At 36.9% G+C, this 144,179-nt stretch overlaps 3 protein-coding genes across 13 annotated transcripts; 1 reads left to right on the forward strand and 2 right to left on the reverse strand.

Moving 5' to 3' along the window:
- The first annotated feature begins 3,621 nt into the window (after nt 1-3,621).
- wt1b (WT1 transcription factor b) lies at nt 3,622-23,946 on the forward strand. Of its 2 annotated transcripts, none has more exons than XM_065260442.2 (9): nt 3,622-4,266; nt 6,541-6,663; nt 7,275-7,365; nt 11,759-11,827; nt 12,291-12,387; nt 15,783-15,930; nt 20,517-20,606; nt 23,282-23,374; nt 23,474-23,946. In XM_065260442.2, the coding sequence occupies exons 1-9, from the start codon at nt 3,864-3,866 to the stop codon at nt 23,581-23,583; spliced, it is 1,224 nt and encodes a 407-aa protein (XP_065116514.1). In that variant the 5' UTR covers nt 3,622-3,863; the 3' UTR covers nt 23,584-23,946. The 2 variants fall into 2 exon arrangements, with proteins under 2 accessions (XP_065116514.1, XP_065116515.1); XM_065260443.2 differs by having other exon boundaries at nt 23,282-23,365.
- Nucleotides 23,947-26,724: 2,778 nt separating this feature from the next.
- Nucleotides 26,725-73,910, reverse strand: kifc3 (kinesin family member C3). Of its 10 annotated transcripts, XM_065260445.2 has the most exons (22): nt 61,289-61,786; nt 50,680-50,803; nt 49,645-49,787; nt 45,022-45,208; nt 44,025-44,040; nt 43,919-43,994; nt 43,662-43,727; nt 43,316-43,447; nt 40,057-40,338; nt 39,805-39,978; nt 36,885-37,032; nt 36,683-36,813; nt 36,312-36,605; nt 36,129-36,233; nt 35,910-36,040; nt 33,728-33,851; nt 33,414-33,543; nt 33,096-33,325; nt 30,358-30,510; nt 30,148-30,271; nt 29,731-29,902; nt 26,725-27,658 (listed from the first exon to the last, which is right to left on the reverse strand). In XM_065260445.2, exons 1-22 carry the CDS (start codon nt 61,586-61,588, stop codon nt 27,610-27,612), a joined length of 3,291 nt encoding a protein of 1,096 aa, XP_065116517.2. In that variant the 5' UTR covers nt 61,589-61,786; the 3' UTR covers nt 26,725-27,609. The 10 variants fall into 10 exon arrangements, with proteins under 10 accessions (XP_065116517.2, XP_065116522.2, XP_065116516.2 ...); XM_065260450.2 differs by lacking the exon at nt 61,289-61,786 and adding an exon at nt 73,702-73,910 and having other exon boundaries at nt 43,919-44,040; XM_065260444.2 differs by having other exon boundaries at nt 43,919-44,040; nt 61,289-61,781.
- A 997-nt stretch (nt 73,911-74,907) lies between these two features.
- Nucleotides 74,908-110,581, reverse strand: cngb1a (cyclic nucleotide gated channel subunit beta 1a). Its single transcript, XM_073815664.1, has 37 exons — nt 110,351-110,581; nt 108,357-108,444; nt 108,212-108,245; nt 108,058-108,100; nt 107,854-107,950; nt 107,354-107,379; nt 106,704-106,806; nt 103,129-103,164; nt 102,341-102,365; nt 102,158-102,242; nt 101,874-102,010; nt 101,686-101,767; nt 101,456-101,473; nt 100,934-101,000; nt 100,822-100,846; nt 98,593-98,872; nt 98,316-98,462; nt 98,098-98,139; nt 94,933-95,101; nt 94,703-94,733; nt 91,909-92,056; nt 88,070-88,168; nt 87,816-87,970; nt 87,467-87,682; nt 87,141-87,349; nt 85,269-85,319; nt 84,748-84,834; nt 84,604-84,668; nt 84,016-84,138; nt 83,786-83,927; nt 83,265-83,424; nt 83,096-83,193; nt 82,692-82,775; nt 79,358-79,476; nt 79,077-79,223; nt 78,599-78,767; nt 74,908-76,374 (listed from the first exon to the last, which is right to left on the reverse strand). The coding sequence occupies exons 2-37, from the start codon at nt 108,438-108,440 to the stop codon at nt 76,123-76,125; spliced, it is 3,855 nt and encodes a 1,284-aa protein (XP_073671765.1). The 5' UTR covers nt 108,441-108,444; nt 110,351-110,581; the 3' UTR covers nt 74,908-76,122.
- Between the last annotated feature and the right edge of the window lie 33,598 nt (nt 110,582-144,179).

Genomic DNA, 144,179 nt, shown 5'->3' on the forward strand with positions numbered 1-144,179 from the left:
TTTGCACAGAACTGTACACCTATATATATTGAAGCAATAAGACATCATGCTAGATAGTCCTGTCTAAAGGGTGTCTAGCCTACCAAATAGGTTAACATTTAACAATTTGTCCCTTTAAGTGCCTAGTCGTTTACAAAAACAGCAACTTGGAAAAATAAGTGGTTTGGATTGATTGTAACAGTGACTTCAGAAAATCATTTCCATAAGCTGAGTCGGGTATATCATTCAGTTGGTTCAAGAAAAAACCCCATTAAAAACTCACTCCACTTGGTTCTCATATTGGGCTATTTCATAGTTCTGGAACTATTCCTCGGAAGACTATCGTGTACAAGAACTGGGAACGATTTTAGTTCAGGAACGCATTTTGTTGGGTCTAAATAAGCTCCTTCTTCAGAGTGGGGTCTAAAAAGCACAACACAAACTATTTGTGATGCAAGTGTATATTTATTGGTCAAAAACATGCAATATCGAACAGTGACTTTCAGCATCTGTAGCGTTTAGTTTGAGCTTGGATATTTATGGATGTTTATAAAAAACATTATTTAAATGATTAATTATTAAACAAAACAAAAAACACAGATGACATGATATACTTACGCTGTAAAACAAACCTTAATTAATGTACCTTAAAACGAATGCTTTGTGTTTTATTATTATTTTTATTAATAAAATAAAAAAGGATTTTATTAAACATACATTCTTATTAAAATCAAAAATTACCTCTGACCAATCAAAATTAAGCATTTAAGATCACCTTGTAATAATGTGCCATATAAATGTAGAAAAGGTTTGTTATCTAGTGATCAAGATTGTTTATTTGACATGATTATTAGGAAATATTTAAGCTACAGCAAGGAATTCCCCATTTCTTTGCTGTTACCAGATGATGAATGGATGGATGAATCAGACGCTCTGCATTCTCATACACATCCTCCTGAGTTGTCTTCACATTTTCAGACTCTCCAGATGTTCGTGGTGAAGAGCTAAAGATGTGGCTCTTAGGCTACTGGACCTTCATCCTAACATCATTGTTTGACTGATCCTGAACTCAAGCCCAGGACAAATTGAGACATATCTTGAGTAATTGGTTCCAGGAGGGCAACTGCATCTTAAAAGAAATGTTATTGACAACTGACATCATATATAGTGAAAATATAACACTTAGGGGCGGTTCCCGGGACATGGTATAGGTTAATCCAGAACAAGGCCTTATTAATATTATGTCATTTAAGAAGTTTTTACAAACATACCTTACAAAAACACTACTGATGTGCATCTTAAGACAAAATGATGTCAATGAAATATTTTTAAATTAAACAGGACAAGGTGTTTTTAAAGTAAAGCAGCAATTTTTAGCAAAATAAAGCAAAATAAATGAATTATGGGAAAATTAAAATGAATGAAATAATACAATTAGGCATCAAACTAAAATTAGGAAAATAGGAAATAAAAATTTTAACTTGATTAAAAAATGAAAAGCATAACATTCCCAGTTTATTCAGTAAAATAAAAAAATGTTATTTAGTATGTTAAAGGGCTGGGGAGTTAAAGCTATTTCATGCATTCTGACTTATTAAAGGGGCTTCTACCAACCTAGAAAATGTGAAAAAGAAAAAAGATCAACCCAGTAACTTAGTTTTGGAAAACCAGTCTCTGCAAGCATGTGAAAAATTTGGTTAATTGAAATTTGGCTCTCCTTATGATGTCATAAGGAGCTCTTATTATAATAATACCGCCCCTTAATCTGCACTTCCTAACCACAGCACTGCCATTTAGTGGAGAGAGAGAGAGAGAGAGAGAGAGAGAGAGAGAGAGAGAGAGAGAGAGAGAGAGAGAGAGAGAGAGAGAGAGAGAGAGAGAGAGAGAGAGAGAGAGAGAGAGAGAGAGAGAGAGAGAGAGAGAGAGAGAGAGAGAGAATTGACAGCGTTTCAATTTCAACAAACCACTTCATTGTGATCAGTGTTTGAATTTTATCAGCTCATTTGCATTTTAAAGGACACACCCAAAACGCCACATTTTTGCTTACACCTACAAAGTGTCAATTTTAACATGCTATAATAAATTATCTATATGATATTTTTAGCTAAAACTTCATATATGTGCTCTGAGGAAACCAAAGATTTATTTGACATATTAAAAAAGTCTTGTGACACATGGCCCCTTTAACACAGTTTAAGAGTCAGATTCCTCATGCTAAACATAGGCAAAGTGTCAAAGGACGTATGACTGTGTGAGTATTTCTGTACCGAATGCACTTCATCAGAGTTTGTACAAGTTTCAGATTTTTTATTTTGGAAAAATGAAAGATTAATGCATAACAATCTTGCTTTATTTCTTTTAGTGGTAATTTCAGTGCAGAAGGTACAGTGGAAGTCCTTATATGGGCGGCCTCCAGGTGTTCAGATTTATTTGGAAGCTGATCTGTCTTTCATAAATCTGGTAAAACTAAAGACGCTTTGGATATATGAAGGATGTAATACTACTTAATAGGTACTCAAGATTAACATAACATAAGCAGAAACAGTGTGTGTTATGTGACCTTAAACACTATGTGACCCTGTATACCAAAAATGATTATTTAATATTTTGTAATGAATCATAATAAACCCAATCATTATTTGATACATGATCTGGGGCTCCCTGCACCTCCTCTCTATCCATTAAGAGGTCCTTGGCCAGAAAATGGTTGAAGACCACTACCATAGAAGAGACTTTTGGTTCCTGGCAGAACTATTCAGTCAAAGGTCCTTAAAAGCATCACCTGTAAAGAACCTTTTGTGAGAACAAGATGTTGAAGGTTCTTTATGTAACCAGACCTAATAATTTGTGCTTAAACAGTGAATGTAAGTGAAACCTACACTAAAAACTGTATAAATACAGAATACTATATATATAAAATTAAATACAGATTTTTCACAAATCATCTTGTCTTATGTTTTTGTTCTTTCATTTAAATGTGTCATGTTCCCAAACAGCCTACAGATTCTGCTGGTATTGCACAAATGTTGCTTAATCGCAAGCGCACACACATCCATCATATTAATTGAGTCTCGACTTTGACAACACAAATTCTTCAGATAGCACTTATATATACTTTCCACGCTGTCAACACTTCAGCCATACAAGTTAACAAAACAAACAAAAAAGAATCAAGTCAAATCAATCCAGCTTTCTTTAACAAGTCTCCATAAAAATTTAAATCATTTTAATGGTTATCATAACAAAATGATTTTAGTTTATGATCATTACTGACATTACCAAAGTGTATGAGAAAACAAACATTATAAATCAAAAGAAATATTGTTGGCAAAACATCACATCACATCTCACCACCAACTACCAACCATATCTGTATGCATGCACAATAAAGCAACACACAATAAAGAAATGTTGGTGTGAACAGAAGGCCAGATACCCACAGGACTACTGACACCCACACATATGTACACATATTCACAACAAAACATTAGTCAGACGTTGTTGGAAAGTGCTGTTCAAGTAATAGATGAGTAAGTGATTTTTAAGTGATTTTGATTCACACCCCCTCTGACTCCTCCTCCAGACATAATGAGGTGTTTTTAAAGCCAACATACCCAGAGAAATGTACTCCTACCTCAAACTCTCATGATTGCTGTACATGTCTTACCCCTCACCAGCGCCTCCCACCGCATCGCCCATCACCACCGATCTCAGGAGCAGACCAAGTCTTAAAATCTGCTCAGTTGGACCCCTTGTAGTATATCTTAAGGGGCAGAAGGCCTCTCAAAGTACTCTTCCGCTGAGATTTATTTTAGTTATCAGCACAGGAGATCTCTTCGTCGTCTTGAAGAGTTGATATTTATTTGAGTGTGTTGGAACTTAAAATGCTGACAGAATCGTGTGGCCTGATGGGAACGGACGTCAGAGACCTAAACGCCCTTTTACCGGCGGTCCCGACGCTTCCTGGGGGGAACACCAACTGTTCACTGCCTGTCAGCGGAGCTCCGCAGTGGGGGCCGATGTTGGACTTTCACACAGGCACCCCGTACGGATCTCTTCCCACACATTCGTTCGTCAAGCAGGAGCCGGTCTGGGGCCCCGTGGAGCCTCACGAGGATCCGCACTGTAGTGTAGGGGCCTTCACTGTGCACTTCTCAGGCCAGCTCACAGGAACCGGAGGCATGCACGGGGCTTTTACTGATTCTACCTCCAGCAACAACAGGATGTTTTCTAGTGCACCCTACATGCCAGGCTGTATGGAGAGTCCTCCTGTACCACGCAACCAGGGTGAGAAAGTTGCCCCTTTTTTTGTCTTGTCATGGGTCACATTTCTTGTTGCACTTACATTTTTAAGTTTAATCAATTTGAAATTAAAATTACATTTCAACTTTTTAGACTATTGTGAGGAGTTGCTCTAAATCATGAAAAATAAAATTGAAATAACTTAAGCTAATTCAACTTTATTTATATAATTTATAGCAAGAAAGTTTAAATTAATTGTATTTTAAATCGATTTAAATTTTACAGTATATCTTCCTGTTATAAGTTTGTGTTCAAAGAAATTATAAAATCTCAGAGTGGTATTTCAAATACGGTAAATGCGCGTGTGTGGGTGTGTTTATTTGTTAAGTTAGTCATAGTTAGTCATAAAAGTTCCCTTTTTACTCTCCAAAGATATTTTTAGATTTTTGTTTATACAAATAATCCTAACTTTGAATAAATGAATACATTAAATATACATTTTTATTAGTAAAATATAGCATTATTCAACTGAAAAAGTACAATTGTTTTAGTAAATAAAATTTTAAAATCCAAACAGACAGTAAACGTATGGTTTTAGGGAATTAACAAATAAAAACAATTAAAGACACTTTAAATCACGTAAAGAGATTTAAATGTTTATCAAATCCTTAAATAAGCAGTTTCCTGTGAAAGAATATTTTATTTTAACAATGTTTTGTTAATCAACCTTTTTATAGAGACAGTATAACAATCAATAACTTTCTTATAGCTTGGTTGGCTTGTTAGCGAGCTTTTATTTATTTCATCAAGTGCAACTGTGCAAACAAGTCCAATACAAAACAGTCATACATCATGTGATTCTGAAATCATCAAAAACATGTGTATATACGGTATAAGTTCATTTAACTCAGCACTTATTTAGACTGAAATTTTCATGTTGCGTACAATACGATATAATATCATCATTGTGTCAATCATTGACTAAACATTTCCACATCAGACTGCATATTTGACATGCGTGTATGCACTAATGCACATGCGCATCACTGCTGTAAAGAAAAACAAGCTGTTTTGAACTGGGTCCATGTTTATCAAAGCAAACAATGATCACCTGAATGGTGCATTGACAGAAAACTACTTTTACTACAAAACAACATAAAAAAATATTAAAATATTAATTAATAACTATTTAAGGCCCAAAGATTTCTTATTGTCTGACCAAAAAAAGCAACAAAGAAATTATTCAGGTGCAAATGAATTATGACTATCTAGTACTCATAATTTTAAGTTAATTACACTTGGATTTTTTACGTTTATGGATTTTTTAGGTTAAAACTTTTTAAGTTAATTGTCCAAAACACAAATGTTAGGTATTTTGTACTTGATTGTTTAAGTAAAGACAGCATTAGGTTTACAGCGTAATAACTGTATAGCACCATGACTTTTCTTCACTCTTTAAAAGCCTCTTTACTTTTAAGCTGAGGGATCTGAACACAAATGTATATTGTAGGTGTGTTTAAATGCTGATAGTATATATTCACCATGTCAGTCCTTACTATAATTTATTATTATGGACATGTCATTAATTATGCCAACATGACATGCAGGTATAGGTGATGCTGGAATGCGTGTTGTTGTATTGCATTTAATGGATTTCTTTATTTAATTTTTACAATGTTACAATACAATATTAAAGATGCTTGTTTGCTATATTTATACTATGTAAATTTTTTATTTTACATATTTTAACATGGTTTAAACTAGGGATGCACCGGTACCACTTTTTTGGAATACGAGTACGAGATAACAGCTAGCTTTAGTCATATAATTTAACAAAAAAACAAATGACTAGTTTTCCAGTTTGTTGTAAACTCTGCTTCTTTGGACAACACAAGAGGAATTAACCCCTTACACGCCGCTCAAACATAGACATTTCTCAGACCGTGGTATCGATTCCAAGTATCGGGGGACTTAACGAGTAGTAGAAAATGTGGTATCGATACCAGTATCGGTATCGGTGCATCCTTAAACACACTTCTCTAGCTGTAGTGCTTGAAGAATAAAGAAGTTACCTGTTAAGAGGACACCCTGTTAGAAAACACATATTAATAAGACTACATGCAACACAGCCGGTGGCAACAATAATTAGGTTTCTTATCAAAATGGAAATGTTGTTCATTGAAACCATCAGGGTCGACCACATAGGGGCAGTCTAGAAATTCAGACTGCACAGGACAATTTTACGAGACACAAAATCTGACCCGATGAAGCCAGTTTCTCCTGATATCAGTCTATTTTATTGCTTTCTCTATTTCTCAGGTTATGGTCCAGTGGCACTGGATGGAGCTCCCAGTTATGGTCACACACCTGCACATCACATGTCACCATATCCCAACCATTCCTTTAAACACGAGGACCCTATGTCTCCGCAAAGCACCATGGGTATATATACTATTTTTCAATGACCTGAACAGTTTTTGCTCAGCCTGTGTGATGAGTTTTAAGTCAAATCTGTTTTACGATTAAATTGGAAGTTAAACCCGTTCCACTCACATTCACATGATGGCCCAGGAAAGAAGCACATATTTAAAATCCACAGTTGTGGTAAATATGCACTTTTCTTCCTCAAACACTCCAAAACACAACAAAATGCATGTTTCAAAGTTTGTTTAATATAAATGATGTTGGTATAAATTTGGGCAGTTAACAGGAGGAAACAGAATTGTGGATTGTGAGAAAGAGGTTTAGAGGTGTCAGGGGATTGATTCTGCGTCTATTGCCCTGAGAGTTAGCGGTGACTGCTTTATGGTCTCAGGGAGCCCTGAGATGTTTGGATAACCTCAGTAAAAATGAGGCCACACTCCCATTAGAGTTCTTTGTTAGTTCTCCTGTAAAACGCTTTATTTCATATCGAAGCATGAGGTCTTTGAAGAGTCATCACAGTGTGATGAATTTTTCTTATTTAATATTTGCATTTCTTTGCTTGAGGATAATACACAAACTGTATGTTTTTTGTGTGTTGTATTATAATTGTTTTGTAAAAACACACACAGGTGAGCAGCAGTACTCCGTCCCTCCGCCTGTTTATGGGTGCCACAGTCCTCCTGAGAGTCAGACGTTGCTCTGGAGAAATGCATTTAACAGGTATTTACTTTACAATGGTTTCTCATATTTACACATGACAAATTGCACATAATTGAGCTAATGAAGATTTATATGATTACATAATAATTATGGCGATTATCGAAACTAAATAATATTCACCAAAGCAGGGAGGAAATAATAACAGTAAAAGCAATACATTACATCATAGAGAAAACGTCCCAAAGAAGTTACAAAAATAGGACTGCTGAATAAAAATACTGTTCTAGATTTAGTACGAATTTAGCTTTTTCAGCAGGATCTGTGTTATGCTGTCAGCTGAAACAGAAAAGAATCTGCCTTATCATTCAGTTTGTAATAACAAGCAAAAGCCATTTTACAGTAATGCACTTTCAGTTCTGTTAAAGGTGCCAAAGAATTCATTGAATGTGTTAAATTGTTCTCTAAAGATTTGTGGCTTTATTAAGTGCAAAATTATCCAGAAATAGTAACATGTCCATTTACAACCCTATTATTTGCCTTTAGAATGAAACGGTCTAACATAACTTAATTGAAAGGGTCATGAATAATAATGCTGAGCTCTGCTCTGATTGGCTGTTTCACAGAGCAGCTTCTTTCAGTAGCTCTGTATGTGTTATAACAGACATTGGGCCCTATTTTAACGAACTAAGCACACTGTCTAAAGCGCACGGCACACGGTCTAAACGGGTGTGTCCGATTCCACTTTTGCTAATTTAACACTGGGAAAAATGGTTTGTTTGCCAACCGCTCAACCTAAAAGGGTTGTTCCTATTTTCATAATGGAAGTAATGGGCGCCGTAACGATTTGCTATTTAGATGGCGAAATTTGTAAACTGAAAAACTAAGCGGAGGAAGAAGACCACCATTTTAAAGCAACACTAAAGAGTTTTTTTTACCTAAAAATAACGTTTCCCAAAAAGTTTTAGTGGTTCACGCACTCAAAACAGGGTGAATGTCACTTTCACATTCGCTTTGCAGCTCTCTATCGGCCAAAACCGCAGTAAAGAAGTTTCCAACCGTCGGGTAGTGGTCCTGTAGTTCGAGTGAAAACTACAAAAACTTGCTTTACGGCAGACCTACAATCCAATCTGAGCCAGCTATGCTGCAGTATTTACGACAGTGGTAATGAACAATTACGCTTCTAACCTGTAGGGGGAGCAAAGAGCAAAAACTCTTTAGTGTTGCTTTAAGATTGATGTTAAAAGAAAATTTGTTTTCATTTGTATTGAAACTGTTATTTTTTGGTATAAAAACCTTTAAAAGTCATTTTCTTTTAGTCATGGAAGTAAAATTAGCAGGCTTTTAATTAGGGCTGGGCAACATTTTTTTTTTGATTAATCGTTTTTTTTTACGTGGTTGATTAAAAATTGATTCTCAAAGAGCAGAATCAAATTTTTTCATATTTATTTCCGCAAAAATTGAACGTAAGATTAACCTTAATCTAATTACTAGTCTTCTTCACTAGATGTGACCCTCTTTTTTTCCTTGCGCGATGTTACCTATAGGAGCGAGAGGCAAGCCTGTCATTAATTCATTCAGTGCTTAAAATGGCTGTTTCAGTTGCTTCATCCACGTTGATGCCACCTTCACATAAAAAGTCAGGGGTATGGAAGCATTTTAGATTTCGAAAGCAAGATGACGACGACAACGATAGTGTTGTGGCTTTTAATTTCTTTTTATTAATAACCCACTTGTAAACTGCTGTTGTTCACTGTTCTTTTTTGTTAATATAGTATTTATATTAAATCTATTCATTGAGTTGAATCGACAATCGAATATGAAAACCGTCCCGAGAACCGTAATCGAAAATTGAACCGAGAATCGATAGCGTGTGAATCAAAATCCAATCGATTTGGAACAAATGAATCGATACCCAGCCCTACTTTTAATTGCTGTGAATGTATGGATAGCCTACATGGTCTGTGTTATCTCAAAAATAATTTACAAATATGCAAGAAAAGGTTTGTACTCTAAAAATACTTTATTTGCCACAAACAGGAGATAAAGAATTTACAAACGTGTGGAGACAGTGCCGTGAGTGCTTTGAAAAGTTTTGAAAATGTTTCTCATCTCACCATATCCACCGACACAGAGTCATCATCTACAAAAAAATCAGTGGGGTAGCATTAAAAAAAAAAAACATTTAAAAACATATGCAATATTCAACACGTGGCGCCAAACTTGAAAATGATAATTGCGCCGGGTTGAAACTCGAAGAAGCAGTTGAGTCATGCATCCCTGCTGAAAAAAACAGCATACCAGCAAGACCAGAATATGTTGTGTTTTAGTGCTGGTTTGCTAGTGAACACCAGCTAAACCAGCACCAGCATTAGCACCAGCTAAACCAGCACCAAACCAGCATTAGCACCAGCATCCCATGCTGGTCATACCAGCAAGACCAGCATATGTTGTGTTTTGGTGCTGGCATGCCTGTGACCACCAGCTAAACCAGCATCAAACCAGCATAATACCCATGCTGGTCCATGCTGGTTTGATGCTGTTTTTTTCCAGCAGGGATTGCGCTGCATTGCGCCGGGTGTATGTTAGAGCCCCTTATGTTTGAGCCGGGATCAGTCGAAAATTCAGAATTTGAGGAATAATCAATTATTTGGAGATTGTTAATGGACGTTTCTGAGTGGAAAGTTTGTGTTTTTTCAGTAAATGCAGTATATGCACTAGTAAATTCATTATTTACTCTAAAAGCAATCATCCACTAGATATTATTTTATCACCCTTTAAATAAGACCTCTTAAAGTATTTGGTGTTATAGCTGGCATTACCCTCCTTTGTGATTGAATTCAGTCTGCGTGGCTGAAATAAATCCTCTGTACGTCTGCATAAAGGTTATGAACTACACAGCAGCTCTCAGCAGGCCAAAATACACTCACAGTGATCTACTGCCCGTTTCCTCCGAATTCCTCTTCGCTTCTCCGCCTGGCTCTCCCCAGAGAGAGGGGAGAAGGACAGAGAGATAAAGAGAGACGTGTTTCAAAATAAGAAGAGTGAAATACTTTTATGGTGCATCTGGAGCATGTCTCTTACAAAAGAGCTAAATTTCCCCTTTTGTTTTTATAGCATAACAGCATACAGCTAATATTAACGGAGAGTAAATAAAGATCGAATGAAAAGTTCACATGAAGAAAGGTGGAAAAGTGTTATGCTCCTTCCCTCACCAAAATGAACCATAGTTTTACTACAAATGAATCCATGGTGAATACACATTTACTATAATAAAACCATAGCTAATTGGTCTAAAAGATGTAGCAAAGCATGCAATCCTTCTTCTCTCATGTTGTTTAGAGAACAGAGAGAACCAAAAATTGATAAGACCCGAATGTAGCGTTCCCACTTTGCCCCCTCCTCATTATAAACACAGTTCTGGTGCCTGGAGCTCGGAATGCCTTTGGGAATCATCACAAGAAGATACACAAACACACACTCGCTCATTCCTATCAACCTGTGTTCTGGTGACCCTGCAAACCTTCAGTTTTTGGCAAGAAAACACGATTACAAGAGCGGCGAAAAGGGAAATTCCAGTATATTTTTCATCAACAAGGTCTGGCCTGAAAACTGTGTCTTGCATTTCGAAACACTGCATGAGCTGTAACAGAAAACATTTTGGGAAGCGATGTGCCAACCAGACATGAGAAATGTCAACTAGACTGCTCTCTCATAATTACTATTAAATCAATAAGAATGAGAATGAGAGTAAGAACAAGAATAATATGAATAAAAATAATTAGCAAATATTAATAATAATAGTAAATAATAATAACAACAACAATAATAGTAATAATAATAATAATAACAACCCAAATACTATTACTACTACAAATAATAATAATAATGCTATAACAATTCAAATATTTATATTTATAGAAAGAAATAATTACTAATTTGCTTGTCACACACTTTTTAATAACTTTATACACAACACACAAAACTTTAAATGTTTTTAAATCAAGTATTTAACTAAAAATCTGCTCTTGACCTTTAAATTGCTAAATCAGCCGACAGAAATGCCAAACAGCAAATGAGTCAAGACCACTTCCCTAAACTCCTTCCATTATGCCCAGAATTCAGTGTGACATCACTCTCTTACATCATTGTGCCAGGCACTCAACTCTAAAGCCAAAAACATGTCTGAGGTGGCTGTGTGACCTCTGTTAACTGTGCTGTGATGTGCGTATGTAAGCAGTTTTCACAGTATAACTGATTCCTTTAACAAATACAGTGATGTGAATCAACAGTCACATCAACAAACAAAGCAAAAATGAAACCACATTTGAATAAGTAGTGATGTTAAAGCAAATTCCTAAATAACATCTTCCAGGACATCATTTTTTGACCACTTTAAGATGAGTAATGAATATTGTGTCACATGACCTGTAATTGATCTTTTCTCCATTGTCAGTGATAATCTCTATCAGTTGGATCGTGGAACCTGGAATCCCGTCAGCCCGCTGACACCCAGCATTAAAAGGTACAGACTTTTAAGGTACAACTACAGTATCTGTCACCCTGCTTTATGATCGCTCTCTACATTCCCTGAAATTTACAATTCAGGTCTTTCTGTCTAGGTGAGCAGTTTTTGGCAAGTTTAGATTGTATCAGACCTATGGCTATGTGGGACTACCATATGCCCTAATTTAATCGGTTTTGGACTCTTCTGTCCACTGATGCCGCTCAGCATTTTGAAACAAATGCGCAGACTTTATGTTTGATGAGCTGTGTAAACACTTGACCTTAGATGACTGATAGCGCTCATCAATTTATTTCTGCCTACACCAATACTTTTTTCTTTATTCAAACAGAAAGGCTCTTCAGATGTTTAGGGTTCTTTATGGAACCATTTAGCAATAAATGGTTAAGCTATAGCATCGTAAAGCACCTTTATATTTAAAAGTATATGTCTGATTGTGTGCTCTATGTGAATTTATATCCAGTCACACTTCAAGTTATGATGTTGAACCGTCTGCAGCAGCTCCTGTGGTCTACACACAGTACCATATCCACACACATGGGCTCTTCAGAGGAATACAGGTGGGTGGTTACGCACTCTCATTTTATATATATATATATATTTTTTTTTATATATATTTATATATTTTTAAATATTATATATTATGTATTTATACATAATAATTACACACAATACACAGAAATATAATACGCATACACAAACTTTTAGTTTGTATGTGACAAATCACGATTAGTCTTTTGACAGCCCTAAGATTCTGTATATCTCTATTAACTGGGTAAAGAACTACAATTTTATGTGTTTATACAATTTTTGTTATAGTATATTAAAAAATAAACATATTTAAAAACATGCATTTTCAAAAAAGATGCACACTTCTTGTATCCAGTATTTCTTTTTTAATATTTAAAAACAATTGCAGTTTAACATGTAAGAGCCAAATGTTAATAGTTATGAACAACTATGAACATTAAACATTGCACAAAAAAAGTACAGCATAAGATCAACACATGTAGAGCTCTTAAACATATTTTGTTTATAACTTTTTAACTTTCATTAATTTTGATTAATGTCAGGTATTCACAACATATAGCCAGTCTTCTCCTAATGACTAAAATTGCACTACATGTTTTCTTTTTTAGGCTAAACAGCCTTTCTATTGTGCATAACATACAGATATAACTGTCGGGAGTTCGCCCCCTAGTGGTGGCAGTCGTAATAAAATTGCAGATTAACCCTAAATCTGTCATGGGAAAGAAACTCAATCCAGTGCAAGAACCTTTAATCTACGAATATATTTATAGTTATTAATTTACTTACCAGTAATCAATCGTTAAAGTATTCGAGTGTTACTGATAAAGTGAAACAAAAAAAGACTTAATACTTTTTACTTTGCACACAGTTTGATTAGAACGCACTGAAATACATTACTTCCGGTCGGCGTGTCACATGCGGTGTAGTCGCATAAATTAATTTTCTGTAATGCATCCAAAGCTCGAACTGGATAAGATAAATACGCGCAACCCCTTTCTGACACCCTTTCAGTGTTTTCGGCAGTCATTTGTCACATACAGTGGAAAGGTAAAAGTAACCACGCTGAATTTAAATCAGACTAAAGCCCCCCTGTTTACACTGTGCGATTTTAAAATAGTATTTTAGGATTGTTGCTTGCCACACTGTGCAATCAAGATCGTAGTTAAATCCATATGATCTCAGGTTCCATCAATGTCAGACTGTACGAGTTTGACTTTTAAAAATCGGACGCAAGCAAACAAACGCGTCTGCAGTTTTATGTCATCGATTGACGACAGAAGGAAAAACAAGGAGACGAGACGAGTACCTGGAATTTGAATTTCCAGCGCGATTTCTCTCCAGGCTGCTTCATTTTTATCCTATCATAGTACAGTGGCGATGACACGTTGTACAAACACTCTTTATGTTTCCATAAATCCACAAGTTTCTCCTCCTGCTGTACAGTCCACCTGGCTCTTTTTGACATTTGTCTGCGTTGATTTGTTGTTGTCGCCGCACACATTGCGTCATCGGGTTCTGTGCTTCTATTGGCTCTTGATCTGCCAGTTGTCGTAGGGAGATGTCACACAGCAGGATTGTCTCTCAAAATTTCTGACACTGCCAGAATTTTGTCGGAGGATAATTTTGATCGCAACGGTCATTAGTCGGCTGTCTCTGAACATGTCAAACTACTAGCGATCAAAGACGGCAGATTTTTGCCTGGGATTTAAGAAATCTTTTAGGCTTTTAAAATTTGTCCCAGACAGCTAAATCGTTGCTGAAATCTCACAGTGTGCACCAGGCTTAAGGCCATTTCTCAATACGAAGGCTGCAGCCTCTGGAGGTCGCATTTCCAGGCTGCATACGTCATTAAGTCTTATCAGAATTTTAACATTTATAAAGTTGAATATTACTCTTAGTTAATCGCAAACTGTTAGCAAATAGGGGTGTGTCTACTAACCGTACTGTTAAGCGTATGTGTGCGGTGGGTCTATTAAAGAAAGGTCAGGATTCTATTGGGGTAGGGTTTGTTAAGGTGATTTCAAATGCTTTCAGAGGTCATGCACCCTGCCTTTAACGGTTTATAAATAATTATATACCGTATATGAAATTCTGCTATTATCCACTAGGTGGCGCTCTTATCCGACTTGTCAAACGCTGAAACGTCCACTGATTCAAAACAGTAAAAACTCTGTGTACAGTAGGCTATGCTTTGATGATTGTTTTGAATCTGATCTCTAACAAAAGTCCTTTACAAAAATGGTATATAGTAATAAACATTTTTTTTATTTTGTTTGAAAGCATTCTGTTCTTTTATATTGTATATTTATATATTAATAGAAGAAATTTTCTGGAAGGCATTAAACTTTTGTGAAATCACAAAAAAATGTTGGCGCTGACTGGCAACTTAAAAAAAAGCGCTGGTGGTGAAAGAGTTAATAAGTTAATAATATACATTTAAGTGAAATTTAAAATCATTTTATAAATTATTTCATATTAAAATATTATTAAATATAAATATAATATTATTATTCATTTGTTAAAAAGATGTAAATCTAGTACATTTTAAATATTATGTAGTGTAATGTTAACATTATGTACAGTATGTTAAAATTATGTGAATGCATACAATTTTTTCTATATTTCTGAACGTAACCATCATAAGAAAGTATCTAAATGCAGTCTTTATTTGATACGTGTTCCTCCTCTTTATCCATTAAGGGGTCCTTGGCCTGATAAAGGTTGAAGAAATCAGATCTAAGCAATATATAATGCAATAATGTTTGATGATGCATTACAGTTAAATTATAGTTACCAATACACCCATATCAGTAACACCTTCAGGTTCAACTCGGAGGTCATTTCCACCCCTTTCCCCCCCTTCCACACACTCCCAGTCCAGCGTGACTGCGGCTCTGCCATTCCCAGAATACTTGAACACTTTCACCTCAAGTGTGAGATTTACACTACCAGCGTGCGCTTGATCAGTCAGGCCTGTTGAGCAATACATCACCGCTTACAACACAAACATTACAAACCCAGTGCGTAACGAAAAGCAGAGGGGTCTCTGGAAGAGAACGGGAAAGATTATCTTTCTCACGGCCCATTAGCTGGAAAGGTTGGGTTTCAACTCTTCTCAAACCCTCAGCTGATACATCATAAGCCTTTAATGAACGGCCATCAGAGCCTTAGAAACAGCAGAGAATATCCAGAGACCTCTCGGTGTGTTACAGTTACTTATTTACAGTTTTTTATCCTTAAGACTTTTGAAAGCTAAACTGATGTTTAACAGGCTGTGTGATACGAGCGTTAAGTGATACAGAGATGCAGAGCCAGTGTATGGTAACTGGAAAATAACACAGGAGTTATGTGAAAACAAACAAGTGTTGCAGAACTGGCATGTGAGGTTTGTCGATGGCCAATTGTATTCTCTCTTTATCTCCAGGATGTGAGGAGAGTGCCCGGCATCAGTTCGTCTATAGCCAAGTCATCGGAGACCAATGATAAACGTCCTTTCATGTGTTCATACCCCGGCTGTAGTAAAAGATACTTCAAACTGTCCCACCTGCAGATGCATGGCAGAAAACACACAGGTGAGCTGTCACCATCAAGTGTTCCTGTAACTCAGTGGTAGAGCAATACAGTACAGTTAATTGTAACTTTAGCTAAATATATGGACCTTGTAAAAATACACTTGGGTCCGTGTACCTTTTGATAGTTTGTTTTTCAACTTCAAATGAAGTAAGCAGAAACGAGAAAACGGCCCCTTTGTTCGTTTTTTCGTTTTTTACCGAAAGACGAAAAACGAGATTTCGGGTTGATTTTTCGTTTTTTTGTTTTTTGGTAAAAAACGAATAAACCACTCTAAAATTCGTTGTGACGTGTGGGCGGTCGCTAGACGCACCTCTCCGCCAATTGGTCAACCAAAATGTGAATATGTGACATCATCCGTTGTTCCTCAAGTCTGTTCAACAAAATAAAAGTCCTCCGCTGCTGTAGCCTTCTGATCTGTTAAATGTACAGGTCCTAGATTGAGCTATCTTCTGTGTAACCTAAGTTTTGAATAAATATTTATTTCTGGACTGTTTAATGTTATTATGTTATTTTATTTTAGATGTTTGGTAAAGCGCGCTTCCCATATACAGCGGCGACTAGAGGAGGTAGATAAATGTTCAGCCAAGTGTAATACAGTAACTTTTCTTAAACTTCTTAAAATCATGGAGGTAAAAGTGAAAAGTTTTTTGGATGCTGCAGCAACAGCTAGCGTTGCCACATATCACATAAAATACAGGATTGTCCGGAATTATTTATTAGATAAATAATTGATGTGTACAGAATCTTACCGTCTCTTATACAGTACACAAATTTAATAAACACACAAAGAAAATAATTAGTACCTCATAGTAAATAATCAATTTCTAAAAACAGAGAAACTCAAAATATCCAGACAGAAACAGTTCTGCGGGGGAACTTCTCCTGATTGAGCTTCACGTTTCTTTATTGTCGGAGATCACCCGCATTGGCTTGGCTAAAATTTATCACGAAGGAGGCATACATATTTCTAAAGACATCCTCATGAAAACAATTTCGTCGAAATAGGTCTATAGTAACTGCCTACAGTTTACATTTTTGCTCATAAAATTGTAAATTTCAATATTTTTTAATCTATTTAAGCTCTTTATCTATTTTATATTATATAGGCCTATAGGCCTATAACGTATTCGGCTTCGGGCAGATCTCAAGTTTTTAGCAAGGCAGAATAATATTCACAGTGCAATATTTGCTACTGGCTGTATGAGTACATGACTAAAATGGCTTGTTTTTAGTCACATATTTGTATTGAGGCCAGTCACGCATGTTTGGGAAGTAACAATGCTTTTACGTAAGTAGATTTTTCAGTATTTCCACCCCTGCAAACATGACTCTTGCAGATATAATAGAGAGTAGGCCAACATTTTTATATTTCTCCATAAACCTTCGAATAATAACAAAAAATGTTAAATAAACGTATATATTATATATGTATTATTGAAATATATTTTAATATTTTTCATATAATTCCACAAATTCTATTTCCCAAACTCAGAGCAATAAAACACAGGCCTAAATAAGAAACATTTTTGCAAAATTGTTCTCGACTGTGTGTAGATCACCTTGTAACTTGTGTATAGATTAACCGGTTCTTGCCATGAATATACTCAGAGATGTTAGAATGCCTTAATAAATATATAAATAAATAGTCAATAAACGAAGCCAATTAGGCTACCTAAAACATTCAAAACATAATTTCCCGAGAAAAGATTATAAAGATTTATTGTAATACATTTTATAAGTAATGTCAAACTATTCATTATATTCCTTATCAGTTGGTGTTGCAACCCTACCTCAAGGCATTATGTGGTATAATTACGAAATATTTTATATTTATTCGTATTCATGGACACGCTTTTCTGCTTTTTTCGTGTGACCACATTTATTTCTATAAATAGTTTTTCGTGTCCCGCCCGGCTCGCACGACTTTATGTTTAATGTTATTTTAAGTATTGTTTTTCCTGTTTATTTTATTTTTAAATTATTGCTTGGTGTTGGGGTTAGATTTGGGGTTTGGGTTAGGATGTAATTTTATGTATTGGTATTGCAAAACTATGAAAATCATAGCAGATTTTTTTGTTAGTATTCGAAGGTTTATGGAGAAATATAAAAAGATAGGCTACTTGTGCAATAGTCATATTTGCATGAGTGGGAATACTAAAAAAATCTAACGACTGAAAAGTACTGTCAAACTTCCCAAACATGCAGTGTGACTGTACTAAATACAAATCTTTGACTAAAAAGAAGCCATTTAAAAAGTACTCATGAGTATAGCCATGGCAAATATTGTACCGCTTGAATTCCGCTTGTTAATGTACCATGTAATTTGCAAATGTATCTTTCATTCATGTTTTTTTTTTGTTGGTGCTAACACTAAAATTAGAGACATAAAAATAAATATATCTAAAATTATTATATTTATTTATTAATTAATTATTATTATATATATTTTTATAAATAGGTCTAACATTCAATATTGATATAAATATAAATGAACAATTATTACAAATCTATTTAATTAATAATGTCTTAATAATTATCATCATTCTTACCAGCAATGAGCTTAGCTCGATCATTATAAGCCAAGCCAATGCGCGTTATCTCAATAAAGAAACATGAAGCTCAATCAGCATTTATGCATTATGCAGAACTTGCTTGTCGTATTCTGTCCTCTTATTTTGAGTTTCTCTATTTTTTAGATATTGATTATTATTTACTGTTAGATCTTGTTATTCACCACACAGCAAATATCATCGTGTGTTTATTAAATCACGTGTACTGTAAGAGATTGAATCAATCCAATATTGATTTGATTCAACATCAATTCTTCATAAAACAAATTAATCCGGCAAAAATGTGCCAAAGCTTTCTGTTGCACTGTGTTGAAGCATCCACCAAATTACTTGCTTTTACATTCATGAAGTAAAAATTTAACAAAAAAATATTATTTTAGTTGTAATAAACAGATTAAAAATAAGATAATTTCCTCTTCACAAGAACGCGATTTGTGGTTCATTATTAAAAAACAAAAGCGCGCACACAGAAATCAACCGAAGACAAACCGAAATCATCACTTCAACAAAATTACCACATGACATTGTATTTTTAATAACTTTTCATATCTGTCATATAAATCAAACTTTATCTCTTGTCCAAAACTGAAGAAAGTTACGTATTTACACTTGGTTGAACATTGCACTTAAGAGCGCTTTCTACGAGCTACTTAACGAACATTTGTGGTTCATTTGCGTTTCCCAAAGATGCACGTAACGATCGCTCGCATCTTTATTTAATATATTAAATATAATAAATATTTAATATAAAATACCAACTTTTCCAAAATACAAAAAAAAAATACGTTTTACTTCTTTATTAATTTATGTTTTGTCGTTTAAATTTGATTTCTCATTTGAATTTTTAATTTTTATAAGATTATATTATATATTTAATATAAAATATATTATATATTTAATATAAAATAAACAAATAAGAACCCAATAAATAAATATAGCCTACATTTAAAACATTACATTATCGTCATTGCAGGAGTGCAATTTGCTGGTTGTCCTGCAGGTGTCCTTGTAACTCTGTTGTCTTACGATGCACTTAAGAATTAACGATTACTCCAGACCACTCGTAGATCTTCGATGATTTTCAAGTGCTTGTTACGAAGCTTTTGGGAAATTCTAAGATGATTCGTACGATCGTTCCCTTACGAAAATACTCCATGGTTTTACTACAGTTAAAACTAAAAAACCATGGTTACTGTAGTAAAACCATGGTAACCACAAAATAGCATGGTTTTGACAACTAAACCATGGTTAGTGTAGTAAAACCATAGTTTTGCTGATAGTAATCCATTCACCAAAAACATGGTTACTACAGTTTTACCACAATAAAACCATGCTTAATTTTCGTAAGTGTTTTTACGATCTAATTAGCCTTATGATGCTTTTGGGAAACCCTATCCTATCTGCGCTGTTTATAAAGGGTAGCGCGGCTTCACCAAATATCTAAAATAAAACCATGCAGGTGCAGATTAATATTTATGAAAAAAAAATGGTCCGAAACCCGTTAAGTTACAGAGAAGAAAGCACAATTTAAGACCTGACCTGTAAAGTTTAAAGATTAGCCTATTGCTACAGCAGCGGAGGACTTTTATTTTGTTGAACAGACTTGAGGAACAACGGATGATGTCACATATTCACATTTTGGTTGACCAATTGGCGGAGAGGTGCGTCTAGCGACCGCCCACACGTCACAACGAATTTTAGAGTGGTTTATTCGTTTTTTACCAAAAAACAAAAAAACGAAAAATCAACCCGAAATCTCGTTTTTCGTCTTTCGGTAAAAAACGAAAAAACGAACAAAGGGGCCGTTTTCTCGTTTCTGCTTACTTCATTTGAAGTTGAAAAACAAACTATCAAAAGGTACACGGACCCACTTGTGGCGCCCCCTCATGGAAGCTTTATTGTAATGACAACTGCTTTGTCCACACAGTTGTCTGTCCTCATGATTTGGTTCAGATGTTTAGATCGGATATGAGATGATAGGCCTAGTATGATATGATGTTTTCTCACATGTGTAGGAGAGAAGCCATATCAGTGTGATTACTCCGGCTGTGGACGCAAGTTTTCCAGATCTGATCAACTCAAGAGACATCAGCGCAGACACACCGGTTAGTCATTCATATTCTTTACCAGAGCTTTAAAACAGTTTGTTAGTGAATAAGTATCTTTTGGAGGTCTTCTGTGGATTAAAGAAATGTACCTGAATTACTTTTTTACCCAACACATCCTCATCCCATGGCGTCAATATTTGACGCCACTTGACCATGCGTCAATATGTTACGCGGAGGGTATACCCTTCGCGTCATTTTTTGACGAACTGGGGACTTCAATACTATTAGGTACGCGAAATTAAACAGTTGTCGCCTGACATTGGGGTTAGGGATAGGTTTGGGTAGGGATGTCATTATGTAAATCTAACCCTAAACCGACGCAAAAATGGTAAGAAAATGGTACGAAAATAGGAAAGAGAATGCAACGGACTCAATAGTATTGAAGTCCCCAGTTCGTCAAAAAATGACGCGAAGGGTATACCCTCCCCGAACCCGAGGTGCAGAAAGAATTATTTTTAAAGACCAGAGACAAACCCTAACCCAGTGGCAATTCTTTTTAACCTGACTGGACCCAAAGGTAAACGGGCACCGACGTGTGTGCAGTCTGCAGCCCCGCACTGCAAAAGATGACTTACTTAGTGTTTTTGTCTTGTTTTCAGTAAAATATCTAAAAATTATTAAATTAAGATGTATTTTCTTGATGAGCAAAATGACCTAAGAAAATAAGTTTAGTTTTTAGACCAAAAATATCAAATTTAAGTAAATTAGTGCTTAAAACAATTAAAAAAATCTGCCAATGGAATAAGAAACCTTTTCTTGAAATAAGTTTACTTTTTTCATAAACACTTAATTCAAGAAAAAATTTCTTATTCCATTGGCAGATTTGTTTGCTTGTTTTAAGCACATATTCACTTAATATTTTTGTCTAAAAACTAGATTCCTAGGCATTTTGCTCATCAAGAAAATACATCTTAATTTAAGAATTTTTACATATTTTTACTAGACAAACAAGACAAACATACTAAAAAAGAAAGTCATTTTTTTTGCAGTGCACAAACAATTTGACCCGCTGCTCCATTTATTTTCAATAGTTGTTCAACGACAACACCAAGGTAACCGCTAAAATGTGCATTTAAAATTGATTGACAGGTCTGGCTCAATGAAAATTAACCTACCGGCAGCCACGCTTTGTCACAATCGCTCTTGGCAAACAGAGGAGGGGTTGGAAAAGGACTCGTTGCACACGCTACAGATAGGTCGCCTCGATTCTGTTTGGCAAAAACACATTCATTTACCTGAAATCTGACCCGCTATTATTATACCCAACCAGTGTCCAAGGCAGAAGGCACACCTAAAAAGGTCTGAGGTCGGACCTCGAGTTTTCAGATTTAAGTGGATCCATAAAAGCCTAATTTAAGTGGACCTAAAGTGATGCTGTTTACTTCAATATTTTCCATGTAAATTGTATGTCCATCACAACAAAATATATATTGTTGGAAAGGTCTAAGCCTCTAAAATACACATTTCAACAGTGTTTTAATAAAATAAATTATGTAGGGAGAGTAATTGATTCATTTATCAAGAGAGTGTGCCACAAAACATTTCTATCCTGCGAGATGCTTACATTTACTTCAGTGTTTTGCATGGGAATTCTTATCCAATCATGACAAACAATATATCGTTTGAAAGCTCTAAGAGTGTAGTTTTCATTTATCATCACCATACCACACAATTTTTTTTTATGTATTTATAACATTAAACCCCTACTCTAAACATAAAAAATCTTGACAAACTATATATGACTGGAAAGCTCTCAAAAGAATGTTGTTTTGATATTTCAAGGTCATCTGATGATAGAACTAAAGTAGTGACAGTTTTTTGTTACATGACCCCCCATAGGAATGCATATTAACTATTATATATTCATAAAACTATATCCTATTATAAATCTCTAAGAATGTAGTTTTCATATTTCAAAACCTTTTTGCAATAATAATAATGCAGTGACAGTAATTTATTCATTTGTGACAAGAGTATGCAGAAAACCGTTGACACCTAGTGGTCGTTGTTGGTAAAACCACTAAAAGTGTGACACAAACCTCATTTTTTGGGATTTTAACTTGAGGCTTCTAGACCAAATAATTTGAAAGAGTAATATTAATTTGAAGGTGTATATCACATTTTCACCCCTCCCCACTCAAAGGGTATTTGCACCACTTTTAAGGACACCCATACAGTATCTGGATAAAAAATAGAACCAAAATGTTGATGACTCATGTCACACTCAGGGTCATGTGCAAGTTTGTATCCAATGAAATGCTTTCTAGAATGAAAATCTTCCCTCCTCTTTATTACAAATACCACAAAAAAAATTTAAAACAGGAAAGCAAAGCGATTACATACTGGACTTAAGCCATATATTTTAAGTGTCCTGGAGTATTTTTTATTCTTTGAGTCCTTTTAAAGCTTGAAGTTGGTCACCAAAACAACAATTTTAAAAAATCTGCATTTGGGTTCTGAAGAACAAAAAAGATGCTGGGTGTTCAAACAACATGAGGGTGACTAAATAATTATAAAGTTTAAATTTTTGGATAAACTATCCCTTTAACAAATAAAACATTTACGGCCAATTTGTTTTTGCCGTTGTACACTTAGTTTTTTAACAATCTAAGTCCTCTACTTTCATAAGGTGTCTGAAGCCTATTGTTTTCTTTTTTATTTTGGTCCTGTAGGTGTCAAACCATTTCAGTGCGAGACATGCCAACGAAAGTTTTCCCGCTCAGATCATCTTAAGACCCACACGCGGACTCATACAGGTAAAACAAGTGCGTAAACCTTTTTTTGTCTCAAACTTCTATTCGTATATAAATTTAATTCATTTGACATCTCTTTAACATGTGTTCATGTTCTCTTTCTATCCTCAGGTGAGAAACCCTTTAACTGTTGTTGGCCGAGCTGTCAGAAGAAGTTTGCCCGCTCAGACGAGCTGGTCAGACATCACAGTATGCATCAGAGGAACATGACCAAAGTCTAGTCTTCAGTATGAAGAACACTGTATATAAAACACACAGACAGACGCTGAGATACTCTCAATAGATGGACCATGACCACATGAGCTGTTAAAGTTACAGCCACGTGTGAATTTGTTATAGTGTGACAGTCTGGGAACAGTACAGTTTACTAAAGGCTTCAGGGGACAGTTTGAAAATGAGGAATATTGTACATCTCATTTTGTAAATAATGACTGGTTTCTGTTTTTTTATCTTCATATTTTTGATCAATGTTGTTAAAGTGATTGCACTGGAAATATTTCTTTTTTTTGTGCTGGGACACAAATTTACATAATTTGGAAAGTCCATTTAAGAAAAGTGAAATTTGAGTAAATTTGTTGATAACATTTGTGTAGTGTCATTGTATGTGTTATTTGTTAAGTGACAGGTTATATTCTGTATAAGACTACATTATACAAAAACATTTAGGATTGCTATGTACAGGACATTGAGTTCTTTAAAGAGCACCTATTTCATTGCTAAAAAACTTTATTTTGTGTATCTGGTGTAATACAATGTATTTGCGTGGTTTATGGTTAAAAAAACACATTTTTGTAGCTCCAGATTTCACTCTCTTCCTGAAATGCACAGATTTGAAAAGCTCTGTGTCCCTGATTGGCCAGCTAATCTGTACGTTGTGATTGGTCTAAATACCTCTGAAGTCAGCCAGAATCGTGACGCTCATTACCATGCTTGAAAGATTCGGTTGCTAACAGGAGTTAACTTACAGGCTGTGAATCCGAAGCGGGAGGAATTATGGTAATGTCGGTCTTGTCTACATCACCAATCCCAGGAAGTAAACTGTTGCCTACAATCCATGTGTTTGTTGTAGTCCAAGAAAAGAGATTTTATGTTGGAGACGATAACTTGCGTCATCTTTACTTTGGGGTTTGTACCTTTTGCATATTGTTAACATGTACTAATACACACTTACACACCAAAGGAAATGTGAATCGGATAATAGGTGCTCTTTAACTGTCACAGGCGGGTCCAAATTGTTTACGTAACTATTACGGTACATTCACACGGGGCGTAAGCGTTAACGCTTAACGGAAGGCTTGTCTGAAGCGTGGCAAACAGCCAATCACTGTGGCCGCAACACAAGCTCCGGTCTTCCATAAACATAATTGGCTGGCTCTGCCTAGGTTATTTGCATAAGGCGATATGATTGGCTGACGCACGCGTTGTCGCTTGAAAAGTTGAGAAATGTTCAACTTCTGCCGCGAGAAACGGCACTGACGCGGCGCCGATGGATCCACAATTCAGTTCGCCAACGCTTGACGTCACCCATTAAAAGTGAATGGGAAGCGTCAACGCTTACGCCCCGTGTGAATGCGCCGTTAACGTCCCCACAAGCGTTTTCATAAAAAGTTGCCAGCATTCACCAGCATTTTTTTATGATTTTCACAAAAGTTTATTGCCTTTCAGAAAATGTTCTTCTTTAAATATATAAACATACAATATATCAAATGAAAGAACAGACCCTCGCTTAAAAAATGTAATCTTATCCTCATTTGTTCTTCTTTTATCACCTCTCAAATATGGGTAGGACTCCCATTGCTTTATTGGCAGGGAAGCATTTTCTTTTAATTGATGAAACAACTTGTCAATGGCGGGGAAAGACTTTGAACAAAAATAGCCTATTGTGAAACTAAAATAATCTTGACAAACTAAATATCATTGGAAAGCTCTAAGTAGTTTACATATTTTAAACCTTTTGCACTAGTAATAATGCAGTGACAGTAATGTATTAATTTGTGACAAGAGTATGCAACAAACTAATGACACAGAGTGGCATCTACTAAAAGTTTCAAAAAACACAAGTTTTTGTCATTTTAACTTGAAATTTGGATCAAAAAGATTTATAGCTTTATTTCTTTAACATTTTTGGCATAAAACATTTGTATTTTTTGAGTTTTTGAATAAAAAACAACATACTTTATAGTGTTATTTTTGTTTATTAAAATAATGTAATATAAAAAATAACTAAACATTTAAAAACTTCAGTGAAAACTTTAGTGCCCAAGATAAGGCTTTTAGATTAATGAATGTCAGATTTATACTGATTTGAAGGTAAGCATCACCTTTTCACCCCCACTTAAAAAATTATGAAGATATAATTGATGATAAAATTTCACCCTACACTGTCAGAAAAAGGGTCATAAATGGTCCCTGCCAGTGGGACAGTACCCAGGTACAAATGAAGAGTTTGGTTACAAAACGCGATAAACAGCATTTATTTAATTGTAAACAATAATGGCGACGCTTTGAATACACACAGAATCCTAGTTTTCCTCATCTACTTTGTGATCAACAAACAAACAAAAACAAAATAATACTTTTGATTGCATTGATAAACCTGTGGTGGTTTTCTGTGGTGTGGACGAAACATAAGCCACTAAGGTGAAGGAAAAATGCTGGCTGTTGCTTTCCATTTTTTACTCGAAGTCAACAAAAATTTACCAGGACCAAAACATTTTACAACTGATCGCTGTAAAAAAGTTCAGCACCCACATCCCAAGGATGACAGCAGTAGTGACAGTGTTCTTAATATGATTAAGTAAGTGTTTTGATTAATGCCATTATGTTTATTTTTTTATCAGTGTATACAACTAAATGAATAAAACATGGCAAAGATGAATGCACATTTATACATTCATTGAATAGATTTATAGCATTTAAAATAAAAACTTGTCATGGATTTATTGCATTTTGCGGAAAAAAAGTTTTTATAATAAATCTTTGAAAATCAAATTAGGGATTTGAATGTTTAATGTTTTTATAACCTAAAGATGCTATGTGAAAGTTTGTAACAGAAAATAGTGGTTTTCATTTAGTCACTTTTTTGGTATAGAAAACACATTTTTACCCAAATTAGTCAAAATGGATTTATTGCGTTTTGGAACAAAACTCTTCAAATATGTATATATTTGGTATCCAAATTGATATACTAATATAAACTCTTCATGTACAAAGGTGTACTTTTTTGAAAGGGTACCACCTCAGTGACAGGTAAGGACCATTTTTAACCAATTTTTCTGACAGGGTACAAAACAGCATAACTAGATTTAGACATTTTAATAAATGAGCAAAATACTGAAATAATCATAAAATACAAGCAGGAATAATTTCTGCCAAACATTGGCTTAGAGCATTTATTAAAAACAGTGTACAAAAACAACTCCATACAAACATCAATGTGAATACAAGCAAGTGAAACCCCCAGAGCCACAGACAGCAGCTTTTGCTCAGTGGATTATTACAGTTCAACATCATGTCCACTGTAGATGTACTGTTAGCTCATATGAACCCATTACTATTTACAAATCCAGTCCTCTTGCTCTTTAATTCAACACTGTATACCGTCATGGTTCGACTTCACTGCACGAAAATCTTTTATGATTGTCATAAAAATGAACGAATAAGAGCACGATCTGATCGTCTCAACACATGCATGGATCAGGAAGACACGTCCAGGCTTTAAGTAGCCTTTAAGATTCTATGTACAAAAATAAAATGCTACCTAGAGAGCAAACTTTGCATTACTTCTTATTGCCACGATTAAACACAGTTTTCAAAGCTGTAAATGTTTAAGTTGTTTCAGAAGATAAAGGAGAGACTGAAAAAGAATCCAAATTAAAATCTTGCTCGGACACACGAACATTACATACACGTACATTCAAGCATCTATAAATCAAATGCATTTATGTAACATTAACACTACAAATGACAGCCTGGACCAGACTAAAGTGCATATTGCCCAGAAATACTTTGACGTAACGGAAGGATCTTCAGCAGTCCATGTCGCGAGGTCAGCGTTATATTAAATCACGTCCAATGAATGTTAAATTAGTTGAGGTCCCATTGGCGTGGTTTCCAACACAAACCCTGATTCATCAGCTGAGCTCCAAGTCAAATTATAATGCAGGTTTTCATTGGTAGAATCCTCAACGGAGAAGCTGATTGGTCGAGAGGTTTGAAGAACGAACGCCACTGAAGGCGGGCAGCCCTCAGTGATCCGTTTCTGAGGTGTCTGTCATGCTGTCAACTTCATTCGTCCTGTAAACAAAGAAATTATTATAAATGTGAGAATTACATGCAGTGAATGCACATGTGAGGTTTAGGTTAATGAGCACTGGTTATATGCGGTTACATTTACAGTTATGCATTTGGTAGACGCTTTTATCCAAAGCGACTAGCAGTGCATTCAAGGTATACATTTGCGGCATGGCGAAAAAAAATGCAATTTCATGTCGCAATGATATTACGCAGCACCTGAAAATAGTCCCCTGCTATTGAATATAACCAAGGGGACTATTTTCAGGCGCTGCGTAATATCACTACGCCTGCTGCAGCCATGTTACGGCAGCAAAGTCCTTGATTATTATGCCAGTTTGAGAGTATAGCTCCTAGACATATCTGCCTAGAAAATCACAACTTTTAATTTACCGTCGGTCTTAGTACACGATGTAACTACAGAAGAGTCAAGTTTTGAATAGGAAAAATATTGAAATTCTGGTTTTTATACTCGATTCTGGATTTAACTCAATGAATTTAGATTGAATACAAACATATTAATAAAAAATAACAGTGAACATGAGTTTACAAGTGGGTAATTAATAAAAAGATATTAAAAGCCACAACACTATTGTTGTCGTCTTGCTTGCGAAATCTAAAATGCTTCCATACCTCTGACTTTTTATGTGAAGGTGGCATCAACGTCGATGATGCACCTAAAACCGCCATTTTAAGCACTGAATGAATGAATGAATGACAGCTCGGCTCTTGCTCCTTGGTAACATCGCGCAAGGCAAAAAAGAGGGTGACATTTAGTGAAGAAGACTAGTAATCTGATTAATGTTAATCTTACGTTCAAGTTTGCAGAAAAAAACCCCGATTAATCGAAAAAATATTTTTTTTTGCCCAGCCCTAATTGACGACACAAGCAAAGATTAGGAGAAACGTGCAAAAGATAAAAGATGGCCATGTATGCAACTCGCTCATCTCAATATGAGTGTATAATAAGTATATCATCATGTTGCTTGCTATGCAGTTACACATAGAGCAGTAATGTTATTTTTATACAGAGATGGTACATAAACAATTCAATACTGTGACTTAAAAAAATCCAAAATAAATCAAAACAGAAACTTTTTTGGTGGCGAAAATGTAGGCTAATAGTTGATAAATGTATTCAGGAATTGAATTTATTAGTTTAGTGCAAAGTTTAAGTAGAAAAAGTTTAAGAGAAAGTTAAAAAAAGATTTACCTACTGTTATAAAATAATGTAAAAAAGTATGTTATTTAGTAAAGAACTTTGCAGAAGTATTTTATTTATTCTTTTTTATTATATATATATATTTTATTTATTATATTTTAATAAAAAGTGTAAACAAATTGTTAAAAAAAGTTTATATTAATAAAAAACTTGCGGTTTACTGTTTGCATTTTTCCCCTTACTGTACCGAAAATGAATCAAACCGTGGCTTTAAAACCGAGGTACGCACTGAGCCGTGATTTTTGCGTACCGTTACTCATTACCCAAGTAAATCAGTCTCAATTTAATGTTGAACAACTTACCCTCACATGACAAAGACATCATTTTTGTCACTAAAACATTATAATATAAAAAAATGCAAATGTTATAATTTTACACCATCACCACAGGGCAGCCCAGCAAAACCAAAGCTGTGGGTTAGAGGTCTGCATTCATGGAGGGAATATATTTGATGAAAAAATAGGTATAAGTAAACTTACATTTTGATTAACAGAATCTAAAATTCCATTACATTCCATGACATGACTAGGATAAAAAATATAAATTTCCCTGACTTTCAATGTCTGGAATAGACTTCTAAATGATATTCCAGACATTCCCTGACCTGTGGGAACCCTGAATAAAGTAAATATTTGATTCGGTGTGAAACGCAAACAAATCACGCAGACCTCTACTGCGGGTAAACACAAAAAAACACATTTATCACCTCACACACACACATAACAATGACAAACAGTAAATATACACACTGAACGATGTCAAGACAACAAAGATAAATCAAACCAGAACATTAAACTTGCAGAAAGCCAAAACAAAAATAAAACAGCAACATCTATCAGACATACACACTCACAAAAAGCTTCTTGGGGTTAAAGGCGCTGTGTTAGATGGGTGGGCATTGACGGGGTGACGCGTAGGGCACCATGCCATGCTGAGCGTTTTCATGCCAAGCGACCAACCACATAAAACCCCACCTACCTGCCCACCTTCCCCAACGAATGGGCTGCTTCTGTCTACCTGTCTGTCTGTAAACCAACCAGTTACAGAGTACAACGCAAACCATGAGTTGACAGTAAAGGGACAAAAACTGACTTCCTGTTTACATGTAGTCAAGACTTCACCTGTACTGTATATGCTGTAACATTCATTATGAGATGGCAGCTTACAAGATATTAGATCATTTCAATCTCAAAATGGGAACATATTGTTGAATTAGTCTTGTAAGGGCTGGTTATAGTGAAATGTTGAGTATGGGTCTGTCTCGGCTCACCTGTGGAAAGCTGACTGTGGGATCTTCGGCGGCTGCTGCTTTTAGATGTGGAGGAGAGCGTTGAGCCTGCGCTACTGGCTCTTGAGATGGGAAGTGGGACCGGGGTCACAGGAGGAGAATCCAGCTAAGATTTAGAAGAGTGTAACATTAAAATCAGGAATTTAGTTTTCCGACGAAAGCACAAAAAGTGTACTGTATGTATGTGACTACCTCCACGCTGTCATGAGTGGGTGAAGAAGATGTCGATGAATTCTCTGCTTGTCGTCGCGAGGAAGACGACGGGCCGATCTCAACAGTCCGGACGCGCTGAGCAAACTTCAACGAGCAGACAGACTCGCTGATGTTACTCTCTAGAGGAGAAACCTGACACAGAAAAGAAAATACAGAGAAACACACAACCAATGACTGACAGGCAATCTGAATATCAAACTGCTGGATTTAATTAATATGTTTCTTTGTCTGCTTTAATAAAGCAACACAAAGGCTGTTCAGAAACAAAGTTTTATTTTTTGATTATGAAATGTGACACTGGACCACTTTTTTATCTGAAAGTTGAAAAAATAAGCTTTCCATTGATGTATGGTTTGTATATTTGGAGATTTCAAATCTGAAATCTGAGGGTGCAAGAAAATTGCCTTTAAAGTTGTCCAAATGAAGTCCTTAACAACACATATTGCTATTGATATATTATTTATTTTTTATATTTACGGTTGGGAATTTACAAAATATCTTCATTGAACATGATCTTAACTTAACCCTTATGTGTTGTTGGGGATGTTTGCGTCCACTAAGGTCTTAATTTGGCCACATCTTTCTCTATGTTTCAGCAAATGGAATGATTTTTGGTGACAAAACTTATATTTACACATATTTTGAGAAAATGCTTTGACATTTTTCAAAAACTCACACTCATAAACATCATTCGTTTTGGTTTATAAGCTTGTTTCCTCATGGAGACCTCAAAATGTCTCCACAAGGTCACACAAATACTTGTATTTCTATCTTTGTGGGGACAATTGATAAATACCAGGTACACACACAAAATAATAATATGATTTTATTATGGAGTTATACTCCATATAACTCAATGTACAAGCTAGAAATTAAGCTCTGTTTTTGCACAGGCCTACTAAAGGGTTAATAGTGCCACATGGTGATCAACAGTAAAAATGACAAATTTGACCTTTTTTAAAAAGGAAAAACCACCAACATTCAAGAATGCATGATAATAAGATGTCATGGCACTGCAATAAAAACAAAAAATGCATCAAATCCAATGTTTTTATTCATCTTTGACATTCCCAAGACTGTGATAAAGGTTAAAAAAATCCAGTCCACAATCACTTTTTATATTGAAAACCAGTCATTTTGTGTGTTTTCCCCAAATCAGTGACACCACTTATGAACTTGGCAATTAAAGAGTTATAATCATGGAATTTTTGTAAAGATTTGGTAGTTTTGATCAGTACTGAGGTTGATTAACATCTGATACATTTTTACAGCCGTTTAATTTAGTGGATGTTTTCATCCACTAACAACACAAAAGGGAAGTGAATCTGAACAATGCACAAGGGTTAATAAGCTAATAATTTTTGGCATACAATAAAGTTCAATAATTTTGACCCATCCAGTGTATTGTTGGCTATTGCTACAAATATGCCCATGCTACTTGAAACTGGTTTTGTGGTCTAGGGTCACATACTTATTTTGAATAATTTGGAGTAAAGCATTGGATGTGAAAACAATTTTTTTTTTTATAACATTAAAGGTGCAGTGTGTAAATTTTAGCGGCATCTAGTGGTGAGATTGCGAATTGCAACCAAAGGCTTAGTCCACTGCTCACCCCTCGCTTTTAAAACACATAGAGAAGCTATGGTAGCCGGACCGGACGAACATGTAATTGTCGGAGAAAACTTAGTTAAAAAAAAAGTCCTTTAAGGGCTTCTGTAGAAAAATGGCGGCACAAAATGGCGACTTCCATGTAAGGGGACCCTCTGTGTATATAGATAAAAAGGTCTTGTTCTAAGGTAATAAACACATAACGGTTCATTATGAAAGGGTTTTATACACCCCTGATAATATAGTTTTGTATATTATTTTGCATTTCTGTCAAGAGATCCTTCTAAAAATTACACACTGCACCTTTAAGTAAAATAAATAAATTGATATCACGTCTTTCTTACAGCAAGCCAGTGTTCGAATTATGTCAAAGCTTATGGGGGTCCCCTAGCTAATCCCCCTCCACATCATTATAGGATCACCGTAAATTCACAAAGTAAGATGTGAACCTGGATCAAAATTTTTTGTTGGTACTGGATCAACGTTTTAATCATAAAACCCAAAATAACCCGTCCCTTAACTCAAACCCTAACCATTTTTACCCCTCAAATTAGTGCGAATGTTTTTTTTAAAAGCCCCTTACCTAATCCTAAACCTAACAATCTGTCAATTCCTCCACAACACAGTGTGCAGCACACTTGAGAGTTTACATTTATTTCAGGAAGATTTTTTTTTATTAGCTTATTGCGAAATTGGGACAATAATGGACAATATCACTTTGTTGCAGAGCAGCACTAGAATAAAAAGATTCCTGTAGTATTTTAATTTGAATGAAAACCAGGGGGACCCCCCTAATTTATATTTTTGGTCCCTCAATGCTTATTGGAGGTCCACCCCAGCCCCCGCTCAATTCAACACTGCAGCAAGCTTTAAGTACTTTATAATGCACAACAAAGGTTCAAGTACGTCACATGTGAATTTTGAGATGATTATCAAACGGGTGAGTGAGTGTGTGTGCACAAAACAGCTTAAAATACCTGACCTGCTTAACAATCTAGCTTTAAATAAGCCTCTCTCCTCACCCCATGCACAAATTTAGCTCTGCTGACCCGTCAGTATTGTTAAATGAAGCGTGGCCTAAACATTCAGTCTGTAAGCAGTGGACTCACCTGCACCATCATGAGGGTTTTACTGTCTCCACTGAGCGAGTCCTGCAGCAAGTACGTGAGGCGAGAGTTTCGGAAGGGCACATGCGAGTGTTTGGATCGAAGGGCGTTGATGACATCACCCAGCGCAGAAAGGGATTTGTTGATGCACTGAGCTTCGCGCAGACGGCTGCCCTCGGCACCGGATTTGGCAATACGCTCAGAGCCGGCCAGATCGACCAGATTCAGCTTACCTACAAAAAATAAAGAGCGAGGGAAGGGTATATAAATAAATCATGTCTCCATTTAGATTACATAGATGCTAATTAAACGTGTGTGTACCTGAGGTACGGTGGCCTGTTGAAGAGTTGAACCCCACTACAGTGACGATAAGGAGGGCGTGAGAGCGAGAGCTGTGCTCGTTTAGATTAGTACAAGCTGTTGCCCTGTTCATGTGACCCAATTCGAACACCTGCCGGGTTCAAAGGTAATAAAATTGATAAAGGTTATTGCTGTACAAAGTCTTTTTTGATTGATGATTGGTTCTTTAAACTGGAAGGCGGGACTTATTGCCATATTGAGCATTGCACTATCCCCATTCATAGTAATAGTGGCTCTTAATTTTGTTATATCCAATATCTTTGGGTCACTCTCACCTTGTTAATGTCCTCCACGCTCTCCACTGTGAACTCTGTCAGTCCTGGCACATACAACTGTCCGCTCCCATCTGGACACATCTTTATATCAAGCTTCTCATTCGGATTATCACCCAAAAGATTTCTGCAGGAATTAAATAAAATTATCATGTGTTGCTGTGGATTGGTGTTCTGGGTGGTTGCTTTATAGCCAAAATCAACCACCGAGCCCTAGATGTACACTTTTATTCCAAGCAATCAATGACACTGGTGTCGCAAGTGCCATGTGGTACCAGTCAAGCTACAGTAACATGGCAGGATATTTCACGTTCCTAGATTTAGAATGGGTCTCTTCTTCAAAGTAAGCCTATTTTGTTGTCCTGTTTTTCATCCAGCAGGTACATCACTGCAAAAAATTACTTTTACTTAGTATTTTTTTCATGTTTTTAGTTTTTAAATATTTAAAGATTCTTAAATCAAGATCTATTTTCTTGATGAGCAAAATTACCTAACACAGTAAGTCTAGTCTAGACAAAAACATTTATAAATACAATTTAAGTGAATTTGCACTTAAAATAAGCAAAAAAATCTTCCAAAGGGGGTTAGAACATTTTTCTTTCTTTTTTTCTTGAATTAAGTGTTTAAGATTTTTTTCTTACACCTTTGGCATAATATTTTGCTTGTTCTAAGCACAAATTAATAAACATTTTATGTTAATTGTCTGAAAACTAGACTTCTTTTCTTAGGTGATTTTGCTCATCAATAAAATGCATCTTAGTTTAAGAATTTTTTTATATTTGTACTGAAAACAAGACAAAAATACTAAGTAAGAAAATATATATATTTTTTGCATGAAAATGGTAAATCTGACTGCTCAGGCAATAATCTATGGAGCCCCTAAGGGGAAATGAAGCAAAAATTAAATAAAGTTTAGTTTCATGTGCTCACGCGAAACTTTCATGTGCTCACGCAAAACCTTCAGATTTTTTTTAAAGTTTAGTTTTGCGCGCTCACGTGAAACCATCGCGCGCTCACGTGAAACCATCGCGCGCTCACGTGAAACCATCGCGCGCTCACGTGAAACCATCGCGCGCTCACGTGAAACCATCGCGCGCTCACGTGAAACCATCGCGCGCTCACGTGAAACCATCGCGCGCTCACGTGAAACCATCGCGCGCTCACGTGAAACCATCGCGCGCGAAACTAAACTTAAAAAAAAAAAATCTGCACTTGAAAGTTTCACGTGAGCACATGAAACTAAACTTTAATATTTTTTTACTTCAATGTCACCTTAGGGGCTCAGTAATAATCTAATAGCTAACAATATTATAGTAATACTTGGGTCATTAAAAACAAAATAAAAAGCCATGTATGTTGTATGCAATTCCTTATAGCTTACATTAAATATTTGGGAATACATATTTTCATATTTTATTAGGTTCTTTGATTAGTTTACAATACGTAGGCCTACGTAGCAACGCAAACCTTTGACCTCACGTCAGAAGATTGAAGAAGAAGTGCTAGGAAATTAAGGTCGGGAACTTACATTATTTAAAAGAAAAAGAAGGTCAAGCTGCTAAATCTAATGTAGAGGTATTTATGTAAAAGTTGAAAATGTGTATCATTATCCATGTGTATCTTATTGTTGCGGGTGCAGGCCGGGTTTTAAAAATAGATACAGTGGTGCAAGGTGGGCTGAGGCGGTCAAAATCATTTTTATAAAAGGGGGACCCACAGGTTGGAAAAAGTCCCTACCCGCGCATGACTAGTTTGAAACCCAGGAGATGCATTTTTTTACACCTCTGCGTTGACGTAAAAAAACGACTATACTCCGGGCTTAACTGTGCAAATGAAGGACTATGTAAAAACTCAGAATTGAGAAACATAGCCTTCTGCTTTTAATATAATGCTTTTGTAAATCTCCACTAGGTGTTCAGAGGTTATTTAAAACTGCAAAAAGTTAGGGGAAGGTGGGGGATAAAAATTTTGACGTGAACTGTTGTGATTTTTAATCTTATCCGTTAGTACATAACCGCAGATCAGCAAAATCCATTGCACACAAAACCTAGACACATACCAAGTAAAAAACTGGCCATCACACAAACATACAGGACAGTGACATTGTTACAATTATATAAAACAAGTGCCGAATATGCTTACGTCTGCACGAGAGTGAATATCTATGTATGTGCGGTTCTCTCACCGAAGCGTCTCATTGTAGATTTCCACCATGCTAACAGTGATCTTGTAGTCCCAGTCGGGTTTCTTCTCCATCACTTCAGAGAAGAGCAGCCGCAGAGCACGCTGGTTAATGCCAGGGTCTGTTGGTACCCCCTAAAGCACGCAGAAATACTTTATTGTCACTTCGGTACTAAAGGAAAATGATGCTGATGTGCAAGAATAAGCAACACGGTTCAAGTACCTCCATAGTGTAGGTCTTTCCAGAGCCTGTCTGCCCGTAGGCAAAGATGCATACATTAAAGCCATCAATACAGGAAGTGACCAGAGACTGCACTTCCTGGAACACCTGACCAATCAGAAGAGAGAAAAGTGTGAGGTCACATTTTACTCAGGAAAAAAATAATCAGGGAGCTTGTGCACTCACCTCCTCCTGAGTAGCCTGAGGGGGGAAGACTTTGTCAAGTTCGAAGTTCATGAGCTTGCCCTTGTTGGACAAGTAAAGAACAGCATCGTCATCTACATCAAAGGTCACTAGGTTTTTGGTGTCGGCGGCATCTCTTTCTCCGGGGCAGATGGGGCGTACTCGACACAACACCCGAATGTTACCCTTAAGGCGCACCAGCTCATTATGGCATTTCTTCCTCAGGTTCATCTCGCGCTTGTATTTCCTCAGCAGTTCCTGATTTGCGCTGCTTACCTCTCCAATCACCTGACAGATCTGCAATCACACCAAACAAACCAGTCAGTGTGCAGGCTGGGGTCAGGTTGAGTTATGTTTCTTTGCACTGAACTCACCTCCTGTTTTGCTTCAGTGATGGCTTTCTCTAGCATGTAAGGGAAGTCCTGCACCTGCCTCTTCAGACAGTTGTAATCGCAGGTAAGGGTCCTCAGAGCCGGCTGCAGGGTCAGGAGGTTCATGCGCACCCCTGCACACGAAGAGAGGGTTAGAGGTGGACCTCTGTGATGTTTAGAGGCGGTAATTTCCCTGTGGACTCACCTGCGAGATTCTCATGGACGGCCTTCATCTCGCTCTCGGCTCTGATGAACGCTTCCTCGATCACTCTGTTCTTCTCTTCCTCCAGACTCTGCATCTCTGCCTCCAGCTGACCTTGAGCTCTCTCCATCTCACCCTCACAGACCAGAATCTAGCACACACACAACATCAACATACTTAATGTCTTGCAACTGCGTAACACATCTGAGGTCAACTGAGGCTTTTGTCTCAATTCTTTTTTCTTGCTGATGTCTTCGATGCCTTTAAGATGTCATCTACTAATCACCAGTGTAAGGTTAGAGTCTTGTAATGCACTTAACCCTTGTGCGATGTTCGGGTCTGTGATGCAATTAATGGTATATTCCACTTATATAAAAAAATATGATCATTTACTCACCCTCATGTTATCCAAAATGTAGGTCTTTCTTTGTTCAGTCGAGAAGAAATCACGTTTTTTTTTTTTTTTTTTTTTTGATAAAAAAACATTTCAGGATTTTTCTCCATATAGTGGAGTTTCAATGCAGTTTCAAATGGCTCTAAATAATCCCAACCGAGGCATAAGGGTCATATCATCAATCGTTATTTTCGCCAAAAAAGTACTTTTTAACCACACCTTCTCATACGCAATCACGATTATTATGTAATCACGTCGAAAGGTCATGCATGACGTATGTGAAACTACCGCTCCAGTGCTTACAAGCGTGGAGAAAGAGGACCGTTCCGATGTTGTTGTATGTGTAATGATTAGGGCGGTCAAAATTAACGCGTTAACGCAAATTCATTTTAAGGTAACTAATTTTATTAACGCGTGATTAATGCAACACACAATTTCTGTTTGGCCATTCGTCTAGCCCACAGCTGGATGAATTGAGACGCAGCAAGTGACCCGCGCTGTCTAAATGAGTAAGAGGTTTTCTTAAAAATAAGAATATAAAGCTCTCGTTCAGCGAATCCAATGCACTAAATGGTCATTAAACATCTAAAATGATCTTTATCTGTACGCTTTCTGAGAAGTGTACCGTCCTAAATCCATAATCTAAAGGAAAGATGTGTCTTCATACACTTTTTGGTTTCATTTTTAAAGCATGCTGAAATTATAGAAAATACACTGCAGGACTTGTTCGATGTTAAATAAATTGGGCCATTTTTGCCTTTATTGGATAGACAGAAAAAGACAGGATAGACATGTGCCGCCGCACCGTCCACTACACCATCGCCTCCGACTTAAAATAATTATTAAGAGAGATAAAGTTTAGGACCTGATTTGTTGTCCAACAAATCATGCATTGTTTTAAAGATTTTTTAATAGAGAATGTTAAAATATAAATAACTAATTTTGGAAATTTGCTCATCCCAACTCAATTTGCCAGCACAGGTCACAAATGATGCAGCAGCAAACAGAAATGGAGAAAGAACAAGGTCTTCTAAAGGGAAAATCACATATAAAACTATGGCTGATGGTTCTGTTGAAAATGTAAACAGGCTGTTGTTGACATACATTTGCATATAGGATATATATTTGTCCAAATCCATGTTGATTAAAGCATTAAAAACTTGAAAAGTTTTAAATTGAGGTAAATTTAGAACAGATAAAAATTTGAGATTAATTTGCGATTAATCGCGAGTTAACTCATAAAATCATGCGATTAATCTAGATTAAATATTTTAATCTATTGACAGCCCTAGTAATGATACTTATTAATGTCTTTTTGTCAGTTTATTGTTTAAAGTGGTCCACAAGTGTGAGTTTCACATATGTAATGCGTGACTTAATAATATATTTATTATATATATTTTTTTATTTTTTGTTGGCAAAACTGACGATCGTTTAGCTAGATAAGACCCTTATGCCTTGGTTGGTTAGTTCACTATATGGAGAAAAATCCTGGAATGTTTTCCTAAACAAAAACGTAGTTTCTGTTTGACTGACCAAAGAAAGACAAACATCTTGGATGACATAGGGGTTGAGTAAATTATCGGGACAAGTTCAAAGTAGTAATCAACAATAGCGAAGAAAAACTTTGTTTCATTTATATTTATTTAAGATAAACATGTTTTGCATTTATATCCGAATCAGAATAGATTTTTCTCCTTTCATTACATTTTATAACAAAAAACGAATAGCATTTAAATATATTACTATAATCTAACAAAGATAAATGACAAATATTTACTGTAAATTCTTTCTATGTTGCTTGTAACAATGTTAAAGTAAACAATACTGCATAAATGTGTATGGTTGCATTGATTTAAAAAAATGAATAATGCTGTGGGTCCACTAGAACCACAAACATAGCCTGAGTAACAGAAGTATGAACACCACACGAGGGTTAAGATATATGATGTTTGATCACACACACGAGAAGGGCAGCTGGGGTCACGCATGTTTAATACAAATAAAATATATCACGTCAACTACATCACAACAGAATACTGGGCCACGCTACAAAAACTAGAGGGCAATGTATGACTAGTTACTCTGCAAAATAAAGGTTTCAAAGGTCAAATATGAGCATCTGTTTTAAAATAAATTTTAGTTCGGCACACAATTTCTTTTTTGCTCCAAGTAAATATTTTCTTTTATTAAGGTTGGACCCATATTTGACCTCTGATCCATCATTTACAGAGTAAACCGGCCGACCTTGGAGAGCCTGCCGGTGACCTCCGTGTTACCCCCACCCACAGCCTTGGAGAGCAGACCGTAGAGACGGCCACGGTCCGTCTTAAGCTGCAATACAAATGAAGACAGAGAGCCATTCAGCAGCTCTTCCACAACAACACCTTCATAAACAGGGACCTCATCTCTTAAACTAACTGATCAACTTAATGCATTTGAATGCATTTGTCAGAATCAAACCCATGACCTTTGCGCTTGCAACACTAAATGCTTCACCAGCTGAGCTATAGTAACTATATGCATTACCTGCTGGCGTAGTTGACTGCTGGTTCTCTGAGACTCGTGAAGCTGTTGTTCAAGCTCTCGGAGTAGCTGTCTCTGCACGCCCAGCTGTTCCTGGAGAGTCTGGTTTCGGGCCTGAGCCTCCATTAAAGCCAGCTTACACTGAGACGACTCCACTTCAACCGTCTTAGTCACATACTGTGGAAAGAAAAAAATTCTTGTTTATTTCTTGTATAATACGCTACTCAAATGTTGCCAGTGAGGTATAGTTCTCACCTTGACCTGTGGGGGCAGCGCAGCCTGACATGAAAGAGCCTCCTCTGCGTCGTGAAGCCGTGACGTCAGCTGTTCCTCGCTTTGGCTCCTGTGCAGCGATGCCTCCTCTAGCTGTTGATGGAGCTCTTGTCTGTGACGCGTGGCCTTGTCTAACTGCTGCTGAAGCTGTACTACCAGAGCCGTCTTCTCTTGCAGCTGCTGCTCCAATAGGCCCAGATGCTGCTCACGCTGGCGGCACTCCTCCTCCTTACAACACAGCTCGCCCTGCAAGACCTCCACATCCTGAAGGAGGTGCAGAGAGATACAATTATCCACTGACTGAGCACACAGCATCTTAAACAGAAACATGTTAAGTCTCATTTGCCATAACAGAAAATAAAAACAGCAAAGCTTACAAGTGATTGAATGCATGACTATATATATATACACACTTTACTGTGCAAAAGTCATAGGGCACCATGCTAGCATTTGATTTGTTGTTTTTGCTATTGTATAGTGATCATATATAATTGTTTCTCAGTCATTTTCATAGAATACATCCAGAAAATACAGGAAATGTGTATGTAGTATTAAAAACTGTACAAAAGTGTAAGCTGAAGTGTTTAGGGTAAACTCCCCTTCCACTTGAGCAATAGTAGGAAACTGGAGGATTTCTTAAACCTAAATGAAATTAAAATCATAATTTCTGATTCTAACTGAATGACTTGTTTCCTCAAAAAAGCTCAAGATGTGTTTTTTGCCAAGAGAGGTCACACAAAATACTGACTGATGCCTGAATTTAGTGCTGAAAATGGTTTTGTTTTTAATTTGGTGTACATATTTCCTGTATTTTCTGTTTGTATTGTGAAAAATAATTATGGATAGACATTAAAACTTTGCTAAGACAAAAAAGCTGGTGATGGTGGCCTAAGACTTTTGCACAGTACTATATATATTTTTAAAGACTATTATGGATATGGATTTAAAAAAATACATATATACTTTATGGCGGCATGTTCTTGGATGGTATTCAATGTCATCAATGTGCGCCATATGTGAATGTACAGTGCTGATGTCTGTTTCCATAGAACCACAATGGACCAATCACAAAAAAACCTAAAAAATTATTTGTTATCTCTCACAAATGCATTGCTTCACTTATATTAAAGCCATTTATTTATTTAAGCCACAATATGTAAGATTTTTGTAATAAAATATCCAAAAAAAACCTTGAACAGTGTGACATATTTAATGCAGTTGTGTACTTGCATTATCCCAAAAGTTCCCAAGGATTTGTAAATCCAGAGTTACTCCTGTTCTTATTTTTATTTTTAAATAATGGCTTTTCTCCCTTGTTATTGTCGCCCTTTTAGTGACTTAATATCCGATCTATCCTCAGTTTTCAGTTGTAGAAACTATGGCAACACGAATATGGAGGACTAGGAGTGCAAAAATTATAAATTAAGTAAATAAATAAATGTATAAATATATTAATAAATAAATGTAATAATGTGAATAAATTTAAATATAACCTAATATATGAATAAATAAATGTAATAATGTGAACAAAAATAAATTAATAAAACAAATATAATACATTTTTAACTATTTATGTCCTAATTTCGTGTTTATTATTATTTATTTCTTAATTTATTTATTTTCTGCACTTATTTTCAATCATTTAACTTTTTTAATATATATATAAATAAATATTTATATACATACATACATATATATATATATATATATATATATATATATATATATATATATATATATATATATATATATATATATATATATATATATATATATATATATATATACACACACACACACACATACATCTTATACAATTATTTTACTATGTATAGTGTATAGAGATTTGTGGTGTATCATGTAATTTATGTTTTGTCTGTTATGTATTGGCCGCCATTCTTGGCCAGGACTCCCTGGAAGAACAGTTACTGTAACTCAATGGGACCATTCCTGGTTAAAAAAAAAATACATACATACATATATTTCTTTTTACTTTTTATATTTACATTTATTTATTTATTTGTTAATTTATTTTACACTTATTTATTTATATTTTTTGCACTCACACTACACGAGTGGACAAATGCAGACATGGTGGTAATACAGCAATAAATAAAATGTAATAATGTGAAAAAAATATATAAATAGATGTAAAAATAAATAAATATATTAATAAATAAATGCAATAATGTGAACAAAAATAAATTTAATAAAACAAATATAACACATTTTTAACTATTTATGTCCTAATTTTGTGTTTTTATTATTTTGTGTTAATTTATTATTTTTATTAATATTTTTTATATTTACATTTATTAATTTTTTTGTTAATTTATTTTTAGATTAATTTATTCATAATTTTGCACTCCCAGTATACGAGTGGACAAATGCAGACATGGTAGTTATACAGCATCGAACACGCAGCTCTTGTGCCTTGCAGCTAATGCATTACGATTGCATAAAATAATGTGATCAAACGTACAGGTAATAAAACATTAATTTACTACATTATCCGTGAACATGATTAGCGATTTTATGTCTCTCTGGATGCTGAAAACAGCATCTCCCATCGTTCCACAATCCTTCATAACATCATAAAGCTTTGCCTTTGTTATTCTGTAATAGCGTCCTCTAGTAGTGAAAATCCTACATATTGTGGCTTTAATGCATATAATTTGGATTACTTGTGCTTAGGGATGCTAAACAATTAATCGTGATTAATTCTTAGCAAAATAAAAGTTTTTGTTTACATCACATATGTGTGTAAACTGTGTATAATAAATATGTATATATATAAATATGAACACATTCATGTATCATTTTAAGAATTTTTTTTATATATTAAGTATTTATATTTATATACACATGTAAACATTTCTTAAACATTTCCATGCATGTGTGTACATTTATTTATACAAAGTTATTATACACAGTTCACACACATATATGATTGTAAACAAAAACTTTTATTCTGCTAACGATTAATCGTGATTAATCGTTAAGCATCCCTACTTGTGATGAATAAGGTGTGAATATAGTGACACCCAAAATGTCTCTCCAGGAACAGGACTGACAGACACTGCTCTATAGTATAGCCTTTGCATAAGGCCCAAGGGAATGAGACCCCACCCATAAACATTTGTCCCAGGCCGAGAAAACTTTTTTTAATGGCCTGGTTGCACACTGTGTCATGTTACAGAGTATGAATGTGAGTCTGTGTATGAGATTGTGTGTTTTATACCTGGCTGTGTGGACAGTGGGCAGGTGAGCAGGTGGTCTGGGGCTGCTGGGCTTGACTGGCCTTCAGCTCTTGTTTGAGACGCTGGTTTTCACTTTCCAGCACCTCCAGCTGCTTCTCCAGATCTGTCGCCCCCTAACACACACACATACATACATGCACGCATATCTTAGATTCTGATGTTTAGATGTCTCACACAACTAATGAGGGTTATATTCCTCTCCTATCCAAAAAAACCCTTCAAACGAAATCAGGTCAAACTGTGACGACCCACCAAGATCAGGTGATTTATAATAAGGCACGAAATGAAATGCAACCCTATTCTTGATAAATCCTCGCTGTATCTCACCAGCTCAGAGCGCAGTCTCTCCACCTCCTGCTTCTGATCCACTAGTTTCTCCTCCAGCTCCCTGACCTACAAAACCACCAGTAAATACCATTAAATCAGCAAGACTCGCATATCAACCCTCGTGAGATACAGATCTGCCCTCATCCGATCCGACAGAAACAATGAATATCAATGTACAAAAGGTCACGCTTCACAAGCGGCAGGGAACGTAAATGATCTGCCTAAAAAGACCGAGTACTCCTTTGTGTGTAACACACCTGTGTGCGTAGCCCCGTGATGAGAGCAAGTTGTTCCCCCTCGTCTTTTTGGAGTCGCTCCTTTGATGGAACCTGGTTTACTTCCACAAGCTTCGGATTTAAAGAATTAGAGGCCCTTGCACCTACAGAAAAAAACATAAGAGCAGAAAGAAACTTGACACAAAAGTACGCAAACATTAATCTGAATCTCATGTGTATAATCCTATTGTGTTCTGCGTAATTACTCTGTAACAACACTAGGGGGTGACAGAGTTGTTCTCAAACAAAATGTTATATAATTTAACCAAAAATGGAAAATCTGTCATTATTTATTCACCCCCATGTTGTTCCGATGAAAATGTACGAATTATTAAGGCTACACATATTTGTAATGACGCAGGAAACAGAAGCACCATTGACTTTCATAGTAGGAAAAAACAGTGTGGAAGTCAATGGTGCTTAAAAAGGTTTGGTAACAAACATTGATCAAAATATCTTCCTTTGTGTTCAGCAGAACAAATAAATGTATACAGGTTTGTAACAAAGTGACGGTGAGTAAATGATGACCGAATTTTCATTTTTGGGTGAATTATCCCTTTAAGGTAGCTAGCTACACATGTCATCCGAGCTTAGCAACACAAAGGTCATGGGTTCGATTCCCACGGTACACACAAACTGAAATGAATAACTGTGAGCCACTTTTGTTCCAATAATCTATGAAATCATGTTAATAAAAGGGAATACATTTTCCCGTAATGCAATGGGTACCTGTGTCAAAACGCAATTTAGACACGACTGCAATCATATACTTGCATAGAGAACGTCTAGCACAGGGGTCTCCAAAATTTTGGGAGGCAAGGGATATCACAACGGATAAAACAATCTGGAGGGCTACTTTTTTGATATAGTCTGCTCAAAACATTTTTTTTAAATTATTGATTTAACCTTGTTGATATGTTTTATCATTGTTTAAAAGGTTATTATACATAAAATAAGTCAAAAGAACCCGCAGGCACCATGTTGGAGACCACTGGTCTAAACTAAATGATTTACAATATAAATATTTTTATAATTGGTAATAATTTATAGCCTTCTGTAGGTCGACCACAGTTTGTGTATCTTACCTGCAGGTGAAACAGCTTGGTTGAGCTGACTGCTCTGCAGTCTGGGTCCCTCGTAAGGTTCTTGGTTACTGGATGAATGTTGTTGGTTGAGCTGGTCGTGTGTCTGCAGGCTCTCTAGCAAAAGTCGTTTAGCAGCGTCTTCACTGCGCAGGCGTGCCTGAAACTCACAAACCCGTTCCTGTAACGTCTGCACAAAAAACACAAAAGACGAGCGTAAATGAAACTCACTGTCAGCTGTGGTGCAACACGTAATACATGAGAAACGTAAGCGGATAAGCAGGAAGGAATTTAAAAAGGAAGTCTACAGGAATGACTGAAAATGAAACTTGGGATAATAACTGAGACAAGAAACGTTTAAAAGGCTTTTCAGCTTTCAAAAAAAAAACAAAGGTTGAAAACAACATGAAATTGAGTAAATGTTGATTGAATTGTAATTTCTAAGTAAGCTATTCCTTTAAATCCACAAAAGTTTTATAAGGGGTTTGTACTGATGACTAAAACTAAATGTATTTACCTAGTAGACGTTGCCTTTAGCAAATTGAATATCTAGAGAAGCACTATTTGAAATATTAAAGCAAACAGGGTGGGACTATAAACATAACAGAATGTAATACATGCAGTACGCTAAGCTAAGAGGACATGAGAACAAGTACAGCGGCACACAGCCAAGCACAAAGTAAAAATCAGAGTGAATTACATAGGCAGACGTCCAGGAACAGGACAAAGTAACCTTCTGTACAGGTGAGACGGTGAGAACCCGGTGAAAAGAAACCGAAGGAAAACCAAAGAGGAAATGAAAAGCAGAGGAGTGAAGTAGAAAAGCATGAGAAGAAAAGCAGCATGACAGCAGGTGACATTGATGGATGACACGCAACACAACACAACAAAGCTTCACATCAAATGACGAAAAACAAAGCAGTGTTACCAATTCACCTCTCTTAAATACTTATGTGCGTGTGCCCTTAAATACTAATCACAGATCAAAACGTCCACATACAGATGCAAAAATCGAGTACGATGGAAAAATCTGGTGGCTGATTCATGATTCACTGGCCATTCAACAGGTGACACAGTTTGGTGAATGCAGAAAGATCTGGTGATGGACACAATAAGCTATCCCCGGTCAAAACTATTGTGTTGGGAATGCGTCAAAGCGTTGAAAAACATCTATACAAAACTCCACAAGCACAGGTCTCAGTATTTCAGAGATGTTTACCCAGGCTTGGAGATCAAAGGGAAGGGAACTGTTTTCCTAAAATATCAAACATGTTATGCAAATCCAATTGCTAAATTTAGTACAATGGATGTTATATTGAAAATCTTATTACTGATATTCAACACAATAGTTTTTTTCTCCCAAATGTTTACTTTAAACAATGTAACAAACTGAAATTACAAAACAAAACATTATTTATTTTAAGGTATTTGTTTCAGACATCAGTTTAGCCACTAGCCAGACTGATAGATAAATACACACTGGAAGTTCACTTCGGTTCAGGCGCGTAACCACAACAATGCCGGTGCGCTCAATGAAACCGGCTGTTGTCTAAAGCGCATACTGTGACAGTCTGTACTGAATTAGATGAATTATGATTGTGAACGAAAATGAATGAAAATGTCTCCATGATCTATCATTATATCCATGACATATCATTGTATCGTGCCTACAAGTACGCGACAAGTGCAAGTACGCATCAAACTGAGGCGCACACTACATGAAGGCGAGTTGAGGGCCGTGTATACCTTGTGTCCGTGTTCGGCACTTCAAAGTATACTCATCGCGGCTACGCTTGGATGGCCGTGTTTGACACATACGCAATACAAATGATTTCTTATTTAATTTATTACTCTACCAGGCCGTTAGGGCAGCACTGATTTGCGACATTTACGTTACATTAAAAAATTTAGCATAAGTGAAGAAAAATAGCCTATCCACCATTGCAAACAAAGTTTAGAACAAACATCAAGAAAACAAAGAACATGAATTAAACATTATGGTGATGAAAATGCGCTAAAGCTTTCTGTTCTTGGAAGAAGTGAAAAAAAAAAAGAAAAAAATTATAGTTAGTGTGCAAATGCTGTCTATTTCCTTTGTGAAATTGTTTGTAGTGGAGCGTTCTGTCTAAATATTTTCTCGCGCATGCGCTGTTGTACACGTATGTATTTTGTTACCTTGGAGGACTGCATTTTTAAATGGGGGCATTAGTATGGCTGTATAGGCTCAGTAATGGCAAAATAGTCTTTAAAAAAAACAACATGAAAAAGAACCGTGATAAAATCGTGATTTTCCTTAATATATATTGATATGAAATTTTTTCCCATATTGGCCACCCCTACCATATAGTAAAAAATATGGATAGTATGAATGAATGAATTCGGGCATACTACATCCGCCATGTTGATACAGTAGATGCTATCATAACAAGTTAGGCTATGTTTACATGGAAACGATCTGAAAAGAAAACGCAAAAGTGGCATTGCGTTATTACTTTTAATTCCGCATTTATACGAGCATTCTGAGGGGGAAATCTGCGTGCATATGGTGACGAAAAATATGTGATATTCTATGTAGTATGCACTCCAGGTGGCTAGGTGGCAATGTGAAGCACTGACACACAACAAAAACCAAGTCTGTGTGCCTGCGTACAACCTTCTTCCTGGATCTCCCAGGTCTCGTCCAAAGCTTTCTGGTTTGCCTCCGACGAATTGGCGCTTTGACAGTTTGACTGAGGTAATTAATGCGCCTTCTCTGATCAGTAATACTAGCTGTAAATATTTCGTACAACTGCTGGAAAGACTCTTGTATATTTATAAGAGCTGCTATGGCAACTTGAAGGTCCGACCTATGGAAATAATCCCACATTTTTGTTGTTATTTTCCTGAACTGGCGCATGCCTGTGACATAAACGCGTTCTCGACGAGAGCCACAGTGAGCAGACTTTTGCGTTTTTACTCTTTAGACGAGAATGCGGCGGTAGATCATTTTTAAGATTTCCACTCTGGATGGTGGTTTCACTTTTTGCGTTTTTAAGCCCTCGCCGTGTAAACGAAAGGCAAATCCGATAAAATATTTTTACGTTTTCACCCTCGAGCGTTCGTGTGTAAACAGGCCCTTAGTCGTTAATTGAAATGACGTTAAACAAGTACGATTTAACCACAAGGGGGAGCCGTTTAATATATGCATTTGAAGAGAGCCACGTTAACACTTTTGGGCAACACCCCTCCATCGTCTTCTTTGTTGGTTAACTCCTCTCTCAGGGATCACGTGTCCATCGAACACTTTGGGATCATGATGGAAATAGTTATAGCAGTCATTCGGGTACTTTTCGCCTGATGTTTTTTAAATACTATGAATTTGGAAATACTACGTGCCTTGCCCTAAGCTTTTCGCCTGCTATATAATATGAAAGTAGGCGGTTTCGGACGCAGCCACTGTCTATAGACGATTTCATCGTACACACACACACACACACACAGCCATGTTAACTTCTGGTCTGTGTTTGTTTATTGGTCTGGCTAGTGACTAAATGACCTCTGGAAAGAATGCCTTGTCAAAAATAGGAATGTTTTGGTTTCTTAAAGACAAGGATATGGATCACCTCTCAACCATAAACATAAATGAACATCTCTCTTAAGTGTATTGCAAACACTGAAACAGTATCAGTGAAACTGAATGAGCAAATGGCACACCATTTATTAAAGAAACCAAGTAAAACATGATTTGTCCTGTAGCTACTGTGCTAAGGGAATCATATAATAAACATACAGCGCACAGGGTCATTTCCCCTGAGCAACCAGTTCAGCTGAGAAACCCTACAGCTGATAACATTGTTTAAATACAGAACAAACAGGCAGAGCTGCCTCTTATTAACCCTATAAAACCCAATTATCTAGAAAACAGATCACACAAGATACTTTACAGACACTGGACATTCAAATCTTCTGAGCCAATGCACTCACATGTGAGGGACAGACGGATATTACATTTCATTGATGAATAGCTCTGAAATCTTACTTTCATTCATATACAGGTTACAATAACCGCTTAAATGTATACTTCACCCAAAAATGAAAATTCTGTCATTAATCACCATTGTGTGTATACATTTCTTTACCTTAAAATATCTTATTTTGTGTTCAGCAGAAAAATAATTGTAACCAAATCGTTTTTGAGCACCATTGACTTCCATTGTAGTATTTGTTTCCTGCTTCATTACAAATTTCTTCCTTTGTGTTCAGCAGAACCAATAAATTTATATAGGTTTGATACAATATAAGGGTGATTAAATGATGACAGAATTTTCATTTTGGGTGAACTATCCCTTTAACTACTTTTACATTTTCTGGTGGGATTTAGTTTTTTTTGAACATGTATATGTGACCCTGTCTGTGAAATCCAGGCTAAAGTCCCATATATGAGATTAGGAGCATCAAAGTTTGATTTCACATTGATTTCAACACAATCTTAGTCAATATTAAAGATATCAAGGTTATATTTTCATAGAATGATTTTATAAATTAGTAAATTACAACCTGAATGACTTTAGCTGGGTTTTCACAGGCAGAGTCACACAAAAGACAAACCAATGCATTATGAGGATAATATTTGAAAGTGGAGCATACTTGTATCAGGAGTTGTTGTTGTTCTGAGGTGGCCGTTTCAGAGAGGTCAGAGGTTAAACAATGGCGCTGAAGGACTGAGTCAGGCAATGAGAGGAAGGAGTTCTCCTCCTCACCATCACTCATCAGTATATCCAGAGAACTTGCTGTAAGGGCACAGATCACAATTTTTTTTAAATAAAGTTTCACTTTATCGTGAATAGATACCACAATAGACAACTTATCATATTTCAGAAGTAAATAAAGTATTAACTCAAATGTGCATTTAATGCATTCAATGTGCACTACTGCATACCACAGTACTTTCTTAACCAGGTATCTATATTTCTCAATCTCATTCTCTCCGTTCCTTGATAAACAAGTCCCAGGGTCCTCTGAGTACCATGGAAACCAGTAAAGCAAGATAAGATACAAGATAACAGCCTCCTGCGGGTGATATATTAACCTGGATCTCATACCGGTCCCGAACCTTATTTAAGGAAAACAATCAGGGCTTTGTCCCGTATTTCAGACAGACACGCTGATGAGACGAACAGTCTTGCACCAATGCGGTTTACAATGACACAGAAGGTCGAAACACTGAATGCAAATCTGTCCCTGCATTACTGCAAATAACACACAACTGCAATCTGCAGCATTTTCCACAACATCTCACTGTTTTGCTCTCGCACTTACCTCTTTATAGTATTTTTGCTCATTGTTTCTCACACAATTGCTTGCCTGCTATATTGTCCCATGCAAAAAACACAGCTACACACACGTCCTAGTCTTCGAGCCCCCCTTCTTGTTTCTAGAAATGTACCCGTCTGTACCTGGACAGAGTGCCTGTTGTTTCCATTCAGTCCGAAAATGTTGCTCTGTCCTTTCTTGAGGACTAAGTGAGCGAAAGCTCTCCTATGCACACATTCTGTACGTCTCTCTCTCTCGCTCTCTCTCTCTTTCTCTCTCGCTCTCGAACACTCATACAAATATTTAAACTATCCTTTAAAAAAATGCTGCCACACCGGTTTTTAAGTCGACCCATGTGATAGTGCTTACCGTCCAATGAGAGGTCTGTGTTCCAAAGTTCCTGCAGGCAGGGGGTGTGGCCGACGTCCCAGGTCTTTCGTGTGCCGTACATGACCGCAGGGCCGAGCAGACCCGCACTGTACCGCTGGACCGGCTGTGGACACAGACAAAATTCTTGTAAGGCTGAGCAACAAAAAGCACTGGAAAATAAAACTAAGACCACCATTTTAACCACCATACTGATTTTCAGTTTAAATTTAAAGCCTATAAATACAAACACACTCTTTCAGTTGAAACATCCCACATGGAAAGAACCTATATGTGGATATATGTGCATATATGAAACCTATATGCAGCTTATATGCACATATATGCTGCATATATACAGCATATATGCGCATATATGAAACATATATGCAGCTAATATGCACATATATGCAGCACATATACAGCATATATGCACATATATACAGCATATATGCAGCTAATATGCACATATATGCTGCACATATACAGCATATATGCACATATATGATAATATATATGCTGCATATATGCAAAATTGAGGTGCATATATGTGCATATACAGGCCATAAATTATGTGAATTATTAAATAAAGTTATGATGTCTGCACATTTAAAACATTTACAAGATCTGTCTAGGACATGTATAACAAAATGGTTTAATTTAATAGCTACTGTTCAGTGTTATTTAACAGCGACAGTAGTGCAGATGGTAAAGCGAGTTGTCTAATGATCGGAAGGTTGGAGGTTCGAATCCCAGCAGTGGCACGTGGGATTGCATTTTTTTTGGTGATCGGAAGGTTGGAGGTTTGAATCCTGGCTCCTGCAGGTGCAGACTGTCATTGGTTGGACCTTTATTTATGTTTAATTTATTAGCAGCTACAGATTTTAATAATTTTACCAATATATAGGTTAACATATATGTGCATATATGTACATATATGTACATATAATATAGGAAAACGGCCAATTTTATATATGTCACATATATGTAAAACCTATATCAAAACCTATATTGAAACATATATGTTTATATATGTTTTTTCCATGTGGGATCATAAATATTTTACACAGGGTCTGCATTACTGATGGATACACTGTACAATGCTATTGCACTACATACCATTTTGAAAAATTTGCTAAAAATAAACTTTACAACAGTAGCATCCTACATTGTCAGCATCTGGTCAAGATTCAAAAGTTTTATTTTCATATGGGTGATAATTGCAGGTATATTTGTCTTAACACGGTCATTTAGAAATAATATTACAGCAAAGTATGAGTAATATGAGAATGTAGTATTGTTAACATATAACCAATGTTAATTAGATTACAGCAGAGCAGCCACAGTACACACTAGGATTAAAGTCCTTGCATACAGACAACACAAGCACCTGCATACTGCACAGTGAGGCACTATACTATATATAACCTTTACAGTCTCCTGTACAAACAAAGCCCATCTGCTCAAAAAATAAAACAGTATTCACGATCACCAATCTAATGACAGAACCAGTTCATTATCACAAATGCACTTGTACAGCCTCTTGTGGTGTTTGTTTGTTATTATTTCGCACACGCATGCATATTTTATTGGAAATGAATAAAATGTGCTGCTGAAGATATTGCTTCCACAAACTGTGAATGTACTACTGTAAAAAACTCTTACAATGTCACACTACACCTGACTTATCCTACCAACCCATATTTCTGTTGTACCGGGAATGTTGCTTTCCTGCGATCCTGAGGATGCATGGAACGATCCCGGTCTCGCTCCAGCCAGCCCCTGTTAACAAGTGATCCCATCCAAGCCAACATCTCTCTACAGGTCTACAATCAAACAAGCATCGATTGACTCCTTCAAGTCCTCATGTTGATGTTCATGAAATGTTTATATTGATGAAAGCAAAAGGAATACAAGTTCACTAATAGATTAGTGAAGACTTCCTGCATCTTCACCTCCCTCTGCTGAGATACAACAGCTTACATCAAGCATATTTTACCCATAATCCTTTAAGCGCTCAGTGTATGACCTCTTTCCCTGTGAAGGCAGACTGGACGGTTTGGACTGATCCAATCACAGGCCTGCGCTTTACACCTTCACAGCACTTTCACTCGATTCTGTCGCTGAGGTTTACATAACAAACAGCAGCAGGGCCGCAAAATATACAGAAAATTTGCATATTGCGATGGTTTGCAACAGCTGATGATTGATGTTAATACTTAAAAAAAGTTATGTATAGTCAAAGTTTTAGGTGGATGCAGAAAGGAGAGAAACTGATGATATCTTTTACTAGAAATAATGTAAAAATAGTTTTTAAATATATTTAAATATCATTAAAATAAATTTTACAACCAATATTAATCGCATTATTTTAAGTTATCACATATGGCATTTTCCTTCAATACCATGCAGTCCTAAACCGTGGTCATGTTTGCAAACTTAGTTTAATATTTAATTTTTTTAAGTAATGACCTTATTATAAGTGTAGCTTTCGAGTCTAAATACTTTTGGGGCCACTGAATGTAGACTACATGACACACTTTTGCCTCAAACTGAATGTACCATTAAAATAACCACAAACTGTTGAAGTCTCTCAACAAAGGTTCAATAAAACATTCATTTTCATAAATTGCCCACCAGATGGAGCAATAAACACCAACAACAGACTTAAAGGGATAGTTCACTTTAAAATAAAAATTCTGTCATCATTTACTCACCCTCATGTTGTTCTAAACCTGTATGAATTTCTTTTTTCTGATTAACACAAAATAAGATATTTTGAGAAATGATTGTAAACACACAGCAGATAGTGACCATTGACTTCCATAGTAGGAATAAAAAATATGATGAAATTTAAATGGTTACCATCATCAACTGTGAGCTTACCATCATTTATCACAATACACTTCCAAATTATTTTGTCCTACTATGGAAGTCAATGGCCAATATCTGCTGTGTGTTTACAATAATTTCTCAAAATATCTTCTTTTGTGTTCATCAGAAAAAAGAAATTCATACAGGTTTAAAACAAATGATGATAGAATTTTAATTTTAAGGTGAACTATCCCTTAAACACTCCTAGGGGTGTACAGAGAGATCTTATGCATATAACAAAAACGCTTATGATTATCTAACAGAAGCCACAGTAAACGCCACAACATTATGACATCCAAACTACCAAACAGCCTCTTTATCTCTCTCTCTCTCTCCTCCCCAAGGTCGAGTTACGCTCGCTCATCAGTAAAACAACACTCAGGTTGTTCTGATGTTTCAGCAGAGCATCAGCTGGTCTCCTGAGAACTTTATACAACAGATTAACCTGATGAAATACCACACCTGAGATAATCATTTCATTGCCTGTTTGTGCATGATGTTTTTTAGTCTAGCCGTTAATCGATGGCAATTTTATGGACTGGGAAGCGTTATGATGAAACTGATGGTAAACGGCATGGTTTTACCTTCTCTAGCAGCACACTAATACAAGCCCGGTTCGAAATAGGCCCCCCATATCCTCATTCACTATTTACTACATTAAATGTAGTCCACTTGAATGAGTGAATGAAAATGAGTGAAAAACCCATTGCCGGGAGCACTGCAGGCGCGATCGTGTGTCGAGACGCAATAGTTAATTTGTCAATTGCTTCACAGTGAAGTGTAGCAGCTAGACGTTGTGTGTACATCGAGTGATTATAGGATTGATTGCAATAATGTCCACTATGATTCCAATAATGTCCACTATGATTCCAATAATGTCCACTATGATTTCGGACCCCAGTAAAAAGGGATGTTCCCTCAAATAGAGCACTATATAAGGGTATGGGGCTATTATGGACACAGTGAAGCAAACCTTTTTCAAAATTCGCAAAAAAAGCCTCATTCACATTTGCAGCAACAAGCAGTAGCAGTGCAACACAATCTCCTTGATTTCAATGGAAGCTTGGCGCTTGCCGCTTGGTGACCATTGGTGATCAGATGGGGCCAGTCGTGCAACAAATTTGAGAAAAGTTTAACTTTATGCAAATGATGAGCAACTTTCTATCACTTCAGCGAAGCAGTGGTGTTAATGTCATCCGTCTCTCTTCAGCTACTGGAGTGGACATTACTCATTTGTTTGACAACCAGATTTAGAAATGCCTCCTAACAACCTCTTTGATTGAGATGAGCGACACACAGTGACAAAGTCTCTTGTAATATGAATGCGGCTTAAGGTGTCATTGTTTAAGTGAATGAAACTGGTACTGGTAGCCTAGTTACCAACAGTAAATCAAACAAGGCATGATTTTATGGAGGAACTGGAAAGACACCGGCGGACACAGACGATCATGTGGGTTTAATTTTCGCTATGTCAGAATTTATTCAGCATATGGGTTTCAATCTCCAATTATTTGCATTTACTCTTTTTCGCATTATAAAAAAACACCTCAAGAAAGCTTAAAAACTTTCAGCGAATTAAAGGCTTTTTATCAGAAATTTGACGTTTCCATCACTCGTTTCTGATCTGATACTTAAAAATGTGCATAAAAACAGGGTGAAACTAGAGATGCTCCGATCAATCAGCCATAGATTGCATTAAATGACTTGATCAGTACTCGCGAAAATTTGCAGATCTCATGAACCGATCTTTCTATTTACTTTTGTCATCATATGGCTCCTGAATGCGGGTGCAATTTGAGACCATCTTTACGCAGAGTGAGAATTTTTACAAACCGTAACTGCAAATTTGGATTGCTTTTCTGTGCCTTTACAGAGATGTGTATTTTTTATGAGGGCGCGTTTCGTGCTAACAAGTAACGCGACGAGTCTTCACATCCCCATCAAACAGCGTGTAGATGGGTTGCTGGTTTCAAACATTACAGGGTGCGCGCGCATCCAGGAGGCAGAAAGCACAATTGGTGAGCTGGTCCGCTACTGCAACAGCCTTAATTATTGAAGCGTTCTTAATTGTTTGTATATAAATAAAACTTGATTTTAGTTGGATCTGTTTTTCTGTCTTTATTTTTGCAGTGTTACTGTGATACATATGAATTATCATGTTAGGCTAGTAACGTAATAGTAGCATCTACTGGTATGTTAACATCAGGCACCCAGTACTGGCTCTGTTGGTACTATTATCCACGCAACAACTCCTTGGCATTTTGACTTACAGACACCGCTACTAGCCTACAACACAAGGCACGTCTCTTCTTTCTGCCTCTCGGTTGCTCGCTCAAGCAGTGGTGACGTCGGCGAGCAACCCATCTATACAACATGTATATCTATTGCGGACATTGCATCTTCATGCAAAAAGATCTCTCTCGCGTCTTAAAACTACAGTAACCTGATTAATTTTAATATAAAGGGGGCGTGCACATCAAAGCTTTTAAACGTGGCCGAAAACGCCAGGTGGATGCCGAAAGCCAGCCTTTTTTCAGTTCTTTGCCTGTTTTCTTCAGCTTTGTTTATCAGTCATTGTACGATGCGCCAGTTGGTTGTTGTGATATTTGTCCCGCCCCTTCTCCACTGTGATTGGACGGCCGTGTGAGAACTGACATTGACGAGCTGAACTTTTCACTCAAATTTGAATATTTTTTGTTCACACACAAAACTTTTAAAAGCGTCTGAAAAGCGTCTGAAAATTGCCCGCTGTTTCTTCAGCTGAGCGCTTTGGTAGCTGTGATACTTGAGCTGTGAGCCGGTTGGTTGTTGTGATACTTGTCCCGCCCCTCCTCCACTCCTGTGATTGGACGGTCGTGTGAGAACTGACATTGACGAGCGGAGCTTTTCACCCAAAGTTGAATCTCTTTCAACTCTCGATGCTCAGAAAAACCGCCGAGCGCTGGTTTTCAGCGTGAAAAAAAAACGCAAGCTGCTGGCTTATTTGAAAAGCACAGCGCTTCCAATGGAAACAATTGAAAATATGCGCCAGCCGCAGGCATAAAAGCTTTGGTGTGCACGCCCCCTAAGAATCAGTGTATATTTAACTCAAACAATGAATACTGTGAAGTATTTTATTTTCATAAGGCTTATGCCTGTTAAAAGTAAAGGCATATTATTCAATCATGAGATCTGCAAATTATTTGATTCTCTATTCTCTAAAATAATAATATATGCTTCCTAATTATTACTGCAAACAATATAAAAAAGCAACATCTGTGGAATTACTTTATCTAGAAAAAGGTTAAAAGTTACAGTCATCAAAGAGCTTACATTTCACCTTGAGGAATCAGTATTGGGCATTGGTATCGGCTGATCAAAACGACAAGAAATCGGTACCCTGTATCGGCTGCAAATATCCTTAAAGAAGCATCTCTAATGGAAACCATACTGTAGCTAGTGTGTGTGAATCTCATTAACCTACTTCTGCTTTACTGTCTCCCCAGTGGCTCATCTCTTATTTTAGTTCTGTAACCCACATCCTACAACAGACACTATAATCACCAGAAACAAGCTGGCTTACAAGAGATTTCCCTTAAAACAGCAGTCAAAACAATCAACATACACGCTTTTAAAATCTGTTTTGAATTTTAGATTCACACCACATGATGCTGTATATGAGAACTTAAACATTTTCAATAGTACATTCTCAACACGTTATAGAATTACGTTATAGGTTTACGACGCGTTATATGCGTTTAAGGTCTTAGAGAGATCAGGTTTAAAATTTGACATACTACAATTTTCAATAGAATAATAAGTCATCTATTTTATTGTTTTTTGTTAGGTTTGAAATTATTTACATCGAAACATGAAGCTAAACATGAAAAAAAAAATCAATCTTCACAGATATTGGGATTACAACAAAACAAAACAAAACTGAATGGGTGTTAATCATATATGATATTACACTGGGCTAACAACGCCAGGGTCATGTGTTTAACTCCTACACTCTCAGAAAAATGTCAAAAAAATAGATCCAAGTTCTCACTGGCCCAGTATCCTTCAAAAAAAGTCCTAATATGTACCATTAAGCTACACATACACCACAACCGTATAGTTTTTGAAAGGGTACCACACCGGTGACAGGTAAATAAATGGTTAATATACTGAGCAACACTGCATGCATGTGTGCACAGGTCTTTGCATGTAATCTGTTAATATGATAACAATTGTAATGGTGCAATGCAGTAGGTAGTGACTGTTTATAAACATATAATTTAACATATCGAACAAAAAGCTCTCATCTATGTCTGCTGACAAACACCATTAATAAGTCTATAGCATCAATTATTCATAACAGACAATGCGTGCACATACAGTCTGTCACATTGGTGAGTATGAACCTGAATCCTGTGTCTGTCTGTCTAATATCCCTGTATCATTCACACGTAGACTCCCCTACGGCTTTCACCATCTGTCTGTCTGTCTTTGTCTAAATCACTATAAAAACCTAGCAACATGCAAGACTGGCAGGATTAAAAACGCATGCAACCTCTCTTTCATGTGCAGGACCATGAAACATTAATCTTATGACACATTTATCACAAATTCCCCACCCCCATCATAAATGAGAAAAATCCTCCATGCCTCCATCTCTCTCCTCCTGTAAATCCCTCCATCTCTCATCAGCACCAAACATCACACAGGCTTGTGTGAAAACATTTGCCTGCACTGATCACCGCAGTATTAAAACACTTTGACAGGCAATCACTATTGTTGTGCATGCGTTTCTCCAAAGACAACATTTAATGCAATCATGTGCATTATGCATTTATGCAATACAGTTCAGGTTCACAAGAAACAGGCATGCATGTGGTCCGAGTAAAAAAACCCTCACATTCTCTTACCTCTCTCCCTGCGGCCTCCTGCCGTTTCTCATACCTCCATCATTTAGTAGGGTTTACGAGCACATATAGTTCACTCTCACATAGACACACACATGCAACCGATCTCTCCGCTGCGCCGTCACTAGCTGCTCTCTCTCTCTCTCTCTCTTTGTGTCTCGCTCGCTCTCACACACACAGTGGTACTAACAGAGACGCTCTTCTTCCCGTCGCTGTTCCTTGGTAACGGAGGAATCTGAGCCAGCAATACGGCCCCCTGCGAATCTGCCCTCATTCCCCACCTTTTCGATGCTCTTTCTCTCTCTCTCTGTCGCTCGCCCCAGGGCAATGTAATAAATATTTCAGCATGTAAATGCTGCGTGTCGCTGCTCTCTTCTCGAATGACTACACCAACATGTGTCTGTTTGAAATGTGCAGCTTTGCGCTCTGCTCGACACATTAAAATTGTTAACATTTACATTTATTCACATGGCAGATGCTTATGTCAAAAGTGACTTATATTTATAATATATACTTTTAACAGTATTTGTTTCCTCTGGGATTTGAAGCCACAGCCTTTGCTGTGAGATACAGGAATCCATGTGTGACACAAAATTTAGTCTCTTTCTCTTCTTTGTGCATTTGGCAGATACTTTTAGCCAAGACGACTTACGGTGCATTCGGGATATACATTTTATCACAATGTGCGCACACTGAGATTGAACCCATGACCTTTGCATTTCTAAAATAATGCTCTAGGAAAATCATATTAATGCACTGAAATCTCACAAAAGACTGAAAATAGACATTGTAGGACGGCCAAAGCGGGTGTAATCGCTCGCTCATTGGTGTATTAATTGAGTGGTCTCACTAACTACTGCAACTACACTAAGATCATTCTTCTGTAGTGATGCTCCCATGAGACAACACAAAAACTCATTGTGCTCCTGAGTGAGCTAACTGGGTTACAATGCAAACATGAGCAAGTGCTGTGAAACACAGTTCAGAAATATGTATAGCTGTATCTATAACAAGCACTTTTTATTAGAGGGTTGAGCTGAGCTCGATTGTTTTATAGTTTCTATAAAATAACAGATAAGAGTTATGAAACCATTTCCTAAGGACTGTAAAAACATTTAAAGCGTACAAAACACTGTTGTAAAACTTTTACCCATGTTTTTAGTAATGACACGCAACTGACCCGATAAACTAAAGGATAATCCAGCAATGCCACAGCAAAACTGCACATGGGCAAGTCAAACTTAGAACACATACTATGAATAAAAGTCAAAGTACTAAAGTTAAAATTCAAGTGAATCTTACAAAAGGAGAGATTTCTAATAAAACAAGCGACAGTAAAGAAGATTGAGAACAGGGAACAATGACAGACTGAGTGCATACAGTATATGAAATAATGATTGAAGAGGACAGGGAGCTGGTTATATAACCTCTCATCCACCGCACGCTAACAAGATTTTATTCACTAAACCGTCCATCACAACACTACAGTTGGGCAGTGGTTCTCAAACTTTTCAGCGAGTCCCCCCCCAGTGTAGAATGCATCTCTGTGCCCCCCACAAAAGAAAATTTGTGACATAAAACAATCTCAAACTTAGAATTTGAACTAAACAAAACATATTAGATTTTACAAAGTAGTGCTGTTTGTGAGTAGACTTATTTTTTAGAGGTTAAATAGAACAGGATTTATGATGAATTATTGTTTTTAAAAAAATGGTCCCCCTGGCACTACCTCAGGCCAGCGTTTAAATTATTTCAAAGATTATGGGGGTCCCCTAGCTAAGCTCCCCACCATTATAGAGATGCCACCATTATAGAGACAAACTAAAATGTGATCCTAGATTAAAAAATTTTGTTGGTCCTAGATCAACGTTTTAATCAGAGAAACCCCCAACTACCCTCAACTCAAACCCTAACTATTTATACCCCTCAATTTAGTATGAAATAATAGTTTTTATTAAAACATTAAAAACTTTTTTATATACATTTTTAAACCCCCTAACCCAATCCTAAATCTAACAACCTGTAAATTCCTTTAGAAAACAGCCTGGGGTGTACTTGAGAGTTTACATTTATTTTTTGACAGAAATTTCTTGGATTAGTGTATTGTGACATTGGGACAATAATAATAGACATTATCACTTTGTGGTAGTGCACCATGGGAATTTTAAATGTAGTCCTGTAGTATTTAAATAAAATGTATATTGTATATTTTTGTGCTTTATAGGGGGTCCCTCAATGCATATAGGAGTTCCAGGACTACCCTACCCCCCTCCTCAATTCGAATGGGGGGGGGGGGCTTTTGGGTATGAGCGACGGGATGCTTAACAATTCCAGGTAATACAAAAATCACAGTGTATACTGTACTGAAAGTATGCTGATATTTACAAGCCATTTACATCTACAGTATGAATAAATCCCTTACTAGAACAGAAAAAGTGTACAGTTTTGCAAAAGCACAAAAACTGGAAACACAAGGATAAAAGTTTAGATTCCCTGAGAGACGCAGACAATTAAATGAACTGTACTTAATATTTTATAATAATTTTTCACAAACTGGATGGAAAGCGAACCAAGCTTAAACCTAGAAGCACTGTCTGATGTTTCACTAAATCAAGAAATATAACACTCATAAATACTGAAAAGAAAATCAATAAGCAATTTAGATCAAATGAAGGGATTCTAGTCACAGACAGACATTTGAAAACAGGCATCTCCCCAGTCTCAAAAACTTAAAATCGATCAAAAACAAAGACCATTGGTGAACTAGACTGTCAAATGCCACGTCAAACAACATCTTTAAGAAAGATGCAGCACCACCAGATCCCCCCAATCTATTTTTTTTTCAATCTCACCTGTACGGACTTCCTCCTGGCATGAATATTCTCCACGTGTGCGGATCTAATTTTCTTTAGTTTCCAAAGTGTCCCTTCCAAAGAGCTTTCAAAACCCTGCTGCCTGTGGACTTTTGATTTTTGCAGAGCTCCAGAAATTCCATAGCAGGGATGTTTGGATCTCTTCCTGCGTCCGAGTTTTGCATCCGGGCTGGACTGCTTGGGGTCCTCTACAGCTGCTGGTTCTGGGAGTTCAAGGATCTTGGGTCTTTTAAACAGGCTGTGGAGAGAAAGCAACACCATGGTGCACAGCACAAACATGGTGGTGCTTACTAATATAATCACAAGGTGGTCCGCAAACAAAGTTGATTTTCAAACAGAGATGAAGTTTTCTTTAGGAGCCATTTCGGCTGCTCCTGTTTCAAGGTGAGTGCGAGCGCAGAACACTATCTTCTGGTTAAAGTTACAACTGAGATATCAGTTATTGCGCTTGTGAGTAGGAGCGAAGACTGAATGTTAAGTCCAAGAAACCAGTCCAAAGAAGCAATGACACTGTACATGCAATCCGTTTGGCATTAAGTAAAAAAAGTAGTAGCCTTGTTGCTTCTGTTCTCAGCAGTACCTTCTTCAGGTTTTTAATGTCTAGTAATAAACTCTATGCACCTGTTTCAGACACATCTGAATCGAATGGTCATTTAGACGGATAATCTGTAGGTGATCTGATGAGCAAATGAGATGGCTCCTCTTGTCTCTCACTATCGCTTGAGAGATTATAAGAGAGGCAGGACTTGTGGTCACCTGCTTTTATACCCAACAAAGGCCATTATAATCTACCAGGAGGACACACCTTAATAAGCAACTAATGTACATGTCTGCAAACACACACTTGTGGAATAATAGAAGTCTGTTGTTTGTTAGTCAGAACGCACTGGGTCCTCATGCGTTTATGTCCTTTTACAATCTCAAGCCTCTTCTTTATTAAGGTCCATAGGTGATGTTCACAGGAAAACCAAAGCAATCCAAATATTATGATCCATAAGAGATTGCAAATAAATTATTATTCATTCAAACATAGCTGTTATCTCCGATATCGAACAAATCTCCTCTTCTTGCATCACTTATTGTTTTATTATTGAATGAGAGTCGCTTGATGATATGGTAAAATTCTCAGGTCAGGCCACTCCCTCTTTCATAATTCCTGTTGATGGTCCTCGTCAGTTATATGTAACGCGGGGCAAACTCCAAAGGTTCACAGCCCGTCCGTTCGTGTGCTATGGGTGAAACGTGTACCTCCACAGAAAGAAACCCTTTAGTCTCTACTCGCCCGCCCTGTTCTCATGTCGTCCATCTGTCACTGTGATGCAGATTTAAGCACAACCATCTCTTAGCTGATGATGTAACAACTGCGTTTGCATCTATGCAAATAAATGAAAAGCGACTCAAAAACAACATTTTAAAAGCGCCGCTGTGGTCACGCTTGTTCGTGATTGGTGGTTGTCATAGTGAGATGACCTCTTTGCCAATGCGTCTTGCATGCCTGTTTATGTCCCACATACAGCAGGAGGTGAAGGATAAAGTCAATCACAAGAGCTGAATTCACATGGTGATGCCTCACATACTTTCTTTTAGAGAACTGAAGCAATCACGTTCTCTGATTGGGTGTTGACAGACAAAAGACTATGTTCTGGTTCAGGGTCTAGGTCACATACTTCAGCCCACAGAAAGACAACAAGCCTTTCTGTTCCTTTTCTGTTCTAGCCAAGTAGCACAGCAAAAAAATTATCAACAGATTATCCTACAGTATAAACAGATCCATAATATGATGATAATGTTGTATGTCCGGATATATTAGGTACTCAAAAGGTTATTAACACAATGACTTGAATATACTTTTAGTGTTTTATTATGTGGAGCATAATTCATAATTCGACATAAATCAAAATATATATTTGAAGAGCTCAGGTGCAAAAGCTGCTAAATGCCACCTCTGTGAAAAATGAGATAATGATATTGAGCGAATGCTTTCGGCGTGTATTATATTTATCAAATACTTCAAATCGGCTTAATCTCGGCAATTCAAAAAAATGCTTTGTTGGATTAATTCATTAAACCATTTTATTTTTGCAATTACAACCGGCTGCCTATACACTATCCCTTACTTACATTTTTTAAATGGAATATTAATTTCTAGGTAGACTACAATGATTTTTTATCATCTCATCATTCTTATTTTTCACTTTTTCACTGAAATGCTCATTTTACTCCCATTATCATCTCAAGCTACACTGTAAAAAAATTCCGTAGAAATTGCAGCTGGGTTGCCGGTAATTTACCGTAGATTTAAATGTATGTTATTTACTGGCAATATTTTGTTCAAAGTTAAATGAACATTAAACATTTACAAGTCTTTGTCTTTACAGAGTAAAAACAAAAAAACAGCATCAAGCAAAACATTCTGGGAAACAAAATCTGAAGCAAAAAACAGAAAAAGGTTGATGATGATTTCTGGTTCCCAGAATGCTTTGCATGAGGCTGTTATTGTATAGTTTTATTCTGTAAAGATAAAGACTTGTTAATATTTAAAATTTATTTAACTTTGAACAAACTCTTGCCAGTAAATAACATAAATGTAAATCTACGGTAAATTACCGGCAACCCAGCTGCAATAACATTGAAATTTCTACGGATTTTTTTTACAGTGTAGTATGGAAATGCAGGAGAATGTTTTCGCTTTTCATTTTGAGGAACAAGTGAAATTTGTCTGAAAATCTTATCTGGCTGAATCAGATAAAGGTTATAAAAGATAGGGGCTGCAATATTCTTCACAGATATAGGAAACCATAAAAACATAACAAATATGGCACCACCAGTTCTTACAGTAGATAAAACTGACTTGCTAAAAAAGATAAAAACTTGCTAACCAGGATGACATGACACAAAAATATCCACCACTTTACCATCCACTTACATCAATCCAAACATAAACTGTCTGTGTGCCCTACCTAATAATAACGTGTATAAAATAAAATCAAACCTCAAACTTTAAAATAAATAAGGCAGAATGCCAGGGGCCGTATTCACAAAGAATTTTAAGGCTAAAAGTAGCTCCTAACTGGCGAATTTAGGAGCAACTCCTAAAAATACTGGGCGTGTCACTCCTAACTTTAGGACTCCTAATTTTTTTCACTAAAAGTAATTCACGAAGCATTTTAGCCCTAAAAGTAGCACCTAAGTCTGGGACAGCTTAAAAGAAGTCGAGAGGACTCCTAACTCACTAAGACCTATTCACAAAGGATCTTAAAATGCCTTAGGTGCTGATCCTCCTTAACATGGACAATTTCACCAACTCAAAATGCACATAACACTTAAAAGCACACTTTAATGTAAGCATATTGTTTATGACATTTGTTTCATAATTCATTACATTCATGACAAGCAGGAAGTTTTTTAGAATTACATGAAACAATAATGATATTAAATATTTAATATTATAGGCATACCTGTTGCCATGCTAGTCTGTTTAAAGGCTGCAATCTCAACCCTCTACTGCGATTGTAATGCATATACCACCGCCTCTCGCATTCGTCCGGGGTCCGCGACATAAGCGGGAATGTTGCATTGATCTGCAACAAATCCTCTCCCCAGTGATGCGCGGGTTGATCCGAAATGAGCGGATGCATGCGGTCACCCGCGGTCACGAGTCATCCAAAAATATTTTTTATGATTCGGGTCGCGTTCGGTCGGGTCGTTTGAAATAAAGATGGCAATTAACTATTAAACAATTACTACTTAAAAAAAAATGCTGGCCAGGGAGCGGGTCGGGTACACTATTTATTTTTTATTTTTTGCGGTCCGAGTTGCTGGCGGGTTGGTTGAAAACGTTGGTCGGGTGCCAGTTGTTTTGTACATTGACCCGCGCATCACTTTCTCGCATGTCTCACGCTTAGTTTTGCTTGATATCTCAGTGCCGAATTTCCCTTTTATTACGTTTCTTTTTTCCAGCACCAACTGGGCCAGCAGCAGTAAGTTACTGATCCTGCATACATTTGGGCTTTCTTTTTCGTTTTGGCGAGTTCCACCATCATTTATTACATTAGGCAGGCTTCATAAATATGGGCAACATTTCCTTGCTTTAAGTAGTCTATTTAGGCTAATAGGATGTACATTAATCAAGCAAGTGTTAATGCAATGTCGTTTTATTATTAGGCAATTGGCGGTTTTCATTTGTATGATTTAATTTAATTTAATTCACGACTTTTCTTTAATATATGCATTTCGAAGGCATTACTATTATTATTATTTTGTATAGGACACAGACATATTTCGATATTGTAATTCCATGATTTGGTGCGTCTGTGTTCCGCATGACAGCCCTGTCATCTAACAACCAATCACCGTGGTCATTGCGAGGCAGCTCGTGCATGAGAATTGACGTCATCCGTAGCAACGAAGACTCACTCTTAGTTTAGGAGTTATCATTTTTCCTTACTAAAAGTAGGTCTGAAAGGCGTTGTGAATAACTTTTAAGAGAAAACTCCTAGCTAAAATCTTTTAGTGCGATTTAGGAGTACTCTTAGTGATAAGATAAAATGCTTTGTGAATACGGCCCCAAATATCATAAAGCAATGTAAACAAATATTTCTTTATAAACCTTCACAATGGCTGTCATCCAAAACCTAATGAGCTTCTTAAAAGCATAATAAACCCACACCAGACATGAAGCCTGTTCAAAACAAAGAGGCCCTTATGATCTTTTGGCCAAATCATTGCCTTTTGTACCCATCATGTAGAAGCAATCCCATAATGCACTGGGACAAGCTCATTGAAAGAAGTATTGTTAATTCAATGTCAAGCACCATCAATAAAATACTCATTTAAAAGATATACAGTATAATTAAAATTATTATATACTGTATATACAGACTTTCTTAAAGGAAATATATGCCCATTATTACAAGATGTAATAAGTTTAAGTGTGCCCAGAATGTGTCTGTGAAGTTTCAGTTTAAAATCGTTTTTAATATCTAAATATCCATTTAGGTGGGAGCGAAAAAAGTGCCTTTTCCATGTCTGTACCTTTAAATCCAAATGAGCTACGGCTCCTCACTTTCTTACCAAAAGAGACAGAGCTTTTTCAGTTAAAATAGATCTGATTCCTGTGAATACAGTCTGAGACAGTAATGCAGGAATGTCAGTCAGTGGCCAGGGGCGGAGCTTTATCAGTGTGACCTCACATTAACAAGAGAATAAAAAACAGTATGTCAACTGAGGCTTAAAAAGAAAGAAAGGGTGGATTTTTTTCATTGTAGGGTTGTTGTGTTCACACACTGCCAACACACATTTATGGCCAAACACCTTGTATACAGTAAGTGAATTTAGCATAATATGTGCCTTTTAAACACCGGATAAAATATATACTTATCAGCTATTATGTACTTTTCAGCCTATGTCTTGAAACAGAAACAACCACTATGTAAATTATTTAAACATTTACATTTTTTTATTCAGCAGACACTTTTATCCAAAACAACTTACAAAAAAAAGAGCATTTAACATTTTGTCATACAGCTAACATACAGGGGCGGTTTTTTGTACAGGGCTTATCATAGTCTCAGACTAAAATGCATGTTTGAGCTGCTTTAATTTAATAACACCTTGTCCTGTTTAATTTTAACATATTTTGTTGACATTGTTTTGCCTTAAAGGGACACTCCACTTTTTTTGAAAATAGGCTTTTTCCAGCTCCCCTAGAGTTCCCCATTTGATTTTTACAGTTTTGGAATCCATTCAGCTGATCTCCGGATCTGCGATACCATTTTTAGCATAGCTTAGCACAATCCATTGAATCTGATTAGACCATTAGCATCACGCTAAAAATAACTAAAGAGTTTAGATATTTTTCCAGTTTAAAACTTGACTCTTCTGTAGTACTAGGGCTGTCAAATTTTAATTCGGATTTCGAATATTCGTCGAATGTAAAAAAAAATTATAAAACTTTGCATTCGAATTTTACATGTGTCAGGAAGCTCACGCAACGTGATGATGACGTAACTGATGCGGATTGTTATACAGAGCGGCTCAGCCAACTATGCGGAGCAAGCCAGCGTTATTCATTTGAAAAATAGCAAGAAAAGACAGTGGGGATTACGAGTCGGACAGAATACATATTAAAAGGGCTGTGTGATGCTGCTTTGGTTTTTGGAGCATCAACTGGAATTCAACCGCAAAGTGAAACTAGCTGAGATGACAGAATTAGTGTCGTCTGCTTTTAAATGCCGTTTTAAAGTTTAAAATAACTGATCAACACGAGTGCCATAATACAGCTGCTTGTTTAGCAACATTAAAACCATATGTGCATCTACAGAGTCCACACCGCATATGAGAGAGTTGCAATGTAACGCCGCTGTGGCTTTATTTTTATAACTGACTGGAAACTTGACTTTCACCTGGACATGTGATATGCAAGTTTTTCATCAACATTATCTGTGTGAAATATAAACATGATGATCATCTGCCAACTCGACTTTTTCAGCACGTCCTCTATTAATTACGGAGAGTCTGCTTTATTAACGGCTTCACTCTGCGCGTAAGTTAAACATTTCTGTTCTGTACTTTATTACTCGCATATATTTCTACATATTTTCAACAAAGGAACCAACAAAATATAATATAAATTGTTGTGAATAGCGTTTAAGCTTGACAAAATTTAAATGACTAATGATCTTTCCCACTTATTTTGTCTTAAATAAAGATTCATTCGTTTTTATACTTTATTAGAAACACGTAAATTTATCTACTTATATATTATATAAAATGGCCTATATTAATATGCATTGTCTATGTATGGCATTCGTTTTGTACATTTACAGGTGCACAAATATACTGGTTAATTTTGATTTCATTAAGACACCGTTGTGTTCTGTATTGACTGAGGCTCTGTACATTTTTTTTTTAATTTAATGGTACATAAAATAATTTGTAAATTTATACATGGATATGTTTCTTGACTATGTTTGTGTTAATAGCCTACACACGCTGGCTGTTGAGGCATTTTGCACTTCCAGATATCTATGTGCACTTTTGTTCCTTTGCATATGAATTTAAGAAATTATCTTTAATTTATTAGTGTTTATAACATTCGTTTTAACCAAAAATATACTGTGCATGATTTGTTTATATTATTGGGGCTTTGTGCTGCGCCCTCTTGTGGGCTTTTAGGAGTATTTTCTCCAAGATAAAGTAGGTCTTTATAATTCGAATATAATTCGAATTTTATTATTTTTCAAGGACGAATTTCGAATGTACTTGTTCAGCCATTTTGACAGCCCTAGTAGTTACATCATCTACTAAGACAAAAATCCTTGATTATTGCACCAGAATTAGAGTACAGTATAGCCATATTGGCTTAGAAAATTGCAACTTTTAATTTTCCTTCGGTCTTAGTACACAATGTAACTAAAAAGAGTCAAGTTTTAAATACGAAAAATATCAAAACTCTTTGGTTATTTTTGAGGGCAATGCTAATGGTCTAATCAGATTCAATGGATTATAAGCTATGCTAAAAATGGTACCGCAAGATCCGGAGATCAGCTGACAAAACAGTAAAAATCAAATGTTTAACTCTAGGGGAGCTGGAAAATGATCATATTTAAAAAAAAAAATGTCAAGATGCACACCTGTAGTGTTTTTTATAAGGTATGTTTGTAAAAACTTTATAAGTGACCTATTATTAATAAGGACTAGTCCTGGATTAGCCTAAACCCTGTCCTGGAAACCGCTCCAAAGTGCAGTTTACATAGCTTGTTTATAAGTTCGACTAAGCTGTAGCTAGAAAACGTCAGTTTTGCAAGTTCTTTTTTTACATTTTTAATTTCCCTGTGCAAAATAAATTGAAAAAGTATTTTTCTGATTTGCTATTATGTGTGCAATGCACAGAAATGCACAGGCCATGATAGCATTAAATAATACAGTATAATGAGTAAATAAACACAAGCTCTATTGCTGATGATGACTCAATTCTCAGGAATTACAAATACTGTATAGCAAATAAATAAAGTCAATATAAGTCGGAGTTAGTAAATGATCCCAATGATCCTGATAAGACTTGACAATACTATCTGGCCAAGGTACAGCAAACAAGGTAAGCGATACAGACACCAAAAGATTACTGTTTAACTACAGGCAAACTTTTCCTTTTGACCAAAACCAACCTATTTGAAACTACATGATAAATAGCACATACAAAGAAATAATAATAATAATAATTATAATAATAATAATAACACACTTTGTTTTATTTAGTCAGTTTTACAATTACTTTTGGCCAACTGTCCCTATGTCATTTAAACTTACACAGATCGACATTTAAAGGTGACATACAGGTAGGTCTCTAGTTAAGCGGCTAAGCCAGACATGACCACCTCAGTTAAGCAGCTTAGTGCAGAAATACATAGCTCTTCGTTTCAGCAAAGTGAAGGTTGGGATTGGGAAAATAACATCTGCCACCACATTCAGACCTTTAATGTAAAGAGACAGTGGGCGGATAAATGAAAAAATAAAAAATAAACAAAAAAAGTAAAAATAAAAAAGACTTGACAGAGAAATGAATCTGTAGCTTATCTGTCAGACAATGCGTTCAGTTTGTGCTCTATTTTAGGAAGAAATTACAGAGTAACAAAAAGGGTGGGAAACCACTAAATTATAGGCTTAATTTCCACTTACATATGATGCATTACCTCAACCATACTTTTTCTTCATTCTGTCAAAGAAAAATCATGTATGCATGTTGTTATTCAGGGAACTGGTTTCTTTTTTCGCAAAATACAGGCGTTTATAACTCAGGGCAGAAGAGTAAGGATCTGTTTAAACTTTATAAAAAGTCATAACACAGGTTTGGTCCATCCTTATAAGCTGTTGCTTCATGAATGAGTCAGAGTCTCCACTGAGCCATATACCTAAATGCACGTGGTCAGACAGATATGTTTTGGCTGTCAGACATCTGTTTTACACATGTTCCCTTTACAGAAGCAGTCAGCAAAGTTTCTGCCCGGATATTGCCAGAGGATTCAAGGATAAAGGCAAAAGAGAACTTACAACCTTGCAAGCATTTTAGTCTTTTTCAAAGGTGGCCAAAGAACAATCATGATAATCTATTTCGACTATGTGACGCAAATATACATTAGTATAATGAATTTCCATAGCTGCTTCTATTCATTTAGACAAACTCACACCCGAACCCACAACAAAAGCATATGAATGTCACAGTCAAAGTCATACATAACAGACAGAAGACTGACACAAGAAGACCACAGCACCATCTACTGGTTTGGGCTGGTTTCTCACATAGAGGATAGTGACTGGTTTCATTTAAGACAATTATGTAACATCGTAAAATATTGTTTATGAAGAAGTCACTAAGCCTGTATGAAGTACAGGGTGTGACATGGTGACTTAGTCTGACTGGAATCCTTTTCCTGGGGAGTTTGGTTGTTAGCACAATTAGTTAACATAAAATTAATAAGTTATACTATATATAGAAATATTGAGATTAAATACTGAAAAAAAAACTATATCTTTAAGCAAAATAAACGTGATTAACATAAATATTTGTGATTTAAGAAATTATTTAAGTAATTACATTTTTATAAAATTCTAATACAAATTATGTATTATTAATGGATAGCTTTATGACATGTAAGCAGGGAAATCTGGCTGTCTGACACTTTAACCTGACATTCTGATGTTCATATCACTTGTTAGGCTGTCTAATTTATAAGTTTCACTCCCCTTACAAAGGATACACAGGTTAGCTTAATTTGCACAAGACAACAAGTGTATACACCTAAACACACACACACACACACACATACACAGTAAATAATTGACTTGTAAGGAATGTACTTTAGGGCATATAGGGATAAAAGAACCGGACGAGGCGGCCCAACGTGTTAATGGATTCAGTTTCAATCCCATCTGTCACAACAAGAGTGACAAAACGAAAATCAACTGAGCTGAATGCAATTAATTTCTAATAGACAGTTAACAGACATTTCTGTGAATTAAAAGGTTGGTATTGTAGTATATTATATATTATATAATATGGCGTTTGAGTCTAAATACTTGGTTTTTCAAGTCTGCCGGTAGAGTACGAATTAAGAGCAGTTCGAATTTACAGAAACATGCAGTTGACCTGCCTGACAGATCTGAAAATATTGACCCTTTTGCCTCCAAAACTTGATTTCATGTAAAATCAAGATTGATACAACATAAATCTTGTTATGATTGCTCTTTTCTGTTGTTTACGGAGCATAAAGGTGACTTTGTTAATACAGTGGTGGCCATCATAAGGAGATTTTGGTCATTTTCCAATCTGGTGCCCTCAAAGTCCAAACCTTAACCCCATTGATCAAATTTGGGGCGAGTTGGAGAATAAACTGCACTTGTACATTTAAAGGAAACCCTTTGGTTTAAGTTGCAGAAGGCATAGTATTATATAACTGATGAAGTTCTGAGGAAAAAAAACTGTGGCACTATGGCAGAGAGATGTATTGCTGCTGTAATTGCTGTAAAAGACCAAATATTAAAGTTAAAAGTGGATAAAACAGTACCGGAGGCAAAAAAGTAAATATTTTCACAGATTTGTCAGGTGTTCTAATAATTTTGGATAGGGATGCACCGATATTGGTATCGGCCTCGATTACACATTTTTTAAAGTACTCATACTCGTTAAAAGTCCCCCGATACCAGGGGTCGATACCACGGTCTGAGAAATGTCTATGTTTGAGCGGCGTGTAAGGGGTTAATGCCTCTTGTGTTGTCCGAAGAGGCAGAGTTTACAACAAACTGAAAAACTAGTCCCTTGTTTTTTTGTAAAATTATATGACTAAAGCTGTTACCTGTAAATTTAAATCATGTTTTTTATTAAGTACTCGGTATCGGCAAGTACTGAAATGCAAGTACTCGTATTCCAAAAAAGTGGTATCGGTGCATCCCTAATTTTGGACACCACATTTTACCCTGACCCTAAACCACATTAATGTTTTAAAGTAATAGGGCTACATAAACTACACTATCATCATGTAAACAGACTCGAAACACATTTAGTGAGAGCCCATTTTTATTATAGCAACCATTGATGTTTACTATAATTTACTATGAAGGGTAGGCACAGGAAAACCCAAGACGCGACGCAAGGTGCCGCATGTGATCATAGACCAAACAGTTGGCAAAATAGTTCAACTTAGAGGGATAGTTCATCCAAAATTCTGCATTATTTATTCACCTTAATGTTATGCTAAACCTTTATGAGTTTTTTTATTCTAATGAACACAAAAGAAGATATTTTGATAAATAATGGTAAGCGCACACAGTTACCATAATCATTGACTACCATAGTAGGAAAACAAATATTATGGAAGTATTGTGAAAATTAATGATGAAAAAGAAGATAGTCATGGTAATCACACAGTTGATGGTACCCATCGAATTCTATTGTATTTTCTTACTATGGAAGTCAATGGTCACAATCAGCTCAGCTGTGTGCTTACCATCATTTATCAAAATATCTTCTTTTGTGTTCATCAGAAAAAAAATTCATACAGATTTAGAACAACATGAGTATGAGAACAAATATGACAGAATTTTCATTTTTGTGTGAACTATCCCTTTAACGCAAGGGCACGCGCTGTGTGAAAGTGCCATATAAAGTTATAGACCGCGTTCCTACTGCGTCTGTTGCGCGCATGAGCGCGTAAATGAACTTTAGCACAAACAACCACAGCGCTCTTTTCAAAATGTATCAAGAAGCGACTTCAGCCACTGTTTAACCAGAGAAGTTAAAGCAGCACTAGAAACATAATGACCCTGTGAAGCCAGTCGAAACCACAACTGGAGTCCAAACCACCAGTGACATGATGACTGATAGGAGATATATTCATACAACATCCGCTGGGCACACCCAGACTGTGATACAACAAGAATCTGGGATTTACCAGTAAAACACGCCTAACAGTTAACATAAATAACTGTCTACATGTGATAGAAGCAAACTGACGTAGTTCAATAAAAAGTAGTCTTAATAGAAAGCGTAACGTTACTTTCGAGAAAACACAAGCAGATGAAACATATGTATTTAATGCTTCGGAGAATTATACATGATACAGAATAGATTAGGCAAAAAAATACACATTTCTCTTTACCCTGCACCTGATAATTTTCAAATAGTTTCACGATTCTTTCACTGACAGACACCAGGAGAAAAATACGACATTGGCTAACGTTACTACCTTCAATAATTCTGGCATTTTTATTTAACGTTACCATTAAATACTTAAACTTACAAGACAGCATATGTATGGAATCTGCCGCAGATAAATGTAAAACAGAAGCAGTATTATGAAGGCGCGTTTGATAAATAAGTGAAAGAATGTGCTTACGTCTCAGGCCAGCACGCCAAACTCCTTCCTCTGCACGCCGTTTCCTCCTTAAAATCCTTTATTTCTGCTTTAATTTGACTCTGTCGTGTGCTTATTTGGAAAAAAGCATCGTTACTTGTGACAGTTTAAAGCGTTGAACGTTCTCGTCAAGTTAAGAAAAACCCGGCTGAGAAACAGTCAGCACGAGACGCGCGCGCACACAGCTGACTGCAGTGACGCAAGCGCCCCGTTTCCTACAAGAAAAAAAGCATTTCCCATGCCATTAGGAACACTTTTCATTCTTTCTCAAGACTTTTATAAAAACAACACACTGGGGCCGTTGCTATAAGTAAATCTCTTTTATTCAGAAAATGTAATTCCAAAAACGGACAAATTTTATTTATTTAACCTGTTTTAAAAGTGACTCATATGAAGTTTGCTGCAGATAACCCATTTACAGTGGGATTTAGTAGTCTAAACGATTTGCTTTGATCAAGCTTTGATTTAGGAAATAATGCAAACTATGAAAGCATATATGTTTTCAAACGTGTACACTTACTGTATGCTATATCAATAAACATTAATAGGCTAAGGCTACCAATTCATAATTCTTTTCACAAAATAGCCCACAGCACTCAAAAGTGCTTTAAATAATATTAAGTGATTATCTTTAAAATTATTGTGGCCATCGTACACACACAAAAAACATGGAAACCATGGAAACATCTGAGTCACAAAATATACAGGATTCTTACATAAGAACTCATTGTAATGCTTGAGTGTCATTATGGCTCATCATGATTGAGTTACAGTCAAGTGTTTATTAATGTACTTAACTGACTAGCACAAGCCTAAAAATCCATGCATGCCGCTTTAAGGTGTAGGCTACACTCAGCAGTCACTTAGTAAACCCAGCATTGTCTCCTAGATTACCGCCTTTTCATATTTCCTGCTTCTGGTCTTTTGGAGCAAGAAAGGGACAATGAAAACTTCCTTGTTCTTCCTGTGCCGTTTCTGTCAGTACATATGTCTGTCCATGCACTGTATCACATTCAGTATGCAAAAAAGATTTTTTTTTACTTTAATTCCATTCATTTTTACATACCGGGTTATTGTGTAACCATGGGACAAATTTTTATTGGTGGGTCCCAAAGTATATCTGGATAGGGAATCTCATGGGGTCTCCTTGAGATTACTGTTCCTACATATTTCCACACATTTTCTAACCCTTTATCTATTTATCTTCTGAAGAAATAATTGCAGCCTGACCTGAATGATGAAAGCATTGTGGTGTATTTTCCACTCACTGCAGCTAAATGTATGTGTAACTTTCCATTTATAGATTATTTGAAGCACATTCACACTGGTAGTTCAGCATGAACTGACCTGGAAACAGTCAAAATCATTGCTAATTGATTAGTATTGTCTGGACATATCAGAAGGCTATCAAATGAGCCATGTGAGGTAAGGGCCCTTCACAGTAGATTAGATAGGAGGAGCATGCATTCACATACTTTCATCACATATTAAATCATGTACTTTCACAAATCATTGCAGAATGTTTTAGTGGTCTTAACAAATTTGTGCAGCTCCCTAGAAGCAATATATGAAAGACATATAACACTACTTGATTTTATAACAATGCATAAAATTCTCTTCACGTGAGAAAGGAGTGCAACACTTCATTGCAAAACCAAAGCTCCTCCAACAATAACAAAGTGCAACTAATAAACAAATATGCCTGACCAAGGACACATGGACATTGTACAGTAAGCAGTTGCACTGCAAAATAAAAGTGCTCGTGGGTACATAAGATTGTGTAAAGAGGGATTCCACTAATGTAAAAACAGGACACTGACGCAGCAGTCTTGGAGTTTGTTCAGCCTGTGTTGTGGAATATAGTCAGAGTTACTTTCCATTACACATCTTTCAAAGGCTTAATCTGATTTTAGGATCCCAATTGATGAAGCAGTTTAAATGTTAAAATACAATCCCATTTTAACATGCAAAGACAACTATAAACTATTTACAGTAGACTAAATATACTTCCTCTGTGTAGCTTTCAACATTATTCAGTTTGTTTGAGCATCTAGACAGAGCAACCATGCCTCAAATAAGTGGTGTGAGTTTGAAGTGGAACTACAGTCTCTGTTTGTCTAACCATAGGGGAACGTTTTTGGCTTAGAAATTCAAATCACCTTTTCATTTATTATTCAAACAGCAATAATGGAGTATCCGAGATGGCAGAACATTTGGAGAACTTCTAGGAACTAGAACTTTTTACGATAAAAGCTAGAGATGCCTAAAATGTTCCCCAAAGGTTCACATGTAGCCCAAATGGTGAAAAACTTGGGGCAGATAGAAAATAAGAACATGAGGGTTGCATAAATGGGCCTTAGGCTTGCTACCATTTCCCTCCATTTCTCGCCCTCTTCCTTACTCTCACTTCTTTTCAGTTTTTCCTGGTTCTTCCTCTCCCCGCTGTACTGTCTCCGCTGGGCTGACTTCCACAGAGAGGATCTCCTCTCCCTCAACACGTGGAGTCATGCGGATAATCACGGTGCTGTCTGTCGTCTCTGATACCATGTCATCTTCATCTGGCACATGAAAACGAGGAATCGGTGAACGTCGGTGGATAGGGGAGGGAGGAGGAATTGGACCTGTGGCAGTGCTGCCATAAGCAGGAGTGGATGGCTGAGAGAAAGATTAAAAAAGATTGGTGTTTTTAGAGCTGATGGTGAGGTGTTGTGAGAAACAAAACAATGGCCTTAAACATACCCTAAGGATGCAAGTGAATGCAAAACTTGCGTTGCATTATTAACATTGCTGTAAGGGGGCGCTATAATTAATATAAAGGGTTAACCGTCTCCCATGGTTAATAAAACACTCTGCATTATAAACGTTGCTGTAAGGGGGCGCTATAATTGATATAAAGGGTTAACCGTCTCCCATGGTAAAAACGTTCTTCATTATTCACGTTGCTGTAAGGGGGCGATATAATTGATATAAAGGGTTAACCATCTCCCATTGTTAATAAAATGCGCTGCATTATTTACGTTGCTGTAAGGGGACACTATCATTGATATAAAGGGTTAACCATCTCCCATTGTTAATAAAATGCGCTGCATTATTAACGTTGCTGTAAGAGGGCGCTATAATTGATATAAAGCGTTAACCATCATCCCATTGTTAATAAAATGTTCTGCATTATAAACGTTGCTGTAAGGGGGCGCTATAATTGATATAAAGGGTTAACCATCTCAAATGGTTAATAAAACGCTCTGCATTATAAACCTTGCTGTAAGGGGGCGCTATAATTGATATAACGGGTTAACCGTCTCCACTTGTTAACAAAATGTGCTGCATTATTAGCATTGCTGTAAGGAGATACTGTAGTTGATATAAAGGGTTAACTGGCTCACATTGTTAATAAAATGCGCTGCATTATTAGCGTTGCTGTAAAGGGGCGCTATAATTGATTTAAAGGGTTAACTATCTCAAATGGTTAATAAAACGCTCTGCATTATAAACCTTGCTGTAAAGGGGCGCTATGATTAATATAAAGGGTTAACCATCTCCCATGGTTAATTAAACGCTCTGTATTATAAACCTTGCTGTAAGGGGGCGCTATAATTGATATGAATGGTTAACCATCTCAAATGGTTAATAAAACGCTCTGCATTATAAACCTTGCTGTAAGGGGGCGCTATAATTGATATAAAGGGTTAACCATCTCAAATGGTTAATAAAACGCTCTGCATTATAAACCTTGCTGTAAGGGGGCGCTATAATTGATATAAAGGGTTAACCATCTCAAATGGTTAATAAAACGCTCTGTATTATTATCATTGCTGTAAAGGGCCCTATAATTGATATAAAGGGTTAACCATCTCAAATGGTTAATAAAACGCTCTGCATTATAAACCTTGCTTTAAGGGGGCGCTATAATTGATATAAAGGGTTAACCATCTCCCATTGTTTACAAAATGCGCTGCATTACAAACCTTGCTGTAAGGGGGTGCTACAATTGATATGAATGGTTAACCATCTCAAATGGTTAATAAAACGCTCTGTATTATTATCATTGCTGTAAAGGGGCGCTATAATTGATATAAAGGGTTAACCATCTCCCATGGTTAATAAAACTCTCTGCATTATAAACGTTGCTGTAAGGGGGCGCTATAATTGATATAAAGGGTTAACCATCTCCCATGGTTAATTAAACGCTCTGTATTATAAACCTTGCTGTAAGGGGGCGCTATAATTGATATGAATGGTTAACCATCTCAAATGTTTAATAAAACGCTCTGTATTATTATCATTGCTGAAAAGGGGCGCTATAATTGATATAAAGGGTTAACCATCTCAAATGGTTAATAAAATGCACTGCATTATAAACCTTGCTGTAAGGGGGCGCTATAATTGATATAAAGGGTTAACCGTCTCCACTTGTTAAGAAAATGCGCTGCAGTATTAGCATTGCTGTAAGGGGACGCTATCATTGATATAAAGGGTTAACTGTCTCCCATGGTTAATAAAACGCTTTGCATTATAAACGTTTCTGTAAGGGGGCGCTATAATTGATATAAAGCATTAACCGTCACCCATTGTTAATAAAATGCTCTGCATTATAAACGTTGCTGTATGGGGGCGCTGTAGTTGATATTAAGAGTTAACCGTCTCCCATGGTTAATAAAAGGGGTTGCATTATTAACGTTGCGTAAAGTAACCTGCGATAAAATATTTCAAACAGAGATGGCGACAGGGAGGCAAATTACAAATTGCAGCTTTAAACTGTTGAAGAGTTTATACATGGCTAGCTACTGTAAATAGCATGGCTAACATTTATTTTAACATTTATGACAGCATTTTTTGGAAACTTATGAAGTGTACATTTTTCATTTGTTATGTAAAGTACCTCCAGAGATGCCCCTTTATAAGTCTCCTTCAGCTTGGTGAATGTCTGTCCTTTGGCAACCTCCAAGGCAGCTTTGAAGAGTTTAGGGGTCTCTGGCCGTGGAGGGATGACCTCGCCTGTATCCTTAACCTTTTCTTCTGTGGGTTTCTTGTCTTTGGTCAGCATCTTTCTACGGAAGGACACACACACAAAACACATTAAACAAGGGTGCTTAACCAATCCTCTATGTTTCCCTGATAATTAAAAAGCACCGAAACGAAAAAAAAAAAAAAGGATACAGAGAACGAGTAATATGAGGATAACAGCAGAATGGCACAGAGAAATAGATATTTAACAATTGCTAGTACTAAGGAGATCTGTGAGTGTGATACAGAGCTATCAGCGGCTCAATCAGGCCACTGCATTAGACTGTGTGTGTGTTTGTGTATGAAAGGATTTTGGGGGCTCTTGGTGCAGATTTGAGCTCCAATCCCCTCACTTGGCCTTCTTGCGCAGAAGCTTCTCAGATTCGGGGTAGTGCACTAAGATTTCCGCAAGGTCCTTCTTATCCAGGATGAAGAGGTTAGCAAAACCGTGGGCTTTTACATTAGCCGTTCGTCTGTTTCCACCACCACCCGCAAGCAAACTGAAGAACATTAAACACATGAGTTAGTTTTAAATACAGTATGTGTTTGAGGTAACAAGTGCAATGCTAGCTAACCACATATTCCAAACTGTGCAGTATACTGAAGTATGTATTTAAGTATTTGGGTCACTCACCTGATTTCCCCAAACACAGAGCCAGCTCTTAAAGTCACAAACACAGTCTTCCCATCAGGCCCTCCTACCACCTGCACCTCTCCAGCTTTGATGATATACATCTCTCTGCCAATCTCACCCTGACCACCACAGCGAGCAGGATAAGAGTCAGTTCAAAACATTAAAAGATAAAAGACACTTTCTTTGATGTGACTTAACTCAGTGTGCTTTGAGAATCTAAAAATAAAGAGTCAACTTCAAACATACACCGCAAAAAATATATATAGGATACAGGATACCATGGGTCTGTTGAATGCTTTATTCTGATTGGTTGAAAAATGTTCCACAGGTGTTGATTATTTTTCTGTAACGTAACAGCGTGAGGTGAAGCCAGCGCAGAGTTTGAGCAGCCATCTTGGTATCCCCAACTGGCAGAGGGCGTCATTGACTTACATTCAAAATCATGATCTAAATTCACCCTGTTTACAGCATATCAGTCACACAAAATAAATGTTTAGAATTTGTGTACATAAATTAATTGTTAATTCTGGTGTTATTTGCAATGTTTATCTTCTTTAACTCTGGGACCCTGTACCGGGTCCAGAATTATCTTATTTTGACTTAATATAAAATATTCCTGTAATTTTTAATGGTCTTTCATGGACCCAGTACCACATATGAGATACTGTTTGAAAGCTTAGAGTCTCTACTTTCTGCAGATATGCATCACTTTGAGATATCTTTCACTGTAAGAAAGTTATTTACACTTAATTTACACTATCACCCCCCCACAATTTTGTATATGATTTTAATATTCACGTATTTCATATTTTTCAAGTATGACCAACATGGGCAAGTCTTATATCAAATAAAAGCTCTCACTCTCAGGAATAAAGCTACATCGTTATTTTTGTTCTATTATTATCACATATTCAACAATCGTCGAATGAATAATGAGGTAAAATATGGTCTTTTGTAAACATATGGGAAACTTGAGTGTGATCTGCCTCAGATAGCACAGATAGCCACAAATGATACATCATCTTTTATTTTAGGTCCTACTCTAAAAAATGAGTCCATTCACAGCATTTTCTTTAGTTGTGTGCATATATAATCCCTTGCTATTTATTATATGTGCAAAACAAAAAATTAATATTTATATGAAAAATGTATTTTCACACCCTTTAGTAAAATGAGAATAACTTTTGAATGCGACATGCTAATGAGTTCATTCTTTTTTTGGGTGTTTACTGTCTGCTGCTGGTAACAACCAGAACTGTCTGCAGTCTGCTAGAGCACACAGAACCAGAGTTATACACTATCACAGACAGTGTTTACAACATAAAAAAAGACAATTTGGTGTTTCATCATATGAAAAACAACATAAGTAACATTATTTGTCACAAACAGCAGCTTTTTATGTAACTTCAAAGGGTTTTCTTTAAAATGATATAAAGATATTCCATTTATTCCACTGTATGTGGTTATGGGAGCACTTCAAAGAAATTAAATACAAAAAGGGTATTATTCCTCCCTCCAGTTGGAGTAAAATAACTTTTGCATTTATTATGATAGAGAAAAAATTCCTTTTACCTCTGTAAGCTGGCAATAGCTGGAATCAAACAAAACTGTCTGTAGGTTTCGTTACCACTCAGGGCCAGAGTTATACACTTTTAAATACAGACTTTAGAAAAAAACATCAAAAAGCGCCTAATTATTTTTGTGTTTATTAGAGGACTGACAACACATACAACCATGTTGACCACTTTTAACAGTGTTTTATGTAATTTCAAAGGGTTTCTTGTAAAATGATACCAAACTTTTGTATGTGCACCTCTGCATGTGGGTATGGGAAGCTTTTGAAATTTGGTAGGGCAAATCCAGGCGGAAATCCCCAAAATAGCCTCAGAGTGTAAGAAGTTATGTTTTAATCGGGCAGGATAATGGATTTATAGAAAACGTTAAGGTGAGTGTGTCTGCTGCATTCTGTTAATGACACGGATATAAATAAAGTTTTTTGACATTAAGCTACACACTTTAGGTAACTTGTAAAGATAACATAATTACAAAACCAGCAAATATTGCATGCACATACGGTACAAAGCATGATTATTTATTTAGATTTCAGAATGAGCACGTTACGTAAATTATTTCTTATATTATGTATATAATATCTAAAAATATATTATATTGGTTACATTTTACAATAAGTTTGTATTTGGATGCAATACAGTTTTTTACAGACACTAAGACACATTTCTCAATACTTAGGTCACTTTTGCAAAACTCTTCACACAGTGAGCACAACAGATGTCTATGTGGGCTAAACTGAGGATCAATTATTATTGCTTTGGCACAAAATGCATTCAATGACTACATCTCTCAAATTTTCATGAATTCTTTTCTCACTCAAACTGCCAAAACTCTAACACAAATCCAAAACTGAATAAGACAGAAATTTGCAACATTTCTACAGTAATATTTTAATGAAATATATTTTAAATCTTAAAAAATGAAATGCTATAAAAAACAATTGGACAATTGGACCAGCCACAGCTGTCCAGAGCCGAGTAGATTAGCATTACTATTGTATCTGTATCAGTGAATGGTGTGTATGCAAATTCTTGTATTTTGGAGTTAAGCATTGCAAAATAAATAAATAAATAAACAACATAAAACACTGACGAATTTGCATGATGTCTGATTCATTACAGTAAAATTATAAACAGAGATGTGTCCTTGTTTTACACAAGAAAACATTGTATATTGCTACATGTTGTTAGTTATTTTTAGGTTACTGTTTTGTGGGTGACAAAGTGTGTTTGTCCGCTGTCAACCTTTGCTAGTGTTCTGGATAAATGAGTTGATTTGAGACCTGAATAAATTGTTTTGGTAGTTGTAGTGCATTTTGAATGTGAAATGAACTGATTTGCCAAGCAGAAAGCTGGTTAGGAGAACTGTGTGAAGAGTTTTGCAAAAGTGACCTAAGTATTGTGTCCTAGCGTCTGTAAAAAACTGTAACTAACATGAACTGACAATGAGTAATATAGTTGATCAGAATTTAAAAACTTTCAAAAAAAGTTAATTTAATTTCTAACATGAAATGACAATGAGTAATATATTTTATCAAAATGTAAAAACTTTCAAAAAAGACATTTTAATTTAATAAATTTTATTCCAGTTAATTCCAGCGTAATTTTTGCAGTGTACTGGATAAGAATAAATATATCTGACTTATAAATAAAATATTATCACAACTACGGCATTGCAATATACACATTGTAAAGTATAGTTATCATATAATTAAATATTGTTATATCTGTTATTTCTTATTACATAGAGTTATATGTTGTACCTTTTTACAGACAAAGTCTTCTGGAAGATAAACCACAGACTTCAGTCTCTTTAGCATGTCAAATATCATCTGTCTGTCACAACCCTGCATTGAAGAGAAAACTCAGAGAGTCAGAAATAAATCTTATAAACAACATTTTGTCAGTGGGGTTTCCTTTATCCATTTAGTCCCATTAGTCACAATAAAGAAGGTTTACATTTATAAATCTATAGGAATTTTACTGAACGCTTTTTTAGTGCATTTACTGCAAATTCTGGGATTAATTGAGAATAAAAGCATCTGCTAAATGAATAAATGTAAATGCAAGTTGTAAAACACTGAAAGGCCAGCTCACACGTTTTATAATCAAGCCTGACTGGCTCAAACTGGAATGAGCTGATTTTACGGCCTGAGGGTTTGCTCACCTGAAAGAGTGCTACTTTACTGACTATGGAGTAGTTGACATCTGCAGCGATGTCTAGACGCATCTTATCGGGCAGCTGCATGAGTAACTCCTGCTCATCTAAAGACACACATACCAATTTTACCGACACCTTCTTAAGACATGTAAAGATGCAATTAGATTCTGCTTACCCAGCATGCCTTGCGACTTCCAGGTGTAGTCATACCAGGTCTTCACACGGTTTTGGACCTCGCGGGGGATCTTGTAGGAAGACATGTATTTTACAGTACTGTCCACACAGTGTCTGTAGTACGCCTCACCAGCTGTGGCAGCTCCGACAACATCTCGCATCTACACACACATAAAACACAGCAACTTTATACTGCATGGAAAAATATCACAATAATGCAAAAAATATATTTTTTAGGAGGATCTATTGAAAGAAATGCAATATATTGTAATATACAGAGCTCTATATTGTGTATAAAGATCTTACTTAATGAATCGTCATGTTTTAATTATCTTAAAATATTAAGTTTTTATCTACATACATCGTGCAATTCACCACCTCACCACTAGTTGCGCTAAAATCCACACAGTGCACCTTTAAACAAAATATTTCCTTTTGCTCTCTTTTTATTTTGGGTTGAATTGTGGACATGTAGGAAAAGTTTAAAAGTAAGGCTTTAGTGCATGTACTGAAAGCTCTCACCTGACCAATCATGATTGAGAAAGCAAAAACTCCCACAAAGTAGTTGACAAGCTGGAAAACGATTTCGAAGACGGTTGTGGGATCAGGCAAACCTCCAATGGTGATCAATGTCTTCACAGCGAAGTAATAACAGCGTATATAACTACAGCACACACAAACTAAAAATTATACACAAACTAAAAAGTTTGTTGACTGTATGTAGTATTGTAAGTGCACACATGTCAGATCACCTGTTTCCTTTGCCATTATAGACCCATTTGGTGGAGCCCAAACCTTCATAATCAGACCCCCAATAGAAAATACAGGCATTACAGTGCAGTGAATAAAGCAGGTATGCGCTCGTCCGGATTACTCTGAAAAGAGCCGTTTTAGAAAAATACAAGGAATTATAAAGTTACAAATAATGAGGATTAAAATTAAATTAGCCATTTTAAAGAGATGACAAAACTTGTAGGTAAAAAATTCATCCAGACTTTCCTCTGTGGACCACAAACTATGATATTGATGTATGAGTATTTATCATAAAAAAATAGGGTTATGAGCTGTCGTGCAAGTATTTTTGTTTTGTTTTCAAGTTATCGAAACATCTTTAGATAAGATAACTGTACGTGTGAAATAAATATATGAAACTATTTTTGAATTATGCTTAAGAGATAAAAGCAGTGCAAAGTTCACATGACTGGAAAGAAAAGTGACAATCTGCTGAATATCACATTTTAAGGTAAACAGTAAATAGTGACAGATTTTAGGTGCACTGTTTCTTTAAGAGGCAGTAACTGTGTGATATGGTGTCCTCTGGTGGTGATCTGTGGTCTTACCTATAAATATAAGCTTTGCTCATCACAGCTTCCAGACGATCATTAAACTCAAAGAATGCATGGTACTGCAATATGAAAATGCAAACTTTACGTTTAATCACAGAGTAAATTTGAATAAATGTGTGTGTTTGTGACATATCTCACCTTAAGAAGGCGAGGAAAGCGCAGAACTGATTTGACACCCGTGAAGACGTACAGTAAATCCAGAGGAAAGAGACTGATCACATCCATCTGAAACAAACAGAGAACATATGAAAACAATCAGCATAGAAATCTCTTTAAATAATAAAACGAATGCTATTTGTTCAGTAAGTGCCTTAAAGGGATAGTTCACCTAAAATGAAAACTCACTCTTATTTTGTTACAAACCTTTATCAATTAGTTTGTTCTGCTGAACACAAAGGCATATATTTTTAATGAAGCAGGAAACAGAAGCACCATTGACTTTCATAGCAGGAAAAATTCTACTATGGAACTGAATGGTGCTCAAAAACAGTTTGGTTACAACCTCAAAATATCTTCCTTTGTGTTCAGCAGAACAACGAAATCAATACAGGTTTAGAACATTTTGAGGGTGAGTAAATGATGACAGATTTATATTTTTGTGTGAACTATCCCTTTAGCAAGATAAAAAAAAAAATGCTGGCATGAAATAAAAGATTGACCTTAAATCGTTCAGTTTGCATGTAGTGCTCTCTCATGTCCTTTTTGTCACACTAAAGCAAACAAAACACAAAAAAAACTATTAATAGCATTAAGAAAATAACATGTCATTTAATACTTTAGCAATGTTATTAAAGTACAAAACATATAAATGACTTCTTTCCCCACCATTGACAAGTTCTCGTCAATTAAAAGAACACATTTGCATAAAAACGTGTTCCTGATAAGGTTTTATGGTAATCTGTAATACCGCGATTATCCCCTAGATGACTTACCTAATTTATAAAAAACTGAGGTAATAAAATTATTTACTAATTTTAAACTATGTGTATGTTTTGATAATAGCTCTGAATCTGATCTCTAACAAAATTCCTTAAAAAAAAGCTTTTTGCTAAATTTTTTTTTTTTTTAAGAAAAATACCCATATTTACGAGTTTATAAGCAGTGAAAAAAATATAAATAGGATGAAACGGTTTTTTCCCCATTTCATTTGCTTGTTTGAAAGCAGAGGGTCTGTTCTTTAATTTGATATATTTGTATGTTTATACAGGTCTCAACGCAAATAATTTTTTATACGGGCCCGGTTGGGTCAGTGGTTCAGGTTTTCACTTTTTTTTATTTTAAAACTAAATGTTAAATGTTAAAACTAATAATTCAAAAGTCAAATATAATTGTATACTTATACAACAGACATGTTCCAACGAAAAAAAAGGCTCCCAACGTTTCTGCTTTACCTGTAAACTGACAGCAAACTGTGCAAAATATTTTCATGTTTTACTCAAGTAAATGACTGCTTCCAAGATGTTGAATAATATTGATGAAAATATATTTTAGTGACTGAGGGTGAAGTACTGGTACTTTTTGACAAAACTTTTTACTAGCCCGAACGTCTCAAACACTTGCCCCGGGCCACAGGGCAGTCCATTATGTTGAGCCCTGTTATATATTTGCATTTTGTGAAACTTTTGTGAAAATCACAAAATATGCTGGTGGGCAACTTTAAAAAAAAGGCTGGTGGGGAATGAGTTAAGCACATTTATTTATATAAAAAAAATATTTTTGTTTTCCATTATCTAAACATCATTCAAACAAAATATTTTAACTTAAAGGACAAGTTCGGTATTTTAGACTTAAAGCCCTGTTTTCAGATTGTTTATGGTGAAATAGAATGGTTTTGACTGAAATTTCGACATTTTCGGCTGCCCTGGGAATTTTCGCGTGTTTGTGTTTCAGCTCAGACCTCTACAATGGGTTTAATGGTGCACTGGAACAATCCTTCCTAAAATGCATTAAACTTTCATTTACAAAGACGTGAAACTCACCGAGTGGTCAGGGGTGTTCACTGATATGCTCACACAAAAATCGCTCCAAAAGACGCATTCCAACAGGTTTTATCGTAGTTTTTACCAACTCCATTGACATGTATTAGTTGTGCTGTGAGGTACGGTATTACTCCGCGCCGGGAACTTTGTTTCTATTCTTGCAATTGGCAAAGGCGGATTAGCGCCACCACCTGGGCTGGAGTGTTTATTATTCAAGCTCTAAGCGGAAGAATTATTTAAACAAGATTATTTTCCTTCCCCATTGGCAAATGTTTTTCTTGTTTAAATTTTTTTGCTTCACAAGTAAATGCACTGTGCTTGGTTTTACAGTTTTAAAGATAACCACACCTGCATATTCACAAGTAAGACATTGATAAAATAAATTGAACAGATTATGTCAATAAATCATGAATTACTAAAACCCCTGTCAGTTGATGTGGATATCAGTTCCCCGGCTAAACTTGAGGAGAGTTAACCTCCACATCATCATGAATCCACACATTTCTATATTTCAAAGTGTGCTGTAAATGTGTAGTTCACTATTGACCTCACCACAACATCCCCTGCTCTCACAAACTGCAGTCTGGGCTGAAACACCAGGATGTCCAGAACGTAAATGGTGTCACAGAAGTAATCCATGAAAAGCCACCAGTGGATGTTGTCAGGTGTCTGGTACGGGAAAGCCCAGCGCACAGGGATGAGCCACACATTCCAATTCCAAGCGAACGTCACAAAGAAAAGCCAAACTACATAGATCAGATCTACAGAAATAAAGATCAGATAAAACACATTCATCATACAGTCAGAGAAAAACTACTTGTTGTCTTTGCATTAGCATCTTAAAGGTGGGACTTAGAAGTGACTGACTGTGATCTCACCTGTGTATTGGTCAATGCTGGATGGGAAGCGGTACTCCAGTATGACTCTTAGCCAATCAGGAATCTGAGGCATTTTGAACTGGGGAACTTTAAAATTGTGACCCATAAACTCATAGAATTGCACCTCCTCTTCTTTCTCCTCTTCTGCACCTTCATCTTTCTTTTCCTCTGGAGGTGGTGAAGGAGGTGGGGCTTCATCTGCCTTTTTGGCTGGAGCTGAGGTTCAAATATAATATAATTGAGCTAAAATATGAATGTGTCAATTCTGCAGTACTTAACTGCAAAAATATTTAAACAGGTTTTCCACAATCTATTTTCCGATCAGGTGTAGATTGAATGTTGTACTCACATGCTGATGGGCTCTCATGATCGGACTCATCCGGGTCGATCAGTTTGTCTTTCGCACGATCCGCTCGCTCTTTAAACAGCTTGACCAGCTCCTGCAGACGCTCATTCACCACTATACTTTTTTGACTGGCTGCAGACATGGGCCGCTCGGGTCCTCTACAGGAAATGACAGCATGTCACAGTGAAGAATGGAAGCATTGATGCTGACTTCCTTTTGAATGATAAAGTTAACTAATATACCAGCTCTTGACTTACTCATCCACACGGAGCGCAACAGTCTGGATCACATCCTCCTCCAGACTTGCTTTTGATTTACCTGCATCATCATCATCACCAACAGATTGGGGAATCTTTCTAAAGGACAAAATGTAAAAGGTACTGTCTTATTACAGTAAAACAACTGGGTAACTACAGGGATCCTACATCTTAAAGGGCACATATCATGAAAATCTGACTTTTCCATGTTTAAGTGCTATAATTGGGTCCCCAGTGCTTCTATCAACCTAGAAAATGTGAAAAAGATCAACCCAGTAACTTAGTTTTGGTAAACCATTCTCTGCAAGCATGTGAAAAAATAGCTCATTTAGATTTTGCCTGCTTTGTGATGTAGGTAGCGAGCCTTATTACAATAATACCGCCCCTTTATCTGCACTATCCAACCACGGCACTGCCATTTAGTGCAGAGAGAAAGAGAGAAAAAAATTGACAGCAGAATTGAGTTTAAATTTCAGCACATTTTTGCTCACACCTACAAAGTGGCAATTTTAACATGCTATAATAAATTATCTATATGATATTTTGAGCTAAAACTCTACAAATGTACTCTGGGGATACCAAAGATTTATTTTACATCTTTAAAAAATTTACATATGACCCCTTTAACCCTGATGGAAAATTCAGTTTAAACTGGTAGCTGTTTTGAGCGCAGCTGGTTCAAAAACCAGCATAACCACTGGATGCCAGTTTAGACCAAAACCCTTAAAATAAAGGTGCTTAAAGGGAAAGTTCGGCCAAAAATGATATTAAACCCATGATTTACTCACCCCCAAGCTGTCCGAGTTGCATATGTCCATCGTTTTTCAGACAAACACATTTTTGGATATTTTAGAAAATGTTTTAGATCTTTCAGTTAATTAAATGTAATGTTACGGGGTCCACCCATAGTCCACGACCTTCAAGTCCAAAAAAAGTGCGTCCATCCTTCACAAATTAAATCCAAATGGCTCCAGGATGATAAACAAAGGTCTTCTGAGGGTAATCCGCGCGGTGTTGTTGTAGAAATATCCATATTTAAAACTTTATTAACGAAAATAAATACCTTCCGGTCTGAAAATGTGTTTGTCTGAAAAACGATGGACATATGCAACTCGGACAGCTTGGGGGTGAGTAAATCATGGGTTTAATATCATTTTTGGCCGAACTATGCCTGCGATGTCATTGATAAAATAACCATTTCTGGTTCCTCGAAGAACCATTCAGCCAAACATTATTCATCTTCTAGAGGCCCCGTGAAGCACCTCTTTATTTAAGAGTGCAGTTTAAGTCAAATTTTCCAACAGGGTAGGACTAACAAATAATAGATGAAGAACAGCTTACTCTAAGTCCACAGCTTTGCTGTGTTAGAGACAAAAAATACACAGATTTTAGTTAATTTTGTTAATCTTTTATTAAAGTAAAAAATCTGATAGTAAAACTCAGACCTGCGTGACGTCAGATCAGTGCCGGTCCTAGATGCTGGGGGGCCCTAAGCAAAGCTTTGTGAGGGGCCCTCTGTCAGTGCATTCAGACCCTTATAGCATAGCACACATACATCTCGGAGACGTCTATTTGATGTCTGCGTTTACATCTGCAAGATGTCTTATTTAAATTGTTTTCTCATCTGCAATACGTCTGTGAGACGTCTCCTAAAAGATGTCATATAGACATATTGAAGATGTCTGCAAGACGTTTTTGATTTAGAATGTATGTAAAGCAGCTCTTTTCCTTTATAAGATGTTTTTACACACCAGATGTATTCCAGATCTCCAGATCTTTACCAGACATCTCACAGACGTACCTGTGCTATCTGGGTAAAACCCAGTCAATGTTGCTGTTAGTTAGTTGTTAACTAACCACATAGTGTATTATCTTATAGCTGTATAATATTCCCATATGCACATTACTTTGAAACCCTGACTGATAAACTTGCTGATTATAACATGAAACATGTATTTGCTGATAAGTTGTTTTGATTTAAAATGTGTTGTGAGAAGCACTAAAAAATTAACCTGATCTAAATGAATGTAATGAATCAAATTAAATTACATATAAATACATACTGTTAATACACAGGGGTTAAATTGGGATTTGTTATGTGGGGGGGGGCTCTGTGGGGAGGGGTACTTCGAGGGGTAACATGTTTAATACTGATGACAGCAAAGCCACTGGTGTGTTTCAATGACATTCTGGACCTCTGATAGGATTTGATAAGTTTCAGCTTTAAAAGAGCATTTCACCCGTAGAAACATTCATCTTTATTGAAAGTGTTATATTTGTAGTCGAAATGTAACATACATTTAGAATTTGGTGCCTATTTTACAGAGAAAAGGGGTGTTTGTAGTCTCATTCCCTCAACAAAGACATTGCACTTCCTTCTTTCAATGATGCAAAATGATGATTTTTACATCATTGAAAGAAGGATGTGCAACACTGAAATCTGTATTTCTCCAGTCTCAGCGGCAACTGAGGAAATGATGCATGACCATTCAAAAACATGACTGGAGTTCTAACTATACAAAGCTTAATGCAAATGGGTGAAGTGTCCCTTTAAAGCTGTCACAGAGGTTGACCCCAAATATTTTAAAAATAGTGTCTGATTTTAAATATTGCAAATCTATGAGTTTGACACCCTATATCCATTTGTTGCACATGTCATTATGCACAACTGATCAAACTTTAAAGGAAGTTAAAAGAATCAATCTCCTTGAATAATTCTAGGCATAAGATGCCCAAAAAGACTCAATTAACAAGATAAGGTACAACACACAGTACTGTATCAGCAACATGTCTTAGAAATTAGCCATAGAGATTCCCTATGCTGGTCAGCAGCTACAATCATATAGTTAGGTTTGATTTGTGTAATCAAAATACATTATTTTATTATCTATACAATGAGTTATATCCAGTGTTATCCAGTTAACATACTGTAATTAAACGAGTGACATATACTTTAATCCTTTACAAATTTCAAGTCTTCTATTAAGTTTTCTCGACGTGGGCACCATTCTTACCTCTCTCTCTCTCTCTCTCTCTCTCTCTCTCTCTCTCTCTCTCTCTCTCTCTCTCTCTCTCTCTCTCTCTCTCGTCAAATTATCCTCCACGAGAGCGCGTTCTTGAAGTTCAAAGGAAAAAGCGCGTGTTTTCGCGGCAATTGGGTCACCCAATTCGCGTCATTTGAATCGCCCCATGCTAGGACGCGTGTCTTTACATTGACTACATCTGCTCGCGCAAATCCTTTATCTTGTTCCCTTGCTTCACGTTTTTTTCCCTTTATTCTGCTCCAGACGGATAGCTTTGTCTTTGTTTTAAATCAATGGTGGGCATATAATATGCGCATCGTTACCAAATCACTCTTCTGCGTCATGTACGCGGCCGTTTCTAAATTTGAAGGCTGCAACCTCCGGATCATGTCGCATATGCGCGCTGCATACGTCATCAAGCCTGATTTATTTAAGTTAAATAAGCATTTCATTTGCAAGTCATAAGCATAATATAACAATTAACCATTAACTAAGAATAATAGTCAACATTATAATTGTTAATATTCTAAAATACGTTTTTATGACGCATATGCAGCCTACAAATGTGACCTCTGAAGGCTGCAGCCTTCGGATTGAGAAACTGCCTGCATGTTGTCCGAGTACATATCAGTGATTTAAGAAATCATTAAGTATTTTTAAAAACCCGCACAAATTCGGAAGTTTGCAAATTATTTAAATTATAGCGTCTTGTTTTCATTAAACATAATAATAATTTTTCTTTGATATAATGGTTTTAAATAATTCTGAGATCAAGGGGGCCCTCTAGTGGTGCGGGGCCCTATGCAAATTGCGTACTTTGCGTATAGGAAAGACCGGCACTGCGTCAGATTTTGTTGAGGAACAGTGAGGGTCATTGACTCTGGGGCCACAATGATTTGAGGAACCATCATCTCTCCATCCTCTACGTCCTCCACTTTCAGTGCTGGATTTACATGGGTGGATTCTGAGAACAAAAAAAAGTATCACTGAAAAATCATACACACTTTATTCCCTATACTCAAAATAAAGGCCACACAATGCCAAAGAAGAACCATTTTTGGCTGTATGGTTCCATAAAGAACCTTTAAAGGAAAATTCAATTTTTTTAAAAGAAAAATACAGATAATTTACTCACCACCATGTCATCCAAAATGTTGATGTCTTTCTTTGTTCAGTCGAGAAGAAATTATGTTTTTTGAGAAAAACATTGCAGGATTTTTCTCATTTTAATGGACTTTAATAGAGCCCAACATTTAACACTTAACTCTCAACACTTACAGTTTTTTTCAACAGAGTTTCAAAGGACTATAAACGATCCCAAACGAGGCATAAGGGTCTTATCTAGCAAAATGATTGTCATTTTTGACAAGAAAAATAACAAATATGAACTTTTAAAACACAACTTCTCATCTAGGTCTGGTCCTGTGATGCGCCAGCGTGACCTCAAATGCGTAGTGACGTAGAGAGGTCACGTGTTACATATATGAAACGCACATTTGTGGACCATTGTAAACAATAAACTGACACAAAGACATTAATTAGTATCATTCCACACACAACAACATCGGAACGGTCCTCTTTGACCTCTTGACGTCATGACGTATTTCGTGGGGTCACGCTGGCGCATCACGAGTTGTGGTTTAAAAGTGCATATTTGTTATTTTTCTTGTCAAAAATGACAATCGTTTCGCTAGATAAGACTCTTATGCCTCGTTTGGGATCGTTTATAGACCTTTGAAACTCCATTGAAAAAAACTGTTAAGTGTTGAGTTAAGTGTTAATTGTTGGTGTCAATTAAAGTCCATTAAAATGAGAAAAATCCTGTAATGTTTTCCAAAAAAAAAAACATAATTTCTTCTCAACTGAACAAAGAAAGACATCAACATTTTAGATGACATGGTGGTGAGTAAATTATCTGGATTTTTTTTAAAGAAAATTGACTATTCCTTTAATATCTGAAGAACCTTTCTATTACGCAAAAGGTTCTTTGTAGTGAATAAAGGTTCACAAATGGTTCTCTGAGGAACCAAAATGGTTCTTTTATTACTCACTTCACAGTTGGCTACAGGAATACACATCTTAGAAAAGTAGTGTACGTTATATCACAGTAAATATGTATTGTGTCTTGAAAAACTATATTTGAAACATGATTTGAATAAGGTACATTCCAAAGCACAGGACAGGACAGCACAGCCTAACACAGCACAGCCTAACACAGTCTTTTCACCTGAGATTGGAGGTTTGATGGCTTTCTGCGGAGGACTTAATAAGAAATAATTTCTCTTGCACTTTAGCATGATCTATTTAAAGCACTAAATCCACTAGCTACAGCTTCTAACTCCAGATCTACAGTGTGCTGCTGAGATGATCTACGTGGACTTGAGGTTGTTGAGACGGAGGAAAGCGTTCTGGAGGCGCTGTTTGGGTTTTTGCGAGAGCTCCTGGTACAGCAGCAGAAGGTCAGGGGACAGTGAGGGCAGCTTGGGCAGGGTAACATTATTCTTTTTGAGAAGCTGGCTGAAGTTGTCCAGGCATTGAGAGGCATACGGGAAGCGAAGAGCCCAGCTTTTTACACCAGAACAGCTAGCAGGCACTGCGGGCAGGCAGACATCCAGTTTAATTAATAGAAATATGCACCACAAATATCAATTTCTGATCAGCATTTTGTCGTGGTTTATTTTATCTGAACATCCTTTGAGATTTTTTCATTTTTGGGTGAACTTATCTCGTAACAGCATGATTAGATTTTATAAAAAGAGACTGATGGGGGTCGCACACCGAACGCGCAGCTTAGCGCCTTTTAGGACAACTCGGAGGTATGGTACACCAGAAGTGCACATTAAATTGCGCGGGCTTAGTCAGATAGCGTCTACTTCAAAAGGCAAAATATACATTAGCAGCCAATATTAATCATTAATGATTTGGGACAAATATGATGTTATTTAATGTTAAACTATGCGAGTGGGGCTCTGTGGCACAACAGGGATTTGAGCAACTTCCTGAGTTGTAGCTGGGCGCCGAGGACAGGCGCCACCTGTTGGCACCGGTGTGCGCATACTCATAGGAAACAATGTGTTCGGTTTTTTAGAGCGGTGCGGCGCTAAAATGATTTGTGGCTTGTTGTTTGTAATTTCTACGATGACAAATGCAGACATGGCTTTAATGTTTTAGTATTCTTACCTTATTAATCTGTTACATTTTGCTCAAGTCGTGCTGGCGAAGTTGTTCGATTAGCTTGGTCATCTGCATTTTCTGGATCAGATTCGGGGTTGTATTTGATAAGCTAGTCAAGACAATACTATCTCCTGTTGGCAGCTGATCTTATAAATATGTTAATTTTCCGTCACACGGTTGAGGTACTCGGCCAATAACAACGCACTGGATAGCTTTCCAATTGGAGCACACCACACTTTTCGAACCATGAGCATTAAAAATTGACGCAACAAGAGAAGCAACAATACTGTACGATATGTGGAAAATATTGTGTATTATAAAGAATTTGAAAACATTGTATTACACCAAACACATAAAAGATATTTTTGAGCAATGTCATAGGGGCTTTTTAATGTAAATTCATTTTATTAAAAAATAAAATAAATAAAAAACTGACCTCCACAGCTTTCTTCAAGAGTTTCCTGATCCTGTAACAGTAAATTACTTAAAATTTTCCAGTACCATATTTTAACACAAGTATTTCATTAAACAATCTTCTCTTTATGGACCAGAGTAATGGTTGCAATTTTTTTGCATCACTAGTTAACTTATTCCAGACAGTAATAGTGATACCGTGGTGAACAAAACAACTAATTTCTTTCTTAAAAATGTAAAAATGTCTGTTACCTTGTCCCTGTCAAGTGGTGAAGATGTGACACGCTCAGGTTGTGTGGTCACAGGTGGAGACGCTGTTTCTGTCTTTAATGGTTTGGGTGGTTGTGGACTATGGGTCATCTGATCTGAAGCTTCAGATTGATGTGGTGAGGGCTCTGCCGGACAGACGTCCACATTGCACCTGAACAGAGGTTTGAGGAGGAGTGTAGTCATGGCAACACAACCGGTCAATCACAAAATACACCAATTAGACCTGCAGGAACTTGCTGGAGAGGGTATGACCAAGATTTTTCAAGTTTTTTAAATGTGATTAACTCTACACAAGGTACAAAAGCTGTCACAGGAACAGGACCTTTTAAAAAAGTCAGTATGTGCTAATACAGTATGTGCTATTTAGGTGCAGATATGTACATTTGATACCAATACTGATGTACTATTATACACTCACTGCATGCAAACTTGTTGTTTTTGAAAGGGTATAATGAATAATCCATGTTTAATGTAAACAAACTAGTCTGGCCTGACATTTGTTTCGGCATTGTTTGCATGTGATGGCAAATTGGTGGCAAAAGCATTACTTCAACATGCACACTTGAGTTTAATTTACCTCAAAGCATGCAGCAGGTCTCTGTGATCTAGTTCTACATACAGTATGCTTAGCCTAAAAGCTTGTTTGGGTTTGGGCTTCAGCTGTGCTGGTTTATAGACAGGGTGGTTTATAGTGTGGTGAAGCATGGCAGGATAAAGCCTAAATTAAGCACCTGACATCATCTCCAAAATAACACAAAGTATTAGGTGGAACTCAGATGTGGGACACTATAATTTTAAGGCCTTTTTACAAGCTGTAGGCTACCATGTGTTTTAATTTCTAAACACACACGCACGCACGCACGCACGCACGCACGCACGCACACACACACATATATTTTAATGCAGGGTTTAAAGATGGGTGATATACTTTTGTAATGGGTTGGCCATATAAAATCTAAGAAAATAGCAAATATCTCAGAGATCATAATAATTGTATTCTTATATGGTAATATTGATCACATTTTTGTAATAATTATCAATGATTCTTAATATGAATACAAAAGGTAAAAAATGGTCTCTATTCACTGTAAAAAATTCGCAGCATTTTTTGTCAAATCAACACATATTTTTTGTTACTTTAATAATACAATTTCAACTTGAATTTATACGTTTTGTCAACTTTTTTAAGCCAAAACTTAAAATAGTAGGCTGAATTGACATGCAAAACCAAGTTGTTTTAACTTTTTTTTTTACAGTGTAGCTGTCACTGGGGCAGTATCCTTCCAAAAGTACACATTTGCACCTATAGAATTCACATTAGTACCTGAAAGGTACATATACAAAAGAGTTCATATTAGTAATGTACCATAGATGTGCATATTTGTACCAAAGAGTGCATATTAGTACAAAGTGCATATGGGTGATTCTCGCGAAATTAGACTCATGAGGTGTCATGAAACATTTTGATAAAAAAAGTAAATGCAAAGTAAGAGTATCAAAATAAGAAGCATACAGTTACAAACATCTCTTCACGTACTATTTTGTACATGATTTCAAATGACATCATACAAACCAATTTTGTTGTATTTTTCCAAAGTTAAGGGGAACATTTTCATTACCGCAACATGTCCATGACTGGATTTGGGTTCTTTGACATGGAAATATTTATAATTAAAAAATCTAATAAAAAAAGCTTCAGTGCATTATAAACATTTACAGTAAAGAAACATGTGGTATTTGGTGATCATTGGTAAATGTAGAGACAATAATAAGGAATATAAATGTGTCCAAGACCAATTTTCTCATCCTCCACAACAATTTTCAATCATTGTTTAAGCCCTCAAGGAACAAACATTTAAAAAAAACTTTTTTTGGAAGGGACATAATTGACTGTGACACTCAAGATGGCTGGTAAGCAGTTCTTATTTTTTCTCTCCAGATAAAAGTTGAAATTTTGTTTGACGTAGTACCTAGACAACTTTTTAGTTCTCATTACCGAAACACGAGTTTGTAAATGCATATATTAAATGTAATATCATGTTGCGGCAATGATAATTTTTAATAATGATAATCTAAAAAATTTAAAGAATTCTATAGGACATATTTTTTAATCCTCTAAAAATAATGGTTATAGTAAGTTCAGACCTTAATCTTATATGTGCAAAAAAAAATTGGTTTCAAGGGCTTTTTAAACATTCTGAGATGCTGGACACCTACTAAATCTGAATTTCGTGAGAATCACCCATATTAATACCTCAGAGGTACATACTGGTATCAAAGATTTTATATTAGTACCTCATAGGTACATATACTGATACTGATAGCAAAGAGTTCATATTAGTACAACAGAGGTACCAAATGTATACATATCTGTACATAAAAGGTCCCTATTGGTACCACAGAGTGCATATTAATACCTCAAATGTACATATTGGTACCAAAGGTGTACATATCTGTACCTAAATAGTACATATTAGGGCCTTTTTAAAGCGTACTGCCCCAGTGATAGGCTAGCTTGAGATCATTTTTGACCATGTTTCAGTGCAAGTGCGCAAAAATGAGAAAACCGTTATAAAAAACAGATCACATGACTTCAAGACAATGCTGTTAATGTCATGTCAACTGCTCAACTACAGGTGCCAGCTGGCCCAGGCTTCTAGCTGTATGCTGTTTAGCTCTGAGAATCAAGTCTTACTCTGTGATCTTACTATCCACATTCTCCTCCTCACTCTCTTCGTGAAGCGGCTGTAACCTGTACGGCAAGCCGAAGAGGACAAACAGCACCTCAGCTGACACGCAGCATATTACAGTAAGGGCACAGCAGTTAAGAATCAAGCACAAGATGGTAGTAATATGGTCATTTATAGTGGAATCACTGGAGGGCTGAAAGCAGGGTCCAAAATTAACAGAAATTACCAAAATGAAAATGAAATGCATCAATTAAAATATCTCACTGACCATTAATGAATTCTGCATTATTTTTAAAGGAATAAAATATAGCGTTCTGGAGAGAAAAGCTACAATAAACTTGTTTACATGTAATTTAAATCATATATTAAAAATGCTGTAATATTGTGTTTTTTGGTGCTTGGTGAAGTTTAATTTTGGACCCCAGCAGAAAGCAGAGACCGAGAGCGGCAGACTTACTCTGGGTCTTCTTCAATCTCTTCTTCCTGGATATTTGGCAGTCTTGGTAAAACAAACAGTGAACATGTGAATTCTGAACACTGCGAGTATGTTTATGTGTGTTGTGGGTGAGCGCTTTTGGCCTAAAATGTCGTCACACTCCAGATCTCAGATCCAACAAACACAGAAGATGCTGGAAGGGTTTAACACAGGGTGTTTAATGTGTGTTTAAGACTTACTGATTCTCATTGTCTTGTTCTTCATCTTTGGGCTCTGAGATGATCTGTATGGTGTGCTCTTCTTCCAGCTGTCTGACAGCCAACTCTGCAGCATGTCGGGCCAGATCCTCCGCCATACGAGCTGCCTCCACACGTTCCTGCTGGAGTCTACACGTGCACATTCCAAAAAATGAAAAGATAGAAAAAATTATAAGAGATAAAGGCTAAATTATGGCAGAAAAGAAGAAAAGAAGTCTACTAGTTATTTCACAGTCAAGTTAAATCTACATTGACTGACCTCTCCTGTAAGTTTGCAATAGCAGTCTCCTCTGCTTCTTTCCTGATGCTCTCAATAAGAGGCGTCCAGCGCTCTGTCTGGGTCTCAGCATCATCTTGCTGCTGCATGGCCAGCACCTGTGGTACGATGTTGGGCAACACCTGCAGAAGGGCTGTGCTCTCCTGATGCACCTGCTCTTCAGCCTGGACGTCCTGTCCAGAACTTTGCTCCTTCTGCTGAGTCTCCCAGTCTGAGTCCACCTCCTCCAGCATCATATCACAAGTGTCCTGCAGGATACATACTGCACATGCAGCAAAAAAAACAAAAAAAAAACATGCAACAAACAATCTGCTTTTTAAAATCATTTATTTATTTTTGATGTCATACAGTGGACAAATTACGGTAGCTGCTTGTGCGACGTTAGCATTAATATTTCACCTTAAAACATAAACATCATCATACACCATAAGAATAAAACACCTTGTTGTATCGTCTGACATTCATGCGTTGTGTGCAGTAGCTTTGCTAACATGTTTACCATACTCTTAAACAGATTAAATGTTACCTTTTGAAGCAAGCAATGCAGATATTGGCAAAAGCGAAGTGGCAAATCGTCTGAGTATTTATTTATTGTTACTTTATAACAACATACTGAGTACAAAGTGCTTTTAGCAGGCAGGTTTATGCATTGCATTGTGCATCATAGCTGCTCAATATATATGTAGCTTAACTAAACTCATGAGCGTTCGGGTTTGTCTGTCTATCTAAATGTCTCGTGATGTCTCTGTGTGGAGGTCATGACTCTCCCAGTCGTCTTCTCCTTTTGTTTAGGGGGCTTTAGAGACCCTCTCCCCTGAAACAGAAGGAGAAGAGGAGCTGAGTTAGAGTTTGTCTCAATCACCTCCACCCTACAAATGATAAGAGAGAAGTTGTGCTTTAAAAGTGTAATTTGTTATTTTTCTTGTCAAAAATGACAATCGTTTCGCTAGATAAGACCCTTATGCCTCGTTTGGGATCGTTTATAGTCCTTTGAAACTCCGTTGAAAAAAACTGTTACGTGTTGAGTTAAGTGTTAATTGTTGGTGTCTATTAAAGTCCATTAAAATTAGAAAAATCCTGCAATATTTTCCTCAAAAAATAATTTCTTCTCAACTGAACAAAGAAAGACATCAACATTTTGGATGACATGGTGGTGAGTAAATTATCTGGATTTTTCTTTTACGAAAATGGAATATTCCTTTAACTCATTCCCCGCCAGACAGTTTTTGAAAAGTTGCCTGCCAGCATTTTTTTGTGATTTTCACAAAATGCCTTTGAGGAAAATTTTCTTCTAAATATATATAAACATACAAATATATCAAATGATAGAACAGACCCTCTGCTCTCAAATAAACAAACAAAACGGGGAAAAACTGTTTCATCCTACACTGTAAAAAAAATCCGTAGAAATTACAATGTTATTGCAGCTGGGTTGCCGGAAATTTACCGTAGATTTACGTTTATGTTATTTACTAGCAACAGTTTGTTCAAAGTTAGATAAATTTTAAATATTAACAAGTCTTTATCTTTACAGAATAAAACTATACAATAACAGCCTCATGCAAAGCATTCTGGGAACCAGAAATCATCATCAACCTTTTTCTGTTTTTTGCTTGAGATTTTGTTTTTCCAGAATGTTTTGCTTGATGCTGTTTTTTTAGTTTTACTCTGTAAAGACAAAGACTTGTAAATGTTTAATGTTCATTTAACTTTGAACAAACTCTTGCAAGTAAATAACATAAATCTAAATCTACGGTAAGTTACCGGCAACCCAGCTGCAATTTCTACTGAATTTTTTTACAGTGTATCTATATTTTTTCTTTGCTTATAAACTCTTAAATATGGGTATTTTTCTTTAAAAATATATTTTTTTTTGCCGAAGCTAAAACATTTGCATTTTTGTGAAGGAATTTGGTAAGAAATCAGATTCAAAACGATTATCAAAACATACACAGAGTTAAAAAATTAGTAAATAACGTTTTGGGTTCAGTCTTTCATAACTTGTTTAAGTGCGCCATCTATTGAATAATCGCGGCATTGCAGATTAACATAAAAATTCTTCGGAAAGACTTTTTTATGCAAATGTTTTCTCTTTTTTGACGAGATAAGTTGTGGATGGCGGGGAAAGAGTTAAACGCAAAATTGCTTGCTGGGTATCTAGCTGTGTGAATGTATTGTAAATGATAAAAAGGTAACTAAAAAATAACTTACTGTTTTGAACATAATCAGGGCTCTCCTGTAAATGAACACAAAGAGTAAATGTTATTTAAACAAACCTGGTCTAATGTACAGTAAGAACTTTTAAGAAGTGTGGGCATCCTACCTCTTTTGGTGGCAGTACCGGCTGTGGCATTATGCGTCCAATTCCCTGTACAATCCAGTCAACCATACTTAAAAAACAAAACAAATTAAACATAATGCATTACATTAGATTCTTCATGCAATCATTTATTCATTGTACTAAAGATGAAAATCAAGCCTACTGAGCTATGAAATTCATCAGGGTATTTCTGTGGTGTGCTGTGCTCCATTATGTACTGTAGTATAATGTGGGTCATTGGGTAGCCTACTGTATGTATGAGCCCTTGAAACTATATACCATTTTTGCATATATAAAATAGAAATAGTAGGAGTTGTATGATAGTATGCAATTGCAAACAGTGCCAGTATCTAGAATAACTGCCTATAACTATAACAACCTATTTAATCTAGATGTAGGATAAATGATCAGGTAGCAGCAGGTTAGCAGTATATATTTTTATTGTATTGCACCACACAGCTAATCTTCCTTTATTTGTAACTGGAAGATCCTCTACTATACCACAATGTTGTAAGAGCCACTTACTTCATCTCCTTTTCTTTGCTGAAGTGATAACAGACATATACAACACTGTTAGTGTTCACAGTAAATACCTTAAGAAGAACAGCATAAACACGCTCATGAGCTAAACCAATGCTTCACAATCCTGGAGCTTATTTAACACAGCTGATTTAAATCATCAGCTCATTATCAGAGTCTGTCAGATAAGAGAAACATCCAAAATTTTCAGAGCAGACCCCCTGAGCTAAACGTACCTCACGCTTTTAGAGTCTTCAACTACTTTGGGTGGTTCAAGAGTTGCAGGTGCAGGCGCAGGTGTGGATATAGGAGCAGATGCTATACAGAAAAAACATGCAGAACATTTAATTTCACAATTTCTGCTCCACTGAACAATCTTGAGTCTTGGCTACATTTCCGATAACTAAAAACAGGTGAATCATACTCGGCGCTTGTCTGCAGGGTGTCACAGGAGCAGAAACAGCCTTCAGGACCTTAGCGTCTGAACTGGAGGGAGCCTGAAGGTGAACCGGAGACTGAGGAACTACCTTCTCAAGACCCTGTTTGATCCATTCCATCACACTATAAGAAAGAGGAACACGGGAATGACTTAAAATTGAATGCAGAAGTCTCAGAAAAACCAAACAAAAATTTAATTGAACCAAAATACAAAAAAATGCCATCACTATGCTGTAGACTAGGGTATGAAATATGATGAGGTGATGATACCCGGGAGAGAAGGATGTGTTTGCTGTGTCTGGCTCCTCATCAGACACTATTTCCACCACAGGGATATGAGGAAGGGGCTCAGTATCTGATCAATAACAGAATAAGCACATCATCAAGCCTGTTAAATACATCCAGGCCAACAGTTTAATATACAGTAGGCTACTGTATCACGTAGAGACTTACCATGCAGGTCTTTAACCTCATACACCTGTAGATAAAGAAAAAAATATTATAATATAAAATAACCATATACTAATATAAAAAGATACTATTACTAGTGTTCATGTAGCTCTATTGGTGGAACATTGCATATGCAGCAAGGTTTTGGGTTCGGCAGGCACCTATAATATATAGTTTTAAAGCACTGTAGTACAGGTCACTTTGGATAAAGCATTTGCAAATCTGATAAATGTATTAGATGTTTAAAATGCAATGAGGATTGATTTCTATTCCCCTGTCTACTTTAAAATTCCCATTCCATATCCACTGGCTCTTTTTAGAGTCTCATCCCATTTGAGTCTTATGTGTCAGACGCTGACCAGCATTTGTTGTTATAAAAATGCGCTTTACCGACCACTATATTATCATCTATTCTTAAGATTTTACTAACAATTTACTTGGTTAAATTATTTTATAAATGACTTTCTGTGTATAAATGTTTTTGTATAGCCAATATACAGCTTATAGTTGTTCAAATATGGAAGTAGGTTGCCCCAGCTGATTCTACATCCTTAACACCTTTCTTCCTAAACATCTTATAGAATTTTCCGTTACTACAGTCATCTGGGGGTTTGCTTTAAATTAATTTGAATTAAAGATTTAATCCAAACTGAATTAAAGCGGCATACTCTAGGGTGTCTTCAGCAAGCAATCAGTTTGTGTTTACAAGTTTAACTGGTTGCAATGGCAGAAAGTGGGACATATATTGAGCATGACCCTGACAAAGCCTGCTGAAAAAACACTGTACTTACAGGTGGATCCACTTTAACTGCTGGAGCAGCTGCAGCCTAAATGAAAATGCAATTAAACTCTCACAATGCCATCAATGAAACAGGTGCCTATGAAACTATAATGCTGTGCTGGGACACTAACTCCATTAACTCTAGTGTTAGGTGTCCTGGGGGACATACCTGCTATGTGCAAGAACTTTTAAATCTTATTTACACATTTTGCAGAGCTATTGCATTTTATATGAAGTGACATTGAGATTTATTTAACTTTTATACAAACTTAATGCAGTATATATTTTAGCTGTATAGTATTCTTGATTTGTAAACCCATACCTAAATTTTTGGATATTTACAAATATTGTTAATTATTCTTTACATAATATGTATTCGTACGAAGGAGGATTAGGGCCAAGCTAAAATAAAAAAATAAAACCATCTCAAGATTAAAGTCATTAAAATGCGAGAATTAAGTCATTATTTAACGAGAAAAATGTCAGAATAAATAAAAATTTTGAGAATAAAGTTGTTATTTAACAAGAATAAAGTCGTTATTTAACAAGAATAAAGTCGTTATCTAACCAGAATAAAGTCATTATTTAACAAGAAAAAAGTCGTTATTTAATGAGAATAAAGTCCTTAAAGGACAAGTTCGGTATTTTTCACATAAAGCCCTGTTTTCAGATTGTTTATGATGAAATAGAACGGTTTTGACTGAAATTTCGACATATGCGGCTGCCCTGAGAATTTTCGAGTGTTTGTTGTTTCACCTCCCATCTCTACAATGGGTGTATAGGTGCACAGCAACAATCCTTCCTAAGATGCATTAAACTTTCGTTTACAAAGACATGAAACTCACCGAGTGGTCAGGGGTGTTCACTGGTATGCTCACACAAAAATCGCTGCAAAAGATGCTTTCCAACAGCTGTTTTAGCATTCGTTGTAAACTTGTGGACCTATTTTTCCAAACGCCCCACACCCGTACATTCTTCTGTTGAGGGCTTAAATAATAGACACTCCAGCCCAGGTGGCGCTAATCCGCCTTTGCCAATTGCAAGAATACAAACGGGTTCCCGGCGCGGATTAATACCGTACCTCACAGCACATCTAATACAAGTCAATGGAGTTGGACAAAACTACGATATAACCTGTTGGAAAGCATCTTTTGCAGCTATTTTTGTGTGAGCATATCAGTGAACACCCCTGACCACTCTGTGAGTTTCACGTCTTTGTAAATGAAAGTTTCATGCTTTTTAGGAAGGATTGTTGCTATGGACCTATAAACCCATTCTAGAGGTGGGAGGTGATACAAGAAACACCCGAAAATTCTCGAGCCAGCATCATATGTCCAAATTTCAGTCAAAACCGTTCTATTTCATCATCAACAATCTGAAAACAGGGCTTTAAGTGTTAAATACAGAATTTGTCCTTTAAATTTCGAGAATGAAGTCAATTCAGTTTAGGCCTATTCTTTACGTTGTTTACTGTATTAAGACACTGATATAAATACACTAAATTCACAACACACTATAATATATTATTAATAAGCATGTACGGTCAAGCAGTAAAGCCCAGAATGTGCTCGTTTTCATTGAAGGAAATGAACGTGCCCTTTAGCGGTTTGTGTTCTTATTCTCTCCTTGCCTGTTCACAGAATGTTTTTATTAATAAAATGTTTGCTGAATACGGCGTTTTAATATTACTGTGTAGATGCATTAAGCCACATTCAATGTTGTCTTTTAGGGTTTTATAAGGTTCTGCACTTAACGTAAAGCTTTTATATTGTTGCTTTCATGAGAATACGCCTAAAGTGAAACTTAGCCTTCTTGTTGCATTTATCTCAACTGTTAGTTCACAAAGGCAGAGGCACAGAGTCTTTCCATTCCTCCCTCGCCATACGATTAATATCCCTCATCACCCGTGCACTTTCATTTAGGTGTGCCTCCATGTGCGTATACTTTACTCCTTCCCAATTAACACAAATTATTCATCACGATATTCTGTTCATTGCATGCTTGTTTTATTAAGGTGAGCAATGAATTTTGTTTGTTTACATTATCTCCCCCCATATCGCCTTTTATATGAGGGAGATTCCATAAATTGCCTTTCTGATCTCCCTCATATTGTTTATTTATTAATAAGACGGGTATAATTTGGTATCTGCTTTGCAGATCTGCTTGTTCACATCACTCCAAACACGTTAATGTAAAAATATGATATTATTATTAAAATATTAAAACTTTATTCTCGTTAAATAACGACTTTATTCTCGTTACATAATGACTTTATTCACGTTAAATAATGACTTTATTCACGTTAAATAATGACTTTATTCGCAAAATTATATTTAATCTGACTTTTCTCATTAAATAATGACTTTATTCTCGCTTTTTAATTACTTTAATCTCGAGATAGTTTTATTTTTTATTTTAGTTAGAAAAGTGTCCGACTTGCGTCCAACTTGCTCTGATGTCACGCTGACGTGTGCAAAATAACTCTCGCGATGGAGAGGCAGGCTTGTCGGATTCTACAGCCGAGCGCAGTTGCTCTCCACCGACTGCGTTAACGAAAAGCACGATGGGAAAAGACTTGCTGACGACACAGCTTAATGCTCATTTGCCCGGGAATGTCAGCTGATGACTTTTTAATTCTAAAAACTCCACTTTCTGTAGTAGTTTTTATATTTATTCAACTTGTTCTTGACTTATGACATTTATATTTTTAATGAATTCCTTTAAACTTTTGTATTGGTGTTGTATTATTTGTACTGTGTGCTGTTTATAATTCACACAGAAACGAATTTGTATTACGCCTGGACTTAGATTACATCCCAACATTTACTAAGAAGCCTTTTCCAATAATGAACAGTTCAGCTTTGTTAATTCTCCTTATAAACATCTTAATGTAAATGCATTTGTTGGTATTTCAGTTGCATCTATGATAAAATACGCAAACGCGATCTCTTCCATTGCTGACGTTTGCAGTCCACAACACAGCAAGATTCATGAAGCGTCCGGCTTGCCTGCACTTTTTTTACTCCTCCCCTCACTGCAGCCGGCTACTCTCGCCTATATTTCAGGCGAGGCAAGCTGCATCTCAAACAAGCCTACTGTTTTGTAACTGTTACGTTATAATGTAAGCCAACAGAGTGGATTGATACAAACATCAACGATGACGCTGCGCAGATCTATCTGTGTGTGACATCAAAGTATCGCAAGAGTGACTTAACAGTACTGCTTTCGCTATACTTGATGTCATAAGCTGATGGGTCTGCGCAGGGATGCATGCGCTAGTAGTATGTGTGTTTGTTGTTTCTCACAAGCTAATCTGTTGGATTTACATTTAGATTCAAACCCAGACCCTTTGCGTTGCTAACCCAATGCTCTACCACTACAGGATGTTATAACGTAACAGTTATGCATTTAATTTCCTTATGTCAGCCATGAAAATAGTTTGTGAAAAAATGGGAAAACCTTTTACTAAATGATTAATGCAGATATAGTGTTAATGAAGTTGAAAAGTAATGTGGACAAACACCATAAAAAACAATACTGCACAAATGTACGATTCATTTAGAGATGCTGTGTGTGTCTTTTTACCTCAGTAATCTCCTGTGGCTCGGTGTGGCCTTTGCATTTTTCATCTGGCTGTGGAACCACTTTTCCCAGTCCCTGCACAATCCAGCCGATCATCCCAGTTGTGCTGGAAATATACACACAGTACACTCCATCATTACTTTGGCTTGCTGCCATCAAGTCATGAAAAAACTGCTTTGCTGTAAGCCAACACTAGGGGGCAGCATGAGACGGTAAAACAACAAATAAGTCTACGCCGTAGGCCTACTATCTACTGTAGCACAAAGCCGTTTCACTCCACTTTTAGTTTTACCCTTTAAAGCACCCATGTCATTCAATATTTCACTTTGTCATTTATGTATTCATTTTATGTTCTTTAAAAAGCCACTGTCGATATTGCAACGCTGAACTTTATGCCTGCTCTTAAAACTGTAGGACATAATGCAATTGAATGTATTTTGCGTTTGCTCCAAGTGGTTGATATGGAGATACAGAAGCAGTAAAGCATGTTGCGTGTGTAGCATGCTGAGACGTGCAGGTCTTTTACAGCCAGTATGAGCACACTTACTCTTCTGATGGGTTACTGCCATCCATGATACAGCAATAGAAAATGTGTAGCGCTCATAAATATTCAATAACCACAAATACAGCAAATCCCCCTTCCCAAATTATACCTGTTGCTCGCTGCATTGTCCTCTTGCTGTTCAGAAATGATGTAAAAAAGAAACAAGTGTTAACAATAATGCATGCAGTACACAATGAAGGGGGAAGGAAGGTTTCTAAGGCACGGATTCAAAATGTACTTTACTATGTCCATCACTAGTAACCATTTGAAAGTAAGGTATTAAGGATGTTAAAGGCGGGGTGCATGATCTCTGAAAGCCAATGTTGACATTTGAAATCACCTAAACAAACACATCCCTACCCCAATAGAATCTGGGCCTTCTTTTGATAGACCCATCTCACACATACGCAACCCAGGCAATGATGTCAGTTAGTAGACACGCCCCTTACTGTTGATTGGCTACAAGTGTGTTTTGGTACTCGGTTGACTCCCTCTTCTAAAATGTTTTTTTTTTAAATCATGCACCCCGCCTTTAATAGCTCAATAATAATAATAATAATAATAATAATTCCTGAATAAACTACCACATGATATTCCTCATAAAAGTACCTTAGCTTCGGTGTTAACCAATTTAGAGGTGTTTACAGGCTGAGGGAGGGCAGTGCTGAACCCATGAGAAAGCCAACTTAAAACTCCACTCTGAGAGCTAAAGCAAGAGAGAGAGAGAGAGATTGAGAGAGGGGTAATGAGGTCTGTCAGGGCCTTGAACACACATACAGTATGTACCCAGCAAGCACATTTAACACATTTTACCTGTTCTCCTCTGAGGCCTCCTTGGGCTTGGCTGGGTCAGGTTCTGTAGAACATGAAAAATAAATGAGCAATGTTCTCACGTCAGTGATGATGGGGTGCTTGTGTGTTGATATTGATGAAGGCTGAAGTCTAATGTGATTGAATAGACATTTACCTTTAACTTGCTGTTTTTTGCCTACATCTGTGTCCTGAAATGGGATAGTAATAAAATATTTGTTTCTGCACTGTCAAACATGACTCTTGATGTACTTATGAGTCAGTTTACCATCAATTAAACAAAAGCACAAACACACACTCACTGTTGCGCTCGGACTTGCCTCATCTCCCAGTTTCCCCGGAGGTGCTGGGGGCTGAGGAACAACTTTTACCACCCAGCTAAACATGCTGCTGAAACACAAGGTTAACACAGTCAGGGTCAATGACAAATCTGGATGAGTTTAAATCCCCATCCAAGCAGATCTGGGGCACCAACCACTTCCATAGTGTTATTTTTTCCTGTTATGGAAGTGAATGGTGCCCCAGATCTGCTTGGTTGCAAACATCCATCAAAATACACTCACCTAAAGGATTATTAGGAACATCATACTAATACTGTGTTTGACCCCCTTTCGCCTTCAGAACTGCCTTAATTCTATGTGGCATTGATTCAACAAGATGCTGAAAGCATTCTTTAGAAATGTTGGCTCATATTGAAAGGATAGCATCTTGTAGTTGATGGAGATTTGTGGGATGCACATCCATGGCACAAACCTCCCGTTCCACCACATGACTCTGGGGGCCATTTTAGTACAGTGAACTCATTTGGGACATTATCCTGCTGGAAGTAGCCATCATAGGATGGATACATGGTGGTCATAAAGGAATAGACACAGAAACAATGCTCAGGTAGGTTGTGGCATTTAAACAATGCCCTATTAGCACGAAGGGACCTAATGTGTGCCAAGAAAACATCCCCCACACCATTACAACATTGCATTAATGCGAAATTTAACAGGTGTTCCTAATAATCCTTTAGGTGAGTGTATCTTCCTGTGTGTTCAGATGAACAATAAAATACAGGTTTGAAACAACTCAAAGGTGAATAAATTATGACAGAATTTTCTTTTTTTTTACAAATTCATACAACATCATTTTGCCCAAATGACACTGGGTTTAGAGGTGGTGTTAGGGGTGGTGCTTCATTCTTTCATTTTCTTGATTATTGTATATTTTTGTATAAATCATATGAAATTACTAACACGTAAAATTGTTTTTCCAAATTTTTTCCAACAGGAACATATGTGCTCGGGTCACTGTTAATCACTGATAAATGCAACTGACCCTAATCTTTCCAGGCTTGGATACCTATACACTTTATAAGCTGTAGCTGTCTGTCTACACTGTTATACATTCCCCCTGAGAGAAGAGAGAGATATAGACCTTGTCTGTATATGTGTTTGTGTGATTGCTTTGTGTTCATCCTGATGGTTTTTCTTTCACTCGAAACCCATACTAAACTAAAAACAAAATACACATTCGCTGAAACCAAGTCTGTGTTATTAAAAGCACAGGTCCAACCAAGCGAAACATTCCAAGATTTCAGAAGTATACCTTCTAGGAACAGATGGTAGAGATGGTAGTACTGATTAACTGCTAGTCAAAACAGCTGTCAGGAGGTTTATACAGGTGAACACTTGAGGATCTGTGAGGATGAATGAGCTGGGACCGGCTTCAACTCAAGCAGTAAACCAAAGAGAATGCTTAAATATATTCTAGTAGATGCACTCAGTCAGTGGAAATTCAATTGACCCTGATTTTGGAAAAATGATTGTAATGATGATGATAATGATGAAAAAACTATTTCAATAATAAACATGCTTTAGTTGAGAGCGTTCCCGTTACTAAAGGAGCATTGAAGTCATACTGAGTTATTTTTAGGCAAATAAGACTTTATATATAGAAACCTATACACTGTCAGAAAAATTGTCAAAAAAAGGTCACCAGGGTGATATCCTTTCAAAAAAGTACATCTTATACCTAAAGAGTTTATATCAGTACCTTACGAGTACATATTGGGACCATAGAGTCCATATTACTACCTCAAAGGTACATGTTGGTAATAAATGTATACATATCTGTATCTGAACAATGCCCCAGATCCCTTTTTTGATCATTTTTACTGACAGTGTATATTGCTTTGAAAGACAATTCAATAGAAAGTATTTTGTTTTACTTAAAATAGGCCAATCAAATGGACATTAGCATCAGCGTATCAAACTAGCTGCCTTTTGTTTTGCTATATATCAAGATTTACCTGTAGCGTTCAGCAGGCGACCGTCATTCCAGAGAGCGGCTGCGGGGCTCAAGGACGGACAGACAGGTGGGTAAATAGAAGGATTATTCATGAGAAAGCACAGCTAACCGGATTAAACTCTCTCTGTCAGGGAGAGGAACAACCTGGACATCATTAGCCATTGAATCCCTTTGAAGTCCACTCCACACAGGACAACAGATATGAGTCCAGGACGAATGGTAGAAGGGGCTAAAAAATAGTAGAGAACGTTTAATGAAAATTACACATAAGAATGTACTGTTTAACCGTTTTTACACAGTTCTGTGTTTAGGATTATTTGGGCAGGGCTAAAACGGTGGCTCGGTGACGCACTGGAGCCACCTAGCATGTCTTCTTAACACAATCGCAAGTATTTTAAAGTTTTTTGTGCCGAGACAATTACAATAAGGCAAAAACATAATGTAAAGTAAGATAACAATCTCAATGAACAAAGCACAGCTTTAAGGAAATAGTAAATAAAACATAAATAAAATAAATGACCAAAAGTTAAAATAAAAACCTTTAACCGATTCAATAACTTTCTTCACTTTTCAATGTTTCTCCACTGATTTACAGTAAATCCAAAACTCCTTTGGAAAAAAACATTAGCTTTATTTTCATATATTTACATTTATGAATGTAAAATTTCCCCATTACCAATGATTCAATAGAAATTTAATTTGTTTATCTATCATTCGTGTACCAATATATTTGCATGAAATTTTAACAGAAGGTAGAATTTTGTTAATTCTTTCAAATTAAATAATGAATATTTACTCTTTTAGTCGGAATGGGCATCGGACCCAATGGTAACCATGGTTTTTAGAACGATGCCTGCAGTGGACGTTCTGACCATAGACAGTAAAAGAAATGGACACAGCGACCCCATTGGATTCAACGGAGACAAGTGAAGTCAATTAGAAGCATGCACTTCCTGGGTGTCGAGCGTACTGCGCAAACTCAAACTGAGCTCAATGACGTGGATGTCACGTGAGCAACCTGTCTGACAATTGTAAGTCTTCTAATAGCCGTGCCACAGGAAATCTGAATCACCTACTGAATCTTGCAGAGACGGCGAGCGTGAACAGGAGCACATTTTGCTTAGTATTCTGATTAATAATCTCCCTTGACTTTATGCCTTCACGTCCACCCGATTGCCTCATAGTCAGTAAAAGATTGCCTCTGAGCTTCCCTCCCAGTCCATACGGTAATTTCTCTACTGTGCGACAGAAAGTGGCAGGTTATGACGCAATCGTTAGCCTATTTTTACAAAAACTGCTTCTACTGGGACATAACGTAAGATACATGGTAATGGAGCCTTTTATACATTTTCGTGTTTCTTTAGAAATAATTAATGGACAAATGGAGTCTTTAAACGCCTCAGATGTAAAGTTATTTGCTGTCAAAGTGACGCCAAAATGAATGGGAGTCAATGGGATGCTAACAGCAGATGGGTGTTCGCTAAGCAATGGCGGCGTCCAGGGAAGCTTCAATAAAATATGAAACCCTGCCCCCTGGATTCAACGGAGACAAGTGAAATTAGAAGCTCACACTTCCGGGGGGTCAAGCGTACTGCGCAGACTCAAACTGAGCTTGGTGACGTGAGCAACCTGTCTGACAATTGTAAGTCTTCTAATAGCTGTGCCAAGAGAAATCTGAATCACCCACCAAATCTTGCAGAAACGGCGAGCGTGAACAGGAGTACATTTTGTTTTAAGAATATTTAGTATTCTGATTAATTACTTTGTCGTTTTGCGTAGTATTTATTTATTTTAAAGTTTAACGCCAGTACGCCATATTCTACATGCGCTTCTTCTCCTGTCCATACGGTAATTTCTCTACTGTGCGACAGATAGTCGCGTGGTTATGACGCAATCATTAGCATAGTTTTACTAAAACTGCTTCTACTGGGCCATAACGTAAGATACAAGGTAATGGAGCCTTTTATACATTTTAGTGTTTCTTTAGAAATATTTGATGCACAAATTGAGTCTTTAAACGCCTCAGATGTAAATTTATTCACTGTCAAAGTGACACCAAAACGAATGGGAGTCAATGGAATGCTAACAGCAGGTGGGGGTCCGCTAGCCAATGGCGGTGCCCAGAGCTGCTTCAATAAAATATGAAACCCTGGTTCTGACAGGACGTTCACTGTAGTTACCAGAAACGCTCCATAGATTTAGATTACCATGTTTCTGTACCTAGATAAAAGATATATATTTTGGTCCACCAACCTCTCATTAGTGTCCAAAGTTTAGTGGAAGATAATCGTTAACAGCGATCTTGAAAAACGGTATGTGAAAGTTGAGAGAGACGGCTGGTAGCCCGCGAGTGGGCGTGGTTTCAGCGGGTACATCGGACACGCCCTCAGCGTTTGTGATCTCAAAATCCTGCCTGGTTTTTCAAGGTTTTGATGAATTATTTCATTTATTTGGTGTTTTTAATCGTTTAAATTTGGCTGGGTGGTTAATAACACATTTTCTGTGCTGTGACAAACTAAAAACACATTTAATATCAGACTTTACATTTTTTAAAGTTTTTAATTCATTTTCTTTGCGCTGAGGGCGTATCTCACATCACTCTATAAGATGAATTCCTACCAACAATACTTTCACTAAGTTTATGTGTTCAAATATTTAAACTTTCAGGTGAGTTAGCGAGCATCATTAATTATGATGGCTCTGCATTTCTCCTGAAATTCATTTTATGAATATAAATATGAATGTGATAATGTCATTTATCTGGTCTTCAGGGGCTCGTCTCAAGCTGGCTGTGATATTATAATCAATTCCAGTGGGTCTGCTGTTGCCCTTCAGACAGTGTGACTATCTCAGTCTGGTGCCACTGCCTTCCAGTTTGCCATCTGCCACATATTCATCAGTGAGATAAGAGTCTCTCTGCTTGAGCGCCTCAGATGAGTCTCTTTCCCCTCTCGTATGGCTCTCTCGAGTCTGCTTGATTCCTCGTTCACATACACTCTAAAAAAACAAACGGTGCTATATAGCACCAAAACAATTGCTTTGGATCGTAACGATAGAAGAACCATTTTAGTGCCATATAGCACCGGTGAAGAACCAGTGAAGCACCAGTGAAGCACCAGTGAAGCACCTGTGTAGAACCATATAGGGGCCATATAGCACCACATATGGTTCTACATAGCACTATATGGTTCTACACAGGTGCTTCACTGGTGCTTCACTGGTGCTTCACTGGTTCTTCACCGGTGCTATATGGCACTAAAATGGTTCTTCTATCGTTACGATCCAAAGCAACTGTTTTGGTGCTATATAGCACCGTTTGTTTTTTAGAGTGTATGTCAACCACGGTGACACTTATTACAGACATCACATCAACACCCTGAGCAGTGGCAAGTTCAATAACATTCACATAAACACTAAAAACTACAATAAGTAGCCTATACTGGCAACAAGACATATTTTTTCTTATTAATAATCTATAAACAAATGACAGAAAATATCATTTAAATTACAGACTACACTCTAAAAAGCTGCATTGCTTCATGGGCAAAATATGGACAAACTCTAACCTAGAAAATGTCCATATTTGACCCAACCATGGGCATTTTTTAAAATGTAGATATATAGACCAGTGTTTCTTAAACTTTTTCTGTCATTCCCCACTTTGTAGGTTGGGACGCGTCCCTAATCGCCCCAACAAAATGGTAAAGGCTTAACTTTTGAAATGTATTTAATCACAACATATTTTAAAACATAGCAGAATTAAACATTTTCAATAGAGAAAATAAACGTGCAAATGTATTATCATTTTGCACAAAATAAGACTTTGTTCAAAAGTATATAGGAATAATGCAACTGTGTTTGCATTTTGTCTCTGACAAAAGTCATCATATACTTTCTTTTTGGCTGGCCTTTTGGTGGATTAGGTCCACTGTCTGTCTTGGCTTAATAAATAAAGGAATTAAAGGCGGGGTGCATGATCCCTGAAAGTCAATGTTGACATTTGAAATCACCTAAACAAACATGCCCCTACCCCAATATAATCTGGACCTTCTGTTGATAGACGCACCCCACACATACGCAACCCAGGCAATGATGTCGGTCAGTAGACACGCCCCTTGCTGCTGATTGGCTACAAGTGTGTTTTGGTAGTCAGCCTGACTCCCTTTTCAGATATCGTATACTCTGCCTTCAAAAGAGATGGGCACAATAATGACCAAATTTCCTTCTGTTTGTCATACCATACCTGTCAATTTTTGGATTTTAAAATCCGAGAGACCTCTTAAGGGGGTGGGGGGTGGCGAGGTGGCTGGGTGAGTTTGGGGTTGGCGAGGTGGGGGGTTGCAAAGAGTGACAGTCTGCATTCGTTTTTATAGCGCTAAAATTATAGCAGTTTCTCAATATGCGTTCTTGTCTGTTCTTGTGTTCTTGTGGACTTGTGAAACGTCATCAGTCGCGGCCCAAGTACTGTTCCAATTCAAAGTTCGCATCAAGCCCAAGTTCACATAAAATCCCCGGATGTGTTCTTGATCCGCCCATTTTATCGAGGATTCATCAGAGGAGACTTGTGTGGACTTATGACAGCAAAGTTTCCCAGAATGCATTTCGCGTCAGGAGTTCGTTCTTCCAAGTCTGAACTTGCAAGTTCGAACTAGGACACAAGTCTGAGTTTGGCGTACTTGGTATTGAGAAACGGCTTATATCATACATATACTACAGCATATATGTAAAACAACAAATAACAAAAAGATTATTTGAGGAAAACCCTCAATCCCCTACCTTAAGCATTCTCACAATGCCTCCTCATGTTTCACTTTAAGGGACTTCCTCCATTTTGCCAACTATCAAAATACTATTATAATGATCAAACACAACCTGAAACAACTGTTCAGTCTTACTTGTGAAATTTAATTCTCAGAGACTCGTTTTAAGGGGTGTGACAGTTGTACATTTCAAAACTGCATATGACGAAGGCATTTTTCCTCCAGTTGCTATGATATGAATGGAGAATTTGCCCCCACTATATGGTGGCAGTGTTGACCCACGATCATGCAGGCAACACGCAGTCTAGTTATTTCTTTAATGTCTATGATCTGTGCCTCCACAGTGAGATTGTGCCTGCTTAAGTTGTGTTTTCGGCCCCCTCCTGTTTTTTTTTGTTTGGTTTGGTTTCTGTTTAATAAAGAGTTGTGTACTGTTAAACCTGCGTCTGGGTCTTCCTGCCACAAATTATGAGACATTCCATTTAGATCTGCTCACGCTGCCATCAAATATTTGTTTTCACATGTGAGTTGTTTTGTGATTTTGCCCTGTTTTTATAACGAGTCACTGTATGTATGTAATGGGCAAACCGAGGCTTTGAATGAGTCATTGGTGCACATGCGGGTCACATGCATTCCTTCCATATATGGATCACAAATCTACCATTAGTCATGCCACTAATAAATTGGTCACAAAACAACAATTTTTCCACAATAATTTGCTAATAAAACCACTTATAAAATTGTTACAGAATAATTTTCATAAATGCATAGTGCAAAGAATCAATGGAGAATGCGTTATCTCACATGAATTTGTACGTATGAATATGTTTAAAGTAAATTCATACGATTGTTAGAAAAAAACACTCCTAACCTCAATGCCATAGGGGCGAAAGCAAATCATACAAAAAACATATGAATGTGGTCATATGAAACAGCCACCTTGTAAAAATACGCACAAACTGCCATAAGATTGAGTTGATAGGTACAAAATCGATGTGTACATGAGTTCATGATGATGTATAATAATTTATATATAATCTATTGTATATATTGTGTTTAAGATGTCCAAGAATAAAAGGGAAACACTGGTAAGGCGTAAATACGAAAATAAAAGTTAAGAAGTGAGAGAACTGCGAATATAAGAGTTTACTTTCAGTATAATGTTTAAATGTATAAAATGCATACAAACTGAATTGTGTATACTTTACAGCATGTTTTAGGATATTCTGTGGTACAATCTATAACAATCCAGAATAAAACCAGTAACTGGATCTACTTTTATCTGTTCATCCTGAAGCTTTTCTTTATAGTGAATACTTTGTAAAACCTTTAAACCAAAGCACTACTTGTTATTTTGAGGCCACACAGATGTCTGACAGGTTTTGACTGACAGGGTGCAGCTCTTTCTATGGGCCGAGGGATTATGTGCTAGCTCAACTAACAGGGCAAGCTACTGAAATTCAAAGTCAGCAAAACAGAGGATGGATCATCTTGATGTACTGACAGCTCTGACACTCTTCTCAATATTGTCATCTGGAGTCCTATGTGGAGTCTCTTTGTACACCTATTATGTAAGAAAGAAATTTCATTTTTTTAAAGTTTCAGGTTAGATTTGCACTTAAAATGTTATAAACAGTAGATGAGTTTTACGCTGCATTACAGGATGCTTACAGGAGGTCCGGGACCACCACAGCCCCCCTCAATTTGAACACTGGTTATACAGAAAAAAATTGTAGACACCAACCTTCCCCAAAAAGGTTATTTTTTAAAATTTTTACTTACTTTATCAAGTTTGAGCTTATAGACGGTTTCATCAGACGAAACGTGCGTAGACGCAATACACGTCTGGATCCGAACTTTACTTCCGGTTTCGTTTTTTTTAATGGTCTGACTAGTTGCTAAACTGATCTCTTGAACAAATGCCTCATCGAAAATAACAAATGTTTTGGTTTTCTATGTAATCTATGTGTTGTTTTTTTGCCAACTTTAATTTTCTCACTTTAAGTGAACAATTTTAGGTGAATTTTTTTTTAGAAAATTACTTCAATTGGTAACACCTAAAATATAAGCTTTTTCAACATCGAAATGTTCACTTAAAACTGAAAATAGAATTTTGCAGTTTATCCATTAGCTTTTTTTTACTTTACACAAAGACAAAGGCCTTTAGGCCCGCGGCCGGCGTATGTTTTAGATTGCTTCCAATGGAAGTGCCCTGCTTTTAAAAAACAAATACCACAACAACCAAACGGCGCATCATACAATGGCAAGCGCCCATAGTTAGCATTTGCCTGGCGTTTCAGACGCATTTTTCTTTTACACACGGATACATGCGCACATGAACAAAACCGCAAAGATGGTTAAGATGATGGTTAAACCTAAACAAAATGTACAATTAAAGTGCACAGGCAGAAAATATGTATAATACTATCATTACTTTAAATTATGCAAGGTGTTTTCAGATACTTACAGGCCCATGTCAAAACTATGTCTAAGTCTCAATCGCTAATAGGTCCCTCCTTCAATGTTCAATCGTGTACAAACTTAATAGCACACCATTAACTACAGTAAGTAGCACAGTTTGTGCAGGATGAGTTACAATGGCAAAATGAATTAAAATGTAATTAAGCAAGACTTCACGAGCCATTATACAAACCCTGTGATGAAACCTCTCTGCAAAAAGAATATAAATCACATCAAAGTTTATTATAAAGGTTTGTAGGTTTTGGTCACACCATTTGTCATAGACGCACAAAGTCAGTGCTGTTGTGTAGATATTTTCTCATTGGCTACGATGTTACGCGTTTCTTAAATATTTATGAAACCTGATTATTGAACTCGGGATTGCTTTCAAACACGGATTTTGCAATGTAGCTACCTTTGCGGTTGCGACATTTATTACTGCGAGTTTATAAATCTCATGTGCCATAACTCCCCTCAGCCTGTGTTTTCTCGCCCCACTCCATCATGCACTTTAAATCAGATCAACAGCCCCTGCTTGCCTGTCGTATATCTCATTACCTGTAGCTCACACAGTAAATGGCCTCGTGCCACCTCCAATTTCTTTACTAATCTTCTCCCCCTGCGCATTTTACGCCCACGTTCTGCGTCTCCCGGTGAATTTAGTGCATTAAGTTGCCATTAGGTTTGTAGTGTGGTTGTAACAGGAGAAGGTTAGGTAGAGTTATTCCATTTTATAACCTTCACTTTGCATGCAAATGCCTCCAGAGCTCCTTTAAACATTAATACTTTCTGTAAGCCACTGTATGTTTTTCCTGGGCAAGGACAGGTGCCGTAGGAAAATATTAATGTGCGGTGAATAATAATTTGGTAAGTTGACTTGCTACCTTGTACCGTGTTCTTGAAAGTTTGTCTTTACTGAGCCTGTTTGACAGACAAGAGCCTTTTTATAAGTTGGCCCTGAAATTCAAGCTCCTTTGAGAGCAGATCTGAATGTGACAAACTCTTTTGCATTGAGTCTTTAAAGCCGAAACGTACATGCCAGCTGTTTTTGCACGCTCCCTACTGTATATATAATGCTAATGAGAGACATATGCTGTGAAACACTTGCATGTCTAATTAAGATACTGCTCTAATTCAAAGTGCTAAATACATTGAAAATAAATGGCAATGTTAAACATCAACTGAAACGAAATGTGCCAAACACTATCGCGTGACATGAGAGTGTCAAAATTAAAACGGCAATTAAATGTTCATATGTAGGAGAAATGAATTTGGGGTGACGGAGAAGGTTTGATGAGATTTCAACACATGAGAAATGTTGACTATAATTATAGTCTAAATGTTCTCAGAGTATCATGCTATTAGCTTAGCAACATGCTAACAGCAAAATATTTTGAAAACAAATGTGGTGTCTTGTATAAAGCCTGATTTATATTTTTGTGTAAGACCTTCTACGACAGGGGTCTTTACCGACTCTTCTTCGAGGGACAGATTTTCAAAATGTAAATATGTGGGCCAAAGTTTTGCACCTATTTTTACGGGGTTTTTTTTACTTTTACCTATTATATATAATTAATATTATAATAATTATAATAAATATATGTCATATATTAAAAAAACATGCATTCAAACAAATTTAACACTTTTTAAAAATATTTTAAATACAATTGTAGTTTATCATTGCAGGAGGCAAATCTTAATAGTTAAATTAAATACAAAAAAGTGCAAGTGTAAATAATCAACACATGTATGTTTGTATAGCAAAGCTCTTAAACTTCTTTTGTTTATAAGTGTTTATCTTTTATAAACTGTTACATTTCAAGTATTCACAACATATAGCCAGTCTTCTCCTTATGACTTAAATTGCACTTCATGTTTTCTTTTTTATAATTTAAAGATATATAAGCTAAACCGCCTTTCCATTGTACACTACATTTGGACACGACTGTCGGAGTTCTGCCCCTAGTGGCAGTTGTAAAAAAATTCTGTTTAATCGTAAATCTGTGTCAACATGGGAGGGATGCTCATTCCAGCGCAAGCGCCTTTAATCTATGAATATATTTATAGTTAATAATTTACTCAGTAATCGATCATTTTTAAAGGATTCAAGTGTTACTGATAAAGTTAAACAAAAAAGAATTAATAGTTTCCACCTTGCACACAGTGTTTTGACTGGAACACACTGAAATACATCACTTCTGGTCGGCGTGTCACATGCGATGTAGTCGTACACATTTTTTGTTGCATCCAAAGCTCAAATTGGATCCGAAAATTACGCATCCGCAGATGGTTGGCACCCCATGCAGCCTTTTTTTCCGACTCTCCTTCCAGTTTATATGCCGTCTGTCATGTACAGTGGTAAAGGGCTTTAAAGTAACCACGCTTTTAAATCATACAAAAGATAAGCAGCGACTAGCCCTGCTCTAGGCTGTATAAGCTATGTATCAGTTTTCATTTATACTTCTGCTTTGTTGTCTGATGTAACCTATAGTATCAAGGCAAAAGGCGAAGAAGCTGCTTGTTGTGTATGTTGTTGGAGAAGCAGTTAATAGTTGAAGAGTGATATATATACATACATATATATCACTCTTCAACTTTTTCCATAATTGTTTTTTTACCGTCACAATCAGAAAAGTGTATGAGGAAATGCAATGGTATACAGTTGTGCACAAAAATACTGGCTGCTTAATATATGGGGAAAGAAAGCTGGGAAAATAAATAAATGTCCGCAGAACCTGAATGTGTTTCAGGATATGGCCTTACACGACTATTTACTCACCTTAGAAGTATAATTTGGGCGTTAGTAGTGCTATCATCACTATACAGTATATACAGAGTTGGTGCGCAGAGCACTACAAATTGATCACTTTTGAGGTTTCTTAGGATTATGTAAAAGTCTACTTCTGTAAAGACACAAACCCATAGGTGTGGCAACTTCTCTACAATAAAAACTTGAAAACCCAACCTTACAAAATGCATCAGTCACTGTTACAGACAGGCAATCTCAAAGAAATGGTATTTTTTGAGATAAAGCTTAAAGCATATGTGAGAATTTCTTTTTATACTTGTTCTCTTTGGACATATTTTGTCTGTACTCGCAGGTGCAATATTAAACAGTTTAGCTCTCGAAAACACAAATCTTGTGTGTTAATCCAGCACAAAAGCCCAGGGGTGGAAGGGGGTGGGTTGTTGTTTGCGGTCAACTCGGCTGGATTAATACACATGGATTTGTGTTTGTACTGCACACACACACACACACACACACACACACACACACACACACACACACACACACACACACACACACACACACACACACACACACACACACACACACACACACACACACACACACACACACACACACACACACACACACACACACACACACACAGCTCAGGAACACAAGGTCTTTCTCCAGATCTGCTGAGCTGCTATTTTATTTATCCTGTCTTTATTGTTTTCACTTACTCTTTGTGACCACTGCATTTATCATCACTATCTTCTGTTCTCCGGGTACAATGTCATTTCACCTCCACTTTCCCAACCCCTTTAAAAATCATGGTAAAAACATGAGACAATCACTGTACCATGGTATCACTACAGTACAGGACCCATAACTTTACATTCGTGGTTAACTATGAACCTGAACAAATAAAAGTAGGAGTTAAAAGGAGTTAAAAATAAAACAAGCCTTATCACTAAAATACACTTTGCAGCCTTTATGTGGACAACTCTGATAAAAGTACCTGCGGCACCAGATTGTAATATTTCTCTCATATTTGGCGGTCTCTACAGCATATCAGATGAATTATTAAAAGTGGTTCATTCAGGCGAGCAGCGGGCACGGCTTACTGCATAAGTGAGCTTGACAGGCGCTGTGTGTGTGTGTGTGTGTGTATCTGAACGCAGGGGGCAACAGTGTCCAGGGAAAGAAGGTTCTGCAGTTTCCCTGTCATACCTGTGCCAATCTGCCTCAGTCAAATACAGTCAGCAGCACGCTGTCATGAGTGAGATGAAGCATCAAACAATATCAAATCAGCCCGTCTATCACAATTTAGAAACAGTAACTTGCACAGTCTTGCAGACTAAAATGGCAATAAGTAAATCTAAGTTTATCTTATATTTATAGTTAATAATTTACTTAGCCGTAATTAATCATTTTCAAAGTATTCAGGTGTTAAAGTGAAACAAAAAATTATTTTTACTTAGCACACAGTTTTGATTGGAACACACTGAAATACATCACTTCCAGTCTACACGACAATAACATGGGCTTTAATATACTTATTTTTATGAAAAATCGACATTTCTACTTTCTTTTGCCTCTTGCTCAAAATTTGACACTGCGCATTCTGACTCTTTTGCCAGCACGGGTCACATATGTCTATCATCTTTCAGACAAACACATTTTGAGTTATTGTAGTAAAAGTCCTTGCTCTTTCAAGCTTATAATGATAGAAAACAGGAATCAGGGAACAACTTTTGACCTTAAACCCCCCAAAAGTGCATTCATCCTTCACAGAAGTAATCCACACGGCTCCAAGTGGTTAATAAAGGTCTTTTGCGGGTAATCAGTGCTATTTTGTAAGAAAAATATCCATATTTCAAACTTCATACACTATAATAACTAGCTTATCTGGTCATGATGCCATTTTGGACTCGTGTAATTCACAAGAGTCAACTGCGCAGCATACCCATGGCAACCAAGATGTCCAAGATGGCGTTGTTACCGAATAGAGATTAATAGAGTATAAGATTAAATATTAATTAAATAGCGATTAAGTTGTTTTGAACCATGAACACAGTTTTAATTATTTCTGTATAAATCATTTCTTAGCCAGGTCTCCGGAGGACAATAACTCCCTTCAAGCTCTTCTTAACTTTTGCCTGACTGTGCAGTTTGATGGTGTTGTTTACTTTTTTAACAGTCAGATGCATAATTGAAGAACCAGAGCTACAGAATGATCAGATTAAGGACACTATCACTCATAAATTACTCACAAAAGCCCTTTTCACACAGACATTCTGGAAAATACACGGAAAATGCTCCATGGATTTGTCCGGGATCGTTTGATTTTTGTTCATTCACACTGCCAATGATTTGCCGGAATCTGCAAGGTCCCGGAAAGACATGCAGAGGTGCCATGCCCATTCAAACAGAGGGGGCACATGCTGAGGTTTGCATGCAACCTCAAAATCAAAGAAGCGTCCATTAATGTGTTACTTGTCTTTTAATTTGTTTATGCATAATATTATCAATTCTGTGCTGTATCCTTGTCACTTTTCAGATATTTTTGCCATTTTGATAGTGTTTTGATCGTGTTACATTACTTTATTCTGGCGGCAGGCGCTGCACTCAGCTCACCGCAGACGTCATCAGCGTCTGAGCGCGCCCACGAGCTTTGCTGTTGCTGCTGCATTTGGCTATCTGAGGAATTAAAACGTGAAAGAAACGCTCAAAACATTTCCAAACCCCATTACGGCAGTTAATCTCCTCTGTGTAGAAAATGTATGGTTTAAAATGTGACAGTCTTGACTTTATATTAGTAGATCTAGACTCATCTTCTTTTTACAACGCCGAGTTTGCCAGAGTTCACGGGACGCGGAATCACACATGCTCACATATGAGGTAAAATTGAATGCAAAAATCCTTTCCTCTAATAATTTTATCTAAACATATTTTTTTTAATCATTTTTTATAAACATTAAAATCAATCATGTGACTATAGCTTATGACATTTTTGTTGTTTATATACTTTATGGATTTAAAATGACATTCATTTCATAGAAAAATGCAGTATTGTTTATTTTAAGCTCAAATGAGCACGTGACGCGATATTCTTTTATGCTGCTGAATGATCTCCACTTCACCACAAAGTGACGAGCTAACTTACCTGATATCTGCTTCAGTCCAGTTTTCTCATCGTGAATGTTGATCTGCATGTAAATCTCTCGTTTGAAAGAGCAGAACCATAACATTTCTTATGATGATGAGTGCGTCCTCACTACGACACGCCCATTACGGCACTGTTTCAGCTTCTTGTTCACACAGAGGGTTTTCCATGTATCTACAACCCCATTCACACAGACCGTTGGTCCCAGAAAATACCCATAAAATTGCCAGACAAACGTCTGTGTGAACACAAACTCGTCCCGTTAATCTTCTGGGATCGTTGCCGGAAAGAGGACCTAGTCAGATACACGGAAAACCCTATGTGTGAACAAGAAGCCGAAAGAATGGCATAACCGGCGTGTCGTAGTTACAACAAAAGTTATGGTTCAGCTCCTTAAAACGAGAGATAACATGCATATAAACATTCACCACGAGAAATGTTGCAAACTAGATTAAAGCAGTTTTCAGGAAATGATAAATGAGACGCATAAACAATGACGCATGTGCCGTAGTGAGGACGCGCGTGTCATGGCAACATGAAGTTGGTTCAACTCTTAAAAATGAGGGATTTGCAACATTCACGACGGGAAATGTCAGCAAACTGGACTGAAGCAGATATCAGGTAAGTTAGCTCGTTACTTACTGCGTTGAAACGGAGATCATTCAGCAACATAAAAGAATATCGCGTCACGCGTGCTCATTTGAGCTATAATAAACGAAAATACCCGCGCGTCATCCTACCAAGATATATCGTTCAGCTCCTCAAAATGCAGGTTTTTAAATGCATATAAACAATCACGATGAGTAATGTCTGAAAACTGTTTTAAAGCAGAGATCAGGGAGCTCGTCAAATATCCACTCAGAAGCTGAGATCATTCACCAGCATTAGAACAACGCGTCACGGGCTCCTTTATAGTCTTATCATAAACAAAAATGCACGCGAGTGGTTTCTGGAGAGAGAAATAATAAATAATATGCAAACTTCAGACGCTAAGTAGAAGAGAGGGCTTTCAACAGGTAACGTGTCTTCCCGGGACCATCAGATGCCGGGTAATCACGTCAGTGTGAATGAACAAAAAATCTAAGGATTCCGGATAAAATCCAGGATGCCTTTTACGTGTATTTTACGGAATGTCTGTGTGAAAAGGGCTTTATTAGGTCCTCTTTCCGACAACGATCACAGAAGATTTACAGGGCGTGTTTTACGGGTATTTTCTGGGACCAAAGGTCTGTGTGAATGGGGTTTACTCTTTGATTACGTGTCAATGACAGAACGTGAATATGGCAGTGAAGGCGCCTTTTTGAACAGTTTCCTATGGGCAGTGAGCGTTATGTGCGCAGCCCTCCTGAAAAAAACAAAACAATAGGAACCATTAGCTTTTACTATTAAAACCACAACACTGTAGTGTGTTTTTGGCCATATTACATTAGAACCATTACATAAAACCTATAAAACCGATTCATACCATTAGAGACCAACAAATACCAATACACTGTAGTGTGCTTTGGGCCATATTCCATTAGAACCAATCAAATTCCCAATAAAACCTAGCCTGGGTGCCAGCCGATCTTAGCCCCGCCCACAACATTTTGAGAACGGGAAGATCGGTCTGGGGTTTCTGCGTTGAGGAGCTGCTATGCTAGACCCAAAGCTGGTCGAACCAATCAAATTGTCAGGGCGGGCTTTATACGATGATGGACAGATAATCAACAGTAACGTAATGAACCGCGTCACCAAAGAGCGCGTGTGTTGAATGGCTTCCGCTGTAGAGTTCAGATGTGTGGATTCTGACATTGAGTCTGTTCTAAAAGATATCGACAGAGCATTGATTTTAAAAGACGAACAGAGAAACGCAAGCAAGGCATTTGTTGATGTTTTTGCCGTCCTTCCTACAGGATTCGGCAAAAGTTGGTTGCAACTGAAATGGGTAACGTAATCACGGCGATGCAACTCGGCGTGCATGACGAGATGGATATAATTAGGCGTCGTTGCCAGCTTTTTTTCGGAAGCCCAGAATCGTGGTTGCTGAATAAGTGGAGGGACATGCTAGGCTCCAATATTTTCAAGCGAACGTAATGGGTATCGTCGTGGATGAAGTTCACCTAACGTACAAATGGTAAGAGATAGTCTTACTGTATGACTTAGTAAATACTTAATGTTGTGATATAAATGAAATGCCCCTATTATAGCGTGGTGGGTGAGCCGAGTGGAGGTTTTCACTGAAGCAGTCACAACGACGACATCATTAGCTGGGCCACATTATCCATCGCCGCTCCGACTAAAGTGAAGTAAAGGAAGACGGGAGTCCTTTTTGTGCACTGAGCGTTGTGGGTGAGTCCTTTGTGCTGTGAAAACCTTTAAGTTTGACGTGGTGTTGTATATTGCTGTGGGTTGCTGTGGATTGCTGTGTGTCTTGTCTGATAGACCCCCGCTTCCACATACTTCGCTAAAGGAAGACCAAGAGGCTGCTGGCCCTAGCTTGACTTAATCCTGCATATGTTGTGAGCGTGTTTCAGAGTTTAGAAGATTAGCACGGCGCCCCGAGACGATCCTGTCCCGCCTGGACATTTGGTGGGTGGTGTGAGCGCCAACGAAGAGCTGGAGAAGCAGCAGCATCGTGAGTACGATTTGTGACAATTACTTCTCCACACTGTAAACTGTGCGAGTTTTATTATTGCAGAGAGCGAGGTGAAGGGATTTCCATCGTCCCGTGGCCTCTACAAAGGGGCGCCCCTATCCAGAGTTCGAACGCTGACGGCAGCGAGGAGAGGGAAGCGCTCGGCCCGGTGAGACGTTGAGTATTCCCACCCCCCTGCCACCGCACAGCCGTCGGGAGGGTTCGCCCCCGACGCCACGTAGGGACGGCTTACTCCATCAGGTGTTTCGCTAGGCGGATACCTGTGGAGGGAAGGACAGAGAAAGTGAATAACCTGAGGAGAGATCGAAGGAGCCTGTACTTACGGTGTGCTGTGTCTAGCTGAGAGGTGAGCACCATCCAAAGTCAAATAACTGTGTTTCTGTGTCTAAGTTGATACCTGTGGAGGAAAGGACAGAGAACGTGAATAACCAGAGCGAGTCCTGTACTTACGGTATGCCGAGCCCAGCTGAGAGGAGAGAGCCATCGTAAAGCAAATTAATTGTGCTTTGTGTCCAAGTCGATACCTGTGGAGAGAAGAGGAGAGAGCGTGATTATTCTGAGGAGTAACAGAGTGAGACCTGTACTTACGGTACGCTGAGCCCAGCCAAGAGGTGAGAGCCATTGTAAAGCAAACTAACTGTGCTTTGTGTCCAAGTCGATACCTGTGGAGAGAAGAGGTGAGAGAGTGATTATTCTGAGGAGTAACAGAGTGAGACCTGTACTTACGGTACGCTGAGCCCAGCCAAGAGGTGAGAGCCATTGTAAAGCAAACTAACTGTGCTTTGTGTCCCAGTCGATACCTGTGGAGAGAAGAGGAGAGAGAGTGATTATTCTGAGGAGTAACAGAGTGAGACCTGTACTTACGGTACGCTGAGCCCAGCCAAGAGGTGAGAGCCATTGTAAAGCAAACTAACTGTGCTTTGTGTCCAAGTCGATACCTGTGGAGAGAAGAGGAGAGAGAGTGATTATTCTGAGGAGTAACAGAGTGAGACCTGTACTTACGGTACGCTGAGCCCAGCCAAGAGGTGAGAGCCATTGTAAAGCAAACTAACTGTGCTTTGTGTCCAAGTCGATACCTGCGGAGAGAAGAGGAGAGAGAGTGATTATTCTGAGGAGCAACAGAGGGAGACCTGTACTTACGGTACGCTGAGTCCAGCGGAGAAGTGAGAGCCATCGTAAAGCAAACTAACTGTGTTTTGTGTCCAAGTCGACACCTGTGGAGAGAAGAGGAGAGAGAGTGATTATTCTGAGGAGCAACAGAGGGAGACCTGTACTTACGGTACGCTGAGTCCAGCGGAGAAGTGAGAGCCATCGTAAAGCAAACTAACTGTGTTTTGTGTCCAAGTCGACACCTGTGGAGAGAAGAGGAGAGAGAGTGATTATTCTGAGGAGTAACAGAGTGAGACCTGTACTTACGGTACGCTGAGCCCAGCCAAGAGGTGAGAGTCATTGTAAAGCAAACTGACTGTGCTTTGTGTCCAAGTCGATACCTGTGGGAAGAAGAGGAGAGAGAGTGATTGCTCTGAGGAGCAAAGGAGTGAGACTTGTACTTACGGTACGCTGAGTCCAGCTGAGAGGTGAGCACCATTCCAAGCCAATTAACTGTGCTTTGTGCCTACGTTGTTACCTGTGGAGAAGAAGGAGGAAATATTGAGTGACTCGACGAAACATTGTGGAAACGCGAGGAAGAGCCCACACCAGGGAGACCCAGGTACACAGCCTAAAATAAAGATCTACAACACTCATCCAGTTTTGATTCTGCCTCCAGGAGGACAAAGGAGCGCGCCACGGGTAGTCTAGACCAGGTTGGAGCCTGACTCCTACGTCCCCCCTGGTCTTCAGTGTCCTGGACATCCCGTTACCCCTTGTTCTCTGTCCGTGGCCCACCTGGAGGGCAGAGATAGACATTAGTTTTAATTGCCCTTCCCCATTTCCCCTACTACCTTTTAAATATTTAAATAAAGATTGTTTTAATACTCACCTGTTCTCGTGTTGTCTGGTCATTGGGTTGGCTTTGGGGACCTCCTCGAGGTGGAAGTTGAGAAGGGGCGTGGCTTAGTAAAGTGAGCGCCAGCCCCTGGGCCGTGACATACATTCGCTAACTCAGCCTTAGTATAATCACAATGTTAGTGTCATTGTAGCGAAATAACTAGCAGTTCGGTCAGGCTGCAAAAGACGCCTCACACCCCCTTGCTCTGATTGGTCGTAGGTCTATCCAATTGAGTGCAGAGGCATTTTTCGGTTGAGACACGCCTCATAATTATAGCTCAATGGAGTGTTATCAGACTCAAATTCTGACTAGAATTGAGTATGACAACGTCAGGCTAAATAAAACCAATAAAACCAATCGAATTTCTGTGATGGTCTCTGTTGTTTTTTTAGCAGGGATTTAATCCGCACCGAACGACTTGTGTTTTTGCCGCCTCCCACCCCATGTGTTTTTAAAGGAGCGCTCTGAGCGGAATAGCGCCCGACATCATTCGCCTTTTTCCACTGTCCAATCCTATTTATCAAATATACGTATCTTATAAGCAACCTTATGTTTAAAAATGAGCTCTTTTGGCTCCATTCAACCGCACGGCTATAAAACCTTCAGCCAGAAAGGCCAGTGGCTAAAGTGATATGGAAAGTTCCCATATGTAGGGAGAAATATACAGAGAGCGAGTTATACTCAGGCCCTGTGGAGAGACGGAGGCTGACTAATATTGTTGGCCTTCAAATCATCTAGATGCTAAACACTATCAACTCTAATCGTCCAGAGATTTGGCAAATAAATACAAAGAGCACAACAAATCAAAGTCTATTTGAGGAAACACAGCCTCCCTCCCTTCACACACCAACCCGGCGCTCCACCTCATAACGCAAAGTCAATACGTACCGTTGCTTCCACACAACCGACAAACAAGTGAGGACAGGAAGAGAAAAAGAGCAATGCAGTTATATAGCCATTATGGCGGTAGGTTAGACCCTCTCTTGTGGCGATAATGAACTCCATCAATCCTTATCCATTACACAGAAGAGAGGCTGGGACCCTCCGGAGGGCGGCTCTTTGGGAAGGCGCATAAATCACACATGGGTATCCTAACAGAAGCAATTAATTTAGTGTTATGATGTGCATATAACAAAAAGTACGGTTAGATACCATAGCAGTTTGATAGCATTTACCATTAAACAACATCTTATTTTGTTACTCATTATATAAAGTAAAATATCAGCAATAATTGATATATTAGTCTATGTGTCAATATTTGACTTCTTTTGTAAAATAATGCTATGGATAACAGATAGCACAATATTGTTCAGGAACAGCGCTGACATTTAATAGATTGTCTGGCTTCCCAATTTCCCACAGGGTCGATAAAGTACATATCTATTCTTCTAACTCTTTTTTGTAGCCTTTTTTATTATCATTAAGGAACACGAGTCACGACTGACCAAAACAACACATGCATACTAAAGGTGGCACAAAAACTTCGCTAGTACACGTTGCCAGAATTAAATGGCTCATCGTATTCTGTCCAGTGCTTGATTGCTGAGCTTCTACTAATTCAATTTAATTTAATTACCCGGTTAATGCAACACATTTACACACTCGTGAGAAAAGCCAGCAGTGATGAGGGCTGGGTTGTATAGATAAAAAATATTCCCAGATAAACACTGATGCAACTGCATTAACAGGAAGCTCAGGGAGTTGTGTGTGTTTGTATGCATGTGTGCAGTAATGCATGGTGCAGATATACTATATCAACAGGGCCATGAAAGCCATCTGTACTTATTAAGAGTAAATCTGCAGACTCCCCTGACATCCACGGTCGTTAACAATTACTACAACAAATAAAAAAACAGACATTACTACTTTTTTTGCATCACAGCACCGCTGTGGCCTTTGGGGTTATGTTGAGAAAAAGTGGCAAGTTTAAAAAAATAAAAAAAAAACATCAATGCCAAGCCGGTGTCCAAAACGGGTGTGCCTCATACATCTTTGAAAGTGAAGCTGCTGGCTCTTTGATAGCTCGCTGGTGGCTGACTGCAGTGCAAGTCATAAACCCCGCCCTCTCCATTCAAACGAACGGGACTTGGCTCTAATTAAAAAAATATTTACTGTACACTTCCAATAAAATTTTCCAAAAGATGGTTTTGTTCCTTTAAGGTAGTTGTTATCACACTGATATGTTAAATTGTTCTTTTATGTGATACGTTTTTAGCTAGTAATTTTATGCTATAGAAAGGGACGTGTCGTTATGATTGGCGTGGTTGAATTGGGCATGCGGGCATTTGGGAGGAAGTTTGGTTCTGTGGCTCCGCCTGTGGCTCCACTGATGATTCATTCTGTGCATGCCCTGGCTCTAAACTGACATTTTTATGTAACATGGCAGTGCCTATGGTTGGACATTTTTGTCTTCAATTCATTACAATGTAAGGAAGCGATGTCGCGTCGTCCATCTTTCAGTCTATGGTCTGAAAACAAAGGCCCTGTCCCAAATGGCACACTCAAATGACTTCCTCAAAGTCCACACTTTGATGACATCATGTAGTGCAGACCTTAGGGACACTTGAAGCGAGTCCACGAGGGTGCACCGGAGTTGTATTTTCGGACATGCCGGAAATGCCCATCAGTGTGAACTTCTCCCACCTATCTTCTGCTTCATCTGATTGCTCTTTCCCAAGGACTTCTGTGTTGGTAAAGTGCGTGAACCCTGCAGCAGTGCTGACTTCGCTGAAGACCGCATCAAGGGTGCAAAGGGGGCACTAATGAGCACATTTCAGGGCATAAAAATTAAAGATGGGAGACCCTATGGACTCGTAGACGAAGCGAGCATGCACAATTTAAGGCCACGAGATCAAAAGTCCACATGAAGTGCGCCATGTGGGACAGGGCCTAAGACTTCGGAGCCCTGAAAGCCAGGAAACGCATTCAGACAACCTTCATAGGCAGCGTAACGGAAATCTGTTGGAAATATAAATATTGGCGAATTAGGATGCAGCTTTTGGGCAACTCTTAAAAATAACTCAGAATGTTTTAACCTATAGTCAGGTTCAACAATCAATTTTATTTGTAATCACTTTAATTATTGAACTATATGATTTTTTTTAAATTACCCTAGGAAACATTTATAACAGCAAAGAGCAGAAGAGAGGAAAGCCTAGAGGTTTTGCAGCTCAATAGGCCATGCTTTATTGATCATAAACAAACTGATGTCATCACAGCAACTCTCCAAAGTCTTCACCATCAGTCTTCCTTACAGATGTCCCCCTGGTCAACACAGCACCTCAGCAATAAAATGTCCATCACTTTCATTCTTGCACTTTTACTCTGATAATATTTTATCTGACATATATTTCATTGCTCACCTGAGACCCAGCAATTGATTTCTGTCTCTAAAGTGGACATACATTTTTGGCGAATTTCTCTAGTCAGGACCTTTCAGAGATATCATTTGACGTGACAATAAATACGTTTTTTGAAATCCCCTGACTTTAACAATGCAGGAAATTTAATAAAAAGAGGAATAATAATTATATAATAGTACATTATGGTATTTAATTAATTCATTTCAGATAGTTTCATGTGATTAAAGAGATAGATCGGCCAAAAATAATATTAAACCCATGATTTACTCTCCCTCAAGCCGTCCGAGATGCAGATGTCCATCTTTTTTCAGACAAACACATTTTCTGTTATTTTCGAAAATGTCCTAAATCTTTCAGTTTATAAAATGCAAGAATATGAGGTCCACGTCCTTCAAGTCCAAAAATGTGCATCCATCCTTCACAAAAGTTATCCAAACAGCTCCAGGGGGATAAACAAAGGCCTTCTGAGGGGAATCTGTGTGGTTTTGACGTATGACAAATGCGAAGAACCCTCCACGAAGTGCGTACATTCTCATCTGAATGCAGTAGTTGATGGAGGTGTTAGCAAGTTATTTTCATTTATAAAGTTTTAAATATGGATATTTCTACAACAAAATGGTGCGGATTACCCTCAGAAGACCTTTGTTTATCCCACTGGAGCTGTTTGGATTACTTTTGTGAAGGATAAATGCACATTTTTGGACTTAAAAGAAGGAGGACCCCATCTTTATATTTCTAAAACTGAAAGATCTAGGACATTTTCTAAAATAACTGAAAATGTGTTCGTCTGAAAATGATGGACATATGCATCTCAGATGGCTTGACGGTGAGTATATCATGAGTTTAATGTAATTTTTGGCCGAACCATCCCTTTAAACAATAAACATTTTAGATTTTTTTTAAACCAGAGAAGAACACGCTATACAGTAAATAGGATAAAAATATAATAACAATATTGAAAATGTAAAATATTAAATATTCTTATATCAAACTTTGAAACAAAGTAATTGAGATTATTGACACGTATTAATAATCTGACAAAAAAAATCCAAATATAAATTTTAAACAATACATTTTTTGATCATTGACCAAAAAAGACAAAATGAAGAGTTTGGTTCCAAAACGCGATAAACGGCATTAAAAAAATGAGTTACCGCCAAAATCAGTATTGTATCAGGTCAGTATTAAAAAAGTAAATTCTTAATTTCACGCAAAATCCAATATCCGCACTGTCATCTTTTCTCCGTTTTTTCTAAACCAATAAACGGCAGTCCTCCTCCTCTGCAGAATGCAGTTCATCCGCTCAACCAATCATAGCGCACCATTCCACGCACTGTAAACAATAATGGTGGCGCGTTAAATACAGACAGAGTCCTAGTTTTCATCATTTACTTTGTACTTTGTGATCAACAAACAAAAACAAAATAATACTTTGAAGGCATTGATAAACCTGTGGTGGTTTTCTGTGACGGGAAAGAAACGTAAGTCAACAAAATCTTATAATTTACTTGAGAGACACTCGGCGGTGGAAAAAAGCGGGCTGTTGCTTGATCTCACACGACAGCATCAAGCATGCTAACACATTGACCCCAGGGGATCTTATGAAAACGTTTCTTTATTATTCTAAAAGTAAACGAAAATCGAGCAGGACAAAAACATTTGATCGCTGTCAAAAAAGTTTGGCGGTGATGCAGTGGCGAAGCTACGGGTGGGCCTGGCCGGGCCTGGGCCCGCCCACTTTGAGTTGTGGCCCACCCAATCAGAAGGCCATTTTCCAGAGAAATGTGTAAATAATTTAACAAAAATAAATACTAGTACTACGAATATACGTCTTATCACACTATAATTTCATATATGTAATACAATTATAAATATAATTAAAATATAAAATGTAAGTGCAAGTTTGCATGTTCAGTCAGTTTCGCAGTTTTCTTTTACCCTATTGGTGCACACGCTTGTCAACATGAAACGTTGAATATGATTCGTCAGTCATTGTTAGTTCCGCCTACGCGCGATTGAACTGAATTTGAAAACAGCGAGTCGCAAATCATCAAGTTTAACAGCATTTCCACGATGTGCTTATGCCTGTTTACTTTTGGAGACGGAGTATTACATCACTCATGGAAATGTTGGATTACTGAGGACATCTTTTCAAACGTCAACAAAATGAAACGAGCACGTATTACTTTGATAATGACTTCATGCTGTGTTGAAAGACTGTTCTTCACCACATATTGTATAAAAAACCTATAACGTTACGCTCATCGATGATAAATGCTCGTCTGAGAAATTTATTTCTGCTTTTCTTTGCGCGAAGGGACATTATGATCATATTGGACTTTGTTATTATGAACCAGAAGCCCCGTCTCAGACTACAGGACATAATGGTGAGTTTAGACATTTTCTTAATGTTTATAGTGGTGTCATTATTATTTACAGTTTATAGTCAGGAGTATTACTCCAATCAACTATTTAGGGGGGCAGACTGTGATCGTGTCATAGGCTGTATGATTTAATGTTGTTGGAATATTTACACTTAAATGACAACACATGCAATTTTGTATTGCGCCATGTTGTTTGATGGCCATTGTCTCATTAAATAACAATCTTTCGAACGAGTTCTTTAGTAAAATCATTACCTGTTGAATCTGTCTTAGCCGCTTTCACGTCATGCATTTTGCTGAGGAGGAATGACATATTGTTCGGATCTACGTTCACGCAACGTAAATAACGTAAAAACTAATTCCGTTACTAATTGAGTTTATGTTGAGTTCTGTGTTTTCAAGTGGATTAATAATTTGGTGGGGCACTGCTCATAGACTGTATAAAACAGGCACAGCCCCACCTGCCCATATACTGTAGACAAGCTGGTTGGTTATTTAAGTTGTTTTATAAATTTCCCCTTGAAACAGTGCTGCCTGCATGGCATTAAGGTAACTTGGCTTTGGTAGCGTGCACCAAAGCTTTTAAACCTGGCTGAAAACGCCTGGAGGACGCCAAATGCCAGCTGTTTTTTCAGCCAAGCGCTTTGGTTGCTGTGATACTTGAGCTGTGAGCCGGTTGTTTGTTGTGATATTAGTCCCGCCATTTCACCCACTGTGATTGGACGGCTGTGTGAGAACTTACATTGATAAGCTAAGCTTTTCATCCAGAGTTGAATATTTTTAGACCACAGCGCGGAAAAAATGGACAGCTGCTGGCTGTTTTGAAAAAAGCCGCACTTACATTGGGGACAAAAATATACGCCGGCCATGGGCGTAAACACTCCTAATTTATGTACATTCTATCCTTTGCCCACCCTGTTTTATAAAGGCCCACCCACTTGAACATTTCTGGCTTCGCCACTGCGGTGATGTCCAAAGGATGACAGCATCAATGACAGTGTTCTTAATATGACAAAGTAAGTGTTTTGATTAATGCCATTTATTTTATCAGTGTATACCACTAGTCAACTAAATGAATATAACATGACAAAGATTAATGCACATTTATATATTGATTCAATAGATTTATTGCATTTTGAAAAAAAAAAACTTAAAGAATCAGTTTTATTGTTATTATAACCTAAAGATGCTATGTGAAAGTTTGTAACAAAACATAGGAGTTTTTTATCTTGTCACTTTCTTGGTATAGAAAACACATTTTTACCAAAATTAGTCAAAATGGATTTATTGCGCCTATGGAACCAAACTCTTCAAATATACATTTTATGTGCTTGAGCAGACAGTACACTATAATGCTTCGGATAAACTTCAAAAAAACTTTCCCCCTGCAAGGTCTCAGCAGGTTAATAGAGTGAAACAGTTGTTAGAAGACATTAACCTTATGTAATAACATCAAGTACTCACCTCTAGTAAAAGTGATGAACCTCCATGAATTTTTTTCAGCTCGCTGAACCCTGTAATAGTCATTGCCCATTGTCCGTTTAGTTGGAGGCTATTCTGATAGATAGAAAGTTGAATGGATGAAAGGGCAGCCAATGATGTTCCAGCTTCAATGACTCCACTGTGACATCTGAACAATTAGATAGAGCAGAATAATCAATATCACCCTATAGGCTCACGGCCGTGTAACGTATGCAAAACCAAATGAAGTGTAGCTCGTAGGTTGGAGAAAGTTGAATTTGTCCTTTTTAAAAATATGAGGCAATACAGCACTTTGCAATATCTTGCATCAACAAACCTAACCTAATTTTTAAAACACATAAACACACATAAAAGAACAAATAAAGGCTGATGGTTAATTCAGGCCTCATTTAAGCCTAATAGAGGGGAGATTTTGCAAACATTTGTCAAATGGATTTCACTCAGGAAAAACTGATCCATCACAAAATGTCCCCACAGGATGCAGAAGTCCAGAAACGCACGGTTTGTGCATGACCGATAAAGTATGAATTAACAGTACAGCAAGATAAAAAGCTTTTTTATACTTTGTCAGTGATAAATTGATAAAAGCACAAATAAAGCCTTACTCATCTTTCATATGCTTTATGTTGGTCTACCATCAAGTAGCATTGATCAACAATATATTGTGTTGAACCAGAACACATTAAAAGCTTTATCAAAACATAAATGTTAAATTGCCTTGAGCTATTAAATTAAATTTTATGGCAAATTATGAAACGGTTTGTACCAGTCCTTGATTCTGATTGGTCGATCGCTATGACATTCTGCTGCTGTTCAGGGACTGTTTCATCTAGCGGAAAGCTGCACTAGCTGGGTTTCCATTTTGAGCAAAAACTATGCAATATTAACTTTTCCAAAAGAATGGCGTTTTCACTTACAGAGCATATGCGAATAAAACATCGTTTTTCCTTTCGCGATAAGTCATTCCAAACATAACGTCAACAGATGTTGCCAGGTTTTCAAATATTACATCCACCGCACCACATCGGAGTGGATTATTGGCAAATAAAGCATCTTATACTTTGGACTGGAGTTAACACATATGAGGTGTTTCTGGGAGGTATTAATAAATACTGCGTTATTTTCTAATAATGATTATGTGACCTACACACATAAGTTGACCTGAAAATGCGAGTTTTGCAATATACACCTTTTCCAAATGGCCCTATGCAATTTTTTGAGGAATTGACGTGTTACCATCGGCCGTATTCTTAATTCGCAATGTCAATTTGCGCAATTTGACGGGTAATGGAAACACAGCTAATGATACAAATTTCTTGGCTTCAAAATAATACAAAATATATAACTGTAATGTCTGGTAAACGTTTTATAGCTCTGCACCATGAATAAATCAAGGCAAAACCTCTTAGTGTCCATTTTTTCCACTATTTTGAACCCGGTCCACTATCTTCATCCCACACACAGAGCAATTTAAAAGCTATGCCAATATGCATATTTCATTGTGTTGTGAATAGAAAGCAAGATATATGATGTACAGTAAGTTCAAGTGTTTTGTCAAGTTGCGGTTGCAGTGTTGCGGTCTACATTGGCTTGTTTTCTTTAAGAGACATGAAAGGTCTGACAGCTGCTTAAAAGCAGCCTGAAAGATAACCGAACAAGATACCTTATAAAACATGACCTTTAGCACCAATAAAAATGTGGGTTGGATCTGGGAATTGGTTGGGGTTGTTTAAGCTTTTATTTCACTGCTGTGAATATGGATATGTACCGAACCTTATTAAATGTCATAGTTGATTCCGCCTTAGTTCTTATCAGCATTTCGACACATTGACATTCGTCTTTTCCTCCTGGCCGTATCTCTTATCTCTGATAGCTCGGTCTCAATTAGTCCAAGCCTCCTGATTTGGCATTTTACACATCTTATCAAACCTCAGCCAGACTGAATCAACACTGTTTTCACCATCCAAACATGATATCCTTTTGACAGCTTTGAAATTAAAAGATCCTGCTTAAAATCTGCTGGCGGCAGATATAACAAATGGTTTTCTTTGTTTCATTTATTAAGTGCAAAACTGACAGAGAACTGATTTAAAGATGTTTGCGGGTCTGACAGGGAGCATTTTCATTCAATTTTTTGCTTTTACATATCCAGATTACACGTCATTGTGAGCTTTGAGTTTTTATTTCAAATCAAATTAAATGTTTAAAAATAATTGTTGTCCTTTATGGTATAATATAGGGGTGCGCGGGGCAAAAACTAACACGGGGTTGGTTGTAACACGGACTGTTTACATTGTTGCACAAGGTTGAGCGTTTTGTTTTTCCGGTATTTTTTCCACGCTGCCACAAAAGACAATCTCCCGCAAATTATTGGAATGTATAATGTTTTTCCAGAGAGTTATTGATGAACGAGTGTTTTGGTGGAATTAAAGTAACTTTTTTCATCATATGTTTTTTTCGGTTTCTAAGTTGGGTGTGTAAGATACCAAATCCAATGCTATGTCATATTAATCAGTGTCTTGTTGACTAAAACATAGCATCGTTTTGAAATATGTCTGCAGCTCTTAGCTACTACTTTGGTGGGCTTGAAAATATTTTGACGCAGCGGGGTTAATTGTAACGCTGTGTTACAACTAACCCCTCAGCACTAATGATATGAAAACCGCTAACGTTACCATAATTCTTGTCGTAGTTTTAAATAGGCTACACACGAATGATTGCTGGCTGCCAACAAAATAAATGTGCCTGTCTTATCAAAAATCGTGTGTCAAATGTATTTTTGTTCATATCTTTAATATTTATTGAATAAGGCCATGTCAAAGATTGACATCATAATGAAATGAATGGCTAAAATCAGACTTTTTATCTCAGAATTTGATTTTGAAACTGTAGTATGGTTATTACAGACTTGATCACATATAAAAAAGATGTTTTGTTATAATTGTGCTGCTTTTCTTACATATTTAGACATTTGTTTTATAATTGAACTATTATTAGAAAAGGGCTGGATGAATGAATACAGTGTGGATAGCTGTCTATTATAGTAAACAGTATCCACTTTAAGTATATAGACAAAATAGTATTGAAATATTTGCCTGCAAACTTAACTTTTATCAAGTGTTACAACTAACCCCCTGCCTGTTACAATTAACCCCACCTATGGGGTAAGTTGTAACGTTTGCACTTCTGTCACGTTTGGTGTAATTATCTAAGAATGGTAAGTACTAGAAACAAACTTCAAATGTTCATTTGTAACAGAAATGTGTGTGTTGCTTGTGTAAAAATATAATTAATCAAACTCAATTATTTTTTTCAAAACCAAAAAGCGTTCGGTGTGTGCTCTGCTCTTCCCTACTGTATGTTTCTGTAAGAAGGAACAGTCCTAAAATTGTACTGTACTATGGACAGACTCGAAACATCAAGTATTTAGACTTTGTGATAAATAAAGCCGATCACAACTTCCTGTACTGTTTTCTTAATAGTGTTCTGAAGGGGTTGTGATCAAAGGTCTATTTATTAAACCTTGCTATTATAAAAATATATAATAAGACAAACATTTATATGAGGTGAACCTGTTTTAAATAAAAACATCGATTCTTCCTGATTAGTAACCCTTCCAATTACATTTCCCAGTTTTTCCTCAGGATTGATTCCCTAGAATCTGATAATACATTGACTCATTTATTTTGAGATGACTTGTGTAGTGCATCACATTTAGTAAAATAAGACACATGATTTATATTTTGCAGACGTACCTTTATATAGCAAGGCTATAAAAACAAGATTTATGTTTCTTGAAAGAAGACTGTGCTTACGGTTAGCAAAGTAATTGCGTTAAAGCATCAGGTGATCAGCTTGGGCGTTTTCCATGAGTTTGGTTCTGGGAAAATGAAACTTTCAAACTTCTTTGCCATCATTTTAACATTTTAGAACATAACAAATGCATCAGTATTCCAGGATCCGACTGCCTCTTGATCCCAGCTTACGGAAAATGTTCCCAATATCAGACTTTATTTTACATATAACTTGGATTTTATACAGAATAATGGATGCCCTTAAAATCCTTGAAATAGTGAAATGTGCAGAAAGAGAAACTTCATAGGCAGTAAGCACACAGCTGACTGTGGAGGCCCTCCAGGGATGAAGCATTTTTCATCTGTTTATCTGATACTGCGACAGGAGAGGAATGAGAAATCAGTGCTGGAGAGAGATGCTCTTTTAAGAGCTCATGATTCTGGCCCTGTCTGACATATGGCTGCGGTCAATAGCAACATCTCTCCGTGGTTACCCTGGTAATTGCTTTTATTATCAGCCTAAAAGTCCTTATAACAGAGATATAAAAGTTTTATTGTTTATATTAAGTCGCATACAATAATTATGGGTTGAAACCCTTGTGAACTGCATACTTCAGAAATGTTGGATAAAGTTAAAATCCATACTTGTATAGAAGATAAATAATTGGTTATGCTTTAAAATTATTCACCGTGAACACAGTTTAAATCATCACTACTTGATGAAATTCAGAGCCTGTTTTTGAATAAACATTAGCAAATATGCATGCTTCATTTGCATTAAAAACACTTTGGAGAATGTAAATACAGTGTATTTAACAAAAATATATAGTACATGTATTTTTATGTCCTGGAGCATTACATTTAATGTATTCAAACATCACACGCTCACAATGATAAAAATGAATAGTTATTGTTAAACATACACAGTATCAGTTCTTGGTTAACATATAAAAAATAATGCGTTACAGCAGAAGACTTGTTGGTTGATAGTTTATGTTTCCTCTGTAAAGGGGCTTTGCAGTCCTCATGTAAAGGTTTTGCTTGAGGTCTACAGATTATTGTCAGCTCACTAACCATGTCAAAAGGGATTTTGAAGACTTGTACAACCCCAAACCAAAGCCAGGTAAACAATGATCGACGATCAACACCCTTGACTATAAGCTTATGGCCCAGAGGGTTTGTGTGCTCACACAATGGGATTTTAAATGCATGATCTATTGTGCCATTTCACAGATTTTTGCATTTAATAAAAAATATATATTTTGGCAGAGATGTTCTAGGGTTAGGATGTCTAAAAATTTAACACAAAGTGATTCACACCCCAACCCCAAGTAACAATGGTAAGAAAATAGGTAAAAACTACGAGAAAACAATACATAAAATCACACAAAAAAGAAAGTTGCGCGACTCGCGCCATGGACACGAAAAACTATTTATAGAAATTTGTGCAAGTGACACAAAAAAGACATTTGTGCTCAAGGCACGATATAAAGCATGGACACAAATAAATTAATCTAGGCTAGGCTAAATGCTAACACATTCACGACGTGCTGTACAAAGATTCAAAGTGCATGCATTGATGTTGAGGTAAGAACATAGTAAAATATTAAAAGACAGTGGTTGTTTACTTTAAACAACAACACTACATATCCATGAATATGTTCATATAGAGCATCTGTATTTTTTTAGCACACAATCTTTTGTTTATTTGCCACCCACACAGGCAGTCAGATATAAAGTTAGAAGTACTGTATGTTAATGGATCTGCTTGAAGAGCATTTTCTCTCCCCGCTGATTCCTCCCATGCATCTTACTTGCATGAAAATGAAGTTCCCATTCAAATACTAATGTCAGCTGGGAAATCTGCTACATGTAATCCTGTTTTGAATTTAAAAGGCAATATGAATGATTGGTAAACAGCGATACTTGAGAAGATATGCACTCTGAGGGAAACTGAGAGCTATGACTTTAGCTGGGTTTTTACAGACTGGGTCACATATTTGTTCTAAAACTATTCCTCTGTATAAGCAGCAAGACAGACCATTTGGTTTTCACGCAGAGACTTATTTTTTTTCATTTTCATTTAAAACGAGCCCCCACACACATATAACACAACAAAAAAACATCTAATCCAGATGTGATTGTAATCTCCTGCCACATTGGCAGGCTTCAATGGATTATCAATGCTCCAATGCATTGTGTGAATGTCTCATTTCAAGCAGAGATTTTCTGCCTCCTGCTGACATTTTTCATCAATAAAAATTAACATTTAATTCACAAACGCTTTCAGTTGAAGCCGTGACTAAGCCAATAGTCAATGAAGCGCCCAGTAATATCATCTCTCAAAACCGCTAGATCGATAGTCATTATTACTATTATCACTACCCCCATTGATAGTATCACTGTAATTGGTATTTTATTTTATGTCCACCATTAAATAGGATGTCAAAGACATTATAAAATGTGTTTTTGATGGCTTTTGGGGCAGGGGGATTGATTTGCATATGCATAAAGTCGGCCCTTTACAGCTTGTCACAGTACACTTTAGTCCTGAGTTAATGTCTCTTACTGTAATAAATCAGGTCATAGCTACCGGTAGTTTTAATTCAAATGACAATTAAATAATAAAATTTCAGTTAAACCTGGTTATAGGATTGATCATCTGAGATCGATGTTTTTGTCTTGTTTGATGTAGTACAGTATAGTCAAGTTTTGTTAATCTAGTCTGTTCCAGTCCTGTCAACAAAGTGTCAAGTTTGTCATGAGTCAAGTCTAGTCTAGTTCGCCTAGTCTCTTTTGTCTAGTTTAGTGTTTAGTCCAGTTTGATTTTATTAGTCCAGTTTTTCCCCATTGTGGGTTTTGTTTTCCAGTTTTGTTATTTATTGTAAAATAAAAGTCCTTGTTTCATCCGTAAGTCTGCAATTGGGTTCCTCCACATCCACGTTCCTGTGTGTGTATAAACTATAATTATTTTTTCTACATAATAAAAATAAAACATAAATTAACCTATACAAATGTGACCTTGAAGGAATCCAAAAGTAATCAGATACAACATGTATTTAGCCTGTCGTGTCAAAAAATGTGTTTGGGGCGTCATGTGAACCTATGTGCATCACGTGGCATGTCAAAATACGTGCCTGCTGCAGACGCATCGAAGGTATTTGTGATAAAAGAGACGCTCAAGTTTGCCAGATCCTCGCTTAATCAAATGTGTAATCAGATTTTAGTGTCAAGTACTGTAAGTGTCTTGTGAGTATTTTTTGAAAGTGAGTTCATAAACCCATTCGACACATAGCCTCTTCAACCCTGAGGACCCTGTCCCGGGTCCAGAATTTTGTATTTTGACTTAATATAAAATATTCTTTTAATCTTTAATGCTCCGTCATGGACCCCAGTAACACATATGAGATACTGTTTGAAAGCTTAGATTCTCTACTTTCTGCAGATATGCATCACTTTGACATATATTTTACTGTAAGAAAGTTATTTACACTTAATTTACACTATCACCCCCCCCCCATATTTTTTTATATCATTTAATATTCACATATTTCATATTATTCAAATATGACAAACATGGGCAAGTCTTATATCAAATGAAAGCTCTCACTCTCAGGAATAAGGCTACAGTGTTATTTTTGTTCTAATATCAACACATATCCAACAATTGTTGAATGAATAATAAGGTCTTTTGTAAACATATGGGAAACTTGAGTGTGAACTGCCTCAGATAGCACATATAGCCACAAATGATACACCATCTTTTATTTTAGGTCCTACTCTAAACAATGAGTCCATTCACAGCATTTTCTTTGGTTGTGTGTATATATAATCCCTTGCTATTTATTATATGTGCAAAACAAAAAATTTATATTTATATGAAAAATGTATTTTCATACCCTTCAGTAAAATGAGAATAACTTTTGAATGCGAGAGTTCATTCTTTTTTTGGGTGTTTACTGTCTGCTGCTGCTAACAACCAGAACCGTCTGCAGTCTGCTAGAGCACACAGAACCAGAGTTATACAGTATCAAAGATAGTATTTACAACATAAAAAGGAAAATTTGGTGTTTCATCATATGAAAAACAACATAAATAACAATATTTGTCACAAACAGCAGCTTTTTATGTAACTTCAAAGGGTTTTCTTTAAAATGATATAAAGAAATTGCATTTATTCCTCTGTATGTGGTTATGGGAGCACTTCAAATGTTTTTAGGCAGAAATTGTATACAAAAAGGGTATTATTCCTCCCTTCAGTTGGAGTAAAATAACTTTTGCATTTATTAGGATAGAGAAAAAATTCCTTTTTCCTCTGACAATTACTGGAATCAAACAAAACTGTCTGCAGGTTTCGTTACCACTCAGGGCCAGAGTTATACACTTTCAAATAAAAACTTTAGAAAAAAAAACATCAAAAAAGCGCCTATTTATTTTTTTGTTTATTAGAGGCCTGACTTCACATACAACCATGTTTAGCACTTTCAACAGTGTTTTATGTAATTTCAAAGGGTTTCCTGTAAAATGATACCAAACTTTTGTTTTAAACCTCTGCATGTGGGTATGGGAAGCTTTTGAAATTGGGTAGGCCAAATCCAGGAGGAAATCCCCAAAATAGCTTCAGGGTGTAAGAAAATAGTAATCCTTTTTTTTTGATGAAGTGATAAGAATTTTAAAATATGATGAAGAAACAAACATCAACAGTAAGCCTATATGTCCATATTTGCTTAAAATCACGCCTCAGCTTGGATTAAACCATCACAATATGAGGTGTATGATACAAAATGGCCAAAACACATGGACAATAACTTGGTACAAAAGCAAACCACAGCGTATCAAGGAATTATTTAAATTGTTCAGAGTTGGACATTTTAGCCACTACTTTACTGTATGTTACAGACATTTCTGTCTCCTGAATTTCTAGCAGAGAGAGAAAGAGAATAAAACGTTACGGCCATTTTATATCAAATACAGAAAGATGCAAACCCATAAATGAAAATAAATAAATAATTTTCCGGTAAAACATCCTCATATCTAGAGCTGACACTGTCACAAAAGAACAC

The sequence above is a fragment of the Paramisgurnus dabryanus genome, chromosome 9, assembly GCF_030506205.2.
Source record: "Paramisgurnus dabryanus chromosome 9, PD_genome_1.1, whole genome shotgun sequence".
Classification (NCBI taxonomy): Eukaryota; Metazoa; Chordata; class Actinopteri; order Cypriniformes; family Cobitidae; genus Paramisgurnus; species Paramisgurnus dabryanus.

Excerpts from the sequence above, each read along its gene's own strand:
- wt1b (XM_065260442.2), top strand. The coding sequence starts at position 3,864 with ATGCTGACAGAATCGTGTGGCCTGATGGGAACGGACGTCAGAGACCTA. Across the intron at positions 12,388-15,782 it reads GGCTCTTCAGAGGAATACAG|GATGTGAGGAGAGTGCCCGG; the intron begins GTGGGTGGTTAC and ends CTTTATCTCCAG. Across the intron at positions 23,375-23,473 it reads GACTCATACAGGTAAAACAA|GTGAGAAACCCTTTAACTGT; the intron begins GTGCGTAAACCT and ends TTCTATCCTCAG.
- kifc3 (XM_065260444.2), bottom strand. The coding sequence starts at position 61,588 with ATGTTTGTGCTGTGCACCATGGTGTTGCTTTCTCTCCACAGCCTGTTT. Across the intron at positions 37,033-39,804 it reads GCAGTCAACTACGCCAGCAG|ATTCTGGTCTGTGAGGGTGA; the intron begins GTAATGCATATA and ends TGTGTGTGCTAG. Across the intron at positions 33,544-33,727 it reads GCGTGGAGGACATTAACAAG|GTGTTCGAATTGGGTCACAT; the intron begins GTGAGAGTGACC and ends TGAACCCGGCAG.
- cngb1a (XM_073815664.1), bottom strand. The coding sequence starts at position 108,440 with ATGTTTAGCTGGGTGGTAAAAGTTGTTCCTCAGCCCCCAGCACCTCCG. Across the intron at positions 98,463-98,592 it reads ATTGCAAACTTACAGGAGAG|ACTCCAGCAGGAACGTGTGG; the intron begins GTCAGTCAATGT and ends GTGCACGTGTAG. Across the intron at positions 83,928-84,015 it reads TATAATGGCAAAGGAAACAG|TTATATACGCTGTTATTACT; the intron begins GTGATCTGACAT and ends TGTGTGCTGTAG.